Genomic DNA, 103,068 nt, shown 5'->3' on the forward strand with positions numbered 1-103,068 from the left:
AGAAAAGTTCGCTGTAAAATATACATAATATGTATTTTCAACTACTAATAAATAATCAATACACTGTTATGAGCAGTAGAAAAAAAAGTTGAATCCGTAGCTTCTGTTCCTCAAACGAAACTGGGGGGGGGGGGAACCCCCAAAATAAACTAGACTTAAACTTATTGTGAAACAAAAACAAGCAATTCGTTGTAAAAACGATCAAACTGATTAGCACGGCTATAGTGAAATGTAGATACCAAGTTGTGTGAACATGTTTTTGTAGGAAATATGGATATTACGTTTCTGATGATTTGAATTTTGTGAGAAATGTTGATTAAGACCAAGCTGAAAAGCGATGACGTCTTCACTGCGTCATAGCTTATTACTAATCCAGGCAGACGTTGAAATTTATAAGTTATGTTAACTTGCATCAAGTTTTTATAAGCAGAGTCAGTTTCTTATCTTGTCACGACCGGGCGTCGATGAAGAACGAGATCGTTCTCAAAAGAATTACCTTTCATCTGGATGAAGATTCAACCTCCGGTTTCTCTGGCACAATATTGAATTAGAAGTTTTATGGTGTGTATAAATTAGTTTCAGGAAGGGTTGAACTTTCTTAACATAGAACAAAATTCTGCTCTTCAAATTGTAAAGGCAAGATTGTCATCAAGCCTGTCACATCAAGGCATCAAGCTGGCAGTTTGTGTTTCATTAAAAGAGATAACATGGCATTAATTGGTTTGAAGAAAAGTAAATCCATCCACATTATAATTTGTTAAACAAACTCTGAACCAAACTATGAACGATTCAGCAAACTTGGTGGTCATTACATCTAAGTGAACTACAACAATTTAATGCTTAATGTTTCTTGAGGAGATTTTGTGCAGTTTCTTAGCGAATGTAATTCATTGAGATAATGGTTGTTATTTTGGTGTAATTTTCTCTTTTTTTTAAGTATTCAAACGTTTTTCTGCAGAGTAGCCTTGTGAACTTGATAGGCGTTCAGGAAAACTCAATAATAGTTTTGTTCTATTCATTATTTTCCATTGTTCACGTATACAACTAGCGTATAAGAAATAAGTGCTATGTCACAGGATGTTGTAAGTAACGGTTCATGATATTGTGTTTACTATATATTTGGCCATGTGCAGCACATTAATATTTGCATACCCATAATATTGAATAACAGTTTTGTACCTCCACCAAAACGCTGGTATTCCGTAAGAATTACTACCATAACCACTGCTTTGACGGCTTTGACTGCGGCTTTGACTGCAGCCTATATCACTAACTCTGTTCAATGTTTAAAGCACATTCAACATTAGACACACTGCTGATCTAGCCATAGACGCATCCGAAGCTGTCAATTTAGATGTAGCCAAAGTCGGTCTAGTCTGGTACCGGTATAACATCACTGCCTACATATTGCAAAGAGAAATTGTTGTTCTAAAAGTCAGCATCCATGATAATTGCGACGGGTGTCCTTTTTGCAGTCCGCTCTTAAACTTTCATTCTCTATAGAAATCTTCATTGATGAATCACTCTCAAGTTAAAGACACTGGACACTATTGGTAATTGTCAAAGACCAGTCTTCTCACTTAGTGTATCTCAACATATGCATAAAATAACAAACCTTTGAAAATTTGAGCTCAATCGGTCATCGAAGTTGTGGGATAATGATAAGTTGTGTGGTTTCAGATGCTTGATTTCGAGACCGCAAATTCTAAATCAGAGGTCTCGAAAATTCGTGGAAAATCTTCTTTCTCGAAAACTACTCCATTTCAGAGGGAGCCGTTTCTCACAATTTGTTATACTATAACCGGCCCCATTACTCGTTACCAAGTAAGGTTTTATGCTAATAATTATTTTGAGCAATTACCAATAGTGTCCACTGCCTTTATAAGACAAATTTTCAGAAATGTGATACAATACTAAAGTTACGGCTCTGTTTTGATAAGAGCTATATATGGAACTTCTACAAATTGAGGTGTTTAACTAGTTTATTAAGTTATCAATTAACTTCAACGACAGTTTGTGCAAGCCTGCAGAAGCCAAGGCCGCATGATGGGTATTTCAACACGGATAATTATTTAATTAAGTTATTTACTTCAGCGACGTGTTAATTACCCGACCGCACTTGGCCGCTAAACCAGCCAATTAGGGTTGTCACACCCGAAGCTATAATTGTTATGGTTTCAGACCAGTTTTTGTTTTGTTATTTATTTATGTTTCATTTTCGGGGGGGGAGGGGGTGATACCGGTATGAACCCGATATCATGCCATAATATAATATTTTGGTTAACCCATTACTTTGTCTTGTTGGCTGTCTTCCTATTTTGTAAATATCTTTCTGTGGGATGCCAGTCTGAAAGCCATTAAACCTGTTACTATACCAAGATGCCAGCGACCTCACCCTTGCTTACGTCACAACCGGGGAAGCACTTTAAGGGACCACACCCTTGTTTTAATTTAAGTCAAATACAAAGTAATACATCAGAAGGAAAACTGACTGACGGAAGAATTGTAAATACTTTGGGGCTAAACAATCATAAATTTTCCGACAAAATAAGGAGACCGCCAATTAGGGCCAGAATGGTTGTGGTCGGCACGTTAGGCAGAAGGTTGTTGGTTCGAATCCTGCTCAACTGATGTTTTTTTTCTGTTTACCCCGATTTGTGTTTTCTATGGAAGAGTCTAAATTTCCCCATCTAGATTTAATTTAAAAAGCGAAAAAAAAAAAAACGAAAAAAAAAAAAAATACAGCCGAGCAAGTTTTAATAATCAAATTTATATATTTTGAGTATTTCTCCATTTGGTTGTGTGCACGCCTGCAAACGTCCAGGCCGCATTGCTCTTTTATCACCAGTTAATTAGTTTATTAAGTTATCAATTTAATTCAACGACGTGTTAATTACCTGACCGCACTGCTCCTCTAAAACTCAATAACTAGCCAATTAAGGCTGTCAGTTGTCACACCCGAAACTATTGTCACAGTTTTAGACTCAAAAACCGTTGCCATGGTTTCAGGTGCAAACACAGTGTCCTATATAAAGAGCGTTTTAGCCTTGGCTGTTTTATTTCTACACTCTCTCCTCACTCTGAGGATCAAGTCTCAATAATACATGATCTGTGATGCGATGTCGGACTATAGGGTCTTCTGAAATATTTGTCTAAAAATACAGACTAAAAAAAATCAATTAAAATCTTGTTTCATTGAACTCAAGAGATTCCTTGGTCTACCAACTGGAACATCGACAAAGAGGTAAGACATGCTAAAACATAGGCCTACTATATTTACATTAATTTGTTATTTGTTTGATTTGTTAACCGTTAATAAATGTAGACGTATACAATAAAACTGACATGTGACAGTTTCATTTCGAAAGGTGGTAGCATTTTTTAGAAGTTGTCGATAATCTGGAGCTCTAATGTCCCACCCAGAAAATATAGTCCGTAATTGGAATGCACAAACGTTGTACGTATGAAACGTTGCGCATGAAACCTTTCTCAAGTTGAACTGTTGTTGAATAACTTCTCTAAAACCATAATAGGGCAATCGTTTCTCAATAAGTTATACATTATCAACACAGGTGCAGTGCTTCTTACCAATTAAGTTTTTATAGTCAATAATTGTTGGAGTAATAGCCATAATTCCAATCCGCATAGGAATTATTTTGACCTGGAAAAAACGAGGTTTTGCCGCTGAGAAAACAATTTTTGTAAATCGTAAAAATTAATGAAGATGACGTTATTTTTTCCCACATGCCACGCAACTATGTTATATTCTTGTCGGCCAATGCTCTGTCTTTTTTCTTATTCTTCTTAGGTCCCAAACATTGAAGGGAAAGTTTCATCTGATATTTCATGAAAGATGGCCAGTTCAATGATATTTTTCACTGCATGGGCGACAGTCATTGTGATAGCTACTTCATGTTATTATACAAGTACCACATTCCCACCAATATCTCGTGGGCAACTCCTACGTTCCGGACTCGCTCATCAATTCTACCCTGGTCCAATGCAAGATCATGTGCTTAAAGGAGCAACCTTTCGCAACATTTCATGTCGTACATATGTATTATGTGCCACATTCTGTCTGCTTAAAGATGCATGTAAGTCCTTTAACTTCTGCATGGACGACGAGCTCTGTCAGCTTAACTCAGCTGTGTATTCTGAAAACGAGACCTCACTGCAGAAATCTAGCGGCTGCCTTTACTTTGACGAATCGTTTCATGAACAACAAAACGAAGGTAAGAACTGATTTTTAACTTAACGCAATAAAAATAAATAAAAAAACGATTTGTGTAAATAATTAACAAACCAAATTAATTAGGTTTGGTTGAGTTCTTACTCGTTACCATTATAAGTGCAACACAAACAATTAATCAGATGAATAAATCGTGTATTAAAAAATTAGCTTTAAAATCATCACGGGGAAATGGTCGCCAGCATTTTTATGAAGGCAGTTATCTTGTTTCAGGGCCAGTAAAAAAAGTTCACCTTGGAGGCTCTCCGACTGAATAGAATTTGACTGCGTATTGTGAAATGGGGGAGGTCAAAGGTGAAAATACACGCCGGTCTCAAGGCAGGTTCCTGGTGTTATTTACGAGCCTCGAAGTGTGACGTCAGATGTTCAGGCTTCGGTGTGCATTGATGTTAAAATAATAATAGGTAGCAAAGAACAACGACATGGACGTATTGCACCAATACTAATCTGGGACTAGTGTTATCTCATTAATGTAGCATTAATCATTTTCAACTATGATTGTCAAAAAACACAGATAAAACGTTAATGTCATCGACCTCTACCGCGCATTGCCAGACCAACATTACCACATCTGCACAAGTATTTGATGTTCTGCAGAATGCAAGCGAGCCAATACGTGTAGAGTTTACAGCAGAATGGGATACCGCCGAGTGGGTTAACGTGTATTTTACAACAATTCAGAGTACACTCGTACATGCATTGAAATGTAAGTTTTTCCCTCTTCTTCTATCTTTATGATTTTAGTTTTAAAGGTGGAATGCCTGATTTTTCGTAACTGTACGACAAGATGTGTTTCTGTATTGTATTATTTCCCTTTTAGCCAAGAAAGTTACAGAGATGCGTCCATTTCATTTGTGGCGCTACACCTTTTGCCAAGAACCCGAAACATAATTACCTCAAGAAACGTCAGTAACTAACTAGTTTTATAGACCACGCATTGACGTCATCCAGCTCCCATCTTAGAGGTAAAACGATGACAAAAATAATAATAAAAACGCACAGATTTGCGCAGCGCACAAGTCTGGTCGTCAATGAACCTATGGCGCCCTACTGACATCATATATTGTATAGAAGTTCATGTTTTTGACTTCAGGTGAATCGTAAAGGTGCATCTCTCTAATGGTCAAAACGTGTTGCCTGCTTTCTACCAAGATCCTGTTTTGTTTTCTTCAAATCATTGCTTTGTCTGTTTAGTTCATTTTTCAGCACCAATTTGTACCTGTTCCTACAAACTTGGTAGATACAAAAAATGTCTTGGGTGAAGGAGGGCGGGAAGGGGGAGGGGGTACAAGATTGTAACTTTACCCGTTGAATTACGGACAATTTTACAGCTCACTCCCATCAAGTCATCAATGAAAACTTAGACTATTAAGAAACTCTTAGCGGTAAGTTTGGCGAGAAAAAAAATACTATATGACTGGCTTATTTTAAACGGGGTCACGATAAAAAAAAAAAAAAAAAAAAAAAAAAAAGAGTTAAAATGTTGCAATATTGAAGTAATTTTTTCACCCCGGCAAAAGAGGCCCTCAAGTTTGGTCGGGACTAGATTCGCCTGAAGTTTTAAACAGATAACAACATTATTACTTTCTAAATAGTAATACCAGGTAACAAGTCTATTTGGCTTTCTCTGTGCATGTCAAATTGGGCTTGTTTTCGTGCCCCCCCCCCCCCGCCCTCGCCTCCAATCTGTGCCTATATCTTCATTGATGTTGCATGTAGAAGGTATCGGTCAAAAAAACATCAACACTTTTGGGTGAAAAGGTTAAAATAAAATGCCAAAATTATAGTTGTTCTATGATTTCTTTCAACACAACACCCCTCCAACTAAGCAATGGTAAGGCCCTCGGGTAAACAACTCATAATAAGGAGATGATGTGCGCGTGTCGCGTATCGCGTGATGTGGCACAACTGTTTCAGCCGTTGTTCTCGACCAATAATAGACCCTTCCCATGAAATATGTAAATTGCACGTAGCGCGTGCGCACTAACGTTTTGGTTGGAAAAGTGAGGGAGCATCGCTCTGTTTTGTACACGGCTAATGGGTGCGTGACGCAGACGCGATTGCGTGTCTGCTTAGTGCACAACTCTACGGCGTTTAGCAACCAACATGGTCTGTACGCATGCGTGAATGTAATTAGCATATTTCATGGGAAGGGTCCATTAAGAAACTGTCTTATAAGCACAGGTGCAAGCTCGCGTGTCACGCCCATGTTACAACACCGTACTTGTCATTATCAAAGGTTTATACACCCCGCTAGACGCGCTCTCCACCAAATAGCGAAACTATCTGAGGTATTTATGAATTGAGTTTTCTTTTGTCGTTGCAGTGATACCTACAGCACAATTCTCGATCTACAGCAATTTCAAAGACCAACTCGATTCCCAGTTGAACGTCAATGGCAAACCTGTTGTCGTGACACTTGATGCTGGGCTATTTACCCTTACATCAGAGAATGGGTATACGTTTAAGGCCACGGTAGGTAATCTGTTTGTGAACGTCACTTGGAGTGTCCATTTTCATAGCAAAGGTAAAGTTGACTGGATTGTTAAAGATCCGTGCATACCGCCGTCTACCAACTAATCATTGGTAGAGAAAACAAAACAATAAGTATTAATAAGTTATCGGATTATTGGATAGGTCACCTAAAGAAAGCAAACTGCAGGCCTTATCTATTTACCTTTTACTCTTGATTCTAGAATATTCCCGCAGTAATTGTATTGTGGTAGCTAGCTTCATTGACAACAAACAAAATAACACCAGCAATTTAGTGTTTGTGATTTTGTAGTGGATTGGATAGAGATTGTGGCACCACTGACTAATTATCACTGTTTGAACTGTGTTTTTGATTTTATATCAGCCTTGGTTGAAGTTGTTAATTTCTTTAATAATTAGCTGTGATGAAGTAGTTCTTGTTATGAAACTGCATGTATAATATTTCTAGTAATTAAGTAGTCATTAAAGTGCTACAATGTATTTTCCTGAACCAAAAGTAACCATCAATTCAACTATCGATTTGGTTATTCAGAACCCGATGACGTCATTATAAATTCAGACTGGAATGTGCAACAAAAAAGTGTGGAAAAGAATATCAAAAAACCCTAGCCCCCCCCCCCCCCCCCGGAAAAAAAACTTTAAAGCTGTTCGGCTGACACACTCATCTACAAATTCATCATTATGTTCGATTGACCTTTTATTAAAAGACCTCCTTGAACGAAAATGTCAAGTCGTGAACTTTGTTGAATTTCATTTCAAATGTTTTCACTCAATAAGGAAATCGAGTCATATGAGCACAAATAGATTTTAGTTGTTTAAAAATAACAATCATTTCGAGTTTCCCTAACCAGCGCTTTTCAAAAATTCGCGAAAAGCTACGTTACGTAATCACTCGTGTTACGTCGTAGTTGGGAGCTTCAATTTGTATAGCCGCATAGACCTTTTCGCAAATACTGGGGCGCGCGCGTAAAGCTTGGAATTAGGTGCATTGTGGTCTAGCTGATTACAAATTTGATTCATATATATCCCACAATGCACCTCATTCAACAGTCTGCGCTTGCGCATTGGTATTTGCGATAAGGTCTATGACGTCAAAGCATGATCACTTTGACGCGCGCCGTCAATGGCCGAAGAGCCTGATTTTTAAATGGATATTTACGAAAATTCAGAATTGTACAAAATTACATTTAAATGGTGAACACAGAGCAATATAAACAAAATAAAGTATTAGTATTTCTGTTAAATCAATTGTATTTTTATATGTGTAGTTTAATATAAGCCTATACATTCAGTTACACAGTGACTGATAGAAAAGTACGCTAAAATAAACATGCATTTTCACTTATTAATCATGATAGAATATTATGCAATGAGCAGTAGAACAAAGGTGAAAATGTAGTTTTGTTCGGGGGGAACTAAACTAGACTTAAATTTGGTTGAAAAAAGTAGTTCGGTGTACCGATCAAATTAGCACGGCTGGTGAATAGAAAATATTGATAAACGTTGTTTCTATTATTTGAATTTATGATGCAAGCATTTTTTATTAAGACGACTTTGAAAAGCGATGACGTCTTCACTGCGCGAATCCAGACACTGAGATTTGTATGTGTCTTAACTATGTGATAACTATGTTGGACTTGCAACAAGTTTTTATAAAAAGAGTATTTTCTTGTCACGATATAACGGGGCGCTGGTGAAGACAGTGATGGTTCGCAAAGAATGTCTTTTTTAGTTATAATAAATTATCGCTGGTGTTCTGTAAGAATTACCGTACGGTAACCACTGCTTAATTGCATATTACCAGGGAAATGAGAATTCGTTACCGGAATCTGAAATATTACGGCTTTGGCTGCGGCTTTATCACTTATTCTGTTTGAAAGCACTTTCAACTAAACACAGGTGCTTATCTAGCCATAGACGCAACTGAAGCCAAAGTCGGTCTAGTCTGGTCCGGAAAACATCCCTGCATGCATATTGCACAGTTTATTATATCATATAAACTAAAAGAATTATTGTTCTAAAAGTCAGCATTCTTGATAACTGGGTGTTCTTTTTGCAGTCCGCTGTAATTTTCAGCCTTTAAATAAACCTTCATTGATGAATCACTCTCAAATTAAGGACTAATTTTCAGAAATGTGATAAAATACTTAAAGTCACCTGGAAGTGGTATTTTTTCAAAATAAAGCTTTTGTCACTAATATATGTGTTTTGATGAGTGGAATGTGAATAAACAGTTAACTAAGGTTTTAAAAAATCAGTTCTTATGTTATTTACAAATTTAAGAGTAGACCCCGACCCGAGAGGGCGCTGTTCGTGACGTCAATCGAGGCAGACTTTGCCTGTAATGCGTATAGAGTAAACACAATTGCAAAGTACATGTACGGACCAAGTCGTGAGTTTGTACGTTTCAAAAAAACAAAATTGTTTTTTTTCCGGCAATGCCGACCAGGTGTACTGCTGCTGAATGCAGAAAAACACTTTTTGAAACGTACCAACTCACGACTTGGACGTACATGTACTTTGCACGTGTGTTTACTATACGCATTGCAGGTAAAGTCTGCCTCGATTGACGTCACAAAAGGGGTAGGCGGAGTCAGCCCCCCAAACAACTTTATATATATTTTAAACATATAAATCGTGACAAACAATTACTAAAAGATTTGTTTTATTGTTCGTAAGCATATACTCTTATGTTTGAAAGAAAAAAATTCTATTTCCAGGTGACTTTAAATAACGGCTCTGTTTTGAAGAGTATGCTATTATGTAACTTCGAGTAACTGAGGTGTTTTAAGTTGATTCATAATAGGATCACCATGCATCATTTGGATAATTACGGCAATAAATACATATAGGTTATAAATAAATATCCTTTCTGCATTTGTTATTTTTATATTTGAAGGGAGAACAAACATTTTCAATAAATAAAACAAATTCTCGAGAAGTGGCAAGGTATTGGTAAAAAACAAAAACAAAAACACCTGTTACATTTCTGTAAGCACCTTAGATGTTACATAATCGAGGGTGGGCTGCCCCCCCCCCCACCCCATCCTGGATCCGCGTCTGTTGTATTTATTCACTGACAATCAATGGTATTCCGTTTCAGCATACATAAACTATATATCCCCTTGAGTAGGATTTAAAACTTTGAATAGTGGAAATTTACTATAACGTATAATAGTAGGTTTGCGGTACCACCATGTAATTATAATCTTATATTTAGCACCACACACCTCACCTGTGCAAATGAACAACCAGGTTAATTAGTTTATTAAGTTATCAATTAACTTTAACGACGTGTTAATTACCCGACCACACTTCTCTTCTAAAAGTCAATAACTAGTCAATTAGGGTTGTCTCACCCGAAACTATTGTTATGGTTTCAGACCATTTATTGTGTATATATTTTTTATTTATTTATTTATTTATTTTTGTGGGGGAAGGGTACCAATATAACCTAATATCGCACAAGTGAGATTCTCTAATTGTGTTAACTTATCCCTTTGTCTTCAAAGCCATATTGTTGGCGATTTAACTATTTCCTTTATCGTCATAATTACATGATTTCAAAAGAAAAAACCCACAGCCCAACAAGTTTTAATACAAACATTTTGTTTGTTTGTTATATCCTTCTCCTTTATGATGTGTGCAAGCCTGTAAAAGTCAAGGCCGCGCGGGTCTTTCAACACGGGTTAGTTAGTTTATTAAGTTATTTACTTCAACGACGTGTTAATTACCCAACCTCACTTGACCGTTAAAAACCAATAACCAGCCAATTAGGGTTGTTACGACCGAAGCTATATTCTTATGGTTTCAGACCAGTTTTTGTTTTGTAATTTATTTATTTTTCATTTTCGGGGGGACTGGTACCGAGTATAATCTAATATCAACCAATAGACCTTATGCACATGACGTCATTTCAGTACGGCGCCCCTGCATTGAGGTCAAAAGGAGGTTGTTCATTGGTCAATCTATGTGCGTTTCGATTGTTTCGTCACCGTTTGACCTCAAAGATGGCGGCTGGTTGACGTCAATGCATAAGGTCTATGAGTTTTTATAGATTGAAATTTGTATTAAAATTTGTTTCAGTTGTAAACCCCATCACTTGTGTCTCAAAGCCTATTGCTGCTACTTCACTATTTTGTCAATATTGTTTAAGTGGGGTGCCTGCCTGAAAGCCATTGAACCTGTAACCTTGAAGCCAGGGACCACACCCTTGTTTACGTCAAAACAGGGGGATTGGTACCTAGAACCTGATGTCATACGAATGAGTTTTTATATTTTGTTAACCCATTCCTTGGTCTTCGAAGCCCTATTGTTGACTATCTCTCTATCTCACTATTTCGTAAATATCCTTCTGTGCACGGGGTGCCTGCCTGAAAGCCATTCAACCTGTAACCAATAACCTAGGGACCACACCCTTGTTCAGTCACAGCCGGGAAGAACTTTAAAGACATTGGACACTATTGGTAATTGTCAAAGACTAGCCTTCACATTTGGTGTATCTCAACATATGCATAAAATAACAAACCTGTGACAATTTGAGCTCAATTGGTCGTCGAAGTTACGAGATAATAATGAAAGAAAAAACACCATTGTAACACGAAGTTATGTGCTTTCAGATGCTTGATTTCGAGACCTCAAATTCTAAATCTGAGGTCTCGAAATCAAATTCGTGGAAATTTACTCCTGTCTCGAAAACTACGTCACCAGAGGGAGCCGTTTCTCACAATATTTGATACTTTTTTGTTATTATTTATTATTATTATTGTTTATTTAGCAATTCACATAAAAATACAAAAATACAAATAATTTATACGAAAAGAATAATACTACCAACCTCTTCCCGTTACTCGTCACCAAGTAAGGTTTTATGCTCATAAATATTTTGAGTAATTCAATAGTGTCCACTACCTTTAAATTCAGTTAATAGCTTGGCTTAATGAGATGAAAATTAGATGTAAAGATTGTTTGGAGATGCATACAATTAATATACCTTAGATGGCGTGGCATGATTAATTTTTTTTATTTATTTTTTATTTAAGCGTTGGTGTTTTACCCATATTTAACCTATAATATTGACAGTCAGCACAAAATAAAATTACTAAACAAGTTCGACTGACTTTCTAAACAAACACAACAACGTAGTATGTAAGGTATGTTAACATTGCTAAAGGTAAACGAAAGACAATTAAAGCTATAAGTAGAAACAGTCAGTAACTATGAATATGCATCGAGTTATTGTTTTGTCAAATAGGATTGAATTGAGTTACTCATTCCATTCCAAAACCTACGAAACGTTGAACTTACATTTCAGCAAAGGGGAAATTTTAGGACACTAGGTGGCAGACTTACCAGGTAAAAACCATTGTTCTTGGTAAAATGTGCACATTCTCACAACTACAAACAATGGAAATTTAGCTGGTATAAGTCTGCTGCCACCTAGCGTTCCAAAGCCCCATTGATGTTTTTTTCACGGGGTGAACGGATAAATAGCACCCCCACCCTATATAACAGTCACACAGGATCCTATTTTTCCAACTGATTTTGTACCAAACTTCCCTGACGACTCACCTAATGGGGAAAACATTCACATCTATGGCGAAAACATTCACATCTATTGATGTGTCGCTGAGCCATGCTCATCTTATATTATATTGGTGGGGAAACAAGCATGTTGTCTCTTTAGTACTTTGGGTATCGTGTATGAAAGAAGGTTTTGGGTTTAAGGCAAACTCAAATATGGATTTCCAATTGATTTGATTTTGTAAAGAAGTCCCAACTAAGCTACTAAAAAAGGTAGCCCCAGTATTGATTTAACTCCCAAATGAACATCAAACAGCGAATAGCAACAAAATTGTATTTTTTTTTAAACTCAAATGGCTTGAAATTTAATACCTGATAATTTGTCTAATGAACACGTAGAAAAAAAATATATATATATAAAAACACGGGTCAAAATACGAACAAAAACAAAACTAGATTTTCAGCTGATACCCGACACCTAAAAATAATCCCAATAACATTAGAAAAACAATAGTTATACCACCAAACAAAAACAACAGTTGTCCGGGCCGTTACTACACACAAAAACACAACGAATTCTTGTGTTGCGATATAGTTATGCAATAATTAAACCCAATGTTCCATCACTGATAACTGGAGTTGTTGACATAATCTTTGCCCCCAGCAGTTGATGCACCATCACAATCTTTCTCTAAAAATATCAGCCAGTGATTATGATAATATAACGCTGGATTTACGCACAGCTTTCGCACCGGCATTTATTTGTTGTGTTCACACCTGTAGGTTTTAATGCCCCTGCATGTTGTAACAGGTGTTATAGTATAAAAACGCTCAACAATCAATGTGTGAATAATATTACTAGTTCATTATTCACCACCTTTAATAACAACATTTTTAATCGAGTTTCCGTGTGGCTTTTTTTATGTTACGGAACAGCTGAAAAACACGGAAGTTCCGTTGTAGAGTACGGCAGGTTGTAGTGCCAATTCTGGTCATTGTTACACACTGTATGTGAACATTGTCGTTTCATGTAGCAAGGACGTCGCTATGGTCTAATAGAGATCACATCGAGGCTTGCTGTTCTGTTTTCTACATGTGATGATTATTCGTTTTGTGACTAGAAATGGCTTGCAATGGACGACTGAAGCTGTCAGACGTATGGCTGATACATAAAGAGCCGAGGCTTTTCGCTACTTCCCAGGTATGTTGATGATAGTCACGAGTAGACTCGGAGGCCTGTGTTATGATAGGGTTTAGGCGCAGACTAAGTGCGGTTGGGTGTGACCTTGGTTCTTGTACATGGGTTACATGCTGGGTTGTATTGGCTACAGCTCTGCCATTTCCCTCTTTGAGTAACTGGGCAAGTTTACGAATCTGGTTTTGATTCAGATGTTTGATACAGATACCTCTCTTCTCCAGTAATTCGTGTTGTGATAATTATTGGTGACTATAAAAAAAAAAAGCACCACTCGAAGATATGGGCTGGTTTATCAAGGGCCCATATTGGTCTAAATATTTCACAACCTACAGATGAAAGCAATATCCTTCATTGACTTCCTCGTTTCGTTTCCATTATTATGAGACACTAAAACCATTTTTATGTTGCGTTTCAAATCAACACAAAGAAAGACTAAAAAGTGCCTAAAAAATAATAGAATTAATGATCGTAAGCACAATGTCAAGGTGTAGTTGAAGAATGAAGTAATATTAACGTGAAAAACGATTTTACCTTAAAACGCGCTGTACGAAAGATTTCTGTAGCCTGCAACCACATTTTCACAAATTTATACTAAAAGGAATAATCATCATAATTTCTAGTAACTTAGATACTAATTATTTAAAGAAATATACGGACATTTCTGCCATCGATATACACGACAAGAAAAACATTCCTTGGTTGCTTCCCTTCAACTAGTTGTACAAATTGATAACCAGCCATGAGTCACATTGTGACATATTGCAAAGCATATAATATCATAATTATAAATTCTAACGAAATGTTTTGTTTTTTATTTCAGTGGCCTCTACACCCGTTCATCTTTTTAGCCTACCGTATATTCCTAGCACTTTACCTTCTAGTGTGGTTGCTACTTCACATATCAAGGACTAGCCCCTTTGGTGGGTTCTTCGTCTTTCTGACCAACTGGACCTTCACCGTGCTAACAATATACGCCGTGTCGTCTTGCATTGGTGCAGTCTACTTCACTCTTCGCACAAGGAATCATCGTGACGGTATGTTGAAATTCAGGTGCTTGAGTGAGGGGCTTATTAGAAGGTACCTCCAATGTTCAACTATTTTAAAACGCTGTTTTCCTCGATTCCTTTTTTTGCATCCCTGTGGAGACATCTTTTGTTCTTTCCATCGTCCATGTTCTTACAGTTTCCGATAGACTGCGTACACAAAATCCCTTGTGCAGCACCCCAGTCTTTAGAGTTTCCCTAATAGAGTCCTTTGTTTACTTTACCTTTTCATGGGAGCAGAAGTACCTCTCCCTATCCTCTAAAGAATTTCAGAAATTCCCACAACACAATAAAGTTTAATGTGTTCTGGGAATTTCAGAAATTCTGAGGACACAGTTAATTGGTCTGGTGCCACTGCGCCACAAAACAAGCACCAAGTGTGACATGGTGTAGGCCTAATCCCCCTAACATTGGGTGCGTTCGTTTAGCTTCCCTGGGTCTACCCCGCGGTGCTCACTCGGGTGAGCCCCTGACAAGAGCTAAACGAACGATCACACTCGCCCTCTCGTGGTGACGGCATGCAACTCAGGTCACCCCCAAGTGACCCACTCCAGAAGCAGGGCACTGTGGGCTGACCCGGGTGAGCCCCGTCAAAGCTATTTGAACGTACCGGGGTAGACCCAGGGAAGCTAAACGAACGCACCCATTATTGTGTCTCCATTGCGTTCTTGGAATATCAGGGATTCATTTTAGAGGATTCTAGGGGTGTGGTGTTTTTGTACACGATGGGAGCATTGGGGGGGGGGGGGGAGCTCTGCCACGTATCTGTCATTGTGCATTGAATAATTGTTAAATATTTGTTTGATTTGCGGTTATATATTTTGTTGACATAAGGCCTATAGGCCAACTTTGTCCAAAGTTTGTTTATGGCATGCCTATAATCTAAGTTAAAATAGTTTTTTTCAATGAAAACACATCCTTTTCACTTTCTTTGTGTTAGTATTCGACGCCCCAGAAGAGAACGAATCCCAGCAACTTCTACCCAACAACAGCCAAACCACCGAAGATGAGCCCTCCTCCACCGACGAATCTACTACCGACTATATCGGCGCTATGCCACCCCTTCAAGACCCAAGGCCCGCCGCTCCAAGTTTCCCTCACTACTTCAGTTTCTCTTGGCTCTTATTTAACATCTGTCTTGCCGTCAACCCAATAGTGACTGTGATATTTTGGGTGTTCCTCGCCGATCCCATTTCAAATCCCTTGAGTAGTGCAATCAATGTCCACCTCCACGCCTTAAACACCGTCTTTATCTACTTGGATCTGTTCATATCTGCCACACCCGTTCGGTTCATCCATTTCGTCTATGCTATTCTATACGGCCTCATGTACACAACATTCACGTTAATCTACTATTGGGCTGGAGGGCTTAATCCTATCAGCGGAGAGACTGGTATTTATCCGCATATTTTGGATTGGGCTAATCCTGGATTTACTATGTTGTCTATTTTCGCGGTTGTTATCATCGTTCCGTTGACTCACTTAGCTGGATGGGGATGTTTTAGAATCCGGGGTTTGAGTTATGTGCGTTTCTTTGCTGCACCACGGAACCAGTTGAACTAACAACATTAATATCAGTTGTGCCTTAGCAGACCTTTATCATGGTGCAGACATCTTTTATTTCTCCCTTTTAAAGACAGTGGACACTATTGGTAATTGTCAAAGACTAGTCTTCACAGTTGGTTTATCTCAACATATGCATAAAATAACAAACCTGTGAAAATTTTAGCTCAATCGGTCGTCGAATTTGCGAGATAATAATGAAAGAAAAAAAAACACCCTTGTCACACGAAGTTGTGTGCTTTCTGAAGCTTGATTTCGAGACCTCAAATTCTAAACTTGAGGTCTCGAAATCAAATTCGTGGAAAATTACCTCTTTCTCGAAAACTACGTCACTTCAGAGGGAGCCGTTTCTCACAATGTTTTATACCATCCATCTCTCCCCATTACTCGTAATAAAGAAAGGTTTTATGATGATAAATATTTTGAGTAATTACCAATAGTGTCCACTGCCTTTAAATCAATGTATACAATGCAAACTGAGGCTGGAAGAAAGTAGTCTGGTTCTTTTTGTACAATGAATAATTATTAGCATCCATTTTACTCTTATCTGATACAAGAAACATGACCGAGATGGTGGCAGCTGGCAGCGTGATGTTCTAAAGCAAAATATGTAGGCTCTAAGTAGTAGGCCTCTTGCTATAAGCGCAAAATGAGCAGGGCACCAGTCGCAACAATTTATAAAACTGAATTGAATTTTGCTGGACGCTGAAAACTTTGTCTCATTGAACATAATACACTAAGTACACTAGTCATGATGCTAGTTTGAATGACTAATGACATAGCTACATCTTTGTCAGGAGCTCAATGACTTTTTTTTAAGCAAATATTTCAGAGTGAAGACCATTAATTTTTTCTTCGAGCCTACGTTTTCGTTACATGGATTAGAATGGAAGGAAATACAAATGCTCCGGTATGGGGTTTGGGAAACACAATGCAAATACTGGTGTTTGTTGTCCGAGTATTATTAGAAGATAGACAACTATTGAAAACCAATTATTCAGTCATCATCACCCACAATCTATGCCACACCTTCTACGATGCACAGTCCTTGAGGTGCACTGTTGCCTTGAAGACCCGATGGCAGCAACGAGACGGCTGTGAGCTGCGCCCAATCCTGGGGAAACATTTGTAGAGAAGATGATGGACTCGAAATAAGAAGTCAATTCGGATCCAAAATTTAAAAAACATACAATAATAGTTTTATTATTAATGAGAACATAGAGTAGTCTGTTGCAAACCGCTAACCAACCAAATTATTACCTAATATAAATGCAAAAAAAATGCCCGACGTGTCGACCCCTGTAGAGTCTTGAAGGCTTAATCAGAGAAATGACTCTTCTAGGGTCAAAATGTAAACCTCTTTTTTTTTTAGGGGGGGGGGTATTATAATTAGGCCTAACCAATAATATTATAGTTCTCTCTTTTTTTTATTGTTATTTTCATGTATGTGTATTACTTTTGAAAATTTTAATGAAAATAATGATAACGTTTCATCAAAGCCCGACCTGTTGTCGATTTAGTAATAAAATAAAAGAAACTGGAGTTATATAGTTTGTGTGTTGAGGGGTTTGAGTTGAAGACGGGACTGCAATGCCCCCCCCCCCAACGCAACCTTCCCTCCTTCCTTCCTGTGAAGTGCAGCCTCGCATGTGAGGTTAATGCACTGCGTGTTTGCGCATGCGTCCAAGAAGTAGGACATGCTGTCTAGTGCGGACATATCCTGGTGTCATGTGTTTTCAGTAGGATAACAGGAAAATGGTTCACAATCAAAAACTAAATATATTTTTTTCAAATCATCTGTCCAATTTTTTAACAATAACACTTTCACTTCATGGTGTGTTGAAATTTTCAAAGTTTGGGTTTTACGTTGCGAGAGACAGTCCGCCATTAAAAGTGCTTATGCACGCACGACACTGGAGCAACGTCATATGTTTTCACACCTTTCATTGGTTGGTATTTTATTGAATATTCAGAAGCTAGTATGGCGTGCAAAATAAATCAAAAATATTATTCAATTAATACTTAACAAATTTAATTACATTTTTGTCCTAAGGCATTATGGCTTCTTTATAGAATCCAGAGATATCATAAGGCATGAAAGTAAAACACCACCCCCCCCCCCTTGATGCACTCACACTTCATAACAATCCGTTTCCCCCCATTTCAGACCAATTTCAGGAGATAACAAACCAATCTATGATATTTTCTCTTTAATGTAGACTTAATATTTTTAACGCTTATTGGAATTTATTACAGTATGCATGAGTAAATAATAAAAAAAATTGTTGTCATTTTCACTTAAAATATTTTAATATTTTCCCCACATTTGCACACCATAGAATCCCAAATAGTAACCACCTCACGTGATCCATCTAGTGACTAAAGCAGAATGAAACTCAATCTAGCAGATAGTAATTTTTGTTTTGAACTTTCGAGGTTGGATGATGTTTCTTTGACTCATTTGAATGTTGGCATAATAATGCACTAGTGATTTTATTAAGTACCAAAAATCAATCATTTTATAAATGTTTGAGCATAACCAGCGACAGGAAACTTTATTCTCAGCATGATTAAGCCTGATGAAAATACAGACCGTGAGTAAACTGCATAGCTTCTGTCACCGGTGCAGCTTGCACAATTTCGCGATAAACGGGGAATCAAAGTTGGGGACCGAAAACATATGAGGGTCGATAACGTATGACGCTACGAATGTATGTGCCTCTCTATAGGCCTACCATGCAAATGTTGTTCATAATATATCCCCACAACTGCTGGGTCAGCCTTGACCTAAAAAGAGACATCATTTTAATAGGGAGTTTGATGTTTCATACCTTTTTGTGCAATGTTTTACCATTATTTTTCCAAAGCCCATTACTTGCATTGATCAGGAAAACTGCTGTTTGACTTTCAGACACGAGAGGGCGGTATTTTTTAATAATGGCTGCGCACATCAACAGAACGTAACTTTACAGATTCTTCGACATGCAGGACCTGAACGCTAGTAGTTTGGTTGAAACCTTGCCCACAGTGAAGTGCTTCTACCGTGAACAACTGCTGTACACATATTTACAATGGAAAGATGTTGTTGTCGATGTCGGCGACCCAAATTATCTGATCTTGGATTCAGCACAGCTGATTGCACAGTGTTTCATAGGCCGCAGGTTTGTACACATAAAATTAAGTTATTGACTGTTCTGCGTCATCCACTAATGCCAGGTAGTTGTAGTACTACAACTTGGTAGTGATCTCCGACTCTGAATGTACAGTTGACAAATTATCCTATTCCTACCTATGGACTTAAACTTTGTTAGGAAAAAGACTATCAAATTCAAATTGTTTTGAACAAAATAATGTTCATTTTTTTAAATCTCAGGTCTGGATCGCCTTGGTTAGAATAGATTGATTAGATATTGATGATTTTTCGCTTTTTGGTTATCCACAAAAGCCTATTCTCTGTAATTTTTAGTGTTAATTCTATGTTTGTACTCTTTGGAAATATATGAATAAACACAATAAATAAATTGACTACATTTGGGTTGGAATGGAGGGAGGGACTGAAAACTATGGTGGCCCCGAAGGGACATCGCATAACGCAAACGTGTGCGCACACGTATGCAATGTCGTGAAACAAATCGCGAATATATGCGCACACGTATACAATATCGTGAAACAATTCGCGAATATGTGCGCACACGTATGCAATGTCGTGAAACAATTCGCGAATATGTGCGCACACGTATGCAATGTCGTGAAACAAATCGCGAATATGTGCGCACACGTATGCAATGTCGTGAAACAAATCGCGAATATGTGCGCACACGTATGCAATTTCGTGAACCAAATCGTGAATATGTGCGCACACGAGTGCGGTTTGTTTTGCAATGTCGTGAATTTTATTGCATACCATGTTGCATACATTAGGATGATGTCATAGTTGTGGATAATTTGTTACCGATCTAGGGAGTACTGTGGCGCTACAGCAGGCTCCCTCTGTAAAGCATGTGTATACCCAGGAACTTGGCACCAGGTCAAGGACGACCACACGCCTCGCTTGCCTCACAACAAAGACTACTGCTGCAATGACTACCGCTTATCTCACTGTTGGAAAGAAACCCCCCAGATCATTAGACATTTTATTCAAAGGTATGCAACATGGTATGCAATAAAATTCACGACATCGCAAATAATATTCGCAGACGTGTGCGCACATATTCGCGAATTGTTTCACGACATTGCATACGTGTGCGCACATATTCGCGAATTGTTTCACGACATTGCATACGTGTGCGCACATGTTTGCGAATTGTTTCACGACATTGCATACGTGTGCGCACATATTCGCGAATTGTTTCACGACATTGCATTCGTGTGCGCACATATTTGCGAACTGTTTCACGACATTGCATACGTATGCGCACACGTTTGCGATATGCGATGTCCCTTCAGGGCCACCATAGAAAACCCAATCCACATGCAAATTACAAGGCTGTGGTCGGGGGAATTGAACTAAGGTCAACAGTGATGAAAGGCCGAAGCAAAACCGCACCACTGATCTTACATGACTGCTCTTACCTTGGAAATATAATAGTAAAACTTGACATACTATGTTTGGACAAAGACTGAAAGAGTATCTATAGACTCAACAAATATTGTTCATCGATCAGGCCTAGTCTGGTATTATGCAGAGGTCACCCATGGGCAATGACCTCTGTTCCCCTGATCTTGGCATTTGTGCCCCATCAAATGTGCCTTTTACAAGCTAAAAACGGCCTTGCCACCTCGCCGATGAACTTCATGCCTTGTGTATTCACAATGGTTTATGCTGATCTCTGCACACTTACTAATTGGTTTTATTACCTTTAATTTCAAACAGTGGTCAAAGTGTCCCCAGATAGCGTTTGCTGTGTACAGAGTGGTCTTAGCTCTGTACGTTACTGGGTTTCTCCTGGGGGTGATAGTGATCTCCGTCCAGCATCAAGGAGCGAAATCCTTCATCTATCTTACAACCTATGGATTCATTATATTTGCTGCTTATAACACTGTTGCAGCATTCAACGTCATACTGGATGGATGCATTCGACGTGATAACCCATCACAAGGTGAGGCTTGTGAAGAGGAAGAAATCCTCATTTTCAAACATTATTTCATTTCATGTATATTCTGGTTGAGAAGACAAGGAAGGAAGTTTAAGTGTTATTGTACGTAGGAGGAAATCCTAGAGAATTATGCTAGGGAAAACCCCTGCAGCCAGGCCTGAAAACCCATTATACATACATGTAGTACCCCCGGCGCGAATCAAACCGTGGACGGTAATGAAAGATACTACTACTTACCATAACCCAACCGACTGAAACACCATGAAACAGCATGGACCTTTACATGTTGATTATGTGTCTGTGCATATTGGATTATTGAATGTAAATGTTGCATCATGGAGGAAGGAAAACTAACCATAAAGTAAAATAAGAGTGATTCACCCACCAAAAAGCCAATCCTCGCTTGGCCATAGCTTTGTACACCTCTGGATCAGTTGTTTTTATACACAACCGTCCATCACCAGTTAAAGGGAAGGTACACGTTTGATAATTACTCAGAACAAATATTAACTTAAAAACTGACTTGGTAACGAGGATTGGATAACTGTTGATAGTATAAAATATTGTGAGAATTGGCTCCCTATAAGTAGCTTAGATTTTGAGAAAGAGGTTATTTCTCACTAAAATTAAGACTTCTAGCTTGAAGTCTGAAAGCACACAAATTCATCCAAAAAACCTGTGTTGTTTCTGTCACTATTCTCCTGCAACGTCGATGACCATTTTACATGGAGCTCAAATGTTCACAGGTCTGTTCTTTTATGCTTTTGTTGGGATACACCAAGTGAGAAGACTGGTCTTTGTCGACTGTCGTCATAACATGACAGCTGGGACTGGCCAAATCCCTTTTCAATTTTTTTTTTAATAGGAACGTTTTTTATAACAGGACAGCAGAACAAAGACACAAAAGCAGAAATGAGATTTGGGACTTTAGAATTGGACTCTTTATAGCTGCTCTTTATAAGTAATGACTGTTTTTGTAAATTGTTTCGGATGATGAAGCTGTAGACTGCACAATACACAAGATACAAAGATTAAAGCACAGAATAGTAATTTCAATGTGTTACAGTAGTGTCTACTTCCCACTATGCAATGTAATAAATCCTGAACAAATTTTGTTCTACTTTTACTTCAACTTTCTTGTGTCGATTTGTTTACAGGGAGCTCTCGCTTGAACCACCAGCTACACTGGTTCCTATTCAATCTCACGACAAACATCAACTTCTTAGTAACCATCGTCTACTGGGGTCTCATCTACACCCCAGGATTCCTCCCTCTCGTCTTTGATCTCAACATGCACACCCTAACCTCTGTAATCTGCCTTCTGGATCTCTTCCTAACAGCCCTCCCTGTGAACCTTCTACACTTCATCTACCCTTTCCTGGTAGGTGTAGGGTACATCATCTTCACACTGGTCTACTGGGCAATCAATCCAAACGATGACCCCATATACCCGTTTCTGGACTACACTAACGACCCCGGTCTAGCTGCGGGAGCCGTCATCGGGTCTTCTATGGTTGTTGTCATAATGCAAGGCATCATTTGGCTGATGTATAAGTTAAGACAGTGGATATGGATAAGATGTGGTTACAGTTGGATGGGGAGGGATTCTTCTGGCGAGGACTGTTGCTTTCTTGATGATCAAGGATCTGGAAATGAAGAGGTTACAACTGGACCGGTTTAATTAAAGGAACACGTTGCCTTGGATCGGACGAGTTGGTCACAACATTAGCGTTTGTAACCGTTTTTTATCAAATGCATATGGTTGGAAAGATGTTTTAAAAGTAGAATACAATGATCCACACAAGTTTGCCTCGAAATTGCCTGGTTTTCCTTCTACTGTGCGAACTAACATGATTGGCCATTTATGGGAGTCAAAATTTTGACCCCCATAAATGGCCGACATGTTATTCGACGAGGTAAAAGGAAAACCGTGCAATTTCGAGGCATGTTTGTGTGGATCATTGTATTCTACTTTTACAACATCTTTCTAACCATATGTGTTTTATAAAAAACGGTTACAAACGCTTTTCAAAGATCAACTCGACCGATCCAAGGCAACGTGTTCCTTTAAAGGTGCCCCTTCAAAAATATTATATAGCATATATACAGTTTGATGACAAGTGACTCCACTGGAGATGATTGTGCTGTATTTGTTGGGACCAGGCAATGACAAAATGTAGACAAGCAGTAATATAATTCTCCCCAATGTCGTTGGTAAGCCTCGCCTTGAAGTAGTAAAAGCTGGAGCGATATTTAAAGTCACAAAAAGAAATATAATTTTTTTTCTTTCAAACATAAGAGTATATGCTTACGAACAATAAAACAATTTTTTTAGTAATTGTTTGTCATGATTTATATGTTTAAAAAATATATAAAGTTGTTTGGGGGCTGACTCCGCCTACCCCTTTTGTGACGTCAATCAGGGCAGACTTTGCCTGCAATGCGTATAGTAAACACACGTGCAAAGTACATATTATTTTTTTTTTTCGTCCAAGTCGAAAAAAGTGTTTTTCTGCATTTAGCAGCAATACACCTGGTCGGCTTTGCTGGAAAAAAAAACCTTTTTTTTTTTTTGTTAAATGTACAAACTCATATCTTGGTCCGTACATGTACTTTGCAATTGTGTTTACTCATACAGGCAAAGTCTGCCTCGATTGACGTCACAAACAGCGCCCTTGGGTCGAGGTGTACTTGTAAATTTGTAAATTACATAAGAACTGATTTTTTAACTGTTAATTCACATTCCACTCATCAAAACACATATGTTTTAAAATAACACATATATTTTATACACATAAGCTTTATTTTGAAAAAATACCACTTTCAGGTGACTTTAACCATCAACCTGTGACTGAGAGCAGAAAAGGTTGATTTGAATTGTAAGTTTGATATTCCTTGGGTTGAAAATAATATCAGAGTTTTGTAAAGTTTCAATTTTCTCGTGATGAAATTGTCAAACTAGTTAAAACCATGCAACTGCACTGGTTGTCTTTGATGGTATATTCGTACTGTGACATTCATTCACCACATGTTGAAAATTGAAGGCTGGTTTACTTTATTTATTTTATTGTTGAGTTTTGCAATAAATAACTGAGTACACTTTTCCATGTGATGTTCAAACTTATTGTTAAAGACACTGGACACTTTTGGTAATATTGTCAAAGACCAGTCTTCTCACTTGATGTATCCCAACTTGTGCACAAAATAATATACCTGTGATAATTTTTGCTCAATTGGTCTTAGAAGTTGCGAGATAATAATGAAAGAAAAACACCCTTGTCACATGAAGGTGTGTGCTTTCAGATGCTTGATTTCGAGACCTTAAAATCTAATTCTTGGGTCTCGAAACTAAACACGTGGAAAAGTACTTCTTTCTTGAAAAATACGTCAAACAGAGGGAGCTGTTTCTCACAATGCTTTATACATGTAATATCAACCTCTCCCCATTTACTTGTACAAGAAAGGTTTTATGCTAATTATTTTGAGTAATTACCAATAGTGTTCACTGTTTTTAAGATAATCCTCAATCTGAGAGATGACATGTCGCGACATGTCAGGGCCAAGCAGTCTTAGTGCATGCATCAGACTCAAGTTCTGATGGCCTTGTCAATGTCATCACTATCAGAGTATGGGTTCGAATCCCTGTCATGACACTTGTGTTTTTGTGATAGACACCTATAAACCACATTTTGCTGCTCTGAAAGACACTGGACACTATTGGTAATGTAATTGTCAAAGACTAGTCTTCTCACTTGGTGTATCCAAACATAAGCATACAATAACAAAACGTTGAACACTTGGACTCAACTGGTCATCGAAGTTGTAAAAAAATAATGAAAAGACTAGCTACTAGGGTATGTGCGCTATACGAATCAAGTGATATTATATAAAACCGCAAAACACCAAGTATATAAATTCTTCAAAATCTTAAGTGAGTGGTATTAATTTTAAAAATTAAGAGTAAAATGCCTGTGATTTTTTTCATAGGACTTGGGAATGTACTGAGTATACAATGCTACACACATCGGTGTATATGGGTAAAAACCAAAAATTAATATTCTTTATCCCCGATACAAATTTAACATATATTGAGTGGTATTAATTTGCTTTAAAAGATAATTAACAATGTGTTACGATCTGGCTGTAGTAGGTGATCTTGTCGACGTTTTGTATGCATATTTTGATTTGAAAACAAACAAGGGATTGGGGCATAAATCATAAGTGAAAATCTCAGGGAAAATAGAAGAGTCTCAATGAAAATACCGTCCATACAAATATACAATAAGTGGCAATCTCAGGGAAAATAGAAGAGTCTCAATGAAAATACCGTCCATACAAATATACAATAAGTGGCGGTCGAGTTCTGGTGGCTAGTCATCAATCACAGATGGGTTCCAGCACAGGCCACACCCCGAGTCACTTGTTCGTGGACACTATTGGTAATTACTCAAAATAATTGTTGGCCTAAAACCTTTCTTGGTGACGTGTGATGGTATAAAAGATTGTGAGAAACGGCTCCCTCTGAAGTGCCATAGTTCCGAGAAAGAAGTAATTTTCCACGAATTTGATTTCGAGACCTCAGGTTTAGAACTTGAGGTCTCGACATCAACCATCTAAACGCACACAACTTCGTGTGACAAGGGTGTTTTTTATTTCATCATTATTATCTCGCAACTTTGTTGACCGATTGAGCTAAATTTTTCACAGGTTTGTTATTTTATGCATATGTTGAGATACACCAACTGTGAAGGCTAGTCTTTGACAAACAATCACAATAGTGTCCACTGCCCCCCCCCCCCTTTCACAGGGAGCTTAAATGGTTAGGGGCCTATAAAGGAAATACAAATATATTTGGAGTATCAGCCGACCTAAACGGAGATCGGAAATCTCATCCAGGAAAGCAATTAGCGGCCAACATTGGAATTGTCAGAGACTCAATAGCCGCACTTTATAGCCTCTTGTCAAGGCTTGGCGTTGCTTGGACAACTTCGTATATGAGATCCAGAGCGACTGGAAGGGGAGACCGTTTATTTGCGCGTGGTCTCCCCTTCAAGTCGCTCGCTACGAGGTAGCGGCTCTAAGTCACGAAGGCCTTGGAAAAAGGCTATACTTTGTTTTACCTAAACATGTAGGCTTATGAAATAACAAACTAGTGACAGTTAAAACTCAATGACCATCATAGTTACGAAAAACATCAAATTTATTGAGGGTTCGCTAGATGACCGTGATACCCCCATTTCTCAACTTGAAAGTACATGTAAAAATAACTTAATTTAAGTTCTGATTAAATATTTATGAGCATGTGTTATTTCAATCTTACAAAAATTAAGCACACCCTCTGATATTGTACGTTTCTAACATTGTCAACAAAGAACTGTATTGCTCCAAAACTCAAACTCAACAACGGAACAACGTGTGCGCAAGCCTTCAAAGCCATTGGACCCTTTCGGTACACTTTGTGTACCACAACTTCTATATCAAATAACAAACCTGTGAAAATTTAGGCTCAATCGGTCATCGGAGTCGGGAGAAAACAACGGAAAAACCCACCCTTGTTTCCGCGCGTTTCGCCGTGTCATGTGTTTAAAATAAATCCGTAATTCTCGTTAACGAGAATTTATATTGTTTTGCTCAATAAGTAAAGCATTTCATGGAATAATATTTCAAGAGAAGTCTTTCACCATTGCCTTCTGTAAACCCTTTAAGTTATTTGTAAATCTGTGAACTTTTATTTGTTTTTCTGAACCGAAACGGTCCAATGGCTTTAAAAGTGGTTAAAATGGATGACTACACTCAATGTGAACTTATCGTATGACCATTGCAAGGTCTCTACCGTCGGTTGCTGCAAGGCTGGTCGACTGAGTTCAATAATACATACACGTACTGCCATCTTCTCTGCACGCCTACTTCCCATTCAATCAAGGACTATTGTGGCAACCCAAGTCAGGGCCCATTCACGTATTCATTCATCAAAACAGAACCAAATAGGGTATTCACGTATAGTAGAGTTTTTAACCCATCTTCTTGCTATCTAATCCGTGTATTAAGTTGTGGACTAGAGCATTCTTGTTGCAGTTGGGCCACGCCAAAAAGTGCCGAAGACGCTAACTCTGTTAAAAACATTTTCTACGTGTTCGACTGGGTGCAAAATAACAGCAATAATGGCGGGGCGGTGTTGTGAACGTCCTAAGGTGTCCGATTTCGGACTCAACACCGATGACCCAAGCGTGTTTTCTCGTCCTCAGGTAAGATTGTCACCGCTGATTTGTTCGATGTTTGGGACTATAAACAACGCTATTGACAACTTTGTAGGTAATGAACCATTTTAGATAAAAGTAATACTCATAGGCCACTCATAGGGGTGCACTGTTTGGTTTGGGTGTAAACAAATTGACCCAAACCAAATAGTGACAATTATGTCCACCATATCTCATAATGGTTTATTGTACCATGGAGCTATACCCAGTTGAACCGTCCCCATTATAGCTCATGAAAACAGTTTTCGGCCGGGCGAATAATCAAGAGATACATGTGGGAGGTTTGTAAAAACATAAGAAATATTAACATTTGGGGTGCACCCCACAATGTTTTGTAAAAATGGAAAGATTTAAAACATGGGATCACAACACCTTGGAAAGCCCATAATGTTGCTCTATAACTAAACATGCTTAGCACCGCTGACCATTGATCAGTATTGACCCATCGATCGACCTAGTCAAGTTGTCTCAGTCCATGGAGTAAGGACAGTCCTATAATCTTTGCTTAGTCTAAACATTTCCATACTTCGATCATGACTCACAGCTCTTTGAGTCATTTCTTGTTGTTGAAAACACCCAAACGAAAAAATCTTGGTCATAATTTGTCTTCATTCCACATTGAGTGTAACTATGGGAAACTTATGGTGGCCCCGAAGGGACATCGCATAACGCAAACGTGTGCGCACACGTATGCAATGTCGTGAAACAAATCGCGAATATATGCGCACACGTATACAATATCGTGAAACAATTCGCGAATATGTGCGCACACGTATGCAATGTCGTGAAACAAATCGCGAATATGTGCGCACACGTATGCAATCTCGTGAACCAAATCGTGAATATGTGCGCACACGTATGCAATTTCGTGAACCAAATCGTGAATATGTGCGCACACGAGTGCGATTTGTTTTGCAATGTCGTGAATTTTATTGCATACCATGTTGCATACCATTAGGATGATGTCATAGTTGTGGATAATTTGTTACCGATCTAGGGAGTACTGTGGCGCTACAGCAGGCTCCCTCTGTAAAGCATGTGTATACCCAGGAACTTGGCACCAGGCCAAGGACGACCACACGCCTCGCTTGCCTCACAACAAGACTACTGCTGCAATGACTACCGCTTATCTCACTGTTGGAAAGAAACCCCCCAGATCATTAGACATTTTATTCAAAGGTATGCAACATGGTATGCAATAAAATTCACGACATCGCAAATAAAATTCGCAGACGTGTGCGCACATATTCGCGAATTGTTTCACGACATTGCATACGTGTGCGCACATATTCGCGAATTGTTTCACGACATTGCATACGTGTGCGCACATATTCGCGAATTGTTTCACGACATTGCATTCGTGTGCGCACATATTTGCGAATTGTTTTACGACATTGCATACGTATGCGCACACGTTTGCGATATGCGATGTCCCTTCAGGGCCACCATAGAAACTCGCGCGTCACTGACTTTTTTTACCAACAGTCTTACCAACTATAGACTACCGAGGTTTACCCGGTAGCTAGAGGCAGTTCGAATCCATGTTTTGGCAGCGGGTACCGCAACGATTAGAATAGATGTTAAATTATCGAGGATAAAGAATATTAATTTTGGTTTTTACCCATACACCGATGTGTGTTAGCACAGTACTAACACAGATCGGTGTCTGGGTAAAAACCGAAATTTCATCCCCGATGCAATTTTAACATTCTTTGCAGAAGTAGTTTACTTATTGTTCTTGATGTAGGCCTTTTTAGAACTTGGTTATCTTCATATACAAGAACCCTTTATTAACTTGATATGATGTCAGTCTGCCTTGAAGCTTGAATGACCCAAATTTAGCTGCAAGTGACGTGTTAAAACAGACAGGAGTAATGTCTAAATTACACTATTTCGAACCTTTAACTATTCACCATTTCAATGACGACAGCTATATATTAGGCCTAAGCCTAATGTGTGGACTGCCAAAGAAACAGGGTCAAATCTTTTGCCAACGTTTCCTTATCACAGTTTGATCGTGATTATAAATCGCAAAATCAAGCCAGTTTCCTCATCAGCCTCTTTCCAACCACTCCAGAAAACGGCCCACAGTAACCACGGTTGGGATGTTCCTAAGTTTAGACACACATCATAATATTTTGTCTAACCCAATTATTTATAGGCTTACCCTAACCTTAACCCCAACCCTAACCCCTAACCCCAACCCGTACCACAACCCACAACCCTAACCCCATACCCTTAACCCACCCCTAACCCTTACCACAACCCTTACCACAACCCTTCCAGCCCCAACCCTAACCCCAATACCGTGTAAACTGTTTTCGGTACAGGGTTGCCGGAATAATATAGAGGTGACAGAATATAGACCAGAGATCCCCAAGGAATGCACATTCATTGAGCGATAAACCATCACAATCCATCCAGCTCTAAAATTAGGTCTGCGTCCTAGTTCGTATAATTATTTTGACAAGAGTCGACCATCATGCAATACATTGCGCTTGAAACAGTGTTTTGGTATATCCTGTCCTATGAACACACAATAGAGGTCACGGTCAGGTAGTCAGGTACCACCCATTTTAACAATAGACCTATTGAAAATGTGGATTATGTAAAAGGAACTGACCCATAGCAATTTTTTTTATCAGCATGTTATTTACACGCAGCTTTGTTTGTCCTTGTACACAAAATCAAATTTAATTTTTAGTAAAGAAGGAACTCAACAATAATTTTGATAAAAACATACGCAAACTAAAGAATCACCTGAAACGCACGGCTAAAAAGCAAATGCATTCAAAACTTAACCTTATTAGTATAAACCGCTATGTTTTGATGGGAATTTTGTTTTATGTTCTTGTTGAAATGTTTCAACAGTTTGCCTCCATTTCGTCTCCTTGCCTGCCATGTTGGCAATAATCATACAACATAGACGCAGTTCAGTCTGCATGTTTCGTGTTTAATAATCACACATCACGATGAAATGTGAGCTTAGTTTTGGTTGGAAACAAACTAAATCAACTATTGAGTTTTCCGGGTTTGCAGATACATTTTTCTCGAGTATGTCTTCATTTTGAGGGATATTTAATTGAACTAGACCTATTATGTCTTCTCCTTCCCTGAGCTTCCAGACTAAAATCCTTTACCAATTCTGTATAATGATTCCAACGCCCTTTTGTGTATGTTTACTTTAACGGTGTGTTATTTATTTGTTGTTGTTGATGTTTACATTTGACAGTATGAGAAGATTCCTAAGATATTGTTCGTCATCTACCGTGTGGTCATCGCTCTCTACATCTTCGGTATCACTGTGGCGTATCTGATCAACCAAATCGAATTCTTTGGCGGGGTTTTGTTCGTGTATCTGACCAACCTCGGATTCTTTGTCTTCTTCTTTTATCTTGTAATGGCTGCTTTAACGGCCGTAGCAGATACATGGATTTTACGGACCCGAACTATTGAAGGTAGGTTTATTTTGTCCCGCCATTATATTAATCATAATTCGTTTACAGTGCTATGCACAGACCAGAACTGGGAAACTGGGCCCGGTGCGTGCCAATAGACCTTTGTCATGATCGATATATCCATCTTGGTCATGCTCCTCATACCAAATAACAATAATTTATGATAATAATCATTTTGCAAATAGGAACCACACTATTTTGTTCTTTCAGCCTCGGTTTGGTTAATATCAATGGGAGAAACTCAAGATGGCTGCACTATGATAAAGGTCTATTGTACGGAGTAACTAAATTTTCTTACCGAGCCACGCCCCAAGACATTTGTAGATTAAGGAGAATGGACGAGAAAGTTGCCTAGATTCGTAAATAGAATGTACGAGCCGGATTGTGTAATTCTACAGCGTCTCAAAGACCTATGTATTATTAAGTTAATTTTATTGCAATAATGTGCGCCCTCTGATTGGTTAGCCCGTTGCAGGAAGCATACCTGGTGTCAAAGGGAAATCTTTCCCTGAAGATTTTGTCCCCGTGGAAAACTGGGCTGATAAAGGAGGATGATTCAAAAGAGGGCGCTATCCAAAAATATCTGTACATATTTCACCGTACGGGGAACAGAATCTCACGGGGTGGTATTATGTACAAAATAGCCATACACCATGATGTGCATTGACCATCAGAAAATAAAATTGTTTAATTTATACCACATCTATGGCCCAATTTCATAGAGCTGTTTAAGCAGGAATCATTGCTTAGCAGAAATGAGCAGGATACTAGGTACAAATTGTACATTCGACATACTAATTGGCAGGTCCCAGTCACCATAACCTTATTATGGTGAGCATGATTGTGTTGCTTTTTATATTTATTATTGGTAAAGCAGTTTAGAATCAACTAATTTTCCCTTTTTCTTTGTTCTCTTGCTACACCCAGAAGTTGGAATTCGCCACAAGATCCAATGGTTACTCTTCAATATCACATTGAATGTTAACATCATCGTCACTCTCATCTACTGGAGCTTTCTGTACGATCCAAGTGTCTCATTCTTCTATGACTTTCACGTGCATTCATTCACCACCATCGTTTCCCTTCTCGATTTGTTCCTGACTGCCATGCCGGTACGGTTCCTGCACTTCATCTACCCGATGGGATTTGGTATCGCGTACCTGATAATGACTCTGATCTACTGGGGAGCAGGTGGGGTGACCAGACTAGGGGACTACATCTATTCGTTCATTAATTATACCGAAAGCCCAGGGCTTGCTGCTGGGGTGGCTTGTGGGGTACTTATAGGTGTGGTCCTCGTTCAGCTGTTGGTATGGGGCTTGTACAAACTACGAATGTGGATGTGGTTTAGGTGTAGTGGGGATGGGAGGAACGTACAGTCAGAGGACCCAGGCAAGATGGAGGAAGGGTTGTAACTTGAAGGTGCACCCGACTAAATAAACTCCCATAAAAGTACAGTGAAAAGTGCTTATTGTTACACGAAAAACAAAGCTAATTTTAAATCTCACAGCTTTTAACAGAAATGGGGAAATAAAACATTGATGATAGTGAGTCTCAGGGCCTGTCGAGTTACTCTCCCTCCAGATAGACATCCCCTAAATCTTTGTAAGTTTCGAAAAGTCTGAGCATCAATCTTGAACAAAATGATGTCTTCACCTCTCAGTAAACAGGACCACTTATTGTTGGGCCTTTGCCAACCAAAATACCTCAAAATTGAACAATCTCAGGTTGATGGGCACTGTTTTTACACTATTCTGTCTGTCCAGCGATGTTGTTGGTACCGGCGCCATCACCTCGCTAAACCGGATGGATTCAAATTTCTTGATGAAAATTCCTCGACATTTTAAAATATATTTTCCCCCAAAGTAAACACTGATGATCTGATGTTCAGAGCTGACTTTTTTTACTGTATCTTTATTGATGGCCTATAAATCAGCATTAGGCCTACGTATAGACAAAAAAACAAATATGGGTAACCCCGCCTTTAGATTGATAAAAACCCTAGAGCAAGGAAGCTCCATGATTAAACGACAACCGCATAAAGATTGAACGGACCATGATATGAGGCGTCCAACATGGGATATATAGATTGAAGTCATGGCCCAGTAAAATTCTACCTCAGTTTACATGTAATATAAAGTTTGCAGCTCACCAGACTTATTGTAACTTGTTCTTATCTTACAGTAAACTACGTGTCGAACCATAGAGCAAGGACTGGTCCTTGCTCTGTGGTCGAACAAACAATTTAATCAACGTTCGTCATATTTTGTTCTGAGAGCGATTCACGAACTTCAATAAAACATGTTTCATTTTTATGAACAAAAAAGACTGTATCCCACTGACTTCATTTTGTGTTAGAAATTATAAGTGTCTGTCATGACTACAGGAAGCAGCAACAAGTAATGGATGAAACTGATGTTTGTGTCAACGCGTAAAGCTTGTATGTGAGCATGCAACCGTGGACCTCCTTATATTGTCCCTCTTTTGTTTATAGTCTCAACTTTTTTTGCAACAGCTTCCATTGGTTATTTTACATATGGGGTGGGGCGGGGGGCGCGGGGGGGGGGGCAAAATCTCTTGCCCCACCGCACTGTTCTATTTAAAAAGAACGATCATTCACCAAAATACACGAAAGCCGAATCCAATTTACGTCAAAATTAAACAAACAAACTCTCCTGATTTAAATCTCCTGAAAGTTTAATGCCCAATACCGCATAATACAAACAATATACTTAACATAGTCACTTTCCTAAAAAGCGAAAGGTTAGCAAACGAAACTGGCCACACACAAGTTTACAATTTTACCGGATTCAAAAGTAGCCCTATACAAAAACATTATTTTTCTCATGAAACAGGGAGCTGTAGAAATGTATTCCTTACAGATAATAATATTGGGAAGAAATAGAGAGAAATGCTAAAAATAACTATGTTTTTTTGCTTTATTAAAAAGAAGAGCTGGAGACTAACGATCGTGACCCCAAATTATAGTATAATATATAGATATTTTTAAAATAAATGCTACTCATAAAAGCCTGAACATTGAGGGCGCAAAAGACATTGTCAACATGTGCTCTAGAAATTGAGTTCACATGAGAAACAGAAACTCCCTTCTCCGTTGTATTCCAAAAAGATTCGAGAAAAGCTATAGTGACGTCATCACCCATGTGACATCATTTATGGGATCTCCATTTTGTGTAGCCGCTTTGCGTGAAAAAGCTAAGCAGCATCCGACCAAGAATTGTTATAACCGCACGCCGAAAACGGAAGAAGTGTCTTAGTCAGTTTTTTAAACCTTTTGGTTTGTGCATTTCTTTTTGATCAAATAAAAGGTGAGAAAAATTACAAAAATACTATGAAATGAAATACATTATAAACAGTTTAAATGGCATTCCCTTTAACCAAGTTTTTCGCTCATTTCTGATTCAACGGACGGTTTGGTTGGTACTCTTAAAGGGACACGTTGCCTTAGGGGCGAATTGGACTATGAAAAGCGTTTGAAAACCGTTTGTTATAAAATGTATAAGATTAGAAAGATGTTTTAAAAGTAAATATTAAATGATCCACACAAATATATTATACTTTTAGAACATCCTTCTAACCATATCGATTTCATAACAAAAGGTTTCAAACTCGTTTAATGGACCAACTCTCCCGACCAAAGGCGACGTGTCCCTTTAATGGGAACACAAACTATTGATTAGAAGCCTACAACAGCTTTAATTAGTATCATTCATTTTTGAGAATCATCTCACTTCGAATGAAAGTGGCAATGAAAACATTCCGTTTTTAGAACAATCGAATCAAAAACCAAAGTGGACTTTTCCTTTAAGTCCAATTAAAGTTGCAACAATAAAGCAACATCCCACAGATGTCAACGAATTGTTATTTTTTACGACCGCCAACGGCAAAGTATATCTACAAAGGTACACCTTTTTGATCGATAACTACCAAAATTTCATAAGTGCAAAATAACAATTGTAAAAAAAGAATTAAAGGCAGTGGACACTATTGGTAACATAAAACTCAAAATAATTATTTACATAAAACCTTACTTGGTAACAAGTAATTGGGAGAGGTTGGTAGTATAACACACTGTGAGAAACAATGGTGTGTCTCAACACAATCTGTGAACATTTGAGCTCAATTGGTCGTCGAAGTTGCGAGATAATAATGAAATAAAAAAACACCCTTGTCACACGGAGTTGTGTGCGTTCAGATGCTTGCTTCATTCTCGAAAACTACTCCACTTCAGAGGGAGCCTTTTCTGTTTGCTTTCAAGTGCTTGATTTCGGGATCTCAAAATCTAATCATGAGGTCTCGAAATCAAACTCAAATAAACATGTTAGTGAGAAATTACATAATTCTCTAAAACTACGTTATTTCAGAGGGAGCAGTTTCTCACAATGTTTTATAGTGACAGCTCTACATTACTTGTTGTTACCAAGTAAGTTTTTATGCTATCAATTATTTTGAGTAATTACCGAAAGTGCCCAGTGCCTTTAAAAAATGGATGACAAGTTTTATCAAAATCATGTCTTACATAGATTGGGTGAACGTGTGCTGAGGCATTTCGATGACGTCATTTCTAGTGTCAGGCAACATGCTAAATGGATGACCTTCGCCGCCAGTTTTACCGACGCTTTCTGGTTCTATTCGGATCTTTGCTGGGACCAAGAGCATCAGAAAGACTGGGATGAAGAGGATCCCATGCAAGGTACCTAATGAAATCACCAGAAACATTGTCTTGAAGAAAGTCCGGAAGATGTAAGTGTCTGAGAAGGCGAGGATTAAGATGCCTAGAATAGTGGTAAGGGATCCCTGAACGATGGGCATACCGAGGGAGTAGAGAGCGTGGATTGCATTCTCACGACGTGAGCCTTGATTCCCTGATACGTAGGCGTAGCTAATGTGTGCGGAGAAGTCCACACTGAAACCTATGCAGATAATGAGGTTGGTCATGGAGATGTTATCAAGGTTCACATCCCAATGGGTCATGAACCCAATCACCCCAGTCACGATGGATGTTAGGGAAAGAGTGACGAGGATAGAACAGATGGGGTTTGGGATCATCAGCAGAGAAACAATCAACATGGCGCCGACGGCGATACCAAGGTTCTGCATCGTGTTCGGAAAGATGGCGATAAACTGATCGAAGAAAATGAAGGCAGGATGGTAGACAATGGCTGGGAGCTCAGAACCTTCGGCTATGGTTCTCAAATCTGTCATCATGGTGCTCTCTTTAGTTGTGGAATCCAAGTCTTTGGTGGTAACAAAAAATCTGGAAATCTCGATACTTAGGCCATCGTCACTGAAAACGATGTCAGGGGAGTATCGTTCGAAGGCGGGGAGTTTGAGGAAATTATTCCTTAGAGTATCTACAAACTGGGCTTGGGTTGGATCCCTCAGGTCAATAAATTCAAGGTAGGCTAGGTAGTCACGAAGCCAAGATACAGAAAGACCCTCAGTTTTATTGTAGACATATTCACTGTCCTCAATACTAACTAAGGTTGTCTCCATGATATCTTGAATGCTTGGGTGCCACATATCTCTGGGCTCAGTGAACACTAACGCAATTTGTGGACCGTAGGACGTAAAGTAAGCACGGGCGTCGTCTTTATAGTTGGCCGCGTATAAGAGTTATCCCGTGCAAGATTTCGTAGGCTCAGACCCATTTGAAGCTGCGTGCATCCATAGATGGCGGTAGCCAAGTACCCAGCGTACAGCATGACAGTGAAAACCGCTATCAACGGTCTTGTGATGAAAGGTCCGTAGTACTTCTTGAAGAATATCATCAAGGCATGATCATTGGTCTCTTCGACGCTGATGATAGAATGGTCCTTGGATGCACCGCCTGCGCAAAATAAGGTGTAGGTCTTAGACCCTGACTCCTCCTTAGATCGCACATTATTACACGACAAGCAGTGTCTGTTAGCTGCCTCCCGCCTACCAGTCAGCACCATGCACGCACCGAAGAATGTTAGCTGATACAGGTAGTCAACTAGCACTGCTGACCCCAAATACAAGCAGAAAATGCGTACGGACTGAAAGTAGGTAATGGTCCCAACTCCAAATGCCAACGCGTCAGTTACGGACGTGATCGTGATGGACATAGCGGCCTCTGAGAAGGCTTCGCGCATGCGTCCTTCTACTGAAAGTCTAGTGTCAGTTTTTCGCCAAGCAGCAACCATGATGAACATGTCATCCACACCAATACCTGCAAAGTTAAAGCATAGGTCAATTTAATATTACATTAACTTCATGCTTGTATGCTTTCTTAAATCCTCGAGTGCGTAAGAATCACGTGGGACGTTGTTGTAGAACCTTTGCATTTGAGATCTAAATATACTAGCAAGATACATAGGAATAAACTTAGCAACTCATTTGTGAATAATTATAATTTTCGATTAATCATTGGGCATGGATAGTGGCAAAGGTTCCGAGATAGGGGATGCCATCACTTTTAGCCCACTTTTTATACCACACCGATTTTGACCAGAGGTAGCCCTATTAATTCTCACATCCTTATTCTGCTATAGAGACCACCAAGTGTAAAACAACAACCTTTACTTAAGTGATGTTTGAAGCTTTGCAAGGTGTGAATGATAAGAGTTAAAGGCAGTGGACCCTATTGGTAGTTGTCAAAGACTATAGCCTTCACAGTTGGTATATGTCAACATATGCATACATTAACAAACCTGTGAAAATTTTAGCTCAATCGGTCATCGAACTTGCGTGATAATAATGAAAGAAAAAACACCCTTGTCGCACGAAGTTGTGTGCGTTTAGATGGTTGATTTCGAGACCTCAAGTTATAAATCTGAGGTCTCAAAATCAGATTCGTGGAAAATTACTTCTTTCTCGAAAACTATGGCACTTCAGTGGGAGCAGTTTCTCACAATGTTTTATACAATCAACCTCTCCCAATTACTCGTTACCAAGTAAGGTTTAATGCTAATAATTATTTTCAGTAATTACCAATAGTGTCCACTGCCTTTAACTATATTACTGATAGTAAACTTGCGGGTACAACCATGTATTAAATCTCATTTGAGGAAGTGTTGGCTCTGAAAAGAGCCGGTTTGGTCTCGACATTTCGAACTGCATAGACTCAGCTCGTTTTAACGAAAAAAGTGTGAAACTTTTACTTACCAAGGATAAGGAAAGGCGCAGCACCAACAATGTTGGCGTAAGGTACACCGATGTAGCTCATGAGACCAAATGAAGATACCAGCGATAAGCACGCTGATAAGACGCCACATGCAGCTAGCCACGGCTTGCTCCTAACCCAGTCAAACATCATACAACTCAAGATGGTGAAAAATATGAAGACAGAAAAGGTGATCGAGAAATCCCTAATAAGGTTGGCACTAGCTGCTGTCAGCTCATCTTCAAGGGACGTTGAGACGAAACGGGTTACTTGTATCCCAGCTGGCTTGAATGCAGAGACGATGTCAATGAAGATCTTTTCCCACATTGCTCCCCGAAGATCGTCTGCTGTTTCCTCATATAGTAAGAGGTAAGACAGCAGGACAGCTTCTCCCGACAGCACCTCATCAGAGGAGTTTGAATTGAAGGTAACACCTCCAAGTCCTCCACCAAGAAAGAAAACTGTGTCTGCAGTTGGTCTGTAAAGTGGGTAAGAGAGAGTGGTCACCGGAACATTCGACGAGTTATACCCGTACACAGCCAGCAGAGCATTCTCGTTGCACACTGTTATTCTGCTGTGTAAAAAAACGTTGTGTAAAATCTTTTTTAAACAACTTGTGTAATTTGTACACAACGTTGTGTACTCATTTCCAAGTTGTGTACAATGCTAGTTGTGTAATTATTATAAATCGATAAAACCTCCAAAACTGAATTTACACAACTATTGTGTAAACTTTGAAGCACGTGATCAAAAAGCAACCAATCACGAAGTACTTTTGCTTGGCAAACAAAACGAACAAAACAAAATGGCTGACGTACTTTGCCGCTACTGTCGACGTCAAAAGCAGCGAGGATTCGAAGATTTTGTTCATTGTGGCGGTAAGTAAATAACAATTCACTGGTTTGAACGAAGAGTACCGTAATAAGGACCATTTTGTGTGGGTATCTGTCAGTTGGCTTTCGGTAAATTAGCATAAAATTATAAGTTTTTACCTCGTCGATGACAACGGGTTACGCGGATCGTAAAGGCCATTGTTACAACGCTGCCACTGTGCAGCGAAAATTTAGAGTTTGCATGTAGGCCTAACTATAAGATTTTTAACCCTTCGTAGTCAGATCAATGGGCCCAAGAGAGACGTCAACCCATGAGAAGTTTGGTCATTCAATGCAGACACTTTTAACAATAAGTTTGACAGTTTTAACGTTAGTTATTCAATTCAGTTTTGCTGTATTTTCCGACTAGTTCTATCATTCAATCATGTCTATTTCGTCAACTCGACCTATCTCCAACGAGAGTACAAAAATATTGATTTTTAGTCCCCCCGTGCACCACGCACACAGACAAACCGCGTGTGTTTCGGGGTGCTCCATGGTCTCACATGCACAGCAGTGTGTGAAGGCTTGAACATTTTTCATTGACATTTGTATATCTTCTGACGATTAGGGCTTGAAATTTTGTATTCGGTATAATGCAATTATTTGGTATGATGCAAAGAAATTTTAACTGCAAAACATTGCTGGGAATTTTAGACTCGTACGTACATTGTGAAAAAAATGTAAAGCAACTGGAAGAAAAACAATTATGCCCTTTGGATCAGCACTAACCTAAAGTCGTGCTGGTGGGACTAACTAGTGACCCCTCATGTTTTTTTTGTAGGCGTACTCTCAGCTACTTGATTCTGTGTTTTAAGTATCTGTTCATTCAGACTATTTCAAAGTTGTCTTTCTTTTTTAAACAGGGTGACACGTAACAGATATCCAACACTACATAATCAGCATTCCTGTATTGAAGCACCAGCCACTGCCATTCATCCTTCTCACTTGGTGGAACTTGCTACAGCACACACTAGTTAAGGATGAGTACTAGTTGGATTCTGAACGTCAAGCTATGGAGATTATTATGTGCTGGATGTGGAACAATCATGAACTATCAGCCACACTGTTCAATACACGCCTGTACTGTTAGGAAATGCAAGAAGAATAGCAAAAACCAGCTCCCTTGAACTACCAACATGACTATCTGGATGGACCGAGTAGATGAACTTGTTTCATTGGAGAGTTTAAAATGAACAATTGACTGCAAAACAGTATTTACAAGGGGAAGCTGGATGTTTGAAAAGTGGACAGTTTGTTTGCCATGTTGCATTCCTTTTTGTGTCATTTTATAACTAAATTACAGTTTGTCTGAGTGACACGACACAGCGTGTTGCTCTTGAAATTCACAGTTTTTCTATAAAAAAAACATGTTTAACAAGCAATATTAAAAACCTGCTATTGCGCAAAGCATTTTGGCCTTGGCCAAGTTCTCTCTTGGACCATTTTGTCAACATGAGGTCGATGTTGGCTGGTGACCAACACATTTTTATTGTCGTTTGTGATGAATGAATGTATGATTGGTGTAGTTTTGACCAATAAAATTCATTTAAATATCGTTTAAAACAAGTTGCTGAATTATTTTCTCATTATGTGTCTACACTTTGCTTAAAAATGGGCGTTCCACAACTAATATTAATACATTGTGAACAACTATAATTGTGGAAACAAATTAACTGATTGTTATGTAAACAGTTTGCACAATAATAGCTAATTTGGTACTTTACACATGATTTTGTAGAATTTAATCTTACAAAATGATGTGTAATTAAGTATACCCAATTATTGTGTAAACTGTTTACACAGCTACTTGGTTAAAAATCTTGTACACATAATTGTGTACACTTATCACACAACTGTTGTTTAAAAACTACACAACTGGGGTTGTGTAAACCGTTTACACAACAGTTGCTAGGTTCATATAGTAAACAGGGGTTGTGTAAAATTTTACACAAGTTGTGTAATATTTTTAACCAATTAATGTGTAAACCGTTTACACAACTAGTTGTGTAAAAAACTTTTACACATAATTGTGTACAATTATCACACAACTGTTGTTTAAAAACTACACAACTGGGGTTGTGTAAACCGTTTACACAACAGTTGCTAGGTTCATATAGTAAACAGGGGTTGTGTAAAATTTTACACAAGTTGTGTAAGATTTAACACAACCGAAATAACAGTGCATACACCATCTATCTTGATACAAAGATCAAGAAACGTGTACTCAGTGTCATTCTGAAAGACGCTTATGTTCATGATCATATCGTGTAGATTTATCATTTCTTGAACTGCACTTTCGGTCAGGACGTTCCCGCCATTTTCCATCCGAATGATTGCGTTGCCATACCGTGTCACACTTCCAGCCAACGGGTCGTCCTTACCGTTCTGAGCGAATAGATTTTCCACCGTTGCCCGGTCCGTCTTCGCCTGACCGTTCTCCGGAGTGTATAACGCCTCTACGTTCTGTTCCTCGGTCAAGAAAACGATACCAGCTCCAAGTGCTCCTGCTAAAAGCACGGGCAAAATTAAGAAGGGAAACGGATGCCTGGCGATAAAGCCTCCATAATTGAAAAAACACAACCTTATAGCCTTTTCAATGCAATTGAACGCCATGATGTTATTCAGCAAAGTTTGCACGCACAACAAAAGTTATTCAGTTTGTGTGGAGACTTACACGCTTAATGAAGTTATTTAGTTATTGGGATGCTTCAGTTGGTGTGAGTAAAAAAATAAGCTATGCTGCTATTATGTTGTTTTAGGTTGGTTTCCGCTGCAATACCTAACATTATAAACATGACACAAAACAACACAATATTCCAGTTGTGACTGATTGTATGATCGTGTCAAAATAAACTGTCGCCTTCCACAGAGGCCGCTGGTGTCCACCAGTGTGCCTTGATCACACTCCAATGACTTCCCATACTTCTCTATGACGATTCAAAACTAGGTTGGACACGGGTCAGTAGGACAAAGGAATTCCTTGAAGTTCTATAATTATTATTGATCGTATACGACCATGACGTCAATCCAAGTCCATCGAAAAAGCATTTTGTATGGACAAGGTCGCCACTCATCGTCATCGACCTTCAAATACCAACACTACCAAGGCCTTGTTGACGGCTTCTGTGGTTTGGAAAAGTTCATGCAGTCTTTATAGAAGAACGAGGTCAAAATTCACATCACTGAGAAATCACTTATTGCGAAACAATCACATAAAGCATACGTTTTTATCACTCACACTCTCCCTCTATCCCGTAGCTAAATGCCGTACGGGTGCACCCCTCCAGACTAACAGGGAGTCGAGCTCAATACACTTTTGTATACAAACAGGCCATAAAATATACATTGACAGATTTTTGGCATGTAAAAACGTTATAACAAGTTATGATATTTTACCATAACATACCATAACTGGTAATACGTTTTTACATGCAAAATGATTGTCGTCTCACTGACAGACTATGACAAAATTCATTACATTGTTTTACTAATTTCTCAAAAACTACAGCACCTCATCAAGTAACATTTTTATGGGAAGCTTTCTAACTGGTACCATCATTATCTTCAAATATATAGATTGAAGTCATGGCCTAGTAAAATTCTACCTCATACATGTAATACAAAGTTTGCAGCCCACAATACTTCTTTTAACTTGTGAGCTGTTCCGACCGTCCGTCGGAACAGGTATTGTTTTCGTCTAGATTTTTATTGTTTTTATTATTATTATTCTTTGTTTCTCCCCTTAATCCCATAGCGTTTGTACACGTTTTTGCGGCAGCCTAATCTCCTGAACCATAATACGAAAGAGTGAGTTTATTATACCAAATTGAAGCTTAGAACATAAGCTTAATTCTTATCGTAAAAAAAATTAAAATTGTTAATTAATAAGCCTTAATTAAGCTTATGAATATTTAGTTAGCAAACCTAGTTAGAACCATATCTCAAAAAGTAGACCGCCGATCCTGAAACTTTTTTCAGCTATACACTAGTCAGGTCCTGTTAAGGTGATTTCTGACATAAAATTTCGGACGACGTCACCATGACGTCATGTAATGCACGTTTTGTGTCTGTGCACAAACACAATGGCTCTTCAAATCTATACTTTAAACTGGTCAAAAACACAATAACTTCAAAATAATTTATCTGTTAGTTTCCTAAATATCATATGATGTGTAGAAAAATACACTGATTCTAATAAGATTTGTTTCAGTCCATAAAAGCAATCAATGTTCGTCTATTAATTAATTAATCAATTAGAATCTTGGCGTCATGGGTACAACGTAGTACTTCATAAATTGGGTGCAGTCACTTTCATTGCAATGTTTAAACTTCTCTATGGCTCTTGCAACATACTGCGGACCTGTATGGGTTGAGGACTCTCGGGGAGAGTCTAAGAAGATGATGTCGTGATGTTGACATCTTTTTTTGTTTTTGAAAAATGTCAACTAATAACTACATATCCTCATTTGCATATTAAATTAGAAAATCTTTGCAGCACCATATTTCAAGAAGTATACAGCCGATTATAAGACTGTTTGTAGCTAAAGACTCATTTGGGGATTGGAGATTAATTTTGAAAAACCGTGACCTCAAGTTGACCCCTACTTCCGGGTCGACCGGAAGTGGGACCATATCTCCAGAACTATACAACAGATTTTAAAACCTTTTTTCAGTTATAAACTCCTTAGGCTTAAAATATTACTTTTGACAAACCGTGACCTCAAGTTGACCTCTACTTCCGGGTCAACCGGAAGTGGGACCATATCTCAAGAAGTATACAACCGATTTTTAAACTTTTTTTCAGTTATAGACTCCTTGGGCATTCAAGATTAGTTTGAAACACATTTGACCCCATGTTGACCTTTACTTCCGGGTCGACCGGAAGTGGGCCCACATCTCAAGAAGTACAAAGCCAATGTTCAAACTTCAGTTATAGACTCTAAGGCAATAAATATTAACTTTGGAAAACTGTGACCCTATGTTGACCTCTACTTCTGGGTCAACCGGAAGTGGGACTATATATCAAGATCTTCACAACCGATTGTTTTAACTTTTTCAGTTATAGACTCCTTGGCATTGCAGATTAGTCTTTGGTAGCTGTGGGCCCATTTTGACCTTTACTTGCGGGTCAACCGGGAAGTGTGACCTAATATCAAGAGCTACACAACTTTTTTGAAACTTTTTTTTCAGTTATAGATTCCTTGAGCAATGAAGCACATAATCCAAGCAAAACATCACGGAACAGCTTCGTGTTTGTTCACAAACACTTAATGTCTAGTTATTATCTTTCATTCATAAATACCTCAGACAGTTTCGCTATTCTTATTGGTGGAGAGCGCGTCACGTGGGGAGTTTAAACGGTTGATAATGACCAGCTGGACTCTGTTTATAACCGGTTAGTCTTGGTGCAAACCGTTTCTTGTTACGGGCGAGGCAGCAATGTCGGTGAGTTAGTCGCGCTGTGTATGGAAGGAAAACGAGAACGTCTTGCACAAGCACGTCGAAAACAGATAAGTTTTACAGAGTTTCTTACTTTATTACGCCTTTAACCCGAAGGCATTTATGGATGGGAATAAAAGAGTAGTGACTCGTTCTTAAACGGCCGTTTAAAACCTTGCAGGGTCGTTGCCGTGCGATAAAGGCAACGACCCTGCCTGTTTTAAACGGCCGTTGAAGAGCTCGTCGCTTCCTATAGTATTCCCTTAGTAAACTACGTGTTGAACAAACAATAATGTAATCAACGTTTGTCGTTTTTTTGTCTCAGAGCGATTCACGAACTTCAATAAAACCTGTTACAATATGAACAAAGGAGACTGTATCTCATTGGCTTAATTTTGTCTTAAAAAATGTAAATCAAGAAATTAAAATCGTCTGTAGAAAGCAGCAAAAAGTAATGGATGAATGTGCTGTTTGTGTCAAAATTCTTATATATATGCGGATGCAACCGTTGGTCTCCTTATATTGTCACTCTATTGTCCCTCTTTTGTTATATTGTCCCAGCTTTTTTTTGCAACAGATTCCATTGTAATGGTACACGTTTTCAAACGATGATCTTTCCCGAACCGTGGACCCTATAGTGTCCTCTTCTGTTATTTAGGTTCCCGGTTGACGTCATGGGTTTGTTTATTAAATACTGCACTTGACTATCCCTGGTAAAAATATTGACCCGTCATTGGTCCGGAGATCTGACCTATGTATTGGCCATGAAGTATGGCTTGAACCGAGTCAGACTGTAACCAAATTAAACAGTTGTTATATTTATTAGACACTGGACACTATAATAGGTAATTGTCAAAGACCAGTCTTCTCACTTGGTGTATCTCAATATTATGCATAAAATAACAAACCTGTGAAAATTTGAGCTCAATCGATCGGTCATCGAAGTTGCGAGAATGAAAGAAAATCACCCTTGTCACAAGAAGTTGTTTGCCTTCAGATGCTTGATTTTCTTGACCTCAAATTCTAAATCTGAGGTCTCAAAATAAAATTCGTGGAAAATTACTTCGTTCTCGAAAACTACTCCCCTTCTCACAATGTTGTATGTTAGCAACCTCTGCCCACTACTCATTACCAAGTAAGGTTTTATGCTAATAATTATTTTGAGTAACTACCAATAGTGTCCACTGAATTTAAAGTCACCTGGAAGTGGTATTTTTTCAAAATAAAGCTTTTGTCACTAATATATGTGTTTTGATGAGTGGAATGTGAATGAACAGTTAACTAAGGTTTTAAAAAATCAGTTCTTATGTTATTTACAAATTTAATAGTAGACCCCGACCATAGAGGGCGCTGTTCGTGACGTCAATCGAGGCAGACTTTGCCTGTAATGCGTAGAGTAAACATAATTGCAAAGTACATGTACGGACTAAGTCGTGATTTTGTACGTTTAAAAAAAAATTGTTTTTTTTCCGGCAATGCCGACCAGGTGTATTGCTGCTGAATGCAGAAAACACTTTTTGAAATGTACCAACTCACGACTTGGACGTACATGTACTTTGCGCGTGTGTTTACTATACGCATTGCAGGCAAAGTCTGCCTCGATTGACGTCACAAAAGGGGTAGGCGGAGTCAGCCCCCCAAACAACTTTATATATTTTTTAAACATATAAATCGTGACAAACAATTACTAAAAAAAATTTTTTTATTGTTCGTAAGCATATACTCTTATGTTTGAAAGGAAAAAATATATATTTCCAGGTGACTTTAAGTTCCGGTGCAGCCTTATCCAGTATTAACGAACAGCCGTCGATTTCACCAAACTCTTCCAAGCTTAGGATTAATCTTCGGACTTGGGACGAGTTAATTTCCGAATCCTGATGTTTGCACGCATTGAACCCATTCTAAGTCAGGCCTGATACTTCATGGAGGCAACGCAGGCGATGACCTCGATGCCCCCTGGTCACTGCCTTGGTGCCATTGAAATGCTCCCGTAGAAATTAATAATTTCCTCCTAGCTATAGAAGGGTACCCTTTACCAAGGAGGAAATGCCTTGGGCCCTTTCGCTTTCAAAAACAAAGCATCTACAGGCCTGTTAAGTTAGGACGAGTTCGTCCTAGTCGGCGAGATAGCGTTTCGTTAAATCGACTGCAGGTCCATTTCTGGAATCTGAAATCCGGTTAATTCTTACCATGATTGAGCATGGAGATATTTAGGTTAGAGTGTATCTCGGCAATAAAACAGCAGGAACGTCTGGGTATTATAAGGGATTTATGGTTGATGTCTCTAGACAGTGTAACCTATAGTATGACATCACATGCTCAGCGTAAAGTCCGACCGGGGAGCAATTTTTTCTGCACCGCGAAATTTCCACTGTCGTAGTGCTTTTCAACGGGGATTTTTTGTCCCTTCTAAGTTGATTACAAAAACTTAAGGGAGTCCTTTGGAAAAACGTCAGGACAATTTGTGAGGACTATTATAAAGTGCAGAAAACAAAATTACGGCCTGGGAGCTATTATACCTTTCTATTATTGATTAACTTACAAACTGAGATGGTTGACATGGACCATCGAGTGAAAACCCACAAGAAACAGGTAAAACCACGGAGCCTTCCTCCATTATAAAACACCTATTATCGTTTAGCATCAAATTCAACATGTTCTGCAAACTTGCAATTGAATGGAATACCTTTAACGATTGGTTGTTTTTGGTTCCTACCAATTCAACTATGTTTGAATATTTAGTGTGACATCGTCAGAGTCTGTTTTTTGTTATGGCTCAATCCATAGTTTTGTCAGTGATTAAGTCAACATTCCATTTTGAGATGTTAACGTTGGACGTAGGGGCCTACCCCACTCTTCAAAAAGAGTAACATGGTACCTAGGGATTAGCCAAGATAGCGGTTCCAACATCACGGCTCTAACGTTGCCCTCTCCGTTAATATTTAAACACCGTATTGTGTACCAAATCTGGCTAAATCGCAGTTCAGCTGAATTAAAAAGGCACATAAAGCTCATGTATGCTTTAAGTAGGGCACATAGATCATGCAAAGGTTGATCCACAATAGGACGCCTAGCAAGTCAACATGAATACACTGTGTTCGCGTATCAGGCAACAAATGCCTTCCCATGCGTGGTTAGATCAACAACATCAAACGTTGAAACATGACTTGCAAGTTGCTGACATTCTTTACAAAGGTGTGTAGCGGTTGTCCTGCACCGAACAATACACCCCCTCTTCTACATGATTTGTTACGTAGTGTAGCGAGTCCTCCTACGAAAAGGTTACATAAAAGGCACCCTCATTTGTAGTTTTATTACGTACCATATACATTTATAGGTTGTGATAACGGTACTGACTACACCAATTAGTCCGAACTTTGTCAGCAATTCAAAGCTTGAACCTCGGACCCATGAGCTGAATAACTTCGCATGAACGTGCCGAGTATCGAGTCTAATTTGGGCCAATAATTGGTATACACTATTCAGGCAGAAGATAGCGTCAAGTCGTGAAAGACTACGTTACACCACATCGTTGTAAACAATTTGACAGTTTGGTGACAAAATGGTGAGGTGTGCGGAATGTTGCAGCCGACCAAAGCTGTCTGATCTAGGATTCCAGGTGGAAGATTCCAGTGTATTCTATCGTCCGCAGGTAGGTTATACCATCGATGACTGATGTACAAGGTAGAACTCTACCTCCTTAGTCAGATAGCTCCATGGTCAGATCATTGAGTGGAAGGGTCAACAGGACATAGACACACTCAGACCCGGTCTAATGTATTATATATCTTTTATTGACCACCATTCAAATTATTCTGTAAAGAATGAATATAACAGTTTGAGTGGATCGAATATCACTCTACAGAAACCCTCTTCATGTAGGCCTACGATGACCGGTCACAATGAGGAACCAAAAGATTATTCGCTTGTGACACTTGTCGCCGCAAGGTTTTTGAAGATGGTGACACTAACACACAATTCAACTGCTACGTATAGGTGATAGATATGACCAGGGCGTGGTGTATGATTCGTTATTGAAAGGGCATTGACACCAAGGCAATCTTCTTCTTGGTCAAGGGTGCCCCTAGTAACACTATATTGACAGGATAATTTTAAGGGCACCAAGGCAACGACCAGGGGCATGGAGGACCGCATTCGTTGCCTTTGTGAAGTATCTGATCTATTCTACTGAAATAGTATCACTTGTAGTTTTACTTACTATTAAACCGATCCGAAGAAAGCAGAACAAACTGCATAGACAATGGACACTATTGGTAATTACTCAAAATTATTTTTTTTGCATAAAAACTGACGTGAAACAAGCAATGGAGAGCTGTTTATAAAATAAAACATTGTGAGAGACGGCTTCCTTTGAAACAACGTTGTTTTCGAGTAAGAAGTAATTTACAGCTAAAAATTATTTGAATTTGGTTGCGAGACCTCAGAATTGAATTTTGAGGTCCCGAAATCAAACAGTGTTGTTATTTTGTGCATGTGTTGAGATACACTAAGTAAGAAGACTGGTCTCTGACAATCACCAATAGATAGTGTCCAGAGTCTTTTCTCTTTAATGATAAGATGCAATCAGCCACATTGTATGTGTCGGCAACAAAACATTCGCAAAATCTGATTATTTTGAAAGTAGATGATGACAAACATTATACCATTGCTAGCTCTTATGGAGACATGTTTAACAGGTTCTTTTTGTAATTACTCAAAGATGCATTTTAAAAGAGCATTGCTCAAAATAAGGCCAGAAGGCAATGACACTCAAAGTGATGTATCAAGGAAAATTAAATTACGGGAGAGAAGATGTATGTGCATTTCTCTTGAACTGGAAAGATTGTGAGATGGTGAAAATATGATACAGGGAGTTCCAGAGTGAAGCATTGTGAAGAAAAAAATGGCAGAATAGTAGGCACCTGGCCATTGGAACAGAAACGGTGAAGGGATGCGACCATAACGCACTGTAAAAACCTTCCCGGTTGAACTTGACCCGGATCAGGCTCCAGTTAGGCCTGAACCACTTCTAAGTCAGTGTGACCCGAAAGCTGTGTCAAAATTACATTGTATTGGGGTCAAAGTGACCCAGAATCCCATTTGAAAATCCAATTGTTAATCCCTTCCGGGTCAGCTTGACCCAGGATTTGGTCAGGTCCACTGATGGGATCCGGAGTCCGGGGTTACCTCTGACCCAAATAAAGGTGCACACACAAGGGATACATTTACGTGAAAATGTTCTGTATTACAGGCCTCAGACTAGAGAATGGACAAAACATCGAACAGAGAGAGGTTCTAGTGATTCATGATGCCAGGTCTGGTCATCAAATACTAATTGCTCACTAGTGGACTGTGAAGATCAAATGTTTTACGAAGTGCTATATTTTTAGGTGTTCGGGCCAACAGCCCGGAACACCTCTTATTTTTGTTCGTTTTTTTTCTTCTTTTTAGGTGTTCGGGTATTGAACCCGAACACCTCTTATTTTTGCTCGGTTCTTTTTAATTAGGTGTTCGGGCCAATAGCCCGGAACACCTCTTATTTTTGTTCGTTTTTTTTTTCTTTTTAGGTGTTCGGGTATTGAACCCGAACACCTCTTATTTTTGTTCGTTTTTTTTTTACTTCTTCTTCTTCTTCTTCTTCTTCTCAGCGTCCCTTGTCCGCTAACAAATACGTCTTTCCCAAACTCGTATGAACTTGAAACTTCACACATAGTTAGCGATTTATTAGGAGAAGAAACCGTGTGAGTTACGTCATGATGACGTCATCAATTCTTGAGTTATGAATATTCAAAGTGTATTAATTAAAAAAATCATAACTTTTGATCTACATGAGGGATTCTTACAATCGAAACATCATCGGAATCGTCATTGAAAACTCCGTAAACGCCCCACAGACATGACCCCATTTTGATGTTGTCTTCCGGCTCAAAAGAGAGGTTGAAAATTTCAAAATTCACTAATAAAGAACAACGTAAATCCCCATTGGTATGTGCATAAACATTGCACGTAGGCATACACACAACGTGTAGTGTATTAGTGGTGCAGCAGAGCACGCTCCAGTGATCATCCATTCTGCTTATTAGCGGCGATTGTCCGCTAAAAAAATCACACTTCCCAAGCACATATAAAATTGAAACTTTACACATAGTTAGATATGTATAAGGAAAAGAAACCGTTTGAGTTATGTCACGATGACGTCATCAATTCTTGAGTTATGAATTTTCAAAGTTTATTATTTCAAAAAATCATAACTTTTGATCTACATGATGGGTTGTTACAATCGACACATCATCGGAAAGTTCGTTAAAAACTCCGTAAATGCCTCGCAGACGTGATCCCATTTTGATCTCGTCTTCTGGTTCAAAGTCGAGTTTGAAAATTCACAATTTCTCGATAAAGAACTACGAAATTTCCCCATTGGTTGTGCGTAACACTTGTGTCGTTCACGTGTAGTGTTTTAGGCATAATTTATTTGGTGGCATGCTGCCAAGTTTGTTGTACTCGGTACCATAGCGTGATATGCATAGAGCTATATAGCTATGCAGAACGCTGCGAAAACGATTTCATTTCAATCTTCAGCATCAAATTGTTCAAATGTTACCTTTCTGATGGCTTAGTGGTCAATGTGGAATTGAAGACGAAGTTTCGCTGAGATGGCCACCTACTTCAGTGATTCATGGGACTTTTAATTATGTGAGAAAACAACAGTACAAAATGACGAACATTGGTCATGTTTTGGTTAAACACCGAGAAGAACAGAGACGTTACATCGATCGACCACTCCCCCCGGGTGAAGGGCGTTTTGGGCCCACGGAATTCACGTCAGTATTACGATATCTATTACTTCTTGAACTTAGCATAATCATCAATTGTTTTGATTATTTGTTAAACAACTATCCAAGTTATTTTGAGTTAAATATTTTGAAGAAAAAAAATCTCTGGAATAACATAAGCCCATTCAAACGTTCTCTAGTAGGAAAGGACGTTACGTAAACTAATCTATTTCTACCTCCATGCACAGACATGGATGTTACAATACAAAACATTCAAAGAAAACAGAATGGTTAAAGCATAAGGCCCAAGCAATTAGGAGTGGTCTTGCTAAAATAAACTGCCGGATTAAACAAAACTTTAGTACAAACAAATCAATAAAACAATCCAGATTTTCATCTTCTTCTCTTCGTCCCTTGTCCTCGAACAAAAGCACACTTCCCAAACTCGTATGAACTTGAAACTTCGCACATAGTTAGATATGCATTAGGAGTGGAATAATGTGTTAGTTAGGTCATGATGACGTCACCCATTCTTGAGTAATAAAAATTCAAATTATTATTTCAAAAAATCATTATTTTTGATCCACGTTTTTGTTTTTACTTTTTTTTTTAAATATTATCAATAGAGCGCAAAAAAGCTTCATGAAGAATAGTCGTCGTTCAAGGCGGTTAAAACATACATGCCCCTTACAGTATTTTCTTCAGTCGTCAGTCAATATTTCCTAAGTTCATATTTCCTAAACTACATAAGCTATTTTGACAATCTGTACATCATATGAAAGGGCTTTACGTACTTGACAGAAATGGATATGTTGGTGAACTTTCGTTGACCTTTTGACCTGTTTAAACGGGAAGTGACTGTGAAATGATCTGGGCGTGGTTTATTGTCTTTTAGGTCGAAATAAACATCCTTTGATGCTTTACCATCACACCATACAAGTCTGGCAAAGGTCTGGTTTAAAACAAATATTACCGATGACGTCACCAAACATACACTTTTACTAGATGACGTAATCATGTGGTTTTGACAGTTTTTGTAATTTGAATCATTTATTACAAATCTTGAGAACAAAGCAAGGTGTAATATTTGTTTTTTAATCCAGGCTTTTACTCCCGGAAACCGAACACCTTGAGTTTGTTCACAAACTCTCAATCTCTAGTTCTTCATACTTCTTCTTCTTCTTCTTCTTCTTCTTCTTCTTCTTCTCAGCGTCCCTTGTCCGCTAACAAAAGCACTATTTCAAAACTCGTATGAACTTGAAACTTCACACATAGTTAGCGATTTATCAGGAGAAGAAACCGTGTGAGTTACGTCATGATGACGTCATCAATTCTTGAGTTATGAATATTCAAAGTTTATTAATTAAAAAAATCATACTTTTTGATCTAAATGAGGGATTCTTACAATCGAAACATCATCGGAATCGTCATTGAAAACTCCGTAAACGCCTCACAGACATGACCCCATTTTGATGTTGTCTTCCGGCTCAAAAGAGAGGTTGAAAATTTCAAAATTCACGTCTAAAGAACAATGTAAATCGCCGTTGGTATGTGCATAAACATTGCATGTAGGCATACACACAACGTGTAGTGTATTAGCGGTGCAGCAGAGCACGCTCCAGTGATCATCCATTCTGCTTATTAGCGGCGATTGTCCGCTAAAAAAATCACACTTCCCAAGCACATATAAAGTTGAAACTTCACACATAGTTAGATATGTATAAGGAGAAGAAACCGTTTGAGTTATGTCACGATGACGTCATCAATTCTTGAGTTATGAATTTTCAAAGTTTATTATTTCAAAAAATCATAACTTTTGATCTACATGATGGGTTGTTACAATCGACACATCATCGGAAAGTTCGTTAAAAACTCCGTAAATGCCTCGCAGACGTGATCCCATTTTGAGCTCGTCTTCTGGTTCAAAATCGAGTTTGAAAGTTCACAATTTCTTGTATAAAGAACTACGAAATTTCCCCATTGGTTGCGCGTAACACTTGTGGCGTACACGTGTAGTGTATTAGGCATAATTTATTTGGTGGCATGCTGCCAAGTTTGTTGTACTCTGTGCCATATATGCATAGAGCTATATAGCTATGCAGAACGCTGCGAAAACGATTTCATTTCAATCTTCAGCGTCAAATTGTTCAAATGTTACCCTTCTGATGGCTTAGTGGTCAATGTGGAATTGAAGACGAAGTTTCGCTGAGATGGCCACCTACTTCAGTGATTCATGGGACTTTTAATTATGTGAGAAAACAACAGTACAAAATGACGAACATTGGTCATGTTTTGGTTAAACACCGAGAAGAATAGAGACGTTACATCGATCGACCACTCCCCCCGGGTGAAGGGCGTTTTGGGCCCACGGAATTCACGTCAGTATTATGATATCTATTACTTCTTGAACTTAGCATAATCATCAATTGTTTTGATTATTTGTTAAAACAACTATCCAAGTTATTTTGAGTTAAATATTTTGAAGAAAAAAAATCTCTGGAATAACATAAGCCCTTTCAAACTTTCTCTAGTAGGAAAGGACGTTACGTAAACTAATCTATTTCTACCTCCATGCACAGACATGGATGTTACAATACAAAACATTCAAAGAAAACAGAATGGTTAAAGCATAAGGCCCAAGCAATTAGGAGTGGTCTTGCTAAAAAAAACTGCCGGATTAAACAAAACTTTAGTACAAACAAATCAATAAAACAATCCAGACTTTCATTTTCTTCTTTTCTTCGTCCCTTGTCCTCGAACAAAAGCACACTTCCCAAACTCGTATGAACTTGAAACTTCGCACATAGTTAGATATGCATTAGGAGTGGAATAATGTGTTAGTTAGGTCATGATGACGTCACCCATTCTTGAGTAATAAAAATTTTTTACTTCTTTTTAAAAATATTATCAATAGAGCGCGAAAAAGCTTCATGAAGAATAGTCTTCGTTCAAGGCGGTTAAAAAATACATGCCCCTTACAGTATTTTCTTCAGTCGTCAGTCAATATTTCCTTAGTTCATATTTCCAAAACTACATAAGCTATTTTGACAATCTGTACATCATATGAAAGGGCTTTACGTACTTGACAGAAATGGATATGTTGGTGAACTTTCGTTGACCTTTTGACCTGTTTAAACGGGAAGTGATTGTGAAATGATTTGAAAGGGCGTGGTTGATTGTCTTTTAGGTCGAAATAAACATCCTTTGATGCTTTACCATCACACCATACAAGTCTGGCAAAGGTCTGGTTTAAAACGAATATTACCGATGACATCACCAAACATACACTTTTACTAGATGACGTAATCATGTGGTTTTGACAGTTTTTGTAATTTGAATCATTTATTACAAATCTTGAGAACAAAGCAAGGTATAATATTTGTTTTTTAATCCAGGCTTTTACTCCCGGAAACCGAACACCTTGAGTTTGTTCACAAACTCTCAATCTCTAGTTCTTCATACGTCTTCTTCTTCTTCTTCTTCTTCTTCTTCTTCTGAACGTCCCTTGTCCGCTAACAAAAGCGCCTTTCCCAAACTCGTATGAACTTGAAACTTCACACATAGTTAGCGATTTATTAGAAGAAACCGTGTGAGTTACGTCATGATGACGTCATCAATTCTTGAGTTATGAATATTCAAAGTTTATTAATTCAACAAATCATAACTTTTGATCTACATGAGGGATTCTTACAATCGAAACATCATCGGAATCGTCATTGAAAACTCCGTAAGCGCCCCACCGACATGACCCCATTTTGATGTTGTCTTCCGGCTCAAAAGAGAGGTTGAACATTTCAAAATTCACGTCTAAAGAACAACGTAAATCGCCATTGGTATGTGCATAAACATTGCACGTAGGCATACACACAACGTGTAGTGTATTAGCGGTGCAGCAGAGTCACGCTCCAGTGATCATCCATAGAGCGCGAAAAAGCTTCATGAAGAATAGTCTTCGTTCAAGGCGGTTAAAACATACATGCCCCTTACAGTCTTTTCTACAGTCGTCAATATTTCCTAAGTTCATATAACCTAAACTACATAAGCTATTTTGACAATCTGTAGGTCATATGAAAGGGCGTTACGTACTTTACAGAAACGGATATGTTGGTGAACTTTCGTTGACCTTTTGACCTGTTTAAACCGGATGTGACTGAAATGATTTGAAAGGGCGTTGTTTATTGCCTTTTAGGATGAAATATACATCCTTTGATGCTTAACCATCACCACAGCATACAAGTCTGGCAAAGGTCTGGTTTAAAAGACATACTTGCTAAGCTCACATAAACTTGAAACTTCACACATAGTTAGATATTCATTAGTAGATGAAACCGTTTTAGTTTCGTCATGATGACGTCATCAGGTGTCGAATTACAAGGTTTTTAGGTTCAAAAAGTGACCATTTGCTTTTCGCTATATGTCTTCGAATTTTTCAGTTATGATATTCATAATTACGCATCTGATAGATCAAGACTGGGACTACATTTGAAAAGTTAACGTCAAAATCGTATGACCCCTCCTTCCGTTCGTACCGGAAGGTCAAAGTTTGCAATTGTATATTTTTCTTCAAAAATACATCTCCGTCCCTTGCCCTCTAACAAAAATACACTTCCCAAACCTGTATGAACTTCTAACTTCACACATAGTTAGATATTTATTAGGAGAAGAAACCGTTTGAGTTACGTCACGATGACGTCATCAACTCTTGAGTTATGAATTTTCAAAGTTTCTTATTTCAAAAAATCATAATTTTTGATCTACATGATGGGTTGTTACAATCGACACATCATCGGAAAGTTCGTTAAAAACTCCGTAAATGCCTCGCAGACATGATCCCATTATGATCTCGTCTTCTGGTTCAAAATCGAGTTTGAAAATTCATAATTTCATGTATAAAGAACTACGAAATTTCCCCAATGGAAATTGCAAATTAAAACCTAAAGCCAATCTCACACAAAAATATTGCGTTTGTGAAGAAAAAAAGGAGTCGTTAAAAACTGTGACACAAATTTAACTATAAAAATTAACGACACGTTGTAGAAAAAGTCATTGTTATGTTTATGGTTCAATGTTTTTGAACTACGTCATCACGTAACGCCCAACCGAACACCGTATTTTTGTAATTAACAAAAATGTTATGTCTAGTTTAACTCTGTATTTGTTTATCCATTTCCACAGTGGAGTAAGATCCCTTGGTTTGTATTTGTCATCTACCGTGTGGTCTTAGCTCTCTACTTTCTTGGCTACTACCTTGGCGACTTGATTCAGCAAGGAGAAGCATTCAGCTGGAGATCTTTCCTTTATCTAACAACCCTGGCATTCATTGTCTTCATCATCTACCTCGTCATGGCTGCTGTGGTGGCGTTCCTTGATGGGTTTATTTCACGGAAAAGAAGCATTCCAGGTAGGCAAATTTATGTCCGGAAATTAAAGTTGTATTAGCATTGTTTGATGTATGGTGGCCTCTGTTTGGGTTTGGTGTGAACAGAAAAATTACCCAAACCAGTTGTAGTAAAGACATGCAGTTACTTGGAGTCGATGCAAATAGGGACGCGACGGACAGGGCCAAGTGGAACCGAAGAGAGAAAGCAGGTCAACCCAGAACAGACTGGACATCAGCCTTAAAACCGACATGCTGATCCACCATAACTCAAAATGGCTGATACGTTTGTTAGGCACTCTACAAATTAATGGCATCACAACCACCTGTTTATGCCTGAAGACTTGAGGACAAGTCTTTGAATGCTTTTCGCGATGATTGCGTATAGCTGAGCTCTCACGCGAGACTTGCTGTTCTTACTGCTGCTCTTTTACGAGACTTTAGCTCCTGTGACTACGGCACAGAGTCGGGAGCGGAGCTGGAAGTCGGAAGTCTCGCGAGAGCAGAGTGATCGCGTGAAAGCGGTGACTGCCACAAGTGTGCTAACGGCTTGACCTCAAGTTTATTTATGTTTTCCTCTAAACACATGCAGGTACGAGAATACGACACAAGCTCCAATGGTTTCTTTTCAACACAACGTTCAGCGTCAATGTTATAGTCGTTGTAGTCTACTGGGCAGTTTTGTATTCTCCAAATGAAAACTTCCCCGTCTTTAACAACATCAACGTGCACCTGTTAACCGCCGTAATATCACTACTCGACTTGCTACTCACAGCCACTCCGGTACGGTACCTGCACGTCATCTACCCGGTTCTCTTTGGATTATTCTATCTGGCTATCACCTTGATAAACTGGGCTGCAGGTGGTGACGTCATCTATTTTATTCTGGATTACAGCAATTACCCTGGCCTGGCTGCGGGTACAATTATCGGTGTGATTACAGGTCTTTTTATAATCCACGGTGTAGCGTGGGGCCTCTATAAACTCAGAATGTGGATTTGGGGAAGATTTGGGAACATTGAAATTGTGGACGACGAGATTAAGATTGAGGAAGCCGTTTAACGAAAATGGATATGTCAATGAACCGGATAAAGAATGTCAAACGATCCTCTTTTTAAACGTAATCGCCTTTTATGTTTCTGTAATTTAATGGTAGGCCTACCTTATTTATTGCCTTGCTTTTGCAATCACCATGCATATACATGTGTAAGATCACTAACACGCTAACTACAGCTTAATATGCCGCCAGCCCCCCCCCCCCCCCCCACACACACACACTGAGTTACGCTCCAAACCTCATTAATCTGTTTACGGAATTCAAACAAATTAAGTTAATAAACGGGCGATCGCGAACATGGCCGTAGTCATTTGACGCATGACTCTCTGCCCACAAAAGTACGAAACCTCTATTATTAATATTTGTGCGGAGGTTCTTTCACACTTCATATCACACAGGGTATAAATCGAACTAAACAATAAATTATGATGGTAAATTTACTTAAATTGATTTTAGCATCAGGTACAAAATGGTTACATAAAAGGCGCCCAGGGATAGTTTTATGACGAACCATAATTTATTTATAAGTTGTGATAACAGTTTTAGTGGTACTGATAGTCAACAATTTTCGGAAATTCAAAGCTTGAACCCCGGACCCATGTTGAATAAGTTCGCATGAATATTAGCAGAGTATAACTTACTAATAACATTCTGATGTGCATTTATTTTAGATTGATTTTAGCATCAGTGGCACGTGGAAGACTTGTGTACTTCCCTGGATAACTCTACATCAATATGTTTTTAGCGTTTGAAGATTTAAAGGCACTGGACACTTTTGGTAATAACTAAAAAGACAATTAATCGTTAGCATAATTTTGTTTGATAAATCATTTTTTGAGAAAGAGGTATTTTGTCACTAACTGAAGACTTCAGCTGAAGCATTTTATTATGCAACTGAAAGCACACAATACATATGCAACAAGAGTGTTTTTTATTTCATTCTCTTGCAAATTCGATGACCAATTGAGCAATTTTTTTCAAATGTTTGTTATTTTATGCATAAAATTATTTTGGAATACCACACCAAGTGAGAATACTGGTCTTTGACATTTTTACCGAACGTGTCCAGTGCCTTCAAAATAAAAAAATAACAATAAAACTAAACTTTCAAAAAAGTAAGTCACTACTAGATTTATTTATTTGGGGTTGTTCGAACTTTGGTCAAAGCGAAACAAGAATGCACCGAGTCAATCTGATTGCAAGAAACAAAAACGAATCAACTAACCTTTGATCGCGGGTATTTCACCCCATAGCATGGTCTAAGTGAACCTTTTTAGTCCTAAAATGAAAACAAAATGTGAGCGATGAACGATTTGTTTTCCTTTTTTCTTAGCTTTGTATAGGCCTATTATATTTATTGGTTTATTGTGGTAAGGAAGATGTGGATTTTTAACATGATGAGAAAGATTCTCAAACCGTATTTTAGTAGACAAGTCATGCATACTGCATGTAACTTGTAAACTTAAATGTTGTATATAATATTTTATTGACCTTTAAAGGAAATTACATAATAATTAAATCAATAAATTATTATCATGAAAAAATAAATCTCGGAGTTATTTTTATCTGCTATTTGTATTCTTATTGTAATCACTACCTTGTTTCAGCGCGGCAAAATAAAGTAACAAACTAGGCCTTTTTTTCGAAACCACGGCTTCGGCTTTCTTCGGCTTCAGGCTCCGTCCCCTCTCGTCTGACACCATGGGCGTGTATACGCAAAGAACGCCCAATTTTGTCAAAACAACCGCGGGACCAAGCTAGCCTGACCCGAATCCAAAGCCGAAGCATTTGTGGTTTCGAAAAGATCAAAAAACAACAAATAAACACCAACCACAGCTAGAATTTTTTTGTTATGTCTGTCCCAACACAAAACAAAAGTTGGAGGGTGAATTAGAATATAAAACTCGCGACTCGACGTGCACTGCGGTGTGAGCATTGGACTCGACCGAGTCATTGCGCAGAGGATTTATTATTATTCCTAAAAAGTCAAGAATCAATGAATAATTTTCCATTTACTATAAAAAGATGTCGGTCTTTTGTATTTGTTGAGTATTTTTAAAATAATTTAGCATTTTTTGCACTGTATGCCATGTATGCCCGTTGATCTCCATTACATAATTTGAGGTTTTGCCTTAAAAAAAACTTGTGGTTGTGCATTCAGAAACTCTTGAGGGCGCACTTCACTTCGCTTCCTGCCATTTTGAAAGTCGATATGGAAACTGTAAACAACTTTTGGCAGTTCCTCTGGTTTTATCAACAAAACGAGTTTTAAAGACTGTGCACCTGTTTAGATTCTTTGAGGAAACGAACTAGAAACAAACATCAATAACAAATTGAAAGGAAAGCTGAGCTGTCACGCAACGTAAACATTTACAACGTAAATATGGGTTCAGAATCAGAGAATAACCGGTCTTCTTCAGTTTGTTTCGAAGTGGATTTGTTAAGTACGGATGAAGGGTCGCCAGTGGCAATTATGACGGCAAGTAAACCTCGAGTCAAGTGCCCCGCAAGGCTCCTTCAGCGAGAAGCTTCTCGTAATAAGAAGAATGATGAGGACAAAGCTCTTAAATGGAAACAAAGAATGGATAAAGCTGAGCAGAACAAGAAGGTTAATATTAGTTAAAAAAAAAAGTAATTAATTAAATATTAAAATAAAGTAGTTTGTTAGTTAGACACGGGGGACAAAATCACAATGACATGGCCATGCATGGGCATCAGTAAACGGGTAACAAAATGTATAACGCAAAATGTATAACGTTTGGAATTTGTGGAGTGTACAGCTGACTTAATCAATCCTACTACTACTAGTAACTAGTGAGTCTCGTTCCTGCAAGTGCTAATAATTTATAATAATAGTAATACACGATCGTATTTTTTATAGTAAATAACGTAACCTCAGTTGAAAAATTAAAGTAGTACAGCAACCCATGGTGGATGGTCTGCTCCCGAGTTCTAGCCCCATTCCTCTTTTTAAGAAAAAGGACTGGGCAACTTAAACAACAATTGTTAAGACTTAGACCCAGTAACTGGGGTGCTGTACTCCTTTTAAAACAATTTTTGACTTCATCTGTCGTACTAGCTAGTACGACAGATGAAGTACAAAATTGTTTAAAAGGAGTACAGCGCCCCAGTTACTGGGTCTAGTTAAGACTGATTTTGGCTTAACCAGATGGGTAGATAGGCCTAATGGGGAACAATTTGGGGACAAAACAATTATCCATTTCCCCAACTTGTCCCAAAACAATTTTAAGAAAAACTTTTCAGCTAACACACAGCTCCATAAATATTAAAATGAACACAATAAATGAATTGAATTATATTTATTGCAATGAAACTTGCATGGCTCTCACACTATAAAAAAAAATGCTTAAAATACCTGATAAAGAACTAAAATCTGTCTTTAATTGAATCAACAGGATATTGAGGCAGCTCGTCTCCATAGGATTCATGAGAGACAAGAATGCTGTCGCATCATGGCATCTAAGATGGAGAAGTTATTAGAGCAAGATGCTAAGAGGCAAGGAAAAGAGGGTACCCAAAACATCAAAGCAATGTCAAGGCGTGAGGCTGGAGCAATAGTACGGAGTGTACACAAAGACTTCAAACAATTAGGATCTGAATTGAAAGAAAATTATGGAGCAGATTGAATTGGCCTTGCTCTTCTCTTATTGAACAAGGAAGGGTGGAACTGAATTATAAATAATGAAATAAGAGTGTGCATTTATAATGCACAGTTTCTGTCATCCCTCTTTAATCCTTGACCCTGTTGGAGAGTGGTTCATGGATGATAGCGCTCTACCGCATTGGGAAAAATGTGACAAACCAACACAAGAAGGTCTTCCACCAATTGTAAGGGAATCACTTCATGGGAATACAACTTTTTATTTTAAAAATCAAGCAACAAACCACATTATTACATTAAACTGACTGTGTAATGTTTTATTAACTTTTGGGGTAAAACAAATACAACAGATTTCAAATGTGAAAAGAATAACAAATGACCGAAAACGGTCCAACAATTTTTTACGATGGAAGCAGAAATGTAATTGAAGCTTTTTCTAATCAGCTTTTCGAAAAACAGGTTCCAGGGGAACCCCATTATTTATCTCTGTCCAACAATGGTCCAGTTGTTATAGAAAAGCTGATACAGCGAAAAGGGGACCAGGCTTTGATTACTTGCTGCAGGTTTGGGCTAGGAACATCAATTTTTAAAAAGTATTTTTAAGGACTTCTTAATTTTACAATCAATAAATAAATTCTTATGATACACTTTGTGTACAATGTATTTAATACAGGTATAAACGATGAACTTTCTCCCTGCAACAAAAACAAGTACTTAACCTCTATAACTTTTTTAACATCTTATTTTGTAACGGCTATTTTAGTAAATTGGAAAGTATTTGTGGATGTTGAATCCAGGATACAAATTTTAACTAACACGTAAGTCAACAATGACTTGGATGCAATTGCATACATTTGTAGACCTTGTAATCGCTGTTTTGTCAGTTTGGGTACAACTTCTGTTGTATGTTTTCTTGGAAAGAAAGTTGTTTGAGAGTGTCTCTTGTCCTCCTCTCTTTGTTTAAAATGGCAATATCAGATGTGTTTTAAAAATAAATTGTGAACATGTAGAGATTTGAAGGCGAAGTTAACCTGCTGTAACTGTTCTCAGATTCATATTTCGAGGGCATAAACAAGTTTGTTATTTTATGCATACCCGATGTTGGGATACACTAAGTGAGAATACATGTACAATGTACATGGTCTTTGAAAATAACCTAAGGTGTCCAGGGGTTGATTTCACAAACAGTTACATGTAGGACTAGTTTTAACCTAGGACTACTCTCCTAGGAGATACTAATAATAACTTGAAGCTAGTCCTAAGTTAGAACGAGTAACTCATCCTAACATGAGATAAGACTAATTCTTACTCTTTGTGAAGTTGACCCCAGTGCCTTTAAAGGCAGTGGACACTATTGGTAATTGTCAAAGATCAGTCTTCTCACTTGCTGTATCTCAACATATGCATAAAATAACAAACCTTTGAAAATTTGAGCTCATTCGATCATCAAACTTGCGATATAATAATGGAAGAAAAATATTCCTTTTCACACGAAGTTGTGTATGTTAGATGGTTGATTTCGAGACCTCAAGTTTTAAACTTGAGGTCTTGAAATCAATTCGTGGAAAATTACTTCTTTCTCGCAAACTAAGGCACTTCAGAGGGAGCAGTTTCTCACCATGTTTTATAACATCAACCTCTCCCCATTACTCGTTACCAAGGAAGGTTTTGTGCTAATAATTATTTTGAGTAATTATTACCAATAGTGTCCACTGCCTTTAAGCTCCAATTATTGTGATACTCAGATTGTTGAGCAGACCCTCACTTTATCACTGAACCCCCCACCAACGTACACCAAAATAACGCAGGTCCACCTTAATATCAATGTGAATCGTCTACTTTTGATCCCTTAGTGAATCGCACCTCATCCCTATACTTCAAGTGGTACGGTCCTTGTGACCTGAGTAGGGGTTCAGCAGGGTCAGTGACCTTAGGGTCATCGTAAACAGTGGAGATGATGAACTCTCTATTGCCACTTGGCTTATATGACATAGAAGGACCAGTCTTGAATTGATTCTTTTGGTTTAATTTCTTGCCGTAGTACCTAGAAAAGAAAGACAACAATTCTTTAATCCAATTTATTTACCAATCTAAAGTACACACATAGAAACAATGTTACTTACAATGTAACTTTTACCCAAAAAATAATCGGAGCTTGGTTGACAATATTTCTGTGTGGAAAAAACTTTAAAAGAATGAAAGATACCAGGGCAAATTTCTCAACCAAAAAGTTTCACTCATAACCAGAAGTAAATTAAACTTGAAGACAATCTCCACTGGATTTGTAAGTTGGACTGTCACTGGTAAAATTATATTTTGTTAGAAGGTCTAAAGTAGCATGATACTTTGTACGATGCTGAAATTTAAGAGAGGTTCTAGATTTAAAAGACGGGTATTTGGGAAAAAAGTAGAACTGCCAGACTTGTTTGGTTGAAGGGTTGTTGGTCAATGCTAAAACGACTGAACTCGTGGGTGTTTTGAGCCCCAAAGCATTTGACAGACCCAAAGAATCTCCATTTTCTTGGGTTGTACACTATTCAGCTACCAACATCAAACCCAACCTACCCAATGCCTCGTTTGTCGTGCATCTTTTGTCCAATGTTATCCAGTGCCTGACTCATTCCTTTGATGGTTTTACCGAGCCCCTCTCCCTCCACCCAACCTTGGGCTTCCATGAGTTTCCTGCCAATACCCTGAATGAATAAAAACAAACGTGGAATTAGTAAGGCGGCCCAATTTCATGGAGCTGCTTCAGCCCAAAAATTGCTTAAGCATGAAATAGCTTGCTTATTTTACACACGTTACTGGCCAAAAATTCATGCCATATACATTGCTTGTAACTGGTATTTAGCTGCTGTTTACTAAGCATAACAATTGAGTGGAGTCTTGGATGGTAATATAATTTTACTAAGCAAGGATTTTTTTGCTTAAGCAAAATTGTGTGCTTAAGCAGCTCCATGAAATTGAGCCCTGCTATGTGAACAGAAATTTTAAGTCGGGTTCATATCATACTTCCTGCAAATGCAAGTCAAACTTTGAGTCAAACATCACAGGGCTGTTTTTGCAGCGAACGTCTTGCAGGAGTTGAGCACAGCTCAAGTTTTTAAAATTGTTCGTTGTGAATTTTGTGACACCAAAATTCGCATCACATCCGCATTTGCAGGAAGTATGACCCAGGCTTAACTATTCAAATTGTTAAAACATGTCATTTATTATAGGCCTACTACTCCACTTAAGGGAAAAAACAGGACATAACTGGGACCATAAACACATTTATCCTAAAGATATTGGGGAAAAAAGAAGAAAAAACACCCCAAATATCCATTTATTAATCAATTAATCAATGTTCAAACTTGTAAGCAAATTTCAAATTTAAGTGAATATATCAAGGATAATCAAAATACATTATTAAACAAGGAGGATGATTGCAAAGAATATGATTTACATACAGCAAATTAAAAATGCAATTAGACATTAACCAAAGAAGTTAGAAGTGAGAAGTGGTCAGGTCCAAACAGTAAGAAAAACAGAGCAAAGAAGTGTATTCAAGTAACAACAAAATAAGAACAATGTGCTTCAAATATTCCTGGAAGTTGACAGTTGACAGGATAAATCAGATTTAAATAATATTAATAATGATACAAAACATTTATAGCAAATAATGCAAGATAATGCCCAACATAAATGATAAAACATTGAAATATACTAAGCAAGTTGTAACAAAAATGTCAATTGATACGTGTAAGTCCTTAAAAGTCCCTTGAAAAACAGAACGAACAGAGTTGGCTCGATGAATGAACTGGTAAATCATTCTATAATGAGATGTAATTAACTTGAGGCTCTTTGGTTAAAACTAACAAACAGGGCAAACCGGAATATAATTCTATATGTAGGAAGAGCTTTGAAAAAGAGCAGATTTAACTTAAATTTGATAAACATTTTAAAAATGCAAATTTCACAGAAAACATCCTTGGGTATGAGATACAATCGAATGACAGGGTCACTTTTTTGTCATATGCCCCTCTCTACCAAATAGCATAATCCTGAGATCAATACAATAATATGGACTGATGAGCTTATGAGCACATCTCTAGAAAACCGAACTGAAGCAGACAAGTTTGAGGCCAACTAAATGTAGCAGTCAGTCTTTTGGAAAGCCGTCGATACTACCTACTGCTCCATGGCAGACTTTGGTATTTGTGTCCTTAATCCCATGAGTCTGAATCGAGCTCAAGTCCTCAATATTAAATTTGAGTCCAAGTCTTGAGTAATTTGGCTTGAGTTTGAGTCACTAATAAAAAAACAGTTACTCAAGAACCCTAACTGATTTCCACAGTGGAAAGTCTCAAACCCATTTGTCTCATTAACTTACTTTGGTATGTCTTTCAAAGCATCCGATCGGCCTGTCTGCTTGATCCACATCTTCCGTTCTTTGCCCTCTCCTACTCTTGTTTTGTAACAGTCTCAATTCCCTTTTCTCCTTTCTTTTCTGCGTCTTGGATTTAAAGACGCTAGTGTTCGCCATACCCAGCTTCATTGCTCTCTGTCGTCTCATATCAAGGGAAGCTCTTGCATCCATATCGCCCCCATCTTTAATTGGAAAAAAAAAAAAAAAAAAAAAAGAAATGTCAAATCTTCAACATACTTTTGTAATAAATCATTGTTTTTTACGGTAGTCAGTCTGTCCCGAGCCAATCTATGTATAGTATATGGCTCATGGGCCAGTGTTTATCCAGTTTCCTTGGCATCAACTAGGAATATTTCTGAAACCATCCCCGGTCAATCCATCGCAGGTTACTCCCAAGCTCTCGCCGGTAACCATTCAGGTAATTATGATATAGTGCCTTTCTCAAGGACACAAGTGTTGTGGCTAACCAGCCTTCAAACCCCTCTTTTTGTATACTACAGAACTGGAGTCCATCAAGTGTGCTTCGTTTAATTCAGCAAACTTTAATAATGTGCGTTTTAAGAAGGGAATTTATTGAACAAGTGTATGTACTTGAAACAGAAATTTTCACAACTATAACTGGTACCAGAATCAAGCTTACAAACGGTAAAATTTATGACTCTTTGAAACTTTTGTGGTGTCCGTTTGAAAGCAGCCCTCAATTCGACCAGCGGTTGGTATTCGCTGTGCCAAAGGCAAAGCTTTAATATTAAACATTTGTAGACATGCTTTTAATGATTTTTAATCAACATATATTTCAGATGAAATTATTTTGCAGGAATCATTTTTACAACAAGGCTTTTGAAGAAAAAAATACCCCCCCTGTTTCAAGGTCATTGACCGTACCTTTAAGTGCACATTGTTGCAAGTAGCCGGGCAAGCATCTTATAGCTACCTGGATTTAATCCACTTCATTGCATCAAGGTTTTCATTTCAACTCTTTTGCATTTTGTAGTATTTTTATAGCAGGGTATGTTGAGAAACTTACTTGGATCATAATACGCACTCATATCTACATCCCAGTCATCTGACGTTTTCTCATCAAAATCTGAAAGGAAAAAAAATCTGACATTGTTTTTTTCCTTTTCGGTCCTAAAAGGTAGAAATAATAAATATATACATGTATAAGACAAACATTGTACAAGTGTAGGCAGTAGACATGATGAAACCTGTAATGAGAAGATGAAGATGCAAAAGGGTCTGAAATAAGAAGTGGGATGGATAAACCTACATATTTATTAAAAGTCAGGAAGTACTAAACCTAGCAATATCAGAACTGACAATAACTAGGATTGTTGCCAAGACTGTCTCTACCTACAATGCATGTAATGCAGTGATCCAGCCAAAGCCGTATCCACCAACTTGGGCACAGCCTGAATAAGCTAGAGTCATGATAGTGCCTCTGAGTCAGAGTCTTTTGCTGACATGACTCAAGTCAATTCCGAGTCACCGAAATTGTGACTCGAGACAAACTAGAGTCCGAGTTCTACAACTCTGTTCCTACACAAAGAAGAATTGAAACCAGAGTCTAGTCTTGGGGCAGTTCTCGTTGAGTTAGTAAAACCTCTATTGTTTGTCTATGGTAATACCACAGTCACATGCACTCAACGCTTCACACTTCGCAACTATTGGTTCGATAGAGGAAGTTTTTGGTAGCCATGATCCAGCCAACAAGAACAGTTTTGCGTGAAGTGTGGTGGGGTGATCTGGAAGTTTTCCAACCAGCCCGCAAGGGTTGGGGTTCGAGTCCCACCCCGAGTGATATGCCTGTGATTTTTTTTCTTCAGAACTCGGATAAGAACCGAGCTTACAGTGCTCACACACATCGGTGAATATGGGTAAAAACCTAAATGAATATTCTCTATCCCCCAATTTAACATCTTTAAATCAGCCCCCTATCGTTTGAGAGTTATATGGGCAGAGAGGAGAAGTGGTGCGGAGGATCGTGACTCATAGTGAACAACCATGTCTTGCACCAAGACTAACCAGAGTCTACTGTATGAATTGAAAGAAGCATAGTACCCACCTCCTTCTGCCTTATCCCAATATGCAGCGTCTGTATAGAACACCAGACCACTGCTTCCTTTATCCCATGTCACCTCCATGTCGTTTTCAAACAGTCTCTCTGTTGTCCGCTCCTGATTGGTGACGTCGTTGTGTAGAGCTTCATGTCGCTCCCATTCCTCACCAGAATCATCGTCCTAAGGAAGGTACCATCACCGCACAAAAGTTACAATTTATTTTCTTCTTTAAAAGGTAGGGACATGGTGAGTGGTACAAAGCTATAGTTACACTGTACACCTTTTAAAAATAGCTACATGTACATTATTAGATGTTGATTTGTACTTTCAGGAAGTGACTGGGGGGTTCAAAGGCACTGGACACTTTTGGTAATTGCTCAAAATAATTGTTAGCATGAAAACATATTTGGTAACGAGTAATGGAGAGCTGATGCATTACGTTTGGATACATCAAGTGAGGATACTGGTTTTTGACAAGTACTACAACGTGTCCTGTAAGAAGTTTGATTTACAACAGCTGACAGTTTTCAACTGTAAAATAGCCAACTCTTCAATCAACTTTACTTGGTAGCTGGAATTTGGTTTTATAATAAGAGTTTATTCGTAGATGAGAGGAAAGTTTACAAGGGGCTAGACAAATTGAACCTCTAACCTCTTTATCTGCTTCAGGCCACGATTCATCACAGTCTCTTTTTAAGCCACTTCCCATTCTTCTATTTTTCAAATGTTTTGTCATTCTCATCTGTTTGCGAGTTCCTGAAGCAAACTTAGCATTGTCATCATCAGTGTTGTATATTGCATGTCCACTTGCCGTCAGCACAAGTTTGTCTCTTTCTATTCCAGGGAGAACCTCACCATAGTACTCAAGAGGAACACTCCCATATCTTTTATTTGTTCGACTTTTAGGGAAGACTATACCAAGTCTTTTGACGACTTTAGGTGGGAGACGACATTCTCTGATAAGTTGGTTAAAGACTGAGGTACGAGTGCCGACATTGCCACTCGGCATTATATCTGGAGGGTTAAGCTCTTCCAGTTTCAGGAGACTTGACATCGGGATTGCATCGCTGATGGTTTGGGCTTCCAGTAGGTCGTTTCTTCTCCTACGAGTTTTCAACTTTGGCGGAGATTGTTCTTTTTCTGTTTCTATAAAAATAGTAGCGCACTTCAAATAGTTAAAACATTACCAGATACAGTGCTGTCTGTTTTGAAGCCAAACTTATTTAAAAAGTTGTAATGGCACAGAATATGCTCAGTGATTGTTTTGGGGGGATTTTGTCTGGTTTCCACCAACATTGTTGTTGTGACTTTTTAATCAGACCCTGAATGACAGATCTGAGAGCCACAAATCGATAAACCAAACACAAGTCCAGTACTATCATGGTTCTACTAGAATGTGAAAATAAATTTGTATTTTTTAAAAAGAAACGTCAAATTTAGGGGATAGGGAACAAAATAAGAAATGACTACATGACTTAACTCAAAGTATAACAATTATCTTCATGGTCAAACAGAAATTGCATTGAGCTGTATTAAACATTAATTAACATAAATCTTTTTTTATAAAAATCAGCGAAATTCTTGTTTAATAATCATTATGATAAAATAATTAAAATGAACCAGAATTTTACCTCCATTTTCTAACATATCGAGCGTTACAGCCACTCTTATCCGGGTGATGACGCAGAGTTGTGAGATTGTGTTGCCTTCTTCATCCATCCAGTTCTTTTTATTGTACATCGCAATAAACTCGTTCAGTTTAGATTCATACAAACGAATCACGCAACATGTCGTCATCTCTTTATCATGTTTATCATCAGTCTGGGAATCGGCAACTTCTTCTTGTTCTTGAGCGTGTCTTTTCTGGATTATTTGTTTATCTTCATTAATTTGTTCATCACTTGGATTGTACTCCAATGGTTGCCTTGGAAAACCCTCTTTCTGTATTTGTTCCTCATCGAACGTTCTGCGCACAGTGGATGTGTCAAGTGTGCTCGAAGAATTCGATAGCGCGGTTTTCATTTTGTTAGCCGCAGTGAAACCCGCCGCTATGGCCGCAGTGTCAATCACGGTTGCGTCTAATTCATTTCTGCACCATTCCATAAAATCAGGTTTCTCTATAACTTTACGCTCGGGGCGATGCTTAAAATGAAAGCAATCAAATCCCCCAACTTCAAGAAATTGTGAGAAGTAATTTCGAAGGTGTTTAGAGTGGAGTTTTATTGGAATATTAGACACAGCAGCGTAAACAATTTCATCATCGTCTATGGGCGCCGCCATGATGAAAAGATATTCCTTTAAAACTCCTCGTTCTATAATTGGTATAAAGTATGAAAACAATATAAATTTATAGCAAATAATAAATATTATTTTGAATAAATAAAATAAAAAAGTATCTTTAATATTTATATTTATATGTAAATTTTAATGATGCTTATATTTTTATCTCATACAGTTAAATATATTTTACGAACTAATTATTCTAAAGTGTAACCTTTGCCCTTGCTATGCATGGTAAATGTTGACAAACTTCAAACAGCACGTGTGTTGAGTAAATTTATTGAACAAGTTCTTGTGCATTCCTGTACCAGCGAGACACTCGGATCATCGTTTTACACGGGGATAAACACAGACAGAGGTATGATATCCATTGCAGGTTTTATCACCTAACATGCCATAAAAAAGACTTTTAGTCCCACTAGTTGAGTGGCGAAGGCTAGTACGGCTAGTACTTACTACATCTGATTCTTGGTCACGGACTCACGGCGGGATCGGTCGAGTTGGTCTTTGAAAAACATATGTAAACGTTTTTAATAAAATGCATACGTGTAGAAAGATAAATTTAAAAGTAGAATACAATGATCAACCATCTCCATGGATCAACACCATCGAAATTGCACGGTTTTCCTTTTTTAGTTTTACCTCATCGACCGTCGACTAATGCGATCGGCCATTTATGGGAGTCATTTTTTGGACTCCCATAATTAAATAGCCGACCATGTTAGTTCACAAAGTAAAAGAAAAACCACGCAATTTCAAAGCAAATTTGCGTGGATCATTGTATTCTACTTTTATTTTTTTCAAACATCTATTCTATGTTCCAACCAATCCCAATGTATTTTATGACAAACGGTTAAAAACGCTTTTTATAGACCAACTCGTCCGATCCAAGGCAAAGTGTTCCTTTAATTAATACTTAGAGGAAAATTGTTCACAATCAAAAGCTAAATGATTTTTTGGATAATCTTCCGGACGTCGCCACCAATTTATGCGCCGTTAATTAACTCCAAAACCACTAAATTTTTTTCTTACCTGAGAAGAAGGGTTACCGCATATATACATCCAGAAAAAAAAGAGAGAAAAATAACGTAACAGTTTGTTTACAATGGTTTTTTTTACCAGATCTGTATGCTTCGTTTTTTGAAAGGGCAAGGGCACCAAGGCATTTTCTCTTTGGCAAAGGGCACCCTATGAGGAAATTGTAAACTTCTACTGGAGCATTTCAAGGGCACCAAGGCAATGACAAGGGGCAACGGAGGCAATCGCCTCCGTTGCCTCCGTGAAGAATCAGGCCTGGTTTACAATTAATATGAACTAGTGGGAGACATTTAATTTTAACTAACTAACTTGTGTCACTCAGCCTCCTAAGGAGGATCTGCATAGCCCCCATAGTTCTAAAATGGCGCCCTCTTGTGGATTAACCTCTGACGAGGCATAAACTTAAGTCTGTGCAGTGGGGTGGGACAAGGTTGGGGGGGGGGGTGTTCTTGCTGATGCAGAGAAATGGCCGTAATCCTAGATTTGAAATCAAGTCCACCTAACTCCTTACTTGCACTTTGACTCTTTGGCTTTTAACGCTAATAATAGCATGCTAGTATAGAGTTGAAAGGAAATCCCTAAAATATGGACCAGTGCAAAAGCCGGGGACAAGTGAAATGAAAAGCCAACTGGTCTTGCTTTCGGCTAGTCACTGAAAAAAGTTAAACTAGGCAAACCCTGCTAAATGTACCAATGGCCACTCGGCCTCATTATTATTATTTATTATTTACACGACCATTTCACAAAGAACAACAACAATACATGTAATTGCAAATAAGATAGTAATAGGAAAAAAATATAACATACATTGTGTAAAATATGTTGAACAGAACTATGTACATGAAGGCAATAAGGCATACATGCAAAGTAATGGCAACTGCCTAAAGCACTGGTCCTGAATGAAGATGACTGACATACGGTTTGGATACAGCAAGGAATATGTGAAGAATAGATGATGAGGGTAGATTGGGTAAGGGTAGGAAATGGGGTGGGAGAGGGAACAGCAGGGAACTAGGGACAGAGACAACCCATTTCAAGCTGGCCAGGATTAGTTCTAATGATGTTCAAACAGGTGTTTAATCTTTAAAATCTTACAGTGAAGTCTAACCACTGCTGCTTCCATGTTTTGATAGGAAGTTAGGATCTGACAGAGGATGAGCACACACTGTGTTTCCTGTCGTTGCAAAAGCAATAAAAGTTCAAGTTATATAAGTAAATAACAATTGTACTTTACTTGGTTCACATTGTACTGTAGTTTTGCCAAATCAGTTTGCTTGGTTTGTTTCATTTCATTATTTGTTTAGATTGTGCCCTAGTACGACATAATACAGTGAACTGAGCAAATTAAACGGACTCGTTTTAAAACCAAATAGTTACAAACTGAAACAATGATACTTTTGAAGCACTTGACCGACACTATAATCTACACTTAGCTCTGTGTTGTAGCCTCGCAATCATTCCTTTGTTCTGTTTACTAGAGGAAACCCTATTCTTCAACACTGTAAAAAAAACCTTGTTGGACGAGTGTACAAGTCTATTTAGCCTTGTCCAAGGCTCTTTATGCAAGCACCGGCCAGCTCTGAAGAGGTTACAACGTCGAGGTCTAATCCGAGGTCTAATCCGGCCTCGTTTTAACCTAGTTGATACCTCAAAAGCCATGCTTTGACCCCACTGTATCAAGTGCTGTTATGTGCTGTGCGGTATAATGTAGTATCTATGCAGTTCGTAAATTCAGAGCAGGCCGGTGCTTGCGTGAAGAGCGTTGGACATGGTTAAAGTTTATGTAGTGTTTCAATTCCCTTTCATTTTTTGGACATCTCTGAATCCGAGGTCCACACTTGGTACATGTATGTACATGGTGGGGTCAGCACTGGAACAGTCAAAAATTCCATCGCTTTCATTTGAATCGTGTAATCAAATTTAGTTGTTTTACTTATTTTTTTTTATCAAGAAGATTTGAAGTTTCCACCATGCATACTTTTTATTTTAATGAAAAGCTTGGGACATTGCGAATGGACACTTCAAGAATTATTCAACATGTATTTATGTTTTCTATAATAATGTAACAGTAACTCACAATTATATCCAAAAGCCATTACTAACGCAATTTTTATACTCCTGTTTTGTTTCTGTTTAAAGGAGAACATGCCGCAAGGAAACAAAAGAAAACATGCACAGGCACCAGGGAAAAAGAGTAGTAAGCATGTTCATCAAAAGAAGGGTACCGGTGGTGGTGTCCAGAAAAAAGGTATAAAGAAAATAATAGGGCTATCCATGTGTACATTGGTTTCTTCAGTTTTACTTGGGTTGTATAGACGATGTGACCTGACGTCACTTGAAAACTATAACATGATTCGCGCGCATACCGCTGGGCAAAACCTTTGTGTTTTGGCAGCCAGCTAGAAAGTGTATGCAATGTTACCCTGACTACGCGTCGTTTTGCCTGGCCAAACATGACGTTTACAGTGTTTTGTCAACAGAGGGCGGTTTGAATGTAAACATTCAGTGGGTAGACTGACATTATGGGTAGACTGATATTGGGATGATAATGTCAAGTTTTTATAGAAATTAAGAATTAACTTTCAGAGTCTGTTGATTAAGCAGGATGGAGCTTGCAAGGTCCTACATATTATGACCAAGTCATTAATCATTCTAAGTTAAATGAAACAAAAGGTGGTCATTAAATTGATCGGATGGATTTAGTCACAACTCTGAATGAAGGAGGTTGTGATAACCTTGCAAACTATTTTCTGCCTAATCAATTAGAGTATGAAATGCTAGTTTAAGTTTGTATCTTTAAAACTGTTAAAAGAAATTGTTTTAAGGGGTGAGGCATTCAAAAAGTCAGAGACCACCATCCCCACACCACTTCGCCTCCACCTACCAACCATAGACCGTTTCGCAAATACCCATTGCGCAAGAGCTACATGTAATTGTTGAATGTGGAGCATGCTGGTCTAGCTAGCGTTCAAAGTTGATCACTAGCTAGACCAGCATGCACCTCACACCATGCCTAATACGCGCGTACCGATTATTTGCGATAAGGTCTATGGGGGATGGTGTCTTTTGTCCCTCTAGGTTCATGTTCATGGCCTCGGAAAGCCTCCTCTCTACTGTCCTCGTCTGGATGGTCTTCTCTCTCTCCTTACCTGGCCTTTTGGGGTGGGGGAGGGGAGGGGGTCATAGAGGAGAAGGGTTCACATTTTACTTACAGTGTTAGTTATTAAGTTGTTGCTTTTGATGTTCATTTTCAGGTCGCTTTATTGCCCCTAAGAAAGCCAATGTCGTCAAGCTGGCCAAGCTGAGGAAGGTAAAGATGAGATTATTTCTTTCTTAACGTCCTGGGCCTGGCTGACTTTAATACTTGATTGGTAGACTTTTCAAGATGCCCATTTACAGATTTATAAGTTGTCAAGGAAATTTACCATTATGATAGTCTTTTAAATGCTTCTGTGGATGTGGTTGTTTTCATAGACAAATCCTAGGTATTTCTTGTAAATTCTAGCCACATCTTAATTAAATTATATTTATATTCCTTGGGCTGTTTGCAATGTGACTTTAGGCATGAAGTGCATGGCTCGTACATGTACATAGAAGGCATGGTTGACTTGTGCGTAAAGCACTCTTCTCCCATCACTGTGGCCCTGGTTTGAATCCCAGCTAGGGCCTTATATGCGAGTAGAGTTGTGTCACTAAGGTGTTTGTCCAGGCCCTGCGATTTTCTCTTCTCTGGATAAAGGAAACACTTTTGATGTACATGTATGGCTATAATTGCTTCTTGGTCGAATAATGGTTTGATGTGGCTTGCTGTCACCGGTACCCTCGCATGCCTGGTGCTCAAACATGATGTGGCTACATACTTTGCAATTCAGCCTCTCAGTCTGCAAGTGAGGCAGACAAAGGGCCTATGAATTTTTTATTATTTATCTTGTACATGTAACTCTAGCCCTAAAACTTTCTTCCATTTGAATTAATCAAACTGAGAATGGGAGAATAGTCTGGCCCAATTATGGTCGAATGGGAGTCAGTTATTGTGATTACCACTATACCAGGGTACTAGACGAAGATGGCGTATAAAGTACTTTTACTTGTCAAATTTGCCAATCCTGCAGTCTTTTTCAATCAGTTTTAACGCTGTATTTTTTTTTCATGTTTAGAATCTTGAACGAGCTATCGGGAGTAACATTGAAAAGGAAGTCGTTGCCATGGCAGCATCAAGAGAACCCAGACCGCTTACTGTGGTGAGTCGTCCAACTCCAGATTTGAAAGGAAAGACAATTTTCAAAAAGAAATAACACTTCAAGACAAATAGAAATGTACATAGATGTAATTACTTGGGACTCGAACCAATGACCACTGGATTAACGTGGCAGCATTGTACAACTGAGCTATAAAGCCCTATGTTGGTGGTGGTCTCCCTATTTTGTGAATATCTTTGTTCGGGCGTGCCAGTCTGAAGCCATACAACCGTTAACTGCCGTGTAGCCAGGGATCACACCCAAACTACGAAACAACCTGTGAAGCGGTAGCCAGGGGATCATCTAAAGGGGATGTTACTTTGTGTTTCAGATCGATGTAATTACAATAACATGGTGGGGAAACTAGGTGGTGTACAAGATAGTCTTGAGTTGTACGCTAGGTATTCCATGAATGACATATAAATGTTGAGAACTTTAGCTAAAAATGCCCAGAGTATTCAGGGAAAATGCAAGTTGGCTCACCCAAAACAAGGCTAAAAGCCACTCTTGGTAAGCGACTAAACTTACTTGGGGTTGAACAAAGAAGAACTGACTGACTAGAGTGCGACTCAAACCAACGACCTCCGGATTAACGTGCCAGTGCTGTAACAATTGAGCTATCTAGCCCTATGTTGGCGATCTCCCTATTTTGTCAAAGTAGATGTATGGGTGAGAACAAGCAGAAAGTAAGAAGCATTAAATGGACAATATGAAATATTCGTCAGGCAATTGTTTTAAGTAATTACCAGTAGTGTTCAGTGCATTTAAACACTAATACAATTTTATAAAACAAAAAGGAAATGTTTTGCTCCTGGTGAGTTCCATGACAGTGTATTTTTGTTGTCGTCCCTCGATGAGGAAGTTTGGCGACTGTTCTTTATTCCGACACCTCTATGTTCTGACAACCCTATACAGTTTGGTAAAAACCCTGATGATTTACCAGCTAGGGTTACGGTTATTAGGGTTAAAAAAAACACTTGTTGGATTATAGGGTGTCATAACATAGGGATGTCAGAACATCGGGGTGTAACCGGAAGTTTGGCTTGAACCCAAACAGCTTCTTGGTTCCTCCCCATCTGGAACCTAGACTACAAAACAGGAAACTTAATCCACAGGGGAAAATAATATGCCCTTTTTGTAGATTCCTTAAATAAACTGTACAGAGTTGGTAATTAAAAGAGACTTTTTGTACAGGAGGACTGTTTGTTTAAGAATTGAAAAAAAAAAAACACCCAAAAACATGTCATTTTAAAGAAACAAATTGAAGGTGTATGTTACAAGGATAATACCTAATAAATGGACCACAATAATTGATTGTGATGGACAAGGTAAAACCCTGTTACTGGTTTTTCATTTTACATACCAATGTTTTTCGTTTTGAGAAATTTCAAAACACTCTACGGAAGGAAAGCATCAGATGTTCAATTTGTTTTTAAATCAGAATTGTCAAGAAATGAAGAAAATCCAAATTGATTTGATATTTTGTGGCTCTTCTATTTTCTTGTACATGCTTCCATACCAGGCATTGTATAATTTGGTCAGCATCACCAATCTTGTTTATCACCTATAACTGATAAGTTTCGAAGGTAGAGATGTGTGGAGAAACATTTCTTGCAAAAGAAATGAAAGGAAAACCATCTTGGACAATCATTTCATTCGACCATTATTCATTTATTTTACTTCAGTTCTCCTCAATACATATATTAATTTATTTTTAAGGAATAGTGTACAAATCTTATTTTGTTGTCTTCTAAAGGTGCAGTCTCGTTGCACCTGTAATTACAATTAATAATGTGAATTATATTGACTGGGAAACTTTTTGGGACACTAGGTGGCAGCAGACCTAAAACATTGTTCAATGTGCGCATGCTCAGAACTATGTTCAGTTTACTGCCACCTAACATGTCTAAGTATTCCATTGTGACAATTAACCTTTGTTAAACCTATCATATAGTGTCGGTACATCAAAAACTAGGAGTCACAAACGACCCTGCAAAGTTCGCTGGTATTCGAACATCGACAATTGCTAACGTGCGCGAGTTGTACCCTTCACGTGTAAAATGCATTGTACACTATTAGTAATTTGTATTAATTAAACATCGTAAAAACGGCTCTTCTGAAGTAACGCAGTTTTTAAGAAAGGCGATTTCTTACTCAAATATTAATAAAATTCAGACCTGAAGCCTTTTTTAAAGCCATTATACACTTTCGGAACAGAACAAAAAAAGTTCACAGATTTACAAATAACTTACAGGGTTTACAGAAGGTCATGGTGAAAGACTTCTCTTAAAATATTCCATGAAATGCTTTACTTTTTGAGAAAACATTAAAACAATTATCAGTTCTCGTTGTCGAGAATTACGGATTTATTTTAAGCACATGTCATGACACGACGAAACGTGCGGAAACAAGGGTGGGTTTTCCCGTTATTTTCTCCCGACTCCGATGACCGATTGAGCCTAAATTTTCACAGGTTTGTTATTTTAAATAAGTTGTGATACATGAAGTGTTAGCCTTTGGACAATACTGTTTACCGAAAGTGTCCAATGGCTTTAACACATCTGAAAGCAACCAAAGTTTGTGCTACAGGGGTGTTTTTTCCCTTCATTATTCTCTTGCAACTTCGATGCCCAATTGAGTCAAATCTTCGCAGATGTGTTATGTAATGCATAGGTCGGGATACTCCAATTGAGGATACTGGTCTTTGACAATTACCACAGGTGCCCATTGTGGGACCAAAATGTCCCAAATTATTCGAATACGCACGTGATTACTCTATACATTTATTTACATCGGGGTTGCCCATCTCGTGTTTTGGGGCAATAATTAGTTTACTCCTTGCATGTTTGTAGCATAATGACATTAAATTTATAAAAATGCCACGTGCCTCCCAAAGAGCAGTCATCTTGTTTCTCTCATTGAAATCAGTGTAAACCAAACAGAGGCAGGGAATAGTCGGATCCCTTTGAGAAAAAGTATTTATAATTGCTAAAAGCAGACAGGGTAACTCGAGGATGACGATTGTGGTTAAGGCTGCCGTGTCTCAATCGGTGTTTTCAAAACAACGGCTTCTAAGTTTCAGCTCCGGCATACCATCCGTCTTCTCGCTCTCCCATGTCGTAGTTTCGAAAAGGGCTCGATACAGGTTTAAAGATACATGTTTAAAGACACTGGCCACTTCTGGTAATTGTCAAAGACTAGTCCTCACAGTTGGTGTATCTCAACATATGCATAAAATAACAAACGTGAAAATTTTAGCTCAATCGGTCGTCGAAGTTGCATGCGAGATATAAAAAAAAGCACCATTGTCGCACCATGGTCACACGAAGTTTTGTGCTTTCAGATGCTTGATATCGATGCCTCAAATTCTAGAATAACTCCTGCGTTGACATCGTCATTGAAACTGAGAGCGTCGAGAGTGAAACTGAGAGTGTACCTTTAACTCCCCCTGATTGTGCAGACAGTTTCTTGAAGATAAACCAATCTTTCAAGGTTCTAAAGATTTTTTTTCTTTAAAATATCCCCGATTCTGAAAATGTTTGTCCCGATTCTGAAAATGTTTGTCCCGATTCTGGAAATGTTGCTCCGATTCTGAAAATGTTGTCCACTAACTATCTCCTAACTATCTCAGTCTCCTTACGATGACTATAGGGCAAGCTAGTCGAAACGTTGAGACCAATTCAGAACTGACTCCGCGGCAGCACAGTTTATTACGATCCTATAAGCTAAAGTAGTAGTCCAGTCTATTTTCTGTAACATCCGCCCAGGGCCCAATTTCATAGAGCTGCTTAAGCATAAAATTTTGCTTAAGCAAACAAATCATTGCTTAGTAAAATCGGATTACCGGCAAAGACTCCACTCTATTGTTATGTTAAGTAAACAACAGCTAAATACTAGTCATAAGCAATGTATATGGCATGCAATTTTGGCCAGTAACATGTGTAAAATAAGCGAGCTATTTTCGTGCTTAAGCAAATTTTTTGCTTAAGTAGCTCTATGAAATTGGCCCCTGGTAATAGTTAAAAAACAGGACAGTTCTTTTCAGAACTGAGAAGTCTCCCGAATCTCCGATTATCTACTCCGCGGCAGTAGAATAAAGCAAAACAGTTCTCTAAGAACAAACTCTACCTGGCAAGTAGATACACACATGGTGTTACTGCAAACCAAATATACATATCTCCTAATTGTTTACCAAATCTCGATGTTGCAAAACGCAACTGTTGTCACTTCCCTCTTTGCATCCGAAATTTGATTAAACACTTCTTCAGTTACTAAAATGTATTGCCGCTAATTATTTATAAAACACCAAAGTGCTTAAACTTACGAACCAATTATATACCAGTAAAAATAAACAAAAACAATTTCAATTGATGATGCTTATAAATATATTAATTTTTTACTTTAGAAATGGTTAGACACATTAACTCGCAGTGGCATGGTAGCATGTTCAATTTACAATACATATAAGTTTTCTTAAAATATCTTAAATTTATTTTCTGAAATGCCAAAATCGTTAAAACAAAATAAAAGCTCAAGGTAAACCATTACTCACAATCAATTTCTTTTGGGAAGCTCGACGGAACAAGTTGCCTTGGATCGGTCGAGTTGGTCTTTAAAAAAACGTTTGTATTCCGTTTGTTATAAAATGCATATGGTTAGAAAGGTCGGCCATTTACGGGAGTCAAAAATTTGACTCTCATAAATGGCCGACCGTGTTAGTCGACGAGGTAAAAGGAAAACCACGCAATTTCGAGTGATACTTGTGTGGATCATTATGTTCTACTTTTAAGATATCTATCTAACCATATTTCATAACAAACGGTTTCAAACACTTTTCAAAGACCAACTCGTCCGATCCAAGGCAACGTGTTCCTTTAAAATTCGCAGTATCCTCAAACTCTGTGTTCAACAACACCAATGGATAGATCACTGCCTATGACAATCTCCTTGCAGAGCGTACATGTGTTTCCAATCTCATGTAAACACTCTCGGCAGTAGTTACCATGACAATCAGGGTTACCACAAGACATAAAATGGCCGTTATCTACATCAGCACATCCCAAACAAATCTTCCTCTTCATGCCAAAGTACCGGAAGATCTTCCTCCAGCACGGGTACTTGGCTGATAAGTACGCCCTAAAACTAATCTTCTGCTCGGTATCTATCTGCCGCTTCGACTGCTTGATCTTTTCCTTCAGTAGCTTGAACAGTGATTGGCGTTTTTGCAGTGTGTTATTATACAGATAATAAATACGCTCTTGTTCTCTTTCTGGGTAGAAGTAAGAAGCAATACCTCTTCGCAGTCTGAGAGCGTATGCCTGGAATAGGACCATGAGAAGGGCTATGAAGTACAACACGGCAACCCCTATTGCAATGTTGTTATTTGGAAGTATTGGATTAGGAAGACATTGCTGAGTATCAACAGTGATATTAAAGGCATTCGCAGCTTCGAATCCCTCTGAGAAGAAAGTCCTGATTAGATCAGACAAGAAGCCCGAACCACCGATGGTAAGATCAGCACCTCCACCACCAGTCAAGTTGAACTTAACCTTCCCATGTCGATTGATAAGAGCAAGTAACCAGACTAGACCATAATCTGCTAAAATCAGCAAACTCGCAATAACTACATGAAGGAGTAGGTTTGTGAGACCCATTCTAAACAACCCCTTTTCGGGCTTACTAAGCCCGAACGATGTGAGATCAATCAGACGTCGACGCTCTGACTTCTTCAAGGGTAACAACGGCTCTTTACCATTGTTCCTTCTATTAGCATCAAGGAGCTTGAAGTCACTTGTCACATAGTAGTTGTCAAATCTATCCTTGGTGCGATACTTGCTGTGGTACTGGTACGACCTGAAGAGGAGGAATAAGACGGACAATGCTATGATCTTATCCACCACCGAGAAGGCAGAGTTGAAGAAGTTCACCGAATCTTCCAGCTCCTGTTCAATTGCGTCTTGGATTGAGTCGAATGACTGGCTTTGATTTGCTCGAGCAGCCCAGTAGGCTGTGAAGTCGACATCGATCTCAAAGGCTTCTTGGATATCATCTAGAGCTCTTTGAGTAGCATCGAAGGCTTTCTTGATCACGTCATCCAGGAAGGTTGGGGCACTGCAAATACCATCCGTGTTACTAATGAGCCCACAGACCTTGTCTCCAAATTTAAGTACATCGCATAGTTGATCTGGAATCCAAACACAAAAAAATTCTTGCTGTAAAGTTTATTTAGCTACATTTTAAAATGCTTCATTAAAAACCATGTCAAAACTCTTTGTAATGTCTCAAACAAACTCCATAAAAGTGACATTCCTCCCTCTACAGATTATGGTTGTTTTAATTGGTGACTGATAGCACAATGACTACCTGACCCCTTGACGGCAATGGACAATGTTGGTAATACGCAAAATAATTGTAAGCAAAAACAACTTGCTTAGTAACGAGTAAAGGAGAGCTGTATGGTACATAACGTTGTGGGAAACGGCTCCCGATGAAGTAATGTAGTTTTTGAGAAAGAGGCAAGTTCTCACTCAAATAATAAAAGACTTGAGCTTATGCAATATGTTTGTTTGGATACTGTAAGTGAAGGTGTGCTTTCAGCTCAGTTGCCTGAAAAGGGCTTTATGTCTTTTTGAGATTCAAATGTTTTATTGAGAAATTATCTCTTTCTCAAAAACTAAGTTAACACTTTTTTTCATATCTAGCAACAGCTCCCCGTCGAATGCTAATGTTTTTTAGTGACTATCAAAAATGTCAGTGCCTGTAACTTGCAGAGGAGTCATAAAACCAAACCATGCTGTCACCATCTTGGTAATGTTCCATGTATCAAATAACAGTAAGGAATATTTATGAACAAATGGAACCAGACTATTTTGTATCTTCCAGCCTCGGTTTGAGTTACACTGATTTGTAGTGGAGACAAATCAAAATGGCCGCAGCATGATAGGTATCTACGGACCTTACACTCCTGTCTACCCTTACCGATTGCAGCAGGTCCAAAATTAGCGCCCCCCAGTGCCTTCTTGCACTCCTTGTAGGCGTGGTTTATACTACCAGTACAGTCCCTGTAAGCTCCATCGATGATCTGATTGCATGCATCGGCCGCTGTTCTTAAAGCAGCACCTGCAGCCTAGGGAGATTAAAGTATTTTATTATTTTTTATTTCAAGATCTTTATTTAGGATACAGCCATCACGACAGATGTTTTACATCAAGACGGTTCTGTGTCTTAGTAACAAGAAAGAAGAAAAAAAGGAAAAAAGGGGATTTGTTTATACGTTTGTTTTTTAAACCACCAATACACGAAGCATTCTTGGCCTTAGAAGTTAAATTACTCTATAATTTCTTCCAAATCCAGTTAAACATCTCGAAGAATATTTGAACGAGAAGAATTCATGTATTTGTTTGCGGTAACACAATTTGTGTCCCTATTTGTGGTAGATTATGTTCTTTTGAGAAACAGTCTTGCTTTATTATTCCATATTATTCCACTGCCGCAGAGTCGAAATTTTGGGGGGAATTTTGAGACTTCTCAGAGAAGTGTTTATGCAAAAGAAAATTCAGATGTTAAAAACACAAAAACGTCTACTTACACCTAGGCCCTCTGTGAGTCTTCTAAAAGCATCCTCTATTGGTAAAAACACTTCTCGGACCTTCGAAGCGGCTTCTTGCAGTTTGCGGATACTTTTAACGAGATTTTCTATGTATGCATCAAATACTTCTTCAGCAGTCTGTTTGATGAGTTTCGTCTGGTTCTGAGCTAGCTGTATGAGGGGGAAAACATCAAAAGGGTATAAAACAGCCACTCTCCATCCTACAATGGTCACAAATCAAGACATTTTGATCAGGACAAACTGGTTTGGATTGGAGTATCCGGTATTTACAATGGGCCGAGGAAAATATCAAAAGACGTATAGAAACAGACACTCCATTGTACACTGGTCACAAACATAGACGTTTCGATCAGGACAAACTGGTTTGGAGCATCCGACAATCACATTGTTAAACTTTTTTTATCGGACATAATTAAATCATAATGATGTAAACAAATAATTATTGTAAATTAAAAGAAGGAAATGAGACCAGAACGAACCTCTGCACTGCAGCTCATTGATTCAGACGCAACATTTGCATTCTTATAAATGTTATCAATGGGTCCACTGAGAAGTAATGCAACTATGATAGCAAGAAATGCTGCCCGACCTCTCGATGTACATAACACTGGTATCATCAACGCCGCCACACAACGAGCTCTCACTGAAAGGGGAGTTGAGATGACAGTAATTCCTTTTATTAATTATGATTTATTAAAAATATTTTTATACAAAACTGTGATTCAGCTGAAAATGCTACTTAAAAAAAAAACTAATTTAAAGGCAGTGGACACTATTGGTAATTACTCAAAATAATTATTGGCTTAAAACATTATTTTGTAACGAGTAATGGGGAGAGGTTGGTGATATAAAACATGTTGAGAAACAGCTCCCTCTGAAGTGACCTAGTTTTGGAGAAAGGAGTAATTTTCCACGAATTTGATTTCGAGACCTGAAGTTTAGAACTTGAGGTCTCGAAATCAACCATCTAAACGCACACAACTTCGTGTGACAACTCCGACGACCGATCGAGCTCAAATTTTCACAGCTTTGTTATTTTATGCATATGTTGAGATACACCAAGTGAGAAGACTGATCTTTGACATTTACCAATAGTGTACACTGTCTTTAAACAATGTAGGCCTGTATAAACAAATAAATTGCAGAAATATGTATGTATAGTTTTACCTGTTAATTTTGTTAAATGGACATCAAATAAATAGATAAAATAAAATAAAGCATGGCAAAAAAAAAATAATAAAAAAATTAAAACACAAACTTGCAAAACCAGAAGATAGGCCTACCTCTCGGAAAGGGAAGATAGTTTAAGTAAACATGAACAGAAATATGAGAAAACGAGATTAAAAAAGAAACGTGAATAAACTCTTCGTTGAAGTCAGTATAGGAGCCATTTTGAAACTGACATACTACAGCATCTAGGCGTGATGCAAATAATTACTGGCAAAAACAAATGATATTTGGATCTTCTGACCAAGCTTTATGAATAAAGCCTGTTCTTGGTGGAGCAAAATCATTTCTTATTTCACAAAATACACCTCATTTTTAAACTCATTGTGTGTATAAGGGTTTTGGCTAGTTTTTTAAATAATGGCCGCCGATGTGTGTGACGACATCGCGGTCTCATTGTGCACACATTTGCTAACCCTGATCAATAGATTTGACGGCAGTGACAGACAAGGGTTCATAGCCCGACATTTCTGGTCGAGAAACATTGACTCAAGTAAATCTCGGGTGGATTTGACCGCGCTGGGACGGGGCAACGTGACAGCTTATTGCCGTATTCAGCGTCCCGATACATCGGCTTTAAATTTTGGTGACGGAAAAGTGTTAAAGGGCTTGCTTAAAAATATGTTGGGGGGGGGGGCACACATAAATACTGTTCCCTGTTTATCTTGAATACTTGCTTGTAATGAGTGATCCTGTACTGCTCGTAGACAGGAAAAGCAAACATGCATCGTCAACATGGCAAAGAAACGAAAAGGAAGATACAAGAAAACAACCAAATGACATGCTGAAATCAAAATACAAAGAAATAAATCAACGGAAACTAAAATAAAAATGAATCTGAAAATAATAAGTTGGCAAAGACATCTATCAAAACAACCGAGGAATGTTTAGAGATTGGGGTTACGATCTGGATATCATTTGAATAAAGTATATGACCCGGAATAACCGTTGAACTTGGTTCTTTGTTCTAAAAGGAACGTTACAGAATTGGTAAGAAACAAACATCGTGAAGATCAAAGATTTGAATAAAACCTACACGATCTAATGATGATGATAGTTGAAAACATCCCTTGAAATATTTCTGTCTGACTTACTTTACGAGAAATAAATAATCAAACTTCGCGTTTGGAGTTAATCGCTCTGTAAGAGTTTTATTCATTTTTATTTCGGGATCAACGCAATGCAAAATTTGTAATCGGCAACTGTTTTGTTAGCAAAAAAACAAAACAATTCTGTACTGTCTGAATGGGTCTGGTTGTATTTATTTTTGGTTGTTTTGTGTTAGTTTTGTTTGTTCGTTTTTTTTTTCAATTACTTGTTTTGTGGGTGTTTGTTCGTTTGTGTTTATAGGTTATGTTTTTTTTGTTTTTTGGTTGTTTGGTTGTTTGGTTGGTTGGTTGTTTTATTTTCCGAGGGAGGAGGTTCGAGCAGGGCATGTGGAAGAAAATCAAATCAAAAGAACAACACAAAGCTCATTCCATGTTGGCACCAAAAAAAAAACAATTTTGCGAGACTTGTCCTCACCAGTTAGTGCCAAGCTGAGACACATAAGTAGAGTACTAACAGAGGCTATGACTATTGAAGCATTTAGACTATACTCTAGGCCGTAATAAAGACCAAGGAATAGAGCTCCACCAAGTATGAGACCAGTCAGGAAACCAACGAAACGCTTCAGCTGCTTATGCTCACTGCGGTGGCTTAGGAAGATGTCACCTAAAAACTTGGGAAATAAAATGGTTCCATAAAAACTGAAATTATTATATGCCATTATATATATATATATATATTGTCTTTAGGGCCATCCCATATTTGTCATTTAAAACATTATAGGTATAAAATAGCAAATGGCAGCCATTTTAAAACAACAACTGTTATTCTATTATACCTACATAAATTAAAAATTAAATAAAATAGCGATTGGCCTACATTGAAAGTTATTTCTCGTGACATACTATGAGACGGTGTGCCAAATACAATACTTGTATCATCAAAGGCACAATTCCCTCAAACATTGTCCCTATCTGCCTCGAACTATGGTCAAACAGTTACTCTTCGAGGAAAAAAAATCCAAACACACCACCAATTAAAGGAACACGTTGCCTTGGATCGGACGAGTTGGTCAAAACAAAAGCGTTTGTAACCGTTTTTTTTATGAAATGCATATGATTGGAAAGATGTTTTAAAAGTAGAATACAATGATCCACACAAGTTTGCCTCGAAATTGCGTGGTTTTCCTTCTACTGTGCGAACTAACATGGTCGGCTATTTATGGGAGTCAAAATTTTGACCCCCATAAATGGCCGACGTGTTAGTCGACGAGGTAAAAGGAAAACCACGCAATTTCGAGGCATGTTTGTGTGGATCATTGTATTCTACTTTTACAACATCTTTCTACCCATATGCATTTTATAAAAAACGGTTACAAACGCTTTTCAAAGACCAACTCGACTGATCCAAGGCAACGTGTTCCTTTAAGTTAAAAACACCAATTGACAAAACATGAGCACAGAAGAGTCATCGGTTTTTCTGTAAAACTAACCTCTTTACTGGCAAGCATGCTCCTCGATAACGATCCCACGGACCCTCTAGAGCTTCGAGCACGCCGTAATCTGGGTCGATCGTGCCGGCTGGGGGTGGGTGTCGAAAACGTCGATGGGTAATCACTGTACGTGCTACCGTTGTTCGATACAAACTGTGAAGACAAATATTTTTTTGGATTGGCTTACTTTGTTCTAAAAACTCAGAAATGCAATTCTTACTTCTGCTCCTCATCATTGAGTCTGGAGCCAAATGAGTGAAGAGATTTGGTTTTGAAATCGATATATAGTTTGAAAAATATTGGGTCCAGATTAAAAAAATGTCTTCCTTTTTTAATAATGTGAAATTTTATTTTAATCAAGAGTTTTGATTGACTCAAGATTTGGGATCGATCAGACTCCACATGACGTAGGTTAGTCATTATCTATAAACTTGGAACTGCTGTAGCAGTTTTTGTTTATATAAACAGGAAAATCTTACTCTTCGCAAAGATGGTTTACTTCCACCATTTTGTGACAACCGACCAATATCTGGTTCCTCTTCTCCATACTTGCTCTGAAATACTTCCGTCTTTAACTTATCATTTGCCTTCCCAAGTGGAGTAATTTCCTCCCGGAGTAATTCCTTAATTCCAGCTTTCTCATCAATGGGAGAAAGTTGAAGTGACATCTTCCTTGATCTTTCCATGCTCACTGAGCGTAAAACATCCTTCCGGAGACTGCCCGTGTTACCCTTACGTCTTAGTCCACCGTTAGATAGGCTGCTGGCGAGGGAGACTTCCTCCCCGGTAGGGCTCTTGACAGGGAACATCGGGTCGTGCTTGAGAGCAAACGCCACCCGACCCGCCGGGGCGCTTTGATGGCGGCTCCGAGCGGACTTGGCGCGCGTGATGGCGGGGGAAGATGGCGTTCCAACGGCGGCCTGTTGCCGGGCTGACAACTGCCTCACCCCGGACTGTCGCTGTTTTGACTTGTTGACGGATCCTCGACTGACCCGGCGGATTTTGTCAGGCATGCTGGTCGGTCTGTTTCTCAAAACTAAACATAGAAATGAAAAGTCTGTTTGAGGTTTCAATGAATTCATTCAAATAAATATGTATCAGCTGAAAAAAAGTGGAAATGGAAAATGCAAGTTGTTTGTAAAAAGTAATGATGTTTCTACATCAATGCCTTGAACACCTTTCGATTTCCTTATTCCGGATAAAGGATCGTCTTATTTGAGACGAGCAAGTTAGAGATCGTCATCGTTTGATTTTGACCAGTACAATTATTGCCGAATTAAAACTGTTATTTTTTTTCACCTTAACATTACTTCTGATAAAAAATTTAAAATGATTATCGATTTAAGATAACTTCAGATTCAAGATTAAAAGCAAAAGGTAGGGACTCAATTGGTCATCTAAGTTACACAAGAAAAATAATAAGAATCTTTTTTTGTGGTTTCAGATGCCGAAAAATGGCTTAAGGCCTGCAGTCTTTTGTTAAGTGAGTGAGAATTTACCTCTTTCTAAAAAACTACAGTGGGAGCCGTTTTCTCAGTGTTTTATAATTACAACAGCTCTTCATTGCTTGTTGCTCATTAAGTTTGTATGCTGACAATTATTTTTGAATAATTACCATAGTGCCTATAGGGTGTAAAACGTTCGATAGATTAAACACAATTACTTCATTGACAGAAGGAATTTTTTTAAACAAAATTTTAAGTAATAATTACCTACCCAGGGAATCTAAATTTGACCGTTCCGGTTTAGTCCATTGCTTTTCACTATCGGAACCCTTCCATTGACTGAAGTCGATTCCTTTAAACTGTGGGTCTGGAACAGCAGGAGCTGTTCTCACACTTTGCCTCATCCTCCCACTGAAAGCCGGGGCTGCAAGAGGACTAACTGGCGTGTTGGGGCTCGGAGACGAAGAGAAGCTGGAACTGTTCCCGGAATCACTGCTGTTTTGGGGGCCAAAGCTCTTGGACTTGAACGGGGCTGTTAGAGGGCCGACTGGGGTGTGAGGGCTCGGCGATGAGGAATGATCAGAGTTGTGACCCGAATCCGAATTGCTTTTCCTACGGCCCTGTTTCTTGTGCTTAAAGGCGGGTGCTGATAGAGGGCTGACAGGGGTACGTGGACTGGGAGTTGGAGAATGGTCCGAGTCTACGCTGCCATGCGAGCTCAGTTTCTTGGTCTTGAGAGCAAGACGTTGCACTGGACCAAGCGGAGGTGGGTCGTTAAATGATGGGGTTCGGGAAACGGTGGCCAGGTTGAATTTACGTCTTGTGGGCTGCGGGGTGAAGAAGCGAGGGACGGTAGCCTGGCCTTGATCGGGTGATGATTTAGTGGAGAGGTCGCAGGCATTGCTCGCTGATCTGATTACTTTGGAACCTGAAACAGATGAAGGAGAAAAATGGCAAAATAGGGAAGGTTTTTAAGTAATGTTTTCGGTATTCTCATTTTTAATACACAGGACCTTGTAAAACAGCCGCTGTGTTGATTCTTTGTACCCTGTAGTCACCGGGGTGTGGGTTTGAATCCCGGTCGTGACATGTGTGTCCTTGAGCAAGATACTTTACTACAATTGCTTCTCTTCACCCAGGGGTATAAATGGGTACCTGCGAGGGTAGAGGTTGATATTGTGTATGAAAAGCCACAACCGCCTTACAGGCAGCTCAGGGCTATACTCCCAAGGGATTTGAGAAACATTAACGGGGTGTTATTGGCCCTATGACCAGGGCACTAATGTAATGCGCATTGATACGGTTATTGTGAAATGCGCTATATTATAAGAGTTTGCTATTATTATTATAAAGATTTTGATATAAATAAAAATAAATACATAAATAATTACTCACCGCGCTTCTGTGGGGACGAATCATCAGATAGTTTTTCAAGTGACCGTTGTTGTTTCTTGAGCTGTTCAATAACGTGTACGTGAGTGTCTGACTTACGACGTCGATGGCCAGGGGGTTTACCGGGAGCTTTTCGCACCGGCTTCAGAGGCTCTGAGGTGGGGGCTACTTTCATGGTCGGTAAGAGGGGTCTCTTTCGATCGGAAGACCCCTCCGGCTTTAGAGGCTCTGAGGTGGGGGCTACTTTCAGGGTCGGTAAGAGGGGTTTCTTTCGATCGGAAGACCCCTCCGGCTTCAGAGGCTCTGAGGTGGGGGCTACTTTTAGCGTCGGTAAGAGGGGTCTCTTTCGATCGGAAGACACCTCCGCGACATGGCCATTCGGAACTTTGTTTTCTTGCAACTCCACCTCGGTGTCTGTTTCCATTGCGGTAGCACCATGCTTATCTTCGTGGATCTTTGTGAAGGTGCTTTCGGATTGTCTTCGTTTGATACCGGGTCTTGGAGGTGGTTGAGGCTTCTTGCGACCAGGCTGCGGTGTGAAGTACCGGTGGCCTGGGTGGGCTTCCTCGTGATTGTCTGGTACAGGTGTTGCTGCTGCAACATCATGATCATCTAGAACTCTTGGCAAACTGATTGAACGCTCGAGTTTGTCTGAAAAGAGAAGAGAAAATTGATACTTTTACTTCAAATTGTGTGGGTCTTGGAATTTCACCTTAAAGGGAAAACTCAATACCTTTTTACCTGTTTAGCAATATTTGTTTCTGCTTTTGAGTCATGGTCGTAAAGTCGTCTGGAGTTTAGACTGCTATACCAGATGAAAGGATCTGGGCCCAAATTCATAAAGCGTGTAAGCACAAAAACTTGCTAAGCACCGGAAAATAATGTTTAGAAAAAACAGGTTACCAGACATCATTCCAGTAAAGTTAACATTGTTGTGACTGGTGCCCCCTCATTTATTTTTGCTCAGCAAGTAACTTTGTTAAGCAGTATTTTTTTGTGCTAAACAGCTTTATGAAATTGGGCACAGTGTACCTGACTTGAGTATACATCGTCTGACTCACTGAATAGTATTAGGCTATATTTCCAAGCTCTAAATGATTCCTTCCACCTCATTGAAGAGCTGGCTCTAGGATGCTGTAAACCATGGATGAATCCAGTCTTGCACAATGTTAATAGTGCACAACCATTTTGTTTCCTTTTTATTATTTATTCTCTTCGCACCTTGTACCGTCGACCAATGGCGCCACCAACGCACCATTCCAGTTTAGCTTCCTACGTGAGCTGTTTAGGTATTAAACTACTCAAGACTCAAGACTCAAGCTATGTCGCGGTAGTGTGAGGGCCGGTCGAACTTATACTTCACGGTGCCGAACCTTCCAGTGGATGGATGAGAACTACAGCCAACAATGTTCAATAATCATGTGTGACAACAACTGCAATTCAATTCACTACGGCCTCTTGTCGTAATAAAACAATGTACAATGGTATGTGTCTACCCACGGGGTCGGACAATTCTCCCGAGGTTGGTTGTGTACTGCAGCCAACAATGTTCAATAATGTGTAAACGTATTAATTGTTACAACAATAGGTGTCAACAAGTATGTACAAATTGTAGGTTATATAGTGCTAGATTGGTAATGTAGTGTATATTCAATGGCTGACATAAAGAGCAGTCCTGACACGGTAGAGCTTGTAGTAGTGCCCTGTTCCATCAAGGCAGAACAATGAGGCACATGTAGGCATAATGCCTCCACTATGGAGTCACTCAAGTGTTGCACAATATACACTAGGTGACTTGTCAGCAGTCGGCACTGCATTACCATTGGTTTTTAACTCTATTTACAGCACATTATTCGAGAAAGTTTCATAAAGTCAAGATTGCCTCCATTCAACATTGGTCATAAAATCCCCATTATCAATAAAATAAATAGTAAACCACAAAGGAAACTGACTATAGATACATTTAAAATCATTAGGGTTGACCAAAGAAAATGTTTCTAGAGCGGGATTTGAACCTGCGACCGCCAGATTAACGTGCAAGCGCTCTACCACCAACTGAGCTTAATTAAAATGTTTGTCATAGCCACTCTGCCATTAAATCAGACAAGGCCGCAGTGCTGTTTCCAATTCCTGTTGGGGTGTCAAGTGAATAATTATATGTCACCTTCAAACAGCAGGATTTTATTTCGGCATCTGTTTTATTTAGTTCCTGTGTAATCAAATAATGCGAAATCTAAATATAGGCACTTTTCCTATAGAAGATGAATCTTGAAATATTCTTGTCTTGTGTACTTGAACAACTGCAACAACTCTGGCACGTGAGTGATGTCTAAGGGCCTATTCTGAGGTATGGTGGCCGCCATAGGAGTGCTGGTTTGGGTGTATAATATAGACAAATTTACCCTGACATTACAGTGATGTGTCCACCATATCTCAAAATGGCTTATCTTGAAGAAATAATTGACATGTAAAACTATGACAACCTCTAAAACGAGTGCAAGGTTCTTCCTTTAGAAGAAACCAAACGAGCAAAAAAAAAAAACCAACAAACCAACAAACCAACAAACCAACAAACCAACAAACCAACAAACAAACAAGTACCCAAAAAAGACACACTGCTGCAACAAATACACAAACAAACACCATTAAACAAACAAACAAACAAACAAACAAACATACCTATCAAAAAAAGTATTCATATTATATTTATTTTGTTGGTTAGTCATTGCTCCGTGGTCAAGTGGACCCACATTTGAATTTATGCAGAGTCTTCACGAGCAAAAAAACAAACACTCGCTTCTTGTATGTTCCTTATTTTGAACAGCACAAACTTTATACGAAGACAACTTTGAGTTTGATAATAAAGGTCAACTTTTTCCGGAAAACGTCAACAACACTGTTCCATAATAGCCAGGGAGATTTTGGAAGATTTTGCTGTCGAGTAGAAGTCTAGACTTGATTCAAGTCCCGTTCGCGTCCCTAAGCATACCGCCGCCGTCAACATGTAGCTATTGGTTGGGGAATGCAGAACATCACAAAACAATTAAGTTTTCTGAGATTGGCACGGGTTGGGACTTGAATCAAGTCTAGTAGAAGTCCGGCTTTATCTCCAGGCCCATCAACATGACTTCCTGTAGGTTGCCGGTAAGCGGCTGCCGGTGAAGACTACAGGTGCTTTGATTAGTCATGACAAGTGAGTGCAGTATTCTAAACCGGGGCCGACTTCCCGGGTAAAAATTTCATGACATTAAAGGTTAAAGACAAAACGAGGGATTGATAAGGAATACAATGTGTGCTTTTTAACTCAAGCTCTCTATATTCGCGTATATTCCACTTTGCTGCTTATGTTACACTTAGTTACCAGGGCCCAATTTCATGGCTCTGCTTACCGCCGAATTCTGCGCTTACGATGACGATTCCCCGCTTACGTGCAAGCGCCGAATTTCTGTGCTAGCCTTGTAAGCAAAGAATGCCTAGTAAAGTGGAGTACGCACGCGCAGAAGCCAAAATTCGCCGCTAACCCGTGAAATACGCTTGCCGTAAGCAAAGAATTCCCTGCTTCCGTAAGCGCCGATTCCATGCTTACGGTAAGCAGAGCCATGAAATTGGGCCCTGTTCATGTTTGTTGTCTTGTCATTTTGCCTCTGAGAGACTCTGATAGGGTCAAAACGTCAGGTCATTACCAATATTTGGTTGGTATTATTATTATTATTATTATTATTATTAAAAAAGATTTATATTGCGCATTTCCAAAATAGACCAATGCGCTTTATAATAAAAATTGAAATAGTACTGAAATGGCAGTTTGCAACATCAAATTATATTGTCTGGTTTCAGTCTTAAAACACTGTCACAAATACTGTAGAAGTTGGGAAACTAGCATAAAACCCCCCATCATTTTCGCTTATTTTAATTAGCGCAATTTAAATACTTAAATATGCGTGACGTGGAAGCCCTAGCCCTAGCCCTAGCCGTAGCCGTGGCTGCCAATTCGGACATGACATGTGTTGGCACTGCCATGTGACTATTGTTGTGACATAAGAAGCAATTATTTATAAAAAAACAATGAATGGATTAATTAGTGGTGATAATAATATTGGCGTTAATCCGGGGGTCACATGTTCAGCGCCCGCTCTCTTGTCTTCGTTCAACCCAAAATTAATAAGAAAACTCAGTTTCCACTCATGTTTTGTTACTTGAATAAGATTTACATTTCATTGAGTATATAGGACAATAGTGCATGCCCCATTGACTATGCATTGATGCCCACAAACTAAGACACGCTGATTCTTTTAGGAAGTACTCAATTCTTGAAGTATCTCAATATCACCCACCGAATCTAGTATCACAATGGTATTATAACACGCAATATCCTTGTCATAATTAAAACTGCACAGAGTGTAGCGACTGAGTGCAGTAGTGCAAGTGAAAGGAGGGAATGGAAGGGGGAGGGCATGGGCCACAACAGTTTCAAATCCTACAGGTTATATTGAAAGTTAACAGCTGTGTTTTCCATAACGCCAACCAAACGAATATATTTTTCATTATTTGAGTGGGGGTTTGTTCGTCAATCCTACAAACGAAACCCAGGAACAAAACCAAACATGATGCCTGTCGTAACCGTAAATTGTCATTATGTGAATTGAATATACAGCCCATTTTGGTCTTGCATTTAGTCCAATTCCTCTACTGCCTATTTCAGGCTTGACCGCCATAACCAGGATATTGAACGGGACATTGTGAACAGGGCTTTCAAAAAATGTCTTCTACAACAAAATTTCCCCTTCAAAAATGATCTAGAATTCGACTTCACCCCAATTAAAGGAAACAACCCATAACATATTATTTAGAAGAGTTTGCGGTAACACCATGTAATAACAGTCTCTAAATGAGTTGGGGTGGTTCTGAAAAGAACCGTTGGATTAACTCATAACATATTCTTCTCACAACTACACTCGCAAACATCCATTATTTACTCATGGGTCCTAGCATTATGAAGTTACCGACGAACTTGCACCCTGTTCTAAACTGGCCATACATGGGTGACTCAGAGGCCTAATGCAACCCGCATGATGAGGGTGAGGTATAAACCAAGCAGTCATCAAGTTTGCCTATTTCCGATGACTTATAAACCTACAGAAACATCCAATGACAAATAACATACACGGAAGACTCGGAACAACTGGAATGCCTTTTCGTGGCTCTTGTCAAGGCACACTTATTGTAAACTTCAATCAATTACAGTCGTGATTAAGTTTACAAATAGTGCTTAAATTAAAAAGCGAAACTTGCAGTATGCTTTTTTGGTACTTGTGTGTAAAGACATAAAGCGGATTTGGAATAAAGGGGCCATAGTCACGATGATTAACTAGTCAGTATAAATCTTAGAGGAATGCGTTGCCTTGGATCGGTCGAGTTGGTCCATGCAAAAGCGTTTGTAATCGTTTGTTATAAAATGCATATGATTAGAAAGATGTTTTAAAAGTAGAATGCAATGATCCACACAAATTTGCGTGGTTTTCTTTTTATTTCGACAGAACACCCTCGAGACTCGCGCAAATTATTCATAAAACCCCACCCGCCCACTACACACCTGCATACCACGCCCATAGTACATAGTACACATATGAAAAAGAGTGTGCTGAGTCCGTAATTGTTACAAGAGCACAGAGCTAAATATGTCCAACGAGTAACTGTAATTTAAATTGCGAACATGTTTTAACAACGGAATCAGTCTACTATCTTATTGTAGCTTCAGTTAAGTTCAGTTCAACTAATTTATGCCCACAGTGTTACACAACATAATATCAAAACATACATTAAACAATTAATAATTGGAAACTGTTTTGTGAACCGTCATAGTGATATTATAACAGGGAGACATCTATAACCAACGCCCAAATTAACATAGCTGCTTTGCTAATCTAAAAACAAGGTTGGTTAATACCAGAAGCAGCTACCAGGCCAAAACTTCATAATGGGTTCGGTAGAATTTCAGACTATTGAACACCTGCACCGGAGCCCAAGCCTGTAGGCACACAAACTTGCTAAGCACAAACACTTTTGCTATTCAAAAACAGGTTACCAGCCAGAATAATATATAAAGCTACCATTGCTGCGACTGGTACCCCGTTCATTTCTTGCAAGCCAAGAAGCTAAGCAGAGTATTTTACGCTAAACAGCTTTATTTAATTGGGTCTTGTATAAGCTGAAACAATGCAATGAAGGGACACAATTACAACACCTGATGTTTAGTTAATTAGTGATTGATGAGAACAAATTGGGACGTATTACTGCGTGACATACATGAACATGCAAATCTTTTTAGTGACTGTATGGGTTCACTTCCTGTTGTTGTTCCTGTAGGCCAAGGATTTGTTTAAAGACACTGGACACTATTGGTAATAATTGTCAAAGACCAGTCTGTCTCACTTTGTGTATCTCAACATATGCACAAAATAACAAACCTGTAAGAATTAAAGCTCAATTGGTCGTCGAAGTTGCGAGACAACAATGAAAGAAAAAACACCCTCGTCACACGAATCCGTTGTGTGCATTCAGATGCTTGATTCCAGGACCTCAAAAATCTCAATTCTGAGGTCTCGAAATAAAATTCGTGGAAAATTACTTCTTTCTCATAAACTACGTCACTTCAGAGGGAGCTGTTTCTCACAATGTTTTAAACTTTCAACCTCACCCCATTACTCGTGACCAAATAAGGTTTTATGCTAATAATTATTTGGAGTATATACACTGTCTTTAATTGTTATACATTGACTACAGGGCCTAAAGGCCTTGTGGCGTTTGAAGTGCCTTCCCGTCGAAATAGATTGTTTTAGAACGTTTTTAGAAATGATTTACGTCATAGTGAAAAAAGAGAGAAAAAAAAACATGTACTTTTGATTTTGTACTAGTTTCATTCCCTTCTTTATAGAAACAAACTATTTTTGATAACCTGTCTATGATCTTTGCAGTAACCCTACCCAATAAATAGGTGTCCGTAAGCCATCTCGACCCATGCTAACACAACGCCCTCAGACACAAAATAAACTTCCAAACTTACCTCGGAAAGTTTCGCTCATCTTCCAGAAAGTTTGGTATTTTCCATAAGGTGAATATAATATATCAAAGATGACGACTGGAGTCTTTGAAGCGAGAGATATTCTACCAAGTAGGATAGTACAGCAGCTTGCTGACAGCGGCAAGCCCACTTTAGGCCTATATGGACATCCTACGCTCGTCTAACTCACTTGCCAAGACAACCAAACAAGTTAATAAGTTCAGGAAGTTAAGAGGGAAGTGCACTTGCTGCGTAGCTACTGTGTAGACCTTGCCACAGGCCGAACAGTTTAAAGGGATATGTCAATTCTCAAACTACTTCGCAATGTGAGCTGACATTGATGTGTGCGTGTGTGTGTGGGGGGGGGGGGTCGTTGTCACACCTCAAACACGGATGCTGGTTACCTGTTCCGTGCAAGTTGTGCAACCGAAGTGGAAAAACAAAAGCGGGACAGTTCTCTTCAAAGATACTGAGAATTCTCCCGAAAAATCCGAAAAGTCTACTCTTCGGTATAGTAGAGTATAGCAAGACAGTTCTCTAAAGAAAAAACTCTACCTGGCAAGTATACACAAACATGGTGTTACCGCAAACCAAATATATATGGAAGGTGGATATGTTACAAGTTCTGCTTAACATCAATATCAAAATGTTTAAGAGGCTCTCCAAAAAAGGACAATTTTAGGTTTTGCGATCCACCTATTTGATAGTTTTTAGAGTTCTCACTAAATTGGGAAATGTGTTAAAAGATAGCCTCAAGTTAAAAGGACGAAAAGTGTAATTTGCGATAGTCTTTTTTGGTGAATTTTGAAACATGACGTCAACAGCAAAAACAAAATAATATCATCAAAATTTAGAAGTGAATTTAAAACGATCTGCAGAAATGGTATAAACCATGATTAGAGTCGTTCGGATTTCGTAAATACTATTTGCAATTCTCTCAAATTAATTGGGCTTGATACTGCTCAGTTTTAGCAAATAATGTATAACCGCACTGTAGAACATGAAAGGACAACAGTGTGGGATGGATGTTTACCTTTGGTCCCCTTTTGGCTGTTTCCGAATTTTGTAGGAAATATCCTTCCGAATAACTCAAGGTCTTGGACAATAGCTACATTTCCTGAGCGTATCTTTCATAAAAGTGCTTCTGGGAAATAGATCGTACCACCAATCCCACATGTACTCTCTAAATGTAAAAGAGTGAAAAACACCACTCTTTACTTTTCGAGCTGTCCGTTATATGGCTCTTCAAAAAGAGTGGTGGTTATTTCACTCATTTAGAGCCGGGTTTCACTCCAGGACAGAGTGAAAAAAATCACTCAAAAAGATGCAAACTTCAATCTAAAAGAGTGGAAGACCACTGGAAAAAGAGTTGTCCTTCATATTATGGCTCTTCAAAGAGTACCTATTCACTCTTTTACATTAAGAGAGTAGGTTGGTTACAGCACACAACACTTTCTCCTGAAGACGAGCAGAGTAAACTGTTTGAAACGTCGAGACCAAACCGGCTCTTTTTATAGAGCCAGCACTCCATCAACAGAAATATAATACATAGTTGTACACACAAGCTTACTATTTAGTATTTATAGTTTACATACAGTAAGATAAAGTTGAAACCTCAAAGTTAATCAATGACAACATGTGAAAATAACTCAGGGTCAGGGTGTCACAGTGCAAAATAACTATGTTCAAAGGGTTAAACAATATACAAATGACAACCTAAACCCCATCATTACTAGTTTAATTCTTGAACCTTGGCTTTACACTTTGACTTCCTATTGTCTTGTGGCTGTGCTGTTCACAAGTACCGGACTTAAGCGCTTGTGTTTCCGATCACCAGAGTGTGGGTTCGAGTCCCGTTCCTGGCACTTGTGTCTTTGAGCGTGAACCCTGTTCATGATGCCCTCGTCCTCGGACGGGACAAGACACTGGACACAATTGGTAATTGTCAAAGACCAGTATTCTCACTTTGTTATATCAACATATGCAGAAAAATAACAAACCTGTGAAAAAATATGGGCTCAATATTTGGTCATCGAATTTTCAAGAGAATAATGAAAGAAAGAAAAACAAATTTGTTGCATTACTATGTGCTTTTAGATGCATAATGAAGGGCTTCTAATCAGCTGAGGTATTCTATTATTTGAGTACATTATTGCGTTACTGATATCAAAAGCTCTCCATTACTCGTTACCAAGTTACTTCTTATGCAATTACCAATAGCCTCAAGTGCATTTAAATCGTATATAGGTCCCATGTATATGAGTGGTATATCCCACACAAGAACCCAGAAGGCACGTGAACCCAGAGTGTTTCTGGTTCACATTTGCCCTTGTTGACAGGTTTCCTCAGGACTGCAAGTTGACATGCTTTGGTTGCATTACCACAGATATGTATTAATAATAATTGGGCATTTAAAAATAAATATTTTTGAACGTCTTAAAATAATGTGTTAAACTGAATCTACAAATTTGTGAGTTTTAGCCAAGGACTCTCAGAAAAGCAAACTTAATCACTTTACTAGCCAAGAACCCCATGGAAAGAAGACAAGGAAGGAAGCTCCAGCAAGATGTGGGAGAGGAAATCCTCAGAGAAATTATCCCACGGAAAACACACGCAGTCAAGTAGGGACTGAAAACCATATCCATATAGCCCCCCCCCCCCCCCGCTGGGATTCGAGTTGGGGTCACAGACTGCGCCAACCCGACTGCCCCACACCTTTGTCTTGACTCAAATGCATTTTGAGACCTCAATATTTTGATCATAAAAGTATTTGAGTAGGATGTAAGTTGGCTGAAAATTAAAGGGTATGCCTATACTCTGGTAAAGGTTCAGGGTGAAAGACGCACGGTTCCAAAATGGCTGATTTAAAGCCCGCAAGTCGGCGTTGAGCAAACCCCCATGCTAAAGAGCTTTATATGAGCCCGATATCCGAAAATGCCCTCAATGTCAAGGTCATCTACTGTCTATTAAGCAGGCAAGGTGTGATCATTATTATTTTAGTTAGTGTGGTTGGCTAATTTCTTTCATACAAGATGGGTAAAACATAATGGTTTGGGCGCGGACGTTTCTAAAATCGCCTTTTTGTTGTTTAGGTTTAAACACAAAATTTGTATGTGGTTTTATTTCATACAGTTCGGTTTAGTTAATTTTCATAAGTAAAATAAAAAGAATGTTGGACCTTTTCGGGCTCCACGTAATAATAAGGATAAACCAAAGTAGACAAGATTATCTTATGATGTAACCGGCTTCGCGTGGATATAAAAATAAAACAAAACCAACAAACAACTTTATAACAAATTTAGCGAGGGACATGTTAGGTCGCAACGTCCCCATGCTGCATTTTCAGCATTTGGTGACTAGTTAGTTTCATGGTTTTAAAGAGAAAAACTCTGGCTTTGAATCAGTTATTTTATTTGTGTTGAATATGGCAATGATTTGAGTCCGTGTTTTTGTTTAAAATGATGTGACTACTTAAGAACAATGCTTGAACAATAATGTGAGGCTCTTTTATACGTACTAAAACATTCCAGGCTTTTTATTATGCGTTCTTCATACTGTACCGTAACTGATTTACATTTATTGTGGGTTTTTTTTGCAACTTGAAATTTGTATTTAATGATCCACAAGGAAGAATTGAGACTTGAAATGTGACTTTACCTCAGACTTACAATACTTGACACGGCTTAAGTGACTAGATTTGAGACTTTCCATCAAAGACTAAGACGAATGTGGACTTTACCTCAATTTGATGCTAACTCTGCATGACATCGCAATGCAGTTATATATATTTGGACACAATGTACAACTATTTTAAATGAAATAAAGGCACTGTTTGCTTGTAAAGAAGTTCAGGTAATTAACTCAAAAGCAAGTTTTAGAATCCTTTCTTTTATAAAACCTTACCTTCATCAGAGCCTTTTTCGACGTTGTACAACCGCATTCCCACTAATAAATCGACCAAGTCAGACGAAAATCACAACTGACTCGACGAACCTTTGGGTAGTTGTATGAATCGAACAGGACAAATAAATACATATAATAGTTGCTTTAGCGTCATGTCCTCTTCCCAGGGATATGGATTAAGTATTGTCATGTTTATTTTCTTCTCCGGGAATCAGAGATTTTAGGAAAAACTATTGTATCCGGGAATCATTACTTGTTTTATTTTCTTTCTCACGGTTTCAAATGTCATTGTGGAACCGTAACTGTACTTTATTTTTGCTTACTAATCAGTGTTTACGCTAGGCTACTGTCTTTGTGTTTCCATTTATTTATTTTGAACTGTTTCTGTGACGTCACTATCTTTTACGAATCTCCACATCTGTATAGATTCGTTGAATTTCGTTGAATTTACACTAAACTGTATATTCGTTACAAACTGAAGTAATATAGTTCATCTTGCGATGAATGTATTTCCAAAATTATTGGAAGATAACATGTTCAAAACGTAACTGAAAACAAGTTCTTATTTCAAGTCCAAAAACAGTTCCAAATTAATTAATTTACTTTATTAAAAAACATAATTGTAAACTGATCAAAACATACTCGATAATGTCGCAAGTAAAAACAAACCACGACGTCATTAAAGCAAGGGTCTATAATGGTCATACCGCTGCGGTGAAATCTCTCGTTCTGGCGAATTGCCTTTTCCTTTGAAGGTTGGCTGTGGTTCCAGATTGTAGGCCTATATGTTTCAGTTTTCAGGATCGAGTGGAACCTTTTCCAAACTTGGAATAGGGGGTTTCTAAAATTAAACGAACCCCAACCTTTACCTTTTCCATCAACGGCAGGATATTTGAGGCCGGATAACCTTAAAGAAGAAAACAAAATCTGTCTCTCCACTGAGGTTACCAAAAGGTTCCCAAAGCAATCGTAGAATGGTCTGTAGTAGATTTAGTCTCTTGCTACTTAATAGCAATGGAATAACTGGTTGGTGTCAGTTTAATAGATGGAAATTTGCATCAGGGATCAAGAAAATAGGCATAATTTGTTGAGTTACAATTTTACAAATATACACCGATGTGTGTTAGCGCTGTTTAAACTATTTCAGTGACGTCACTCTGTTGTTGAAAGTGTAGATAATTTTTCGTATGATTATAACAGTTGAGTGTATATTCCATGGGCGTCAATCAGGGGGGGGGGGCAGGGGGACATGTCCCCCCCACCTTTTGGAGGGTGGGGGACACAATATCAAATGTCCCCCTACCTTTTTGACCACCTTTATAATGAAGCCAAAGTTTTGCACTGTGTAAGACAAAACCCCGTGTCCCTATATGGGCATTAATCCTGTGGGCAAGAGATGACACAGTACCCCCCCCCCCCTCAAAATTGGCCCTAGATTGCATCACAGAGCATCTAAAATGCACAAATTTCCCGGGCCCTTTATCGGGCCCGCACCCCGAGCCGTAAAGGCTTCTTACACGTATATTTATGACATATTTGCACATCCCCCTTGGAAGAATGGAAGGGAAGTGCACCCCACCCCACCCCAACCCATTTTCGAAGGGTGGGGGACACAGTATCAAATGTTCCCCGTGTCGTTTGACCACCTTTATCAAGAAAATCGTGTTTTGCTCTGTGTGGAACTGTGAAGCACTGGAACACAATATTCACACAGCTCATTGTTCTGCTTCGTTTGCCAATTGGCCGCTAAATGGCCTAAAGATTGCACCACAGAGCATCTAAAAAATTAAAAGTTTTCTCGGGCCCTTCAGCGGGTTCAGACCCATGCCGTAAAGGTTTCACACTCACTTGCTCACTCTTTGAAAGTGTTTCCCCCTAAAACTTGGTTCATATAAATCCGCACTTGAAGATGCTGTCAACCCAAAAGGTTCTACTGCTGCTCACATTTTACAGATGCTCTGTTCCGTTCTGTATGCCTCTCATTGGACTAAGATTGCACCACAGAGCATCTAGAATGCAAAATTTTCCCGGGCCTTTAAGCGGGCCCGGACCCATGCCGTAAAGGTTTCGCACTTGTGGGGTCACTCCTCGACAGGTTTCCCACTAAAACTTGGTTCAAATCCGCACTTGAAGACGCTGTCAACCAAAAAGGTTCTACTGCTGCTCACATTTTCCAGATGTTCTGTTCCATTCTGACAGATTTGCCCCATAAAACTTTGTCTTAGGTCTGGTGATGATAGGGATGAAACGCCGTCTGAGCATTAGAATGCAGAAACAATACTGATATAACGAAGCTATAATTTAGTTGCTTTTTAGGTACAACAACCATGATAGCAAGAATAGGTGCATCATAACTTAAAATAGGCATTAAATTCCAACATCTGAGAGGGGGAACATCACCCCTCAGATTCACTAGATTGCACCAGAGAGCATCTACGGGCTAAAACAAAATCTCATGGCCCTAAAGCGGGCCCCGGACCCCACGCCGTAAATGTTATGCTCCCCCCCCCCCACCATTCAAGACGGATTGACGCCCCTGCCATATTCATTGTCATAGTTCAACTTGAAAATTACTCCCCAAACTGAAAGGTAGCATGAAGTGCAACAAAGCATTGGCTAGCTGATTATATGTTATCTTTCAATTTACAAAAACATTAACCAGTTTAGAGAAGTCACTTTAGTGGCACAACTTATTTTTT

At 38.7% G+C, this 103,068-nt stretch overlaps 10 protein-coding genes across 11 annotated transcripts; 6 read left to right on the plus strand and 4 right to left on the minus strand.

Moving 5' to 3' along the window:
* The first annotated feature begins 12,997 nt into the window (after positions 1-12,997).
* Positions 12,998-18,053, plus strand: LOC139939088 (protein rolling stone-like). Its single transcript, XM_071934823.1, has 3 exons — positions 12,998-13,466; positions 14,284-14,497; positions 15,447-18,053. The coding sequence occupies exons 1-3, from the start codon at positions 13,389-13,391 to the stop codon at positions 16,067-16,069; spliced, it is 915 nt and encodes a 304-aa protein (XP_071790924.1). The 5' UTR covers positions 12,998-13,388; the 3' UTR covers positions 16,070-18,053.
* An 882-nt stretch (positions 18,054-18,935) lies between these two features.
* LOC139939090 (protein rolling stone-like) lies at positions 18,936-25,249 on the plus strand. Its single transcript, XM_071934825.1, has 3 exons — positions 18,936-19,230; positions 20,943-21,168; positions 22,323-25,249. The coding sequence occupies exons 1-3, from the start codon at positions 19,141-19,143 to the stop codon at positions 22,844-22,846; spliced, it is 840 nt and encodes a 279-aa protein (XP_071790926.1). The 5' UTR covers positions 18,936-19,140; the 3' UTR covers positions 22,847-25,249.
* Positions 25,250-27,158: 1,909 nt separating this feature from the next.
* On the plus strand, positions 27,159-33,186 carry LOC139939091 (protein rolling stone-like). Of its 2 annotated transcripts, none has more exons than XM_071934826.1 (3): positions 27,159-27,410; positions 30,655-30,880; positions 31,808-33,186. In XM_071934826.1, exons 1-3 carry the CDS (start codon positions 27,327-27,329, stop codon positions 32,293-32,295), a joined length of 798 nt encoding a protein of 265 aa, XP_071790927.1. In that variant the 5' UTR covers positions 27,159-27,326; the 3' UTR covers positions 32,296-33,186. The 2 variants fall into 2 exon arrangements, with proteins under 2 accessions (XP_071790927.1, XP_071790928.1); XM_071934827.1 differs by having other exon boundaries at positions 31,811-33,186.
* Positions 33,187-35,416: 2,230 nt separating this feature from the next.
* On the minus strand, positions 35,417-36,424 carry LOC139938125 (patched domain-containing protein 3-like). Its single transcript, XM_071933505.1, has one exon. It carries the CDS (start codon positions 36,422-36,424, stop codon positions 35,417-35,419), a length of 1,008 nt encoding a protein of 335 aa, XP_071789606.1.
* Positions 36,425-36,444: 20 nt separating this feature from the next.
* On the minus strand, positions 36,445-41,515 carry LOC139938126 (patched domain-containing protein 3-like). The gene is made up of 3 exons (XM_071933506.1): positions 41,127-41,515; positions 38,030-38,601; positions 36,445-37,094 (listed from the first exon to the last, which is right to left on the minus strand). Exons 1-3 carry the CDS (start codon positions 41,513-41,515, stop codon positions 36,445-36,447), a joined length of 1,611 nt encoding a protein of 536 aa, XP_071789607.1.
* A 6,050-nt stretch (positions 41,516-47,565) lies between these two features.
* Positions 47,566-59,035, plus strand: LOC139939092 (protein rolling stone-like). Its single transcript, XM_071934828.1, has 3 exons — positions 47,566-47,993; positions 56,290-56,515; positions 57,084-59,035. Exons 1-3 carry the CDS (start codon positions 47,904-47,906, stop codon positions 57,551-57,553), a joined length of 786 nt encoding a protein of 261 aa, XP_071790929.1. The 5' UTR covers positions 47,566-47,903; the 3' UTR covers positions 57,554-59,035.
* Positions 59,036-59,752: 717 nt separating this feature from the next.
* Positions 59,753-61,195, plus strand: LOC139939096 (uncharacterized). The gene is made up of 2 exons (XM_071934833.1): positions 59,753-60,156; positions 60,965-61,195. The coding sequence occupies exons 1-2, from the start codon at positions 59,932-59,934 to the stop codon at positions 61,193-61,195; spliced, it is 456 nt and encodes a 151-aa protein (XP_071790934.1). The 5' UTR covers positions 59,753-59,931.
* Positions 61,196-62,986: 1,791 nt separating this feature from the next.
* On the minus strand, positions 62,987-69,918 carry LOC139939087 (G patch domain-containing protein 3-like). The gene is made up of 7 exons (XM_071934821.1): positions 69,270-69,918; positions 68,291-68,784; positions 67,644-67,818; positions 66,606-66,665; positions 65,543-65,760; positions 63,736-63,863; positions 62,987-63,214 (listed from the first exon to the last, which is right to left on the minus strand). Exons 1-7 carry the CDS (start codon positions 69,916-69,918, stop codon positions 62,992-62,994), a joined length of 1,947 nt encoding a protein of 648 aa, XP_071790922.1. The 3' UTR covers positions 62,987-62,991.
* Positions 69,919-70,138: 220 nt separating this feature from the next.
* LOC139939097 (leydig cell tumor 10 kDa protein homolog) lies at positions 70,139-76,486 on the plus strand. The gene is made up of 4 exons (XM_071934834.1): positions 70,139-70,276; positions 73,096-73,204; positions 74,211-74,266; positions 75,114-76,486. The coding sequence occupies exons 2-4, from the start codon at positions 73,102-73,104 to the stop codon at positions 75,249-75,251; spliced, it is 297 nt and encodes a 98-aa protein (XP_071790935.1). The 5' UTR covers positions 70,139-70,276; positions 73,096-73,101; the 3' UTR covers positions 75,252-76,486.
* A 1,049-nt stretch (positions 76,487-77,535) lies between these two features.
* Positions 77,536-96,611, minus strand: LOC139939085 (uncharacterized). Its single transcript, XM_071934819.1, has 10 exons — positions 96,470-96,611; positions 89,410-90,057; positions 88,286-88,942; positions 87,049-87,605; positions 86,570-86,722; positions 85,555-85,750; positions 83,283-83,446; positions 82,783-82,953; positions 82,173-82,320; positions 77,536-81,378 (listed from the first exon to the last, which is right to left on the minus strand). The coding sequence occupies exons 1-10, from the start codon at positions 96,486-96,488 to the stop codon at positions 80,087-80,089; spliced, it is 4,005 nt and encodes a 1,334-aa protein (XP_071790920.1). The 5' UTR covers positions 96,489-96,611; the 3' UTR covers positions 77,536-80,086.
* Positions 96,612-103,068: the final 6,457 nt, after the last annotated feature.

This window comes from Asterias amurensis, chromosome 6, assembly GCF_032118995.1.
Source record: "Asterias amurensis chromosome 6, ASM3211899v1".
NCBI classification, from domain to species: Eukaryota; Metazoa; Echinodermata; class Asteroidea; order Forcipulatida; family Asteriidae; genus Asterias; species Asterias amurensis.

Excerpts from the sequence above, each read along its gene's own strand:
- LOC139939085 (XM_071934819.1), bottom strand. Across the intron at positions 82,954-83,282 it reads CAATGAGCTGCAGTGCAGAG|CTAGCTCAGAACCAGACGAA; the intron begins GTTCGTTCTGGT and ends CCCCTCATACAG. Across the intron at positions 81,379-82,172 it reads TTTTGGACCTGCTGCAATCG|ATCAACTATGCGATGTACTT; the intron begins GTAAGGGTAGAC and ends TTTGGATTCCAG.
- LOC139939087 (XM_071934821.1), bottom strand. The coding sequence starts at position 69,918 with ATGGCGGCGCCCATAGACGATGATGAAATTGTTTACGCTGCTGTGTCT. Across the intron at positions 68,785-69,269 it reads CGATATGTTAGAAAATGGAG|AAACAGAAAAAGAACAATCT; the intron begins GTAAAATTCTGG and ends CTATTTTTATAG. Across the intron at positions 67,819-68,290 it reads GGCCTGAAGCAGATAAAGAG|GACGATGATTCTGGTGAGGA; the intron begins GTTAGAGGTTCA and ends TACCTTCCTTAG.
- LOC139939092 (XM_071934828.1), top strand. The coding sequence starts at position 47,904 with ATGGTGAGGTGTGCGGAATGTTGCAGCCGACCAAAGCTGTCTGATCTA. Across the intron at positions 47,994-56,289 it reads GTGTATTCTATCGTCCGCAG|TGGAGTAAGATCCCTTGGTT; the intron begins GTAGGTTATACC and ends CCATTTCCACAG. Across the intron at positions 56,516-57,083 it reads ACGGAAAAGAAGCATTCCAG|GTACGAGAATACGACACAAG; the intron begins GTAGGCAAATTT and ends AAACACATGCAG.
- LOC139939090 (XM_071934825.1), top strand. The coding sequence starts at position 19,141 with ATGGAAAGATGTTGTTGTCGATGTCGGCGACCCAAATTATCTGATCTT. Across the intron at positions 19,231-20,942 it reads CAGTGTTTCATAGGCCGCAG|TGGTCAAAGTGTCCCCAGAT; the intron begins GTTTGTACACAT and ends AATTTCAAACAG. Across the intron at positions 21,169-22,322 it reads ACGTGATAACCCATCACAAG|GGAGCTCTCGCTTGAACCAC; the intron begins GTGAGGCTTGTG and ends ATTTGTTTACAG.
- LOC139939091 (XM_071934826.1), top strand. The coding sequence starts at position 27,327 with ATGGCGGGGCGGTGTTGTGAACGTCCTAAGGTGTCCGATTTCGGACTC. Across the intron at positions 27,411-30,654 it reads GCGTGTTTTCTCGTCCTCAG|TATGAGAAGATTCCTAAGAT; the intron begins GTAAGATTGTCA and ends TACATTTGACAG. Across the intron at positions 30,881-31,807 it reads ACGGACCCGAACTATTGAAG|AAGTTGGAATTCGCCACAAG; the intron begins GTAGGTTTATTT and ends TGCTACACCCAG.
- LOC139938125 (XM_071933505.1), bottom strand. The coding sequence starts at position 36,424 with ATGTGGCACCCAAGCATTCAAGATATCATGGAGACAACCTTAGTTAGT.
- LOC139939096 (XM_071934833.1), top strand. The coding sequence starts at position 59,932 with ATGGGTTCAGAATCAGAGAATAACCGGTCTTCTTCAGTTTGTTTCGAA. Across the intron at positions 60,157-60,964 it reads AAGCTGAGCAGAACAAGAAG|GATATTGAGGCAGCTCGTCT; the intron begins GTTAATATTAGT and ends TTGAATCAACAG.
- LOC139938126 (XM_071933506.1), bottom strand. The coding sequence starts at position 41,515 with ATGGCGTTCAATTGCATTGAAAAGGCTATAAGGTTGTGTTTTTTCAAT. Across the intron at positions 38,602-41,126 it reads GTCTTTCAGAATGACACTGA|CAGAATAACAGTGTGCAACG; the intron begins GTACACGTTTCT and ends TTTTTTACACAG. Across the intron at positions 37,095-38,029 it reads TGCGCCTTTCCTTATCCTTG|GTATTGGTGTGGATGACATG; the intron begins GTAAGTAAAAGT and ends TTAACTTTGCAG.
- LOC139939088 (XM_071934823.1), top strand. The coding sequence starts at position 13,389 with ATGGCTTGCAATGGACGACTGAAGCTGTCAGACGTATGGCTGATACAT. Across the intron at positions 13,467-14,283 it reads GGCTTTTCGCTACTTCCCAG|TGGCCTCTACACCCGTTCAT; the intron begins GTATGTTGATGA and ends TTTTTATTTCAG. Across the intron at positions 14,498-15,446 it reads CACAAGGAATCATCGTGACG|TATTCGACGCCCCAGAAGAG; the intron begins GTATGTTGAAAT and ends TCTTTGTGTTAG.
- LOC139939097 (XM_071934834.1), top strand. The coding sequence starts at position 73,102 with ATGCCGCAAGGAAACAAAAGAAAACATGCACAGGCACCAGGGAAAAAG. Across the intron at positions 73,205-74,210 it reads TGGTGGTGTCCAGAAAAAAG|GTCGCTTTATTGCCCCTAAG; the intron begins GTATAAAGAAAA and ends GTTCATTTTCAG. Across the intron at positions 74,267-75,113 it reads AGCTGGCCAAGCTGAGGAAG|AATCTTGAACGAGCTATCGG; the intron begins GTAAAGATGAGA and ends TTTCATGTTTAG.